At 41.9% G+C, this 128817-nt stretch overlaps 6 protein-coding genes across 6 annotated transcripts; 4 read left to right on the top strand and 2 right to left on the bottom strand.

Annotated features, from left to right (window-relative positions):
- Nucleotides 1-11821: 11821 nt before the first annotated feature.
- Nucleotides 11822-20181, top strand: LOC134196764 (transcription initiation factor TFIID subunit 6-like). The gene is made up of 5 exons (XM_062665982.1): nt 11822-11994; nt 12059-12145; nt 19306-19459; nt 19516-19572; nt 20098-20181. The coding sequence occupies exons 1-5, from the start codon at nt 11833-11835 to the stop codon at nt 20106-20108; spliced, it is 471 nt and encodes a 156-aa protein (XP_062521966.1). The 5' UTR covers nt 11822-11832; the 3' UTR covers nt 20109-20181.
- Nucleotides 20182-60288: 40107 nt separating this feature from the next.
- On the top strand, nt 60289-67788 carry LOC134196213 (transcription initiation factor TFIID subunit 6-like). Its single transcript, XM_062665288.1, has 5 exons — nt 60289-60362; nt 60411-60471; nt 60733-60857; nt 67007-67139; nt 67213-67788. Exons 1-5 carry the CDS (start codon nt 60289-60291, stop codon nt 67741-67743), a joined length of 924 nt encoding a protein of 307 aa, XP_062521272.1. The 3' UTR covers nt 67744-67788.
- Nucleotides 67558-68956, bottom strand: LOC134196615 (WD repeat-containing protein 74-like). Its single transcript, XM_062665807.1, has one exon. The coding sequence runs from the start codon at nt 68937-68939 to the stop codon at nt 67791-67793; it is 1149 nt and encodes a 382-aa protein (XP_062521791.1). The 5' UTR covers nt 68940-68956; the 3' UTR covers nt 67558-67790.
- Nucleotides 68957-68994: 38 nt separating this feature from the next.
- Nucleotides 68995-75684, top strand: LOC134196212 (RANBP2-like and GRIP domain-containing protein 8). The gene is made up of 6 exons (XM_062665287.1): nt 68995-69075; nt 69131-69198; nt 75207-75248; nt 75303-75374; nt 75443-75483; nt 75547-75684. Exons 1-6 carry the CDS (start codon nt 68995-68997, stop codon nt 75591-75593), a joined length of 351 nt encoding a protein of 116 aa, XP_062521271.1. The 3' UTR covers nt 75594-75684.
- Nucleotides 75685-94333: 18649 nt separating this feature from the next.
- On the top strand, nt 94334-125252 carry LOC134196277 (E3 SUMO-protein ligase RanBP2-like). Its single transcript, XM_062665370.1, has 24 exons — nt 94334-94766; nt 95713-95787; nt 98906-98983; nt 99036-99096; nt 99424-99527; nt 99588-99606; nt 99671-99812; nt 103352-103511; nt 103574-103736; nt 103879-103958; nt 104018-104095; nt 104200-104281; nt 104355-104444; nt 104507-104604; nt 111528-111703; nt 111760-111889; nt 111950-112065; nt 119572-119632; nt 119691-119828; nt 119890-120027; nt 120365-120428; nt 120499-120545; nt 120607-120735; nt 120798-125252. Exons 2-24 carry the CDS (start codon nt 95773-95775, stop codon nt 125136-125138), a joined length of 6510 nt encoding a protein of 2169 aa, XP_062521354.1. The 5' UTR covers nt 94334-94766; nt 95713-95772; the 3' UTR covers nt 125139-125252.
- A 717-nt stretch (nt 125253-125969) lies between these two features.
- LOC134196253 (large ribosomal subunit protein uL6-like) lies at nt 125970-126980 on the bottom strand. The gene is made up of 3 exons (XM_062665342.1): nt 126903-126980; nt 126759-126836; nt 125970-126683 (listed from the first exon to the last, which is right to left on the bottom strand). The coding sequence occupies exons 2-3, from the start codon at nt 126802-126804 to the stop codon at nt 126163-126165; spliced, it is 567 nt and encodes a 188-aa protein (XP_062521326.1). The 5' UTR covers nt 126805-126836; nt 126903-126980; the 3' UTR covers nt 125970-126162.
- Nucleotides 126981-128817: the final 1837 nt, after the last annotated feature.

Here is a 128817-nt window from a genome sequence, read left to right as displayed (position 1 = left end):
TTGGGGCCGTTACCACGGGCGTTTGACCCCTGTAACTCATACAAATCTTGACTGACATGCAGGGTAACAACACGATTTGTAGGTAAAGAGTTGTTGATTAGCAATATATAAGTAACTAGGCTGAAAGATGCGTGTGTGCAATTCAGACGCTACTGTTCGGTGAACGATGCGTTTGTCCGATGAACGGGGTATGCAAGGCTCCGCACAGTCTTCAATCTCACTTTAAGCAGAGAAGAGGTGCAATGCTCTCTTTTGGTGTGCTCAATTACAACTTGGATACCTACATCTATGATGTGGTAGGGACTGCGTTCAAAAACGAATAACTGAGAACTCGCGTCCGGAATATGATGGTGTCCGAGGAACGGGGCCGCGCTCTAGTCAAGTACTTGGACGGCTGTTCTTGGCACCATGCAACTATACAAGCAAGCGGTGGGATGTTTTCTGCACTAGGGTCAAATATCAGGGGTGGAGATGTTCCATAAAGTTGCCTTTTCTCCCTCTGATGGCTGCCTATACATGTTACACGTGCTGCTGCTTTCTTTCGATGACTGTTCTGACATAACCTCATCGTGTCTCTGAACACGTAGTAGTACAGCCATTCGTGTACGATGACGTTCCACGTTCGGTAAAATCTAGCAAACTGACGGCTATTCCACCAATCCTGATAAAACTCACGATCAGCAAACCGCATCATTTCGGCAAACGCGTTCATCCATGAATATAAAATGCAAAAGAATCCGAGAATAAGAATCATCGTCCCCGGAACCATACTACTGAAAAAATGTCGTGAACATCATAGAGACCTCTACATGGATTTTGTAGATCCGACAAAAGCATTTGATTCCGTCAACAGAAATCTCTTATGGAGATTACTCGGTAAAATAGGCTGTCCGTACAATCTAGTCAATATCATAAGATCATTTTTTTTCACGACGATATGTCAGCTAGCGTCATTGACAGTGGAGCTTCTTCCAAGTCCTTTGCAGTCACTAGTGGCGTTAGACAAGGATGCGTTCTTGCACCTTTGTTATTTAACATCTTTTTCTCAGTAATGTTACATGTTGTCTTCAGGAATTGCGATAAAGGTGTTTACCTTCAAACGCGCTTTGATGGGAACATTTTTAATCTTCGTCGCTTCAATGGAAAAACTAAAGTCAGTGACATTTTCATACGTGACCTGCTCTTTGCAGATGATTGTCCCTTGTCGCGCACACCATAGAGGATATTCAGTTCAACACACTGCACGACGTTTTGGGCTCACTGTAAGTCTCAAGAAGTCCGAAGTCTTGTACCAACCAAAACTTGGGTCTTCTTACACACCTCCTGTTGTAAAAGTGTACGATCGACACTCCTTTGACATCGGTTGACAAGTTCTCTTATTTAGGAGTACTCTGTCTCAAAACATTGTTATCGATAATGACATTTCAATGCGTCTGAGTAGAGTTGGTGCTGCCTTTGGCAACCTGACTAGAAACCTTTGGAATGAACATGGCATAACTACAGCCACGAAGGTCAAAGTTTACAAAGCTGTTGTGATCACCACTTTACTTTATGGTTGTGAGACTTGGACATTATATAGAAGACACACAGCTTGACCAATTTCACATGCGATGTCCTCGCAAAATTGGAAATATAAAATGGCAAGACATGATACCCAATACAGAGGTTCTGAAGAAATACAACATGCCTGGAATTGAGGTTCTACTACTACAAGCTCAACTTCGATGGTGTGGCCATCTTGTTCGAATGAAGGATGATAGAATCCCAAGGGCAGTGTTTTATGGTCAGCTGAAGGAAGATTCTAGAACAGCAGGTGGTCAGAAATTGCGCTTTAAAGACACATTGAAATCCAATTTGAAATCTTGTAATATCGATATCTCCAACTGGGAAAGTTATGCGTCAAACAGATCTCTGTGGAGATCATATTGCACAAAATCTCTAGATCATTTTGAAGATCAACGTTTAAAAAACACTCCAACAAAAAAGCAAGAACGAAAGACGATCGCTAAGAGTGGGAACTTTACATGCGATGTTTGTGGACGCTCCTGCATGGCACGCATTGGTCTTTGGAGACACTAGCAAAGCCATAAATGAGTTGGTCGTGTCGGCCACTTATCCCACCGAGTGCCAACATGACATCTGGTTGGTGTACATGAAGCAAAGTTAAAGTTCTTGTAGGTTTTCTGCAAATGCTAACGCACTAAGCAAGGTTCAAGTTTAAAGCCCCGGACTTCGGCCCACAAGGGGTCCACGTAGTGATACAAGTCCAAAAACATTTTGAGAAAATGATGGGTATGTAGGGATGGGTATGTACTTATGTCATTTATGCCCATCTGGTACATCACATTCACAACTGCTGCAAGCGATATAGGTAAAAAGATTGTGATGTAGGAGATGGGCATAAGTGACATAAGTACATACCCATCGCTACATACCATTATTTTCTCAAAATGTTTTTGGACTTGTTTCATATAAATTTTTAGCTATGTTAAAAGTATACTACGCGAGCACGTGTGTGTGTGTGTGTGTATATATATATATATATATATATATATATATATATATATATATATATGCCCCGAAGATGGAAATGACAGTTTTAGTAAACCGAGTGCTTAGCATTTTGAACATGTGAGAATACTTTCGTGTTCAAAACCCCAGGACAGACCACGTGGAGGTTGCACTCTCTGTCCCGCCCCCCTCCCACCCTAGGCCACGAATTCCAGGCTGTAATTAGACGATGCACATCCCAGTTTAGCTACGGTATCTCTTTTCAAGTGACCTTTCTAGACAGTCTAACAATCGGGTATGCAGCTTCGCACAACTTCGAAGTGAACCATATCACGATAATTAATGTACATTGACATTTCAGTGGTGTCTTCAGTAATAGACCGGTCTGTAGTAGCAGGACTCATTCTTTGCCAATTATGCTGTTGTACGTTGTAGGAGAACACACAAGTTTGCAGCAAATCGGCTAGAGTCAAAATTTCAATGTCGGTGCCCCAGGTTGATTCTTTGTCCATACCGGTTTCTGTTATGTATTGCTGAATGTTTGATATTCTGTTGGGAATGTGGCGGAATAATAATAATGGGCAATGTGCACCATGTGGCTTAGGATAGCTCTACGTACCGCCATGTGTTGACTTTCTGAACCACATATAATGTATGCAAAACAACGGAATAAGCATTTGCCATCTCCTTTGATAGGCATTATTGTAAAGGGGTCTGGTGGTGTTAGAACGACGTATAGACCGCCTGGTTGAAGTGTGTTCGTTCCCACAAACGCAGACCTAAGGTGGCACATATATATGCCTTTTTGCTGCCACTGTCTAGCTACAGCGTAGAACTTGAATGGCCATACACGTTGTTGTCTGAAATGCCGTGTGACGTTGCTGTATTTGCATAGCTAGAGAGCTCTAAAACTAAAGAGGGGTAATGCATCGAGTATGCGTATGTAGTTTGAAATGGAAATGACAGTCCTAGTAAACGTGTGCAGCTCGGCCGGGATTTCAATCTTTGATTGCATCTCTAAACAACTCCCACGTTACGCTCAGCAGACACGGAAGTACGTCGCAGCTGACGGATGTACGTAATAACACTGATTGCATCTATAAACAACTCCCATTACCTACTAGTAGTAGGGTTCCACGGAAGAGATACACGCTTACATGCACAGAGAGTCAGACAGGACGCCGCGCCGTTGAACATAGTCGTACATGCTCAACTACACGCAACTGAAAGCAGCATGTAGCAGCAGGTGGAAGTGGCAGCTAGGCTTCCAAACGGTAGTCACATGTACACACGTGACCGGAACAACATGGCGTTGTGGGAAGCAGTACGTGGAATTGCATGGCAGCAGTTGACTGATACAAGGTGACTTTGCACATTTCTAGCTGTTGGGTCAGTGCAATTCTTCGGACAAGAGCGAATCGTTTGGTGTGACTCTCGTCGTTGTAGCTGCTTCGAGTGAGGCGCTAGCCTGGCTGACAAAAGTGAATGTGAAATGTGAAAGAATAAATCGGGTTTTTTACTTGCCGATAGCTGGCTTCTGAGGCGATTAGTGTCAGCGGTGATAGTCTGGCTACCATTAGGAACGTTTGAAGTTGAGCGCTACGTGGGTCCGAGATCTCTGTAATGAGTTCTGAGAGATCTGGTTCGAATGCGTTTGGATACTTTTGTATGGGCCGCCATTTTAGATTCTTCACATCCCTACATAGGGAGTGAGGTAGAAATACCCACGCTATAATAAACTGCCTGTTTTACTACGATACCAGTTGGCGAGAAACGCCGGCCAGGTCTGTTCCAGGCAAGCGAATATATAGCTGAAATGCGTTACTTTTCTAGCAGCCCAAGGTCTTTAGCGTCGAGTCAGCAACTCCCTTGGCCTTCGCCGTGGTGGCTGCGCCGATGCGAAAGCTGTGACCGGTAAAACCTTTACAACTCATGCCTTCTGAAACAAGCAAGCGCTGAACCTCGGACACTCGCTTTGGCGAGAAAGAGGAGATTCGTCGGAGAATGTAAACAGTGGACCCCGACTTTTGCCGCGTTGCACTATAGATAGGAGAGCAAAGCAGATACAGTACTAGACAAATGTCCTGTCGAGTGCGATCCAAAGTTATGACAGCGCCGTGACGAAACGGGGCGGTTTTAGATTGCTTCAGCCGAAGACGAATCATTGTAGAAGCGGTGACAGAGTCAATGCTGACGTCCCGAGGGGTGATATAAACCACCTCGTCAAAGGTCGCTAACGACTTTACTGTGAATTCTTCCGCTCGCAAAAAAACCACGAAAAATCCAGTGCAACACGCGGCCCAGAGCATACTAGCATCTCGTCGAGAACACCACTTAGACCACGCTCGTTTGAAAACGTTGAGTTCAACTGGCGTAATGGGCAACCGGGGCCGTCGCGCAGCCGATCCTTCAAGTCGTTGAATGCCGCGAAGAACGTATGACAGCTGGCTGAGCTGAGCAGTGAATGGGTCGCCGCGCCCGACTGAATATGGAGATGGCGAACCGCTGACAAGATGTACTTGATTGTTTTGTGACGTATTTGCCGATCTGCATGCTAAGTAAGACGCAAAGAGGCAAAGCGAGCGCTTAGACGCAAGGAGAGGAACAATAGACACTTGGTTGCAGAAGTTCAAGTAGCTCGAATGCCCAGATTAATAGACCCGCTTCATAGAAGGCGCTAGACCCAAGGAAAAGAAGTGACGAGCAGAGTTGTCCAAGCGCGAGAGTTTCAGTAGATTTCCGGCAACATGACTGAGCCGGGCATTTCTGGCAGAACTGGAGTGGGAGTGCTTTTGAGCTGTGAAAACAAAGAAAGCGCTCTTTCAGCGTGGTTTCAAGATAGAGCATCCGCGATAATATTAGCATTTCCCGAAATATGAACGGCTTGCCACGTAAAAGAAACTTATGCAGCTAGAAAGTGTAAAGCTCGCAGAAGATGCATAATCAGCGAAACACGGCTGGTGCGTCTTTCTAGCGCAGAAACCACTGTAGAGTTCCCGCAGTCAAACAAGACCCAATGCCCTCGCCATTCCTTACCCACACTGCCGCGGCCAGGAGCAAAGAAAGAAATATTTTTCTGCGATTGACCGTGAGCGCCACAAGTCGCTCCACTTCCACTGTAGCCAATTGTTCAACCAAATTGCGCCGCACCCTCACGTGCCCGATGCGTCGGAGCGAGCAGTAACAGTTGGCCGTGCGTGACCCAGAAGCTGCAGCATAGACGAACCATTGCAGTCAGTCATAAATATGTCCCACCAATGCAGATCGGCCAACGTGTCTTTATTGAGGCGGATGCGCTAATGCAGATGTTTCACGCAGGTTGACAAATTGATGAGTCTGCGAATGAATATGCGTCCTGGTTTTACAACTGCTGCCGCGTGCTGGAGAATGCCGATCAGCAACAGCAGCTCTCTCTTCATACATAAACGACGGCTGAGCCAACGGCAGACTTGTGCTTGTAAGCGAGTTAGCTTCTCAGCGGGAAGCTTAATGAGTCCTCGTACTAAGTCAGGTTCCAAGCTGAGGAACTGAAGACGCGTTGACGGACCTTCCAGTTTGTACTACGCCACGCGAACGCCCAGCTTGTTGCAGGAGTCCAGTGCTATCGCAACATTCCGCGCACATGCTGCTGCATCTAATCAACCAAAGAAAAATAAATTATCCAGATAGTGAATGCCAGTGCTTACGCCGCAATTGAGCATGATCCACAGCAAAGCGTATGCAACTGCGGAGAAAATCTTGGGAGCGAACCTTAACCCCAAAAAAAAAAACCGCAAGGCGCGATCAAGATATACTTCTCCGTTCCAGCGGATGCCGAGCAAATGTCTGTCGGAAGGGTGAACCGGGATATGACGGTACGGGCTTTGAATATCAAGCTTTGCTAGCAAGGTACCCGTTCCAAGAGACAGAATGTGCTGAGTCGCAACATCTACTCTAGTATAGGACAGCGCACACGCGTCCCAGTCGATGCCCTCGTTGACGCTAGGCGACCGTGGAGCGGATAAGTCAACAATGAAACGTCACTTGCCGGGTTGGTATGATTTTGGAATTTCTCCAAGTGGGCTGACCTGCGTGTCGACAAGCTGCGTTTGCATAGGGCCTGCAAGACGACCTGCTTTACGCTCTTGTGCAAGATAACTGTCGACCACGTCAGCACTGGCTTTCGCTGACATGTTTTACCCGACGATTTGCAGGATGTTTGAGCGTAATTGAAGCCGATCCGAAAACCGTACGTCAAACCATCCAATATGTAGTTCCGGAAAAGCGCATCTGAATGAGCAGCGAGTTCGCGAGACCAAGCTTCCCTCACCAACGGAGAGAACGAAAGATCCGAGTCCTTCGGATTGCGAGCGTCCACTGGGCGGCAGCTTCTCAATATTGACAGGTCTTTCATGTAACGATACCTGCCGGGGAAAACGTTGCAAGCGGCTGAGCTTCCTAGAAGGCACTACGCCATGAACAAAAAAAATGAAAAAGGAAAAACAGAACGGTCGCAACCATAGACCACGTGCACAATTTTCAGTAAATGTTAAACTCATCAAATTACAGCTAATATGCGCACATAGTGATAGCCTACATGCGTTTCTGTTCAGCCGAGCGCGGCCTAGATAAGCGGCAGTATAAGCTTATAACCATTAACAAGCGGCAACAAGCTGCTAGTTCGTTAACTACGGAAACGTAAGCATGCACAAGAACCTGACAGCTTTACTTGTGACGTGTCTTCCGGGAGATGGTGCGACTTTTCACTTGACGCCTGCGTTTGGGGCGTGTCAGAGCATGCGTCGAGCCGGTGACCCGAACAGCAGCAGCGCAGCCAAACATGCCTTCATGAGAAACCATTTCCGTTACAGTAACCCCAGTTGAACCTCCGGCAAATCGGTTTTTGCGAAACCGTTGAGCCGTTGACTCTGTCTCCTCGCGCAGAAAATCGCCGGCTTTGGCGAGAGGTTTTGCCGTCCGGCAGCTCGCTTGCTTCTGCTGCGGGCAAAGTGCGCATGCCGCGGTGCTGTGGTCTGGCTCCAGACAATGTAGGCAGCGGTTGGCCAGTGACTGATCCCTAGTCAAGATGGTCGCGGCGTATAGTGGCGCGTGAGGTTGACCCCAGATAATCACTGGCGAGTGAGCAGCTGAGCGCGTGTCGCACAGTAACCATTCTGTGCCGAGTGGCATTGAGATTCGTGCACAACCAGACGCAGGTAAGCCATAAGCAGTGGCGTAGGAAGCAATTAAAAAGTGGTGCGGCCTAATGCGCGTTAGAAGGCGTGGTCACTTAGCGTGCGCTACCATACGGAGGTGTGGTCCTAGTTGTACACACATGCAGCCTCTGGTCGCACCGACCCGCAGCTCCTAAGGCCCTGCAGCCCTACTTATCACTTATCCAGTTGACCCTTTCACTGTAGTTCAAAGAAACCTCGCCTACTAAAACTGGAGTGAGTGCGCATGCGTTGCCGCTCGACATCTACACGTGTCCGGGTTGTCCACGTGGATATAACGGTGATCACGTGCATATAACGGACGTGCCTGTGCGCTGTACTGCGAGCAATCTAGCGCACGTTAAGTTTGCTCGCATTTTATGCTGAAATATATTACTTATTTAATCGGCACAACTAACAACGGAAGTTACAGGCAATGAGCAGCTGGCGGAAAGCCACTTTTTGAAAAGTGGGGCGGCCATGGCCGCCCCAGCTGCTACGCTTCCTACGCCACTGATAAGGTCGAGCGCACGATCTGGAGCTGCTCGCAGAACAAATAGCCGCGTATATAATAAACCGCAAAACACTGCACCCATATGCCAAGCGAGGACACCTGCCTCAAGCGACGATGACCGGCCTCATTTGCTCCGGAAACCGATGACTCTTGTAGCCTTCGCAGTAGCTCCAGGTTGTCCGGTAGAAGTTCGGCAAAATCAACGAACTGTCTGAACTGTATTTGCTTCACGAACTTTGCTGGAACCGGAGGAGTGCCCTCGCCTACCACTACTGGCCTGGAGGCCGTGACGTTACCGGTATTGATGATAGCCGGCTCTGGGCTAGAGACGGCAAGAGTGCCTGGGACGGCTGACGGCCCTCCTGGCTGCATAAAGCTAATCGCTTCTAGCTCTGCTGCGGCAGGCATTGAACTCTAATGACGATCTGCAACAAATACGCTTATGATGGTTGTAGCGTTTCAACGTGGACAGCAATCCCAGCATAACAGTGGAGAAAGCCAATGCCTCGGCAGACGGCAGGCGAGACAGCGGTCTCATTGCGAATAGACATAGTGAGAAAAACAGTACCCGGCAGCGAGGTGTTGGCACTGCTGGTGCAACGCGGTTCCCGATGTGACTCTAGTGCGAGCTGAAAGTCGGAACGCGGAAAAACAACGGATAAAAACGCGGGTCGCAGAAATGCAAAAATGTAACCGCGCTCGCCCGTTATCGACCGCGCCCGTTATCGACCGCAGTAGATAAAGTAACACGAAAAGTATAAGCGCGGCAGCATAAGCGCGGCAGCATAAGCGCGGCGGACGCAACACGCACCTACAGCCCCGCAAGGTGGAGAAGACTTGAATTGGCGCAAAGTGTGCGACCCGTGGGCGCCTAATGGAATGAGCGACATTATGCCCGTCGTATGACACTGCGCCAACTTTACCAACTACAAGCTCCGAAAAGATGACTGTACCCGAGGCTGAAGCAATGCGGTGCTGCGAGAGTTCCGCCTGAACCGCCGAACGGGCGGTTTCCACCATCAGCTCTTTCAGCTGATCCAGAGGGATGACGACGACTTGTTTATCGGCAGCTGACGAGTCGGAAGAAGACTGCTCGGACATCGTAAACTGCGAAGCGATTGAGAAGCGGCCAAGGTGTGCTGCTGCCGCGCCAAGCCAAGAGTTGAATTTGCGCCGCGTATAGCGCACGCGTACTAGCAAGCGCGGCTCGGGGTGGAGTCAACATCGCCTAGACACCATTTGAAGAAATGAGAAGTAATTGAATTCAAAAGTGTGCGGAATTGCCCCGTGTACGAAAATACCCCGGATTACCCTAGGTGTTGATTGATGGAGTTGGTTGCCGTGAGGTAGAGGTAGGGGCCAAGTCCCCTCTAGACTCGAGCCAGTCTCTCCCTGCCTTAGTCATTCCCCAGATTGTCCATCATCCCCGCTCCAGAGTGACAATTCTGGGAAACGGCGGAGCGGAGAGAGACTACGCGTTAGGCGCGCAAGAGGGCCTGGGTACTGTACAATTTTTTTGGGAGATTGGTTTCAGATGTAAAGTATCTAAGAGTAGACGTGTCACATGTCTGCGAAGGTTAACGTTTCGACCTTTATTTCTTCAAGCACTAGCCTCGACAAGGAAAAATTTGCTGAATCAATTCTACGGCCTGTCCACACTAGACCAGAATAGATCGCGATCCGATCGCGATAGCGAGCATCCACAATGCACTTTGAAAACGATACCTCCGCCTCATTTTCGATATCACGTGACTAATGACTGACGTTCTTTGCTTGTGGAAAGCGCTGATACAGCGACGTGAGGTGAGCGAGAACAAAGACGAGTGAGAAGTGTTAGATGTTCCGACTACACGCGTAGCGTACGTGAAGGTAACGCACACTATTTCTAATTGGATTCAACCGATCGCGAAACCACCTCGCGATGTGGATCGGACGTATCGCGATCCAGTTGCAAGTGTGGACAGCGTTGCGGTTGGATCGTGATCGGATCGCGATCCAGTTGCCAGTGTGGACAGGCCTACTGGACAATGCAATAACGTTTAGTGCAAATAATTCAAGAGCAAACGATTCTGACAACCTCCGTATTAGTTGTCGCTTTTTGTCTCTAGTATTGATTGAATGATTGTAAATTTCAAGATTTTCTTCCCAGGCACGGTGATTGCGAGAAAGTGACACGCGCATTGTCAGTCCGGTGCATCTTTTATTCTGGATCCTTTGTGCAAACGGAATCCGAAAGATTTCTTGCAAATGGGATCCAAGCCTACCGACCGCTTCAACCTCTTCATCGATAACAATGCAACGTCTCTACGCTTACTCTAGCTAGCAGTTGTACGACCGCGCTCTTTACGGGGACGCGGAGGTCGCAATTTGCATAATGCCTTTCACTGCGCCAAATGCACCGAAAAATGTCACAGATCGCGTTCCAACTATTTTTTGCAGACTTTAAAAAATAAAAGAAGACAACAGAACAAGTTTAGAGTCGCTGCGTTCTTGCCTCGCTTTACTACAAAAAGGATCCCGTTTGCACGAAATTTCTTGCAAATGGGATCCGAAATGTTCTCCTCTACAGATCGCTTTCCAACTATTTTTTGCAGACTCTAAAAATAAAAGAAGACAACAGAACAAGTTTAGAGTCACTGCGTTGTTTCCTTGCTTTACTACAAAACGAATTCCGTTTGCACGAAATTTCTTGCGAATGAGATCCTTTTTGTAGTAAAGCGAGGAAACCACGCAGCGACTCTAAACTTGTTCCGTTGTCTTCTTTATTTTTAGAGTCTGCAAAAAATTGTTGGAAAGCGATCTGTGACATATTTCGGTGCATTTGGCACAGTGAAAGGCATTATGCAAATTGCGACCTCCGCGTCGCCGTAAAGAGCGCGGCTGTACAACTGCTAGAGACGTACGTTGCATTGGCATCGATGAAGAGGTTGAAGCGGTCGGTATCAGTAGGCGGCTCGGATCCCGAATCTTTCGCAGGGCCAGATCCAGAGGGGGTTCAGGGGTTTTTAACCCCCTCTTTTCCAATAGGCGTGGTTCAATAATTTCATATAATTTTATTAGAAAAGAGAAATTAGTAATGCTATAAATAACTGCTAACGGTGACCCCCCTTTCAAAATTCCTGGATCCGGCGCTGTTTGGAATCCCGTTTGCAGGAAGGATCCGGACTAGAAGATGCACAAGTCCTCGTGCGTAGGGGGACGGAATTTGTTGCTGCACCAGTACACTGCACACTGTCTACCTACTGTACAGTTTAGACTGACTGTACAGTACTGTACACGTAGTGTAAAAAGTGTAATCTCTCCGCCTCAGAGTTAAGACTGGTTCGCGTCGCGTCGTGTCGCGTCAAAGAAGGCCGTTTCCGACGCGACGCGCTGGAATAGGAAAAAATCCTAGCCAACACGTCGCGTCGGAAACGGCCTCCTTTTTGACGCGACACGACGCGACGCGACGCGAGGTGTATTGTGAACCAGGCCTCAGCCTCGCAGTGTGGATTGCAGCCCCGGATGCGCTGCCATCACCACTTACTGTAAAACAGAACCGTGAAAAGGAATAGTGTAGTAAATTCCCGGCATAACTCCCCGGATAGGTTGGTTAAGTATCCGGGCAACTCGACAATGGCTGCTGTAGATGCGGTCGATTTTGATAGTGTTGAGCCGCGTGTTGGAGTCGAATCTGTGCGTAGTACAGCGGAATCTGTAGGCATAGTAAGTCTGGACGACAACTTGGCGCATACACTTGCTGACGATACCACTTTCAAAGTAAAGTACATAATCCAGGTGACGTGAACGGTACTGCTTGTTTTTATGAGTCAGAGATATTGATGCTTGCTTGACTTAACAGGAATCGTCCAAATTCAGCTTACATGCTAAACGACAGAAAATGACTGCTGACGATTTTGATCGAGCTTTGAAACAATGCAACTTAGAGGTACACCGTGTAACGTGTCACGACGTTATGACTCAGACACCACTGGTTACGCGTGTTCACACACAAGGACTCACGGAGTTAGAGCTATACTATCTTAGGTACAGTACCCTAGGGTGCATGTCGTTTACCTAATCCAGCGAATCCAGATTAGATGGATTATCTAATCCAGCTCATCCAGCTAATCCAGCTGAGCAAATTTTTTTGGGCCCAGTTGGGTGTGTAGAGACCCGGATACACATCCCGAATATGACAAAAATACATGCACGTGCAATATCGCTGCACGAGATTGTACGTACAGGTTTTGTAATCCAATGTCAAACAGGACCTTTTTTCGCAGGAAATTAGATAGATCAATAGGAAGTGTCTCAACAATGATCAAGTGTACTGTGCAGTTTGGAGTCCATTGCAGAAGGCAACAGGTAGTCTAGACGTTCTAGAAAATGCTGTAAAAACTAAGCATATCAGACTGGCTTGTTTTGCTGTCAATGTGAGCTTTGACAAAGAAACTGTTGTCGGGTAATCACTGGCACTAGTAGTTTTTGACTTGCAGCTGAAAATGTTGCGGTATGGAGACTCACTTGGATACCCTGTCCCACTACACATCGATGCGGAACTTAGAGGTGTTAGAGGTGCTGTCATGTGACTCCAGCCAAACTCTGTCCATGTCAAAACACTGCTTTATAAACTTTCCCTGGAATAGTAATCATATTTGCTGTCATTCATGCAGACCCTTCCACTGCAGACCTTTCAAGCATTTGTGTCCTTGTCCCAGTCACAGTGGCAAGCCTCCTACCTTCAACAGATCTAATCATTTGGGACATCATGACAGGAAAGGCACAGAACAGAATGCACCTCAACAGCTTGTGTCAAGTTCTAATAAAGCCTAGCGACTATTCAAGCAGACTTCGGCGTGCAGTAGCCTCTTGGATCATCACTGACACAATAGACATGTCTCACCTCATTGATTTGCAACTGCTTAAAGACCACCTTGCTAGCAGAAAACCATCGCTGAAGATTTTAAATAAAAAAGACTTGAATGGAGTCTTACAAGCAGCTCCTCAAAAATGGTGTACTGTGACTGTTTTCTCAACACGTTAATTGTTGTCCTAACTATCTCATTTCATTTCAGCTGAAAATCCACTTTGGCAATGAGCACGTTGCATCTTATTCAGTCGCACATGAGACCACTGCAGTAGAATTAAAGAAGATTTCTCTTGTGAGCACTGACAATTGAGCTGTAAAGGTCAGGAATACCTCAACTCCTAGAAATGCGATATGTAACCTTATTTTGAATCCGACTGACAAGACAAAAGACATCTTTTATGACACACTTGTCACCACCTCTGATAGCCAAAACACAGAAAAATTGATGTTATTGAAACTTACTTACATTCTCAACAGTATCAAGACACTAACATGGATGAGGTTCACAGTGCAGACATGAAAGACTAACATGTGAAACAAGATCAACCTGGGAAAGAAATTAAGTGTGGCAATTTTCAAAAGTTGATGGATTTTCTCCCACCAGGATATAAGTACATTGTTGATGATTATGAAGAACTGACAACTGAATCCTTTCTTGGAGTGCCACCCTTTGCTTTCAAAGCTGTTTTCTGGGTGCAAGTGAACACCTCAGAAACTGTTCAAGCGTTGATAAGAATGTTTGAGGAAATGACTAAATCCATATTTTGAATAACAAGAGGAACCTCATACTGTATGAAAGGAAAGAAGGTCACATACAAAACAGTCAGACACTGCCACCACAAAAGAAAAACACTAATAATGAAAGTGAAGAGGCAAGAAAGAAGCAAATCAAAGGGTGTTAGCAGAGGACTACTGCACGAAAGAAGTTGTAGAGACAAGAAAACCGATTGCCAGTTGCTCTCACTGTCACTTTAGTGGACTCTGAACGTGACCTGAATGTCATCCCTGTATGGTGAAAATGAACTTCAATCACAATCATGCCATGGATTCTGCACATGTGTTGAGTTTCAGACCTGTTTCAAAGCAGCAATGGATTCATATCATCACCTTTTTCAGTGTGGAAATTCCGCCTCAAGTGCTAGAAATGAATACATAACTTAACACCAGTTAGAGCATAACGATAAAGACATTCAGAGAGCATTGGAGATAGATCTGTTAATCCCAATATCCAGGATGTCCAGCGTCTTTTCAGGCAATGGAGAGAATCAACAATAGGATCAGAGAATGGAGACAAAATGTTTGGGAGACTAGAGAATGAAGTGAATGATTACAACAAGGTTGTAGCTAATGATGGTGGTCATGTATTTGTCCAAAAGTACAGTAGCAGTCAAGACTGTGTGCATCATTCACAAGAGCATTCTTATTTTCAGTCAAAAGAAACTTGCAGAAACACCATTTATAATGGCCATTGTTACTCCTCTAATGGCCAGAGCTCACAAACTTGTCCGACAAGCTGGAGAGTTGGTGTTTTGCGATGCAACAGCAAGCCTAGACAGACTAAATACACCTGTCTACATAATTAGTACAGCAACTGCTGCAGGAGCAATTCCTCTAGCTGTTGTAATGGCCTCTGGAGAAGAAACGGCAACAACGACAGAAATTAAAATTAATACAGAAAACACTTACGTCCTCTCACTAACATTGTGTTTCTGTCTGACAGCTTATCATCATTCAGACACTGTTCTGGCTTGTGACTTTTCCTAATTCTGACAGTAAATTTCAAACAGCCCTGTTGACAGAAAGTGAAGAGAAGTGCAGAATATTTAGTTGTCACGTGGTAATCCGGCATATTGAAACCACGTGAGTGTACACGTAGTTTGTGATAGATATCTATAGATATGCATGCGCATACTTGGAGATCTGAGGAAGTGCATACGGGAACCGCTAATGCCACACCTAACTGGGCCAAAAAATATTTGCCCAGCCGATACGTGGATTAGACGGATTAGCTAATTTATCTAATATGGATTAGCTGGATTAGGTAAAAGAAATTCACCCCTACACTCAACTCGTTATTAACAACATCTAGTACAATCAAGTCACGTGACATCCTCCTTTTTAAAACAAAACAACCTCAACTCTACTACTTCATGTCATAGTCACTAAAATTTGTTGGAGTTTGGATTTGCCTACCACTGTGTGTTGTACGCGTGGCTTGCTTTGGTGTTGCTGCAGTACCAGTAGGGTTGTGTTTTCGGTACTGTTGGTATTGTCTCAATCTGTTTATTACTTGTTCTGGCTGTATTCGGAGATGCATCATTGGACTGTTGTACTGGTCCCAGTAGGCTTGACTCGCCCTCATCTAGATTATGCTGTTGAGGTGGTATACTTCAATTGTCTGCGGTTTCTTCGATACTTCGTTCCTCCAGCTTCCACAAAATAGGATCTTGGAGCTATTGCTTTTATGCAGACGGCCGGTGACCATTCTTCTTCATTAGGTCTCTTTATTTGAATTGTTGTCCCTGGTTCTATTGGTGATAAGTACTTTGCTTTCTTGTTGTACTGTGTCGCTTAGATTTCCTTGCTCTTTTCAATCTTAGCTGCAATATCCGCAGCGGGCAGTAGTTCAGGAAGTAGCAACTTGCTTGCCATGGGAAGCTTGGTTCAAGTATGTCTTCCTAGCAGTCGTTGTGTTGGAGAAGACCCCAGCTTCTCAGTTGTTGTATTCCGAAAATCAAGTAAGGCTAGATAAACATACAATTTTGCTTTGACTGCTTTTATCATGATGGTTTTACATGTCATTACCGCATTCTCAACCTTCCCATTAGACTGGGATACAGTGCCCCCATGAATAAGCGCCCATCCGGGAGTGACGCTAGGAAAATGCACGTAATTCGAATGTCCTTGTTATGTCTATCAACAAAACTTGGTAACAAGATTCAGCAATCGTAGCTGCATTTATTGTGAAAGAACTTGACAAACGGTTGCGTTTTACAGTGGGCCTCGCTGTGCGAGGAATCACATTTTCTTTGTGTTGCACATTTGTTCATTTTTACGCTCGGTGTTTTGTTATTTAACTAGTTATTTTACAGAAATGGACATGAAATGATTATCTAGGTAATCATCGTGGTGATTTTTGAAATATGCTTTGTTTTGAGATATGAAGAGAAAGGCCCCTGAAGAGGGATGAGCACACAGTCGTAAATCTCTACAAAACGGTAATGGAATATGTTAAAACGCAAGGATAACAAAGCAGAGATGATTTCTAAAATATACATCATGGGGATTTTTGATTGATGCCTTTGACGCAAAGATATTACAATATGAATGTGTGCAACATTCTATTATGCAATCCAAAAATATTTTTCACTTACAGTCAAGAAAACAACAAAAAAACTACACAGAACCTAAAATCTAAAACTAAACAAAACAACTAAAGATTGAGACGCCTGAAAAACATCAAGATTAAGCATCATTCGGTCTTCTCTAGTGAAAGTGACAACCCAGTTGTCCAAACAGTTCTGAAGGTCCTCATCCAAGATCTCCTGGTCTGCTAAAAGTTGCCCGAGCTCACAAGAACTGGCAGAAACTTCAGATGGGTCTTTCACGTAGTCAGACATCAGTGAAGAATATGCTAACCCGTCATTCCCAAAATGGGGACCCTCCTCTGGGTCAACAGGAACACTCATTTCCTTCCGTCTAACCTCGTTTAAAACACTTCCTTTGTGTCTGAACAGCTGTTGCTCACTCCAATGCACAGCAAAGAAGACAAGACAGGTTTAAGACTATGACGTATGTTGCGGTGCGACCATATAGCATTACAACAGTGAAAAGTGGAGCTAAGTTTATCAACCAATCAGTAACAGGCAATGCCATATAACGGCAGCCAATCACCATCTTGTATTACCATCTTGTATTACTAAGTTTCTTCTAGAAGGATCTGTGACATCATAATTACACTACCAGAAAGCCTTAGCATCAAGAACCACACGCATCTGATCAACTACAGCATACGACCTCGGGGAGGGGGGGGGGGGGTGCTAGGCCGCACCAAAGTTATGGGCGTTTATGTGTGGGGGCACTGTATCTTGGTGATGACGTCATGTGTGAACTCCCATTCCTTTGCAAATTTCCTGAACTCTTGACTGCTTAATTGAGGCCCATTGTTGCTGACAACGATGTCCGGAATCCTGTGCCTTGCAAACACAGCTTTCATCTTGTGGATCACCGTTGATCTTATAGTGTCTTTGACACTGTCCACTTCAAAGAAATTCGAGTAGTAATCCACAGTTATACCATATGTTGTACCGTCCCGTCCAGTTCAAACAAATTTACTCCCACTTTGGCCCATGGCCTGTATGGAATCTCATGAGGCTGGAGTGGTTCGTTGCTTTGCTCTGGTACCAGTGAATTGCAGATGCTGCAGGATGAAATAAAGTATCTCACCATTCCATTCATGCCAGGCCAGGTACAGTGCGTCTCGAGCCCTCCATAAATATCCTTCAATTCCCAAATGTGAAGAGTGTATCCTCTTGATCATTTGGCTTCTCATTGTTACCAGTATCACAACTCGATCACCCTTAATTAAATACAAGATTATGCTGCACTGCCAACTCATCTTTACAACGGAACTACGGGTGTGCCATTGCTAGAATGTTGTGTTTGGTGAAAGGCCACCCTGCGGCTATCAGCCTGCCGACCAGTTGTAATTCCTCATCTTGGCTAGTAGCTCATCTATATACAATCTTATCTAGGCTCGTCTCTCGGTTGCTCCAATCCTCAGTGATGTTGATCTGCTCTTGTTTCTTGCAAAACTTACTTTGCTCCGGTGCTTGTTCTGCTGTATTCAGGTATGCTCTGGATAACGCTATGTAGATCTCACTGCCTCTTCTGTATCGTATCTGTAAGTCGTATCTCTGTAAGCAGAGTAACATCTTTTGTAGTCTCCTTGGTATGTTAACCATGTTCTTTTTTTGCTATGGCATCTAATGGCTTGTGATCAGACCCACATTGACGGTTTCAGGCATACACGTATTGATTTCTGTATGCACGCTGTGAGCGGGACAGGTGGACAGATCGGCGTGCCAATGCTGCCGGACGGGTGCAATTTCGACCAGGTTTTGCCTGCGCTTGCGCTCGACTCGCCGGGGACTCAACTCAGCTGGGCTTTGTTCTGTTGTGGAGTTGTGTCATGCTTTTTGGGCGAGCCTAATCATGATAGTTTGACGTTAGAACACTAATGCCACTGGTCCTATAGACAAGTTGCGTCATGCTTTTTTAGACATGAAATAGCTATAGAGCGTGTTCACCCCGGGCCTAATTGTGAACGAGTGGTGTTAGTAACAAGTCTCAAGGGTAAACGTTTGAAAAGGTGGGATTGTTTTTACCAAACCTGTGTTTGCCCATGGGCAACTGTGTATTGCGCATTTTTGCGAGCTAGAGCAATAGCCGACTTAGTACACAAGGGACAAGAAAAGGCAAAACTGTCACTTCAAATATTGTGCACAACAAGTTCTCTAATTAGATAGACTCTAATTTACCATGCACAGTAGAATATACCAACACACAAGGAACAAAAAAATGCAAAACTGGTACTTCGAATGTTGTGCACAAACAAGTTCTCTAATTAGATAGACTCTAATTGACGGTGCTGTGCAAGTTCTATTTCCACTGGTCGGGTTTAGGCTAGATCTTGTTGAAAAGCTCATTGAACATAACCTTGTTAAACATAACACAGACAGACAGACAGATAATACAGTAGATTATTACAATGTCAGTTGACTTAATAAGAAACTGGAATATGATGAGCTGACCTAGAAGGGTAAGGGTGTACAAAACATAAGATTGAAGATAAACAGCAATTACTAGAACACCTGCTGCAACTCTCATTAGCACTTCTTTGTGTGAAAGGTCAACAGGAATTCTCTCCCTCCCTCCCTCCCTTCCTTCCAAAGCAGTGCAGCTGCACGTGCAGTGGCAGGAGCACTGTCACAAGCCACTAGACTGCCAGTCTGTGTGAAGAATTGACGTTTTGTTAACTTATGTTCAGATAATCAATGTTTGTACTGTATTTGGCTTTATGTTGTTATTTGGACAAAATGTGTGTAGTTCTAATCATAGTGAAGCAGTCAAGTGGCAATGATGGTTGAACAATAGCTGATGACTGATTGTTATATCCAGCACTGCGTAGTCTTTTTTGCTGTTAGGTTTATGTCATCTGTATTTCTGTGTTGTAGCCTTTATATGGTTTTCGTGCTGGAGAGTTTATTCCTTTCCGATGTGCCAGTGGTGGTGGCCGTGAGGTGCACTTTCTGGATGATCACGAGGTTGAGCTTAGTGATATCATCAGCACACCACTACCCAAACTCCCAATTGATGTTACTGTAAAAGGTATAGCAGAATCTAAGCTGGGTTATAGTACTAATGTTGTTAACTGATTTTTTCAGCACACTGGCTGGCTGTTGATGGCATTCAACCTGCAATCCCAGAAAATCCTCCACCTGGTATGTAAACGTATAGTATATGGGCATGTTAGTGTAGGTAGTGTAATGGCATTCACACAAAGTGTGTCCCATGCCACTCAAAAGGAATGAGAGACAGTGTGGGCTGACAATTGTTTTGTTCTGTGTAACTGACGTACTGAATTGTTTTCTAATGTGGTATAATGTGCAGGGTTTTTCCTTTAGGGGTGAGGGTGCAGTGCCCTTTTAGTTGGCTATGTTTCACTTACAGTTCATTGTTTCTTGTGATTGTCTTATCAAACAGTATATATGTAGCAGCCAAATTCTTGCATGCCATTTTCTAATGCACATGAAAGTCATTTGGTTCCTGGGAGTCAACTTTTGTTTTCACCAAAATATACAATTCCTTACCTTTAATGGTGGCAAGAGAATCTAAGGCTTATCTATGACCTAATGTGGTGTAAATGTGCCAATGGCAAACCTCTAAGGGGCTGTCCGTATTTAAAGACATTTTAAAAAACAAAAACTTATTGTTTGGGGTGGGGTAAATCGTTTTTTGTTCTCTAGACTGGAAGTGAGAATGGCTTTATGGACAATTTGACAGGTGCTTTGCAAGTACTCCTGAAGGAGCAATAGAATGTACAGTCAATGACTAGACTCGAGCCAGTCTCTCCCCACCTTCATCATTCCCCATATTTTCAATAGACTTGAGCCAGCCTCTTCTCACCTTCACCATTCCCCGGATTGTCAGTCCTTGCCGAGAATTGTCAATTGACAATTCAGGGAAAGACGACAGTGGAGAGAGACTGGCTCAAGTCTAATAAAGTAGTCAAATTATGGCCGATTGGAGAAATGCTCGATAAATGAGACAGACGGGACTTTGACAGGTATGGGTCAGGGCCATATTTGCAAGATGGCGGTAAAGCAGCAACTGTATCTTCTCAGCAGAGAAGGCACTGTCACTAGGCCTTATGTAAGACCCACGAATGACTATGAGAAGGTGTTGAAAGCGTTGTGGCAGACGACAGTCCTCCAGATGACTCACTTGTTGTGTTAGGGATGGACATCGTTAAGTACAAATTGTCTTTAACATGATTTTATGTAGGTGACATCACACAGATTAAAAAGTGCAGACATCTACCATTTCATTTTTAGGGTGGGCGGGGATCTGGGTAAAAACGAAAAATCTTTGTTTTTGTAAAATGTCGATAAATATTGATGGCTTTATTATGTTTCTTAACATGGACCATCAGTAGACATGTTTCTTCTTTAACCTGCCCTTGAACGGAGACTGAAAGAAGAGGAGGAGTAGACACAGTATGACTTGTTACTTGAAAGTCACGATGGCCAAAAGGGAACAATGAGGCAAGATACGTCTTTACCTTATTAGATTCACAGTACAGCACTACCTCAGTAAATGAGTATCTTTATGAGAACCAGGATTACTACTAACAAGAGAAATCGCCAAGAGAACTAATTAATTAAAAGGACAGTCCCACAGAAAAACAGCCTACACCAAGAATAGCTTGTACTGGGAGAATTTGAATGGCGTTAGTTTTACATCTATATTTGCCTCCATTATTGAACTAAAAACCATTGCTTTCTGCAATAAATGACATCACCGGTTTCGAAGTCAACAAAAGGTGTGTCTTCTGTGCAAACTAATGAGAGCCGTTTAGTGGTTAGCGTAGAAAGTGTACCAGACATCCGTTTGTGTTTCTGACTGTTCTCGCTAGAGTCATACTTGCTAATTTCTCTTTCTGGCTCATACGTAAATGGTGAAAGCTCCATTTTTTACCAGGCATCAGCAGAAACAGTGCCACTGATGAGATAGCATTGCTATTGATCTTTGTTTGGGATAGGTATACATACACCCATGCACCCTATGCGCCCAATGCAGTGAACTACTAGCGTAAGTACAGTAGGGTGTATTGCAAGCAGAAGAACATGCGACTACAAACTAGACGTCCGTTAGCTTGGGTGCTGAGGGGGGTTCACAAATCGAAAACAAATATAATATATGTATGTGTGCATGAATGTACGTATGTATGTAAGTACCGTATTTCTGCACATTTAGCTGCATGCGGGTATAAGCGGGGATTATCAGAAAATTGCTTGTCGGACTCTGGTAACGATACCAGCATGCCGGTATAGTGCAAGAGAGTGCCAGTAATGGCAAGGGAGCAACTACACATGTGTGGTAATTCTACTGCACACACGCTGTAATTCGATTCTTTGACTTAGAGAGTGCATCTTCCCCCAAAGCCCAGCTAGAAAAGAGAAAAGTTTAACAGCCAGACAGTTTCGAGAATGGATCTTCACAGTGTGGCAGAAGGTCATACACAATCGAAAAAGTTAGCGGTGCTATGCAAGAACGACAAGCTTGATGGAAACAAGATGAAAGCCAGGGAATGTGAAGTGTCTCATCAGTGCATACAGGATTAGCTTTGAACAAGCAGAAGAATACACAAGGCTGACAGATGAGGAAGACGATGAGGAAGACAGAGAAATCAATCATTATAAGGTTGATTGTTTACTACATCTAGATGAAAAAGTATACGTCTTAGTGTTTATTTGTGGTAGTTCAATCAATATCTAAGAACAGATACAGCATAAATGTATGGGTCCAGTTTATAGGGAGGTTGGTCAAATCACCTCTCTTTCTCTAGGATGCTGTTATACCTCGGGGTATACAGGCACCCGGTAATCCCCGGCTTAAACTGGCATGCAGCTAAATGTGCAGTAATGCGGTATGTAGATGCATTTCTGTCACTAGGGTAACTGAAACGGTAGCTTGTTATTGTGTAAAATAAACTCAACTTACAACTGATCATACGAGTTACTCAAATTTCAAAACAAGGCATCAACTAATATACTGCCGTAGTAATCACTTGCCCTTATGAAGAGCTGTCTGTTATTTATTACGTTGATATGCATCTGCTGGCTAGTGATTTATAATGAACTGAAACTGCAACATAAAGTTGAAAGTGAAACTACATTATTTGCAAGGCTGAGAAAGGAGGAGGAGCTTGTGCTTCTTGTGATTCACATGTGTTTAGTTCAGTCACTGCACAGAAGAGCCAATTAGCAAGTAAATCTTCCTATTAAAGGGGCAGTCCCACGGAAAACAACCTAGGCTTTAAGAATAGGTCTTGACGAGAGAATCCGAATGACTTTAGTTACACGTCCCAATTTGCCTCCATTGTTGAACTAAAAATGATTGCTTTTCAAAGACTTTGAAACTCCAATTACAAAGCCAACAACAAGGAGTGTCTTTCGCATGACGCAATGGGAAACGTTTACTGGTAACTGGTAATTATGTATCCACTCCGACTTGGGTTTTAGGCAGATTTATGCGTGGATCTCTTCTAGACAGCAGTTTCTACACTCTTGTGCATTCTACGTACTCACTACACAAACATATCAATAAAAGAGAACGTTCACAAGTTAAATGTACGTCATTTAGTTTGTAGTCGTATTCTTCTGCTTGCAATACATCCTACGTATACGCTAGTAGTTCACTGCGTTGGGTGCATAGGGTGGGCGTTTCTCAAACGAAGAGCGATAGCATAGCTCATTTGACAAATTGTGTGGCACTCTGCTGATGCCTGCAAGTAGAGATGGAGCTCTCACCCTTTATGTATGAACCAGAAAGAAAAATCAGCGAGTCTAAGTCTAGCGACGTAGTCACAAGAACACAAGCAGATGTCTGGTACACTTTCCCACGTACCACTAAATGCTTCTCATTAGTTTGGGCGGGAGACACTCCTTTTGTTGACTCTGAAATCAGTGACGACATTTATTGCAGAAAGCAATGATTTTTAGTTCAACAACGGAGGCAAATACAGACGTAAAACTAACGCCATTCAAAATCTCTTGTTAAAAGCTATTTTTAAAGCTTAGGTTATTTTTCCGTGGGACTGCCCCTTTAAAGAGTGGTTTGGAAATGCAAATTATGATAGGGTGGTGGTTCACATGTAACCTGCGAACATGGTAGCTACACTCACGCTTGTGAACATTCTCTTTCATCGATATGTTTTAAATACGTAGTGAGTAGGTAGGTCGCACAAGAGCTAAGATCTTGCCGTCTAGAGAAGAGATCCACACATAAAGCATGACTACTCTTTCAGTAACCTTTTAGGCAACTCTGCTCCTTCTGCTAGAAACCTGATCTCTCACTGAGTTGGAGTGGTTACATAATTACCACTTACCAGTAAATGTTTCTCATTGCATCACTTGAAAGACACTCCTCATTGTTGACTTTGAAGCCTGTGTTTCAAGGTCCATGAAAAGCAATCATTTTTAATTCAGCAACGGAGACAAATTTGGACATGTACATTTGGATTCCCTCGTCTACGTTGTTTTTCTGTGGGACTTCCCCTTTAAGTGAAAACAGCTTTGTCTGGCGAAATTTATTAATTCAATGTGTCTCAGAAATTGATATAACTGCAGTGGGGAAAAACTCTCATAGTATTCGGGTTTTGCTTGTCATGGTGAAATATATCACCAATATTTATATCTTTTATATTAATATTTCAGTCGAAGGATCTTCCGGGAACGATGTGACTTTGACTTTAAAATAACAGTATCTTGTGGATCATTGAAAAATATGCTGTAGGAACATGATTGCGTGTAAACTAGAATTGCAACATATGGTTTCTTGAATTCAATAAGATAATTGATTGGTAATTTCAACTGTGAGCCATAAGAAACAGGACTTTGTAAAAGGGACTAGACTTGGTGAGTAGCATGCTCTAAGCATATAGTGCTGAACTGACTTCCGGTCTGCAAGCTATTTGGCAGGCTGACTGACTTTGTCTGTCACATTGTAGGAATGTGACATGCCGGGACCCTATCACGAAGCGTATTTCCTTTTCATCGTATGTGGCAACCGGAAACAATGGACGAACAGCCAATCAGATAGGCGAAACGTTCATGAAAGAATTTCTTACCACCAGAACAGTGTAGTTCTTGTTTACAGTGCCAAGGCTTGTTGGAAATAAACAACAGAACTTACCTGTTTGCAATTGCTAACTGCGAAGTCAATCACTTTTTTGTTTTTATGATATTTATACTGGAATCTAACATTACATAACCATGAGCAATTTCACGTCGTGTATGCGATAACTTTCGATACTGTACTTCAACAACTACAGACTATTTATGGACACTGCATCGTCCCCCTTTTACCCTCAAGAAAACGGACTTGTCGAATGTATTGTACAGACAGTGAAGAATCTAATACATAAATTGTCAAGAAAGTGGCAAAGACTTTCACTTAGCTTTCACTTAGGGAATCTTTACAGGAATCTTTCAAGGAAATGGCAACGTAGACTTGGCCTAGGTGAGACTGATACCAAGACGTCTGATCGCATATGTTTAGACCATTTGCCACGTGAGTCTTGGTATTCACACTTGAAAGGCACTTACGGCAAGCTAAGGGGATAAGATCTGCCTCTGAATCTAAGCAAGAGACACTCAACAAAATGCTCCCAGAGGGCTGGGACACAATTAGAGGTAAATAACTGTTATTGCTACAAGTACCAATTTTCCTATTAACAACATTCCTGATCTGTTAGGCATCTAAACAGACAATGACAGATCAACAACAAACCAAACCAACTGATTCTATTGGGAATTGTAGTACAAACACCAGCTTTATTGAACATGACAACCATCATTCCCACATAGAAGTTCCATCAGAGGCCAGTTATGTGTCTACATGCTCATCACTGCCAACTTCTACCACATTCCACATTGCCATCCAAGCTGTTCCTCAAACTGCAGATGCTTGAACACTACGGCTATGATGACATCTACGAGTCAGTAGGTGAACTCAATTATTCCATAAGAGAGTCCACTCCTATTGGTTCTGCTGCTGCTGCTACCATGTCTTCATTTGAAGACATTTCTGTAATTCAAGACATCTCTCTTATGTCTGAATACTGAACTTTACTAGGATCTCTTCAGTTAACTCCTCATTTGGGTGAGCACAAATAAGCCGTAATTTTCTTATCGTGACATGAGAGACAATGTCACGTGCACGTCACTACTACTGTGGACACAAGCATGCCAACACATGTTTATAGAGCTGGCTGAGAAAGGACAGGCAGTCCTATCATCAAACAGAATTAAGTCAGTTCGGTGGCCAGGAAATGTGACTGACTGACTGACTTAAGTTGTTTTGTCACAGGTTCATCTACTCTGTTTGCTATGACCTTGAACCCGAAAGTCAGTAGTCAGAATTGAAACATCCTGCATGACTCCACCTACTAGTAGACAAGCTGCAACAACGATATGTTCAGATGACATCAGCAATACAATGAGTGCACACTATGCATTCTAATCTAGTTGGTTACATGGTTGATTCTGGTTGTCGAGTCATTTCGGTAAGACCACTATGGTAACCCGAGCACATGCTTGCCTAGGGTTGATTATGGCATAGCCCATAAAAATAGGTTGACCTTTTGAGGCTAAGTTAAAGGTGCCTGCTTATGACTCCTGTGTGCACTCACAGACACACCCATGCAATTTGAGATTTCTAGTTGTGTCATAATGAAGGAGAACAAGGGAACATCTTAGGGTGTACCACGTTTTATAACTTACAGACTCTATTCCTCGTATAAAGAGAAATAGGAATTGCATTTGTGTCCGCCATGGCAGTTTCGCTACTCTTACTTGACATTTGGAGAAAGCTAATGACAAGCGTGTTAATTCTTTATCCACACATTTACCATTTATCATCTTGAGGCAGCTTTTTTGTGGAATGACAAAGTGTGTTCTCGGTCATTTCCTTGTTGCACGTGACCCGGAAATGGGTGGAAACCAGAGCATTATCGTGATGGTTTCCGTAACTCAGAGCGTGAAAGAAGCCATGTTTTTAAACTTGTTCCAAACAATGCAATGACTCACCTACTGATCTTAGCTCTGTTGTTCTAGTTAGTTCTGTCCGGTGATCATGACAATAGCTTGCAGTGTTCGAAATTTCCACTCGCCTACTCGCCAATGGCGAGTCCAAATCAAAGTTGGCGAGTAGACAGTAGCTGTCCACTCAGCAGAGAAGGGGTAGGCATGTTCGGAATTGTAGTCAGGAGGTGTTGAGTTATGCATCCTGTAGGGCTAATTGTTTACATAAATATTGAAAACCCATATGTTGGCTGTCAGAATCTTAATCATATTTATCTAAATTGTCCATTTATATAGTGTTGTGGAAAGGATAGTTACATAGAACAGCTGTTGAAACGGTAATCTCATTACACTTGTGTGTACAATTGACTAAAATGCCACCGCAAATAGATGACTGAAGGAATTCTTCCTACTAAAAATTCGTAGGGTATTGCTGTGGTGGAAGAGTAGACAAAGAATGTGACTGCAAACCTGCAAACCTTCCTTGTGAAACCAGACTTGCCTAGTGATGTTTCTGAGTCTCTACCACACTCTTGTCATGTAGGCCTAAATGCTATTACCTATCTGTCTGTGTTATGATAAGTTCAAATTTACCTCTAGGTTTAGTTCTTCCGATGCAATATCATGATCATGCTGTATAGCCGTCTTTCAGAAACCATCTAGTTGCCTGCAATATGCAGGGAGATGTAAGGGAGTAGATAGTTTCCTAGCCAAATGTTGGTGGCAAATTCAATCTAGTCTGAATCTACTCCTAAGGGCAACAGCACACCAGAGCTTGCACACAGCTACATGTATGCAGTCCACATGCACATGGATTTTACAGTATGGCTCAAGAATCTAAGATGAACATTTACGTTGTAGGTGTACATGAATCTATATAAAAACAGTGGTATAGAGCTTTTCTTAAGCATGATAGGTTAGGTTAGTCTAATAGATCATGATGGAAATGTGAATGCCATGGTCAGTTCTAAATGTAGAGACCTTTGATCCTACATAGGCTATTAATTTCTATATGGTCAAAATTGGGAAAGTTAAGAGGTGTCTTTATGTTGCACATTATGGCAAGAATCATCTACAACAAAGAATCAAGAATGATGACGAGCACGACGATAAATGTAATGCACTTGTTTTTTGTTGTAATGTCAATCAGTAATACACATGAGTATAGTCTAGTAATTATAGCAGATTCTGTTATACAATCACTACTAACTTTTTGACATATCTAGCTTGTTAATTAATTAATAATTAATTAAATAAGAAAATAATACTAATTTATGCAAGCATTGGGACTCCAAGGCTTTACTTTGGTTGAGTAGAAAATTTTGCGAATTTTGAACACTGGCTTGTGTATATGTAATGTCCTATGTTTCATGATATAGACATGCAGCTTAAGGCTACGACAGAGGCTTTGAGGGTTGTGTAATAATGTACCAAGTGTTGTTCATTGTGACAGTGGTATAATTTTTACTCTATAAATCAGAGACAGTTGCTCTAGTTTCCATTCTCTAAGATACAATAGAGGTCACTATTTTAATATTGGGATGACATAAGAAATAGTGCATTAGAAAGAACATGTTTAAGGAGAAAACTCATCTATTTGGGGGCATGGTAGCATCCGCATTTTTCGTTGTCACAGCAATAATGCAGTGAATGAACACTGACTTAGAAAATGAAGCCAACTTGACAGGCGTTGTTATTGATTTGGACTGTTTGCGAAAGGTTGGGGAGACTTTATTGAAATATTGAGGATCTAGAGTGGACAACAACAAATAATAAGTGAATGACACCATCGCAGTAAATATATACTGTGTTTTGTGAAAACAGCTATAATCGTACATACAAGTGCATTTACCTCTCACTTCTTCAACACGGACAAACTATATTTTCATTATGATATTTGTCTAGTTTAAAGAAACACTCCGGAGAACTGCACAGCTTTAGTGCACAGTGTAGTGTGCAGCCAAAATAGCGAAGTCTGGCGATTGAGGGAGTTTCCGGAAAGTGTTCCTGCGTAGGGATGAATGCTTCGTAAACTGCTAGAACACGATCGACGACAGCGTCCATTACCTCTAGCGCCAAAGAATCTCACAAAACGCCAATTCTCTCGAATGTTGCTGGACGAAGAGAAATCGCACAAAAGGAAGATCAGTTTGTAGACAGTCTGAAAGCAGCACAACGGTTTCCATTATTCTTGGAGGGACGGAAACAACAGAGAGACCATTTCTGGGAACGTGATTGCATCACTAAGGTTCATGTGAGAATCTGATGGTGTGCAAAGAAACCTTCACTTGGCGGATGAAATTTTTTAAGTCAATTTTTAGGTTAAGAAATGTTCATAACATACATCTGTCGAGTTTGCTCTGAGACAGCGGCCAGATAACCAACTTGGTTAGCTTGGTTAGTATGGATTTCCCATTAGCGAGTGAAGGCGAAGCCAGCAGCCTAGCGCATATCTCCGGAATGCTCCTTTAAGGAATGCTCCTTTAAGTACGTGTAACAGTGTTTGCCAATTGCTGGTATACTGACATCCTGGCATACCAATACTTGCAAACATTTTTGCCAAGTGTGGCAAAGGCCTTTCACATAATAGTGAACAAATGCCTTATGTTTTGTGCTGAGAACATAGCACTTACTGCTACTGATATGTTACCATACTACAGATAATGGCTACCAAATAGTCACATTTGACCAGTCTTTAACTCTAGGGTCACAGTGTTCCTACTGGAAACGGCAACTGACTGACTTGATGGAAACGACAATGTAACCAACTCTGAAATGCAGTGTGTGCTTATTGTTATTGCTCGTGTGGTTTGAACATATCGTTGAGCAGCTTGTCCACTATATTATAGTAGGCAGAGTCATTGCTGACTTTCGAGTTCAATGTCATAGCAAACAGAGGGTATGCAACTCAGTGAGGCAGCGAACTGATTTACTGTTTGCCTGTTCTTTCTCACCCAGCTGTATAAACAAGTAGTGGGATGCTTGTGTCTACTGTCTATTCCCAGTAGGTTCAAACTCGGAAGTGAGTAATGAAGTAGAGGTCACACCAGGTGTGCTCATTAGAGCACTAAGAGCTGCTCCAGTTGGACCATGTTACACCAATTATCTTAAATGGTTCCAGTTGCTGATCTGTTGGTCTTACAAGATAATTGGATAATAACCATTGCTCCACCCATTTGTCTTTGATATGCAAAACTATTATTTTTTGTTCTGTTTGTAGGAAGGGCTTAGATAATTTGATAAACAGAAATGCCAGACCTAACGGTTTTTAACGATACCAAGATCATCGCGAAAGTCCAAAAACAGCGGAGATATTGATGATTTTCAAAGTTCACAGTCAGTAGTGGCTATGCACGTGATTGTCTCTCATGAGAAAGGAAATTAGAGCTTGTTTGTGTTTACATAAACAAGGTGTTAACTGTGCGTGCTTGCCAGTACATGTGCAGCAACAGTTTGTGCACGTTATTGCGATTGGAGTACCTTGTGACTTTGCTTTGGCTTTACACAACAATAACGACCTCTCAAAGAAAAATGCTTGTTGGAGGTGTGGCCTACATACTGAATAAATGCAGACAATTTCTCATTGCCTAGGGTTAGCATGTTAGTACTACTTTATTTTACAGGTTTAGGTTGACTTAACTTAATACTTTGCAGCAGGCCGTATCTGCTGGTCAATGACTTCAGTATCCATGGCACAGGCACATATGATCTCAGCATCTACTTGTTCTGTTTCAATAGCACTCACTATAAGCTGTTATATTTACCCATCTACGTTTGTATGTTGTCTGTGACAACTCAAGTATCTTTATTCTGGAGAGTCCAATTGTTATTATGTCATGAATTCTGGTGACAAAGGTGGGAGTGACAGTTATAATTCGGTGACAGACTGTTCAATGTTTGGCAAAGAGATGTTGGGACCAAGTAGTTTTCTAGAATGTGGTTCTTGTAGTACAAGGCTTTAGACTTTGAAATGTCAGGTAATGGAAGAAATTATTGGCCAATATTGTTGCTGTTATTGACACATTTGACAACAATCCATTAATGCTGAGCTAACAGCATAATAGTACTAGTGCAGATACCATATTTGCCCATAGTATTGCCTATATCGAAATAGCACTCGTGCCCTTACATACGCTCATGTGCAGCAGGTCCGAACTTTCTGCTCGAAAAAATGTGCGTGTGCAGAATAAACAAAATGGTGTCCACACAACATCCTCCTTCATCCGTGTGTGGTTGATGAGCTGGTTTCAGTGTTGAGTCAAATTGCGTACCGGTAGACTCATTTTTTGTTGCAATTATTGTTACTGATGCTGTTGACGGGCTTCAGGTTGACCACTCTGGTTTGCGTGTGTAGTGTCTAAAGTCCATCCACGAATTGGAGGGACTGCGAGAACAGTGGTTTGAAGATACGGCCTATTTACAGTGGACACTGCAATATGGTATGTATGTGTAGTGTCTAAAGTCAATCCATGAATTGGAGAGACTGAGAACAGTGGTTTGAAGATACGGCCTATTACAGTGAACACTGCAATATGATATGTAATACAAGTGTACTCTAAGAGCAACAGAGGTTGTCATGCACCTCCCACTAATTACGTCAGTATCTGCTCCAGGTTTGTAATTTGGTAGTGCAGCTACTACAGAATATCAGATGGTGTTGTAGAACTAACAAGAAAAGATTCACTATAGAATTGAAGGAGGAAGACTCTTCAGAACAGCAGAAAATTCTCCTAAGGGAAGACAAAAATGATAACAATGACTAACAGAACACGTGTTTTTCCTATCAGTAGTCTTTTTTGCTAGCATCTAAGCCAACCCAAGGCGTGCCATTTGCAGGAAGAACGTCTTAGAAGACAAATCAAGATAGATAGCTTTGCTCTGTTTAAAGATCTGGTTCCTCCTCGTCATGTGCTCTCAAATGATATGCGAATTAGCCATGCAGGTGCTGCACTTCCAGAGATCTAGAAATTTTCCCACTGTCTCTTAAATTCGTGGATGGCTTTAGGTTCTGTGAGTTTGCTGTTGCAGCATGGATACCATTACCTTTGAGCTTGCAAATGGCTAATAAAGCTAGGAGCGTAAAAGAAGGACACCACAGTAAGTGGTGGACTGCTTTGCGAGAAGCTTACTCTAACGGCACTCAATTGACTTTCGGTCTGTCGGGATATTGCTATGTACCTATGTTTGTTTGTAAGCGTGTTTCACACTCGGGGATGTGTTGAGGCAATCAGCAGTCCTTTTGGGATGAACAATAGGTGACATAACAATGGTGGTGCACATTATGACAGAGAGTTGTGATGTCATATCCATAGCAACAGAATTTATATCTAATAAGGTCAAACTGCCATCAAACTGAGGAGCACAGAGTAGAGTTCAGGTAATAGTTGTATGCATCTGTGATTGTTTACAGAAGAATCGCAAAACAAATGAATTCATCGTTCTTCAAGAAGCCAAACAAAGGTCCCATGGGAGCATGCTACATTGCGCACAACCAACATGTTATCTGCAATGTTCAAGAAAGCATACAATACTACACTTCTAGGATCGATCTCCAATTAACGGAATGAAAGATGATAGCAACGGCTCAACGAAAGCATGATAATCACGTATACTTTAACTTCAAGTGAATCAAGAGTGCAACAGAATTGAGAACTAATGTGGACAACAAGCCCGCTCCGTACAAGAGTCATGCAGCTGTCACGCATGTGCGTGTTCTGAATTCGAAGTAGGGTGTTGATGTTGATAATATTTAATTAATTATCTTTAACCTGATCGACGCATTCCTGTGTTTTTAGTTGTACATTCTAGCAACAAGCTAATGACTAATTAATGATAATGACCAATAGATAGACAAAAATTAATAAAACATTACGTTGATATTCACAATAAATATATTACTCTATTTTATATTTGTTACAGAATCATTTCATAAATCATAAAAAAATAATTAAGCCAAGCTATTTACACACACACACACACACACACACACACACACACACACACACACACACACACACACACACACACACACACACACACACACACACATGCACATGCACATGCACACACACGCACGCACACACACACACACACACACACACACACACACACACACACACACACACACACACACACACACTACGTGCACATAAGCTCGTAGCTCTGAAGCGAGTAGAACACAGCTTCATTTATTAGTATTAACCTAATTGCAGGCATTTGTGGTATTTCTGTCTTTGAGTTCTTAAATGATGACTGGCCAAACGGCAACATTTTGCCACCATGTATACGCCTGGGATCAAAATAATGCCCTGGGTTCTAGTATACGCCCGGAAAACAACGTTTCTTTTCTATATGCTCAGGGCTTTATTATGGGTGAATACGGTAATACAGCCATGATGATGATCTAGATTTGTCTTCAAGAGAATAATGACAAAATGGTTTCTTTTTGTTGCAACTAGTTTGTGAAGTGTACTACACTGGATATAAGGAATGTAGCAAACTCAGAATCTTACTTCTGACTTTATCTCTAACTTTTGTGACTGTAAAGAGGGCTTCAGCATCTATAAATTTTATCGAAATGAATAAAATTTTGAACGTCACAAAGTAAATATCTTTCTATTTGCGAAGTTTGTCAACTGAAGTGTGAATGAATTGATTGCATTAGTGGAAGCAATTGTGAAACATAGCAGTTGAATCGTAATTTAGACTCAAGCTGGTCTCTTCACTGCCCATCTCATTCCCCAGCTCAGACAAAAGTAATGGCAGAGCATGAAATAAGGTCTGAAGGAGCACCAGACATGATGTCCTGTGACCTTCATATTCAGCCGGACATAGGAGCTGTCTGGTTGGACATCCAAATTTGAAAATAGTTTCTTTTAAAGGTTTTAAGTAGAATTTTCTGATCAATTAATTAAACGTTGCAAGAAAGTACACCCTTGAAGCAGCTGGCAAGAATTCTGTTCAATTGTTGCAGTCCAAATGATGATATGGCATCACAAATGCTGTTGAAAGGAGATTACCATATTATATTATAGGCAACCATGATCGATGTCGTTCTTTGCAACTTTGCAATATTACTGTATTAGTGTAACATCCTAGAATGCACAGTACTGTGGAGTACTTCAAACAGACAAATTGTTTATAACTAGCGGAAGTACTTGTCCCAATCCCCAAAATCAATTAATCTTGAATCAATGTCTATTTCTGACTCGATTGTCTCCGAAATAGACTCAACTGTATCCATACCCTGGAGCTTTGACTTCGATGACCTTCTTTGCTTGTCACACCACCACAGTTGTATTGCGTTGGTTGGATTCCTGCCCGCCCAAGTATGCCTGCCCAAGTGCCCGGACGCCTCCTCAGAGAACATTGATGCTCGATGCTTTTGATGAAAGCGTCACTGAGTGTCAAACCGCCTGACAGACTCATAAGAAATGTATTACTGGCTGCCTTGCTGAGGGTCTGAGACAACAAGGAGGCCAATGACAGGGATTTGTTTGTAGCCCTCTGCATTTCAGCCCGCCTAACGAAGTCATCAAAGTAAAATGAAGAATGCTCTCGTAGCTCACCAGTGACAAGTGGTCTCAACTTCCCATGGTGTCGCTCGTCACCATGACTAAGAAGACTGGCAGCTCTAAAAAGACAGTTCCCATCAGCTCCAACAGCAAGCAGTACCAAACTGGGGTATTCGCCGTCCAAGTACAAGACAGCCAGCTTGTCGACTGAATAGTGATTGACGTCCAGTACAGGAAATGGAAAAGGCATTATCTTGTCAGGATTCTGTTACCTGCATTTACGACTTCTCAGTTTACGAGCCACACCGCTGAACTCCACAGTCTTACCTACACTGTCGTACGCAATCGAAATCAGGATAAGGACAAGTGTCGATCAGGATCAGAATACGTTCGAACAGCAGCTTGCACAAGGTGTTGCACAAGGTGTTGAACGTGCCGGTATGTAGTGACCACCTGTGTGGCATGTGATAGTGGCATGCGTGGGTTGGTTCTTTAATTAATGTACAAGTGTACGTGCAAAGGGGACGATCACTTTGTGCCTCTTGCTAAAAATTTTACCGGAAGTACAGTACATGTCCGATGACATCTACCAAAGATCGGACAAATTGGCATTTTGACCGGTAAATGTCTGATGTCTGGCCGTTATTTCGCGGTGTGTAATGGTACTAACCCGCCCTCTTCCAGTAGCGATTATTTTGAACAAAGTGTTCAGTTGCTAATCATTCCACATCTCCAAATGTAGCTTTTACACAAACCGGTCTGGGGAGCCATTTAGTGGTCACCATCCAAAACTCATATCATTACTATAGATCATCATGTAAAAGGTTCATATACCACACCAGTTCTCTGCATTTGCTTGGCAATCCACAGCCAGCTAACTCTACGGACAATAGCAAACATCACCGTGTAAAAGGCATGTAGGCATTGTAAACCATTTGCAGTAGTGGCATTAGGCTATTTATTACACAGACTCAGCCAAACTTTGTTGTCTGATAACACACTTGGTAGCCACTTGAGCTATAATTAATGCCTAAACACAGCAAGAGAACGAGTGCTGCAGAATGGCTTGGCAAGACGGGAGAAAAGATGTATTCATCATTGTAATGGTTACATGTTTAACTTTCCATGAACAGATGCCATGAGACACTTGGTAATGCTTTCTTCTTGAGACTCAAAAAATGGCTGGTTAGTGCCTGTCTTTTCACCGATTTAAAGAAATGTCTGGAGAACAGCAGGTGCAGTGAAGTGACTGGCTCAAGTTTACATGCCAGTCTAAATGTTGCATAGTCAACATTCAAGATCTTCGACTCCAAGAGTTGTCACTTAGGTTGCTAAATATTTTGGTGACAAAATACACCCCTGCTACTGAGTTGTCGATGTTGACACATTTTGTTATGAAATCAAATTTGGAGCACTTTCTGGAAGCTAACTACGAGTATGACTTTCTTTGTGGTGTTCTTTAGAAGAACATAAATATCAAGAAAAATGTAAGAAAGATCCGTATCAAGTATAGAATAACTACCCACTAAAGTCAGATCAGTTTGGAACACCCTGACATTGAGTATGCACAAATTTGTTACAAGATGTCTAGTGCTGTCTTCCAAATTTTCAGGTGCTGTGTGAAGATAGTTGCTACTATAGTATTTTGCGTTCAATTATCCGAATCCAGCGTTCTATTATCCGAACTTGGCGTTTAGTTGTTTGTTGCTTACGGCTGTGCAATGCCATGAAAGCAAAATTACTTACATAGTCTGCAGTTGGGAGCTACTGAAATATCATGTTTAGACACAATAATTTGTAATTAATCTTGAAGTTAGCATGATTTCTTGGTGTGTGTTGTATGTTAACTTGATTTGCACTAGAAAGACGTCATGAAAGAAATTTGCACGGTTTTGACCTTTACGTATCACACTGAAATAATTATTGCTATAAATTTGGTACTTCTATGACAGAACCTCGGATAATTGAATGCCTGAGTCAGATAATTGAATGCCTGAATCGGATAATTGAATGCCGGATTCGGATAATTAAACGCAAAATACCATAGTATGTGACTGTGATTGTCAATTTTTTTATGTCTCCATGTGGTTGAGTTTGATGTGATGTGTGCATGTGGATATAAGTAAATGGGAATTAATTAATGTTGTTGTAGACGATGGGTTTCGTTGCAGTGTAGTGATGTAGACTTTCTGTCATTGATGTCTGCACTACTTTTGTAGAAATTGTTATGCTTATTGTGTTCATAGCTGTGTTGGAAGATTTGAAGCAGGATGGCAGCTGTCTAAGTAGAATTTCAAAGCCTAAAGAAGGAGGGAATCCACCGTCTCTATTAATGGCATTGGGACTTATACAGAAACCTAGTAATAGGCTAACTGAAGGAGAACATGAAAAAGAGAGTGACAAAGTAAAGGACAATAAGAGAAAAGGAGAGAAGTTGCTTTTGGAGGGAAAAGTGAAAGATTATGTCACGCATGAAATGTCAACGGTTTGTCATTCTGTTGTTATCTGTATGTATGTATAGCTGTATTACCTTACACAGAAGGGCATGCTGTTATAAAATGGAGGTATAGCAGACTGTCCTCGTGCCTCAAGAAAGACGTCCTCTTTCAAATGACTCAATACTTGTTATGATAGCTCCTGTATATATTGTCTTATTGTAGTATACATACAGTCAAAAACAAACTCACTAAAGCATATCTACTGTGTCAAACTTCCATTCACTGAAGCTTGTGCACCAATTTTACCTACTACGTTTTCTACCTTGCATATTACATCTAATCACTGTTTTATGCTTTGCATACATCTTCATGATACTACCTGTGATGTTTGTGTTCATTTCTTTCTAAGGGTATTTTTATTCTATCATCAAACATTGCTATTTACTGTAGAGTGAAACAAAGACTGCTGTAGGTCTTTGGATTATTCTTGTATATCCAACTTGTTTGGGTATGCCTCGTGCTTTAAGTTGCTGACTGCACTCTCAATAACATGCTAAGCTATGTATCTTTAAAAATTACCTTTCTTATAAAGACTGCCTGGTTAATTGCAAGATATCTTGGTCACACTTTCTACCAAACCCTCACTTGTTATAAAGGCTTCCCCTTTTATTTGAGGTAATATGGTATTTACGTATGTCCATGTGACTAACTGAAGGGTTTCTGTTTAGGAACAGCAGCTTTACTATAGGGAGGTGACAAATGCTTGTGTAGGACCAGATGAAACTAAGAGAAATGTTGGTATATGTAGTATTGCCATATCTGTGTGTGTTAGTGTGTGTGCGTGTGCGTGTGTGTACATGCATGTGTGTTTGTGTGTGTGTGTGTGTGTGTGTGTGTGCATGTGTGTGTGTGTGTGTGTGTGTGTGTGTGTGTGTGTGTGTGTGCATGCGTGTGTTAGTGTTGATAACACTGAAGTTCTTATACCCCATTCATACAAGCACATCTCCAAACTGAGCTGAGCCGAGCCGAGCCAGCCTGGGCTAATGAAGCGAGCTAGCCGAGTTGTAGTAGACATGTCTTCTTGGTGCACACGCTAGATACAGACGTCGTCATGAACACGCTGTCCGTGCTTACTTCTCTCTGGCGTCGGAACAGTCTGCGGAAATATTGAGGAGAAGTACTGAGCGTAGATAAGACGTTGATGCCATCTTTGAGCCACAAGGTTTCGTGTTCCGACCACGCCATCTTGGAAGCTAGTAAGCATGCGCTGCCTTCAGCTTGGCTTGCCTTGGCTTGGCTTGGCTTGGCTTACATTCACATGACAATTTGAAGCCGGGTTGGCACAGCAAGTTGTTGTGGGCCAGGCCAGCAAGGCTTGGCTTGGCCCGCTTTTACACGATAATTTTGTTCACCGTTGACCTGTGTCAGCACGGGCTGGTTTGCGTATAGTGCTCGTGTGAATGGGGTATTAGTGTGGGCAACATTGATGGCCATCACTTACAGAATGTTGATGAGTTTGTTATCTGGGTAGTGTCATTCGCAAGTCTTGAGGATGTTGTGAGGAAATTGAAAATAGAATTGTAATAGCCAGTACAGCATTCAGTTGTTGGCAGAAATGAGTGTTTTTTAACAGAAATTTTTCTAGAGCATCAGACTGAAAGTTTTCTGAACTTTTGTTATGCCAGTGTTGTTGTATGGTTATGAGACTTGGCCTGTGACTCAAGCAAACATTTGTAAGCTGAACACATTTTACATGAGATGTATTAGAACGATTCTTGGAGTGTCTAAATGGCATAAAATAACGAACAAAGAAATCTGGCCACAGCAAAAGAAGATCCCATAGAATTAAAATTTCAAAGACAACGACTTCAGTGGTTAGGACACGTTGTAAGAATGGCAAACAACCGTCCCCAAAACAGGTTTTACACAATAGACTTCTTAATCATAAATGTCCAGCTTATGGTACTCGACAACTCTGGGTTGATGTAGTTCAGAAAGACTTAAGATCATTGAACTTATCTATAGAAGATCCACACAATCGCTCAGCGTGGCGATCTATTCTGCAAGGTCTGAACTCATAGTGGGTATGGCTGAAATTTAGGGGGGGTATTTGTGTGGGTGCGTGCGTGCTTGCTTGTCTGCGTGCGTGCTTGCTTGTCTGCGTGCTTGCTTGTCTGCGTGCGTGGATGTATACATGCATGTGTGCATGCATGCATGCATGTTTGTGTGTCCGTGCACAGGGAATGGGTGGGTGGTGGGCCGGTAGGTGGTATGCATGTTTAATTTTAATGACATTATGTATGGTTGATTATTGGGCATTGACTGACTAACCAAAATTAATGTGATCTTTTGGAAAGTAAATCAGCCCATGGGCCGCTAATGAGAATCAAGATTGTGGTGCATGACTCAACGTCACGGTTGAAAGTTGGTCAATATTCCGAGGCTGTATGAGTAACATGCGTTACTATACTACAGTGTACATACAGGTTTGGCAACCACAGCGGTCTTATACTGTGGATTATAGAAGGAACCTCTAAAGAAACGCCTGACAAGAAGCGTATAAGAGGGCAGTCAGGTCTGGTCGTACTCCTAAGTTTCTAAAGACTACCGAGACGTTGCAATATGGGCCTCACACTTGCCTACTCTGTGGTACTCAAGTCAATCTGCCATTTTCCAGAGTTTCCTACGAACTGCCCTGGCGCTTATTGAGAACAGATTTTCTTCCATAAAATTCCATTTTCCATATTGCTGTTTTGGAAATTCCCGGTATGACGGGTCAAGGGTAAAGTAACTAATATCTCATATCTATAGTTGCTACAGCATCTAATGCATTCAGTCTTAGTCTGCTGTAGCAATTATTGCTATCGAAAGTAGCATAACTCAATTTTTAGTTGTACATGTAGCTTGTCTTCACTAAATCTTTGTCCACAACTAAATCGCTGTTTGCCATAAATCCAATCCACATCGGGAAGTAGATTCAATCCACATCAGATCGTAATTGGTTGAATCCAATTAGAAATAGTGGGTCTTACCTTCACGCACACTACAAGTGTAGTCGGAACATCTAACCCTTCTCACTCTTCTTCGTTCTTGCTCACTTTTTACATTGCTGTATCAACACTTTCTACAAGCAAAGGACCCACACATACACATCCAGTGCTCAAAATTACTGCCGGTCATCAGTCAATGGCCGATCATATTTGGATAATGACCGGTGATAGTTGCTAATTACTGGTCAAGGTGACTGGTCAACTTTTGTAGGTCATTAATTAGTGATAAGGGAAGAGCTATCCCAGCTCTATGAACAGCCAACTAAGTGTATGAACAGCCAATTAAGTGTATAGCTAGTCTACATAGCTATGTGATATTATATGTTAGCTATGTACATCATTTAGCACCATCTATTTAGTCTCTGTTCATGTGTTGGCCTCTGAATTTGTACTCTACAATCTATAGCACCGCCCAACTTTGACCTTATTTGTCAAGCCTCAATCATGTCTGCGTGAGAGGGACAGCCCTGCATGTTTATCTAAGTCTTGTGAGAGGACCGTTTAGCTATTGTTGTGTTACTATGAATGCCATAACATCTCTAGTGAATTATGATACAATCAGTTAAGTGGTCATGCTGTGTAAAGATTTGCTATGGTACATGGAACATGAGTAGTTAATGAGGTTATGGGATACTAACATCTGTTGAAACTTATGCGTTGCTTTTTGCCTTTCAATTCATTGTTAGAGCGTTATGTCTCTGGACTCAGTTGCGCAGTTTCTTTACCCAAATGATGCCCGGTGACCCATAAGCCTGTGTGTGTGGGAGCTGATGGCAATTGCTTTTTGCGGGCTGTTGCAATGTCCTTGACAGGAAAGGAAGAAAATCACAAGCAACTCCGTCAGCAAGTTGCAGAACAGCTCTGCAACAAGCCACAGGCAACTGCAGCTGCTTTGATTGAAAAATCTTCGTCTTGTCCAAGTGTGAATTCTTCTTCACTCATTGCCACATTTCTTTCTGATGAGAGTTACAGCGTGTTCAAAGCCGCAAAGGAAGTGGGAAAGACCACTGAGAACAGCCTACCTTTAGCTGTGGTGAAGGAGGGCAATGGGACAAAGAAATTTGGAAGTTGGTGTGGGATGGTGCAAGTCTATGGTGCAGCTGCAGCAATTAGTTGTTCCATCAACATGCACTACCCTGAGGTTAACCAACGTATCCACCCCTTTATGAATACCATTGTACAACCTTTGGAATCTGCAACAAGTCAAAATAATGATATTCATATCATGTGGTCTAGCACAACTCAGCCAGCTACTCTTAAGAGAAATGTTCAACTCAATCACTTTGTGCCTTAGCTACCCAGATCAGCCACTAATCTCAGTTACCATGCCGAAAGTGACATTCCTGCCTCTGATTGCTGTGATGAGTCTGACTCTGACAAACTTGAATCTATCTTTGGCTTCAGTGATGATGAGAATGCCAGTGAATTTGTTGTAATGAAAACCCTTAGAAAATCAAGAAAGTCAAAGAGAATTGAACCAAAGTCATGGTCGTTGTCTGGATTCCAACCTAAGAGCCCAAGGGTTTGTGCAATACCTTCGAACATGGATATTACGGTAGAAACTACGCATGAAGATTCTGGCTTACCTGTTGACTCACACCACACTGCAGCCCAAGAAAGTCAAAATGGTGACAAGCCGGCATATGGCAATGCTTCTCGCACAACTGAACGTGCTCTGGCTGCCACTGGTACTAAGCCAAAGGGTTCTGAAAGCAAGTCTTCCAAAATCAAGCAAACTCTTGATTCCTGGTTATTAAGTAACAAGAACAAACATGTCCAGAAAGACCAAAGGGAGATTACAAATAGTCATCCGATTACAACCATTTCAGAGCTTGCAAAAACACCAGTAAGTCAAAATGTGTCATCAACCACATGCAGACGTCATATATCAAAAGAAACATTTACGGGGTGGAAAAGAAGACATGAAGCTGATTATCAAACTATGTCATGGCTTAAATGTGAAGTGATGAAAGATAATCCTTCAATGGTTGATATTTTGTGGTGTGGGGTGTGTCGAACATACCAATCTAAGGTATGTTGCACTAAGCATTTCTCCAGAACGTGGATTGATAGGTCAAGAAATCATGTACAGAACCAACAATGTCATTGATCATGCTGGGAGTGCTCAGCATCAAGCTGCAATCTCCTACAAGCGAAAAGAAACAGCAAGAGAGAGGAGAGAGCCAGTGACGGATTACAGTGAGATTGCCAGAATTTTTAAGATGAAGCCGGAGACCAAAGCAAGGATGATGAAGAAATATGAAATATGTTATTTTCTGGCAAAAGAAAACTTACCATTCGTAAAATATCTATCTATCTGTGCTCTTGAAAAACGACATGGTGTTGAGCTGGGAGAGGCATATTCAACTGATGTAGCAGCTAGTCACTTTGTGTATTATATTGCTGAAAGTCAGCGACAGCATTTCAAACAAACGGTGGCAGCACCTTTCTTCAGCATCTTGATGGATAGTTCAGCTGACAAAGGAAAAGTGGAGAATGAGTTGTTTGCAATGATCTATTCTGAGAGTGATCACATCTCTGAAAAGCTAATAACTCGAAGTCGATACTTCAAAGTACTGGAACCGTCTAAGGCTGATTCTGCTGGACTCTTTGATTGCCTACAAGAAGCTCTGAAAGATATGGGTATAAGAGATTTGATGAATCCAGAAAATGTGCTGCAAGTCAAAAATTTGCCAATTCTTGTTGGTGTGGGCACTGATGGTACTGCTGTAAACATCTCAGAGATAAGTGGACTAAAAGCAAAAGTTCAGAATGTTCTGCCATGGATTTTCTGGATGTGGTGTTTTGCCCATCGACTAGAACTTCCTAGCAGAGACGCTCTCTCCAATCCAGTATTTAAAAAATAGATGAAATGCTTCTTAGGATCTATTATCTTTACAACAAGTCTCCCAAGAAATGTAGGGAACTGGTGGCTATTGTGGACGATTTGAAAGAAGTATACAATTTTCCAAGGGGTGGCAACCTACCAGTGAGAGCATCAGGAAGCAGATGGATTGTTCATAAGCGAAGAGCACTCCACAGAGTTCTCGATAGGTATGGGGCTTACATGAACCACCTAGCAAGCCTCTGTGAAGATGTTAGTCTTAGAAGCCCTGATCGGCCGCGTCTAAAAGGTTATTTGACAAAGTGAACTCATGCAAAAATAATTCTGTCCTGTGCCCATTACATATATATTTTAGATCCCGCCGCTAGTCTGAGCTTGTCTTTACAGGGAGATGATCTTGATATCATTAAGGCAATTCAATCAGTACTCAAAAGTCACCGAGCCACGGAACAGTTGAAAGAAACTCCCTTAGCCAATTGGTTTGCAAGCAGACGTATCATGGACAATCTATTAGAAAGTGCAGATGGCAAAATGACGTATCAAGGAATTGAATTACATCACTTCAATGATGTTGTGAACAGCTGCAGACAGCAAGCTTTAAGTGATCTGAGAAAATTGGATGATGAATTGAAGGAAAGACTTTCATGGTCAGACACAAAACTTATGAGGGCTATTACGGTTTTCTTAGACACACAAGCCTGGTACTCACACAAAACCGATGAGTCTTTCTCTCTTCAGCTTACAGAGGCTGTTTCAATGCTAGTTGAGAATTTCCGAGCTCCTCTCGAGGCCAAGGCTACTGATCTAGCAGCAATTCAGGAAGAAGCCAAGGAGATGCTTGACTATGCACATCAATATCTTCGAGTAGACAGGATGGGTATCAACATGTTTGGTACCGCTTGGCGTTTGGACCTGACTGCACGCGATTTATGAATTTAGTTGCTATTGCACAGCTCCTTTCCAGCTTACCGTTTAATACTGCAAAAGTAGAACGCCTTTTCTCCCGCTTAAAACTTATTAAAACTGATCGTAGAACAAGTCTCAGTCAGAAGACGTTATCTGATCTGCTAGAGGTCAGTGTTGAGGGAACTGAACTTGAAAATTTTGATTCAAGCGCTGCTGTACAGTTATGGTGGTCAGACTGTTCAAGAACTCGTCATGAAAGTCATCCCCCAAAAAGAAAAATTGAATGCAGCAGCAGCAGCAGCGAGACCATCCATCAACAACAAGACACTTCAGCGATCAATGAGGCAACTGAAACAATATGTGAGGCAGAGCAGTCCGTATCTCTGGATGATTGGGACTCTTGGATCTTGAATGATGAGTGAAATATGGTCACACTACCACAACTTGCATCGTCACACTACCACAACTTGCATCGTCACATGCACTAGCACAACTTGCATGATGTCAGAATAGCATCTCAGATCTGTAGTAACTAGTTATGTTCGAACAAATATGCTTATAGTGTGGTGTTAGAGTAAATTGCTTAAGTTGATGTAAAACTGTAACATTATAAAGGAAAGCAGTTCACGGTTTGCTATGTTTTGTTAGTTACTGCAATTTTAGGTGCTTTCATGTTGTAAACTAATGCCTTCTTCCTTAGTAATATGAGTATTCAACTGACTCTTGTTTCTTGGTTTTTGATTGCTAATTAAATTAGAGATTACTAATTTTTGATTACTAACTGCTTTTGATTACTAATTAAATTAGACGACCAGTAAAAAATTTGAATGACCGGCTAACTTCTGGCATTACCGGCCATATGGCCGACTAACTTTGAAAACTAATTTTGAGCACTGCACATCATTTATCAGTCACGTTATTTGGAAAGTTGTGGAGGTATTATTTTCAAAGTGCACTATGGATGCTCGCTTTCCCAATGGGATTGCGATCCATTTTGGTCTGGCATGGAGACGGCTTTACTTGTTTATCTTCTAACTCGGTTTCATACATATAGTTAATTACATTACAATTTTTTGATGTTTTTGCTAGCTTGCTTTAGCTACAAAGTTTATTGCAGACAGCTTGGCAATTTTTTTATAACAACAGCGTTTCAGACATCTGCTTGCAATGATTGCTCGTACATCTGTTGATAGGTCAAACAATGAATCTTACAGCAGTTGGCCAAGCAGTCAAGAGACGTATAGTATTAGTATCAGTAATATTACTGTGTTGTTGCCTGGCTTTAGTAGTGGCAGTCAACAACTTTGGACTAGTGAGAAAGACGCATGCTGCACTTGCCGACTTTTAACTTCAGTACTTGAAATTGCAAGGGCTCATTTACACAAGCCATATTAGGCTAATGTATCAAATCCTTTTTGTAAATTGAGTAATGTAGAATTATGTTGGAATAGGATTAATGACTTCTATTCTGATGTATTAGTTAATGTAACATATGAAGACCATCAGTCCTTTCAACAATTCAGCATGTGATTTCATTTTGTAATTACAAAAACAAAAGAGATCTAAGGATTTTATAGAAGTAAGTAAAACAAGGACGTAGGTCTAGATAATGATCAGTAGTCAGCTAATCTTTGCCAGAGATGTAGGAATGGCGTTCGGGTTAGGGGTAGTCTCCTGTAGCCAACCTTAACCCTGCCCTCATGCCGCAAGGAGAAAAAGGGTTGGTGAGGTTCCTTTGATCTTGCCATCTTGCCGCATCACCGAATTTCGGTGAACTAAAGTCCCTATAAATGTTATAAAGAGGCAAGATAATATTACCCCTTCTCATGCCTAGTGGTTGCTGCTGGGTGTTTACAGAATATAATCATTGATGCTATCTTAAACTCTAGCCAAACCACGAAAGAAAGTTTCATGGCCTTACCGTTGAACAGTTATCGTGAGGTGAGAGTTCTTGTTGCAAACTGTCGTCAAAATGGTGTGTGCAAGCACCGTTTGCAGTCATTATTTTCACTTAACAATGCTGGTGGTGACGACCACGTACGTGTTCGGCTAGTAAGTAGGCTAGTCCAGTGGGAAGCTAGACGCTAGGCTGTATGGAGACGTACTAGTGCTCTGCATGTTTCTTGCAGCAAGGCGATCATCTAATGGTTTCATTGCACAGTCGCAGTCAGTCTGTGTTTGATGTGTTTCCGGTGAACTCTGAGAACTGCGTGAACTTTCTGAGAATAGAGGAGATGATTGCTTTGCCTTACAGCCTAGTGTTTAGCTTCCCACTGGACTAGCTTACTTACTAGCCGAACATGTACGTGCTCATCACCACCAGCATCGCTTAGTGAAAATCATGACTGCAAAGGGCGCGTGCATACACACCATTTTGACAACAATTTGCAACAAGAACTCACCTTGCAATAGCTGTTCAACGGTAAGGCCATGAAACATTTTTTCGTGGCTTGCCTAGAGTCGAAGATAGCATCGATGATTACATCCTGTAAACTTCGACAGTAACCACTAGACATGAGGAGGGGTAATATTATCTTGCCTCTTTTTAACATTTATAGGGTCTTAGTTCACCAGAATTCGGTGATGCGGCAACATGGATTGATCAAAGGAACCTCACCAGACCTCTTCCCCGTGTGGCATGAGGGCGAGATTAAGGTCTGGCTACACAAGACTAGGTTGGGGCCCCAACCTCAATGATTGTTCCCTATCAGTCTTACAAGTTCTTGTACATAATAGAGTTTGCAAGTGTAGCCTTGTGTACCCAGGACATCAGTGCACAAGTGTAGCTTTTGCATTGGCGTCTATTGGAGTTTGTTTTTTCCACTTTTAGCTTGTTTCCACGATGGCCTATTTATTTTTAGTAACCGTGGTTGCTGATTGGGAGTCGTGCATGCTAAGAGTATGTGCTAATTCATTGTAACAACAACAAGCAACAAGAGCAATCAATCAATCATTTAATCAATCAAATTTATATTGGATGGTTGCAAATTACTTCCAGCTAAAGAATTTGGTCAATATTTTGTGAATAGTGGAATTTATGTAAGATAATCTATTTATATATACAAACTGCCCATTCCTGACCTTGGACGGGATGCACTGAGTGTGTCATTTATTTACCGGTGATGTTGATAAGAGCAAGATTCTTTCGACTATAACTGGGTTTTTAAATAAATATGCCTACATTTTTTGCTTGTGTACAATCATCGAATAGTTGCCACGTTCACTACACCTGTCTCCTATAATGGCAGCGACGTCTTTAAACTGACGACGTTTAAATGGCAAGATAAGGCATGACTGGTCATATATATGGGGAACCGATTATCCGGGTGAATAAATAACTGCGCATGACTTCCAAGTTTCTGCTGCCTGGATATCTAACTCTGAACTGGAAATTGACTGCTAATTTCTTGGGAACGGGACACCTGGTTACATTTTCATTTGTTTCAACAGGATATTAACTAAAGCACCTTCAAGTTCATTCGAACGCACACCCACACCAGTCTTGTGTAGATCGACTGTACTTGACATGCTGTCGTCCTTTGCAATACTTCCATCAATAAAGTTTCTTGCTGATTAAAGCCACTCTTCTAGTGCTTGCATTTCTCTCCAAATTCTGATTGCATTTCCACAGAATCCAGCCTACGCGTTTCCAGAACAGACACTTGGTTACATTTTCTTTAACTGGATATTAATTATATAAATGAGAGCTGTGTGTGTGTGTGTGTGTGTGTGTGTGTGTGTGTGTGCGTGCGTGCGTGCGTGTGTGCATGTGTGTGTGTGTGTGTGTGTGTGTGTGTGTGTGTGTGTGTGTGTGTGTAGGTGTGTTTCTATGTACTCGCATATTTCCAAAACGGTGAGTCGCCGTGCCACCAAATCTTGCTCGCACATGCCAAATCGATTGAGGTTGACGTGAAGGTGTTGTGGTCTTCCATAGTTCTCTTGAGACGACACAATTTCTTGCCGATTGAACCTGCCTCACTCGCATGCGAATTTCTCTAAAATGACACATCAGATCTCTAACAAATTTAAACTGCTCATTCCTGGCCTCGGATGGTACACACGGAGCATGTCATTTATTACCAGCGACATTGGCAACAGCAAGATATTTTGACTATATCTGTGTCTCTAAAGACCTGTCAACACTAGACCAGAATGGATCGCGATTGTGCTGATCAGGATCCGATCGTGTTAGCTAATGTCCACACTGTACTTCGAAAACTATACCTCCGCCTCTTGTTCAGTATCACGTGACTGATTACTGATGTGTACATGTGGGTTCTTTGTTTGTGGAAAATGTTAATACAGCGATGTAAGGTGAGTGAGAACGAAGATGGGAGAACAGGGATAGATCAGGGTTGCCCCCAGCATACAAAAGGCACGGCACTTTGGTATGTCTTGGCATCCACTTGGTACAGACCTACCATGCTTTGCTGCATGAGTAGGCAGTGATTAGCTATGAAGGCGATGGACTTGTATTTGTATTTTGAAAAGTGGAAGTTGTTTGAGGCTAACAAGTAGTTCCTGGGATGCTTGGTTTGCAGATGAAACCAATTAGGGCAAACATTGTCTTTTGGTATGAACTTAGTTGTAATACAAGTACTCAAAGATCAACAATTGTTGTCATGCACCCGCCCATTATTTAGGTCAGTATCCGATGGTAACAAACGAGGTCTGTAGATATCTGACCCTTTCTATAATCCTATATATATATATATATATAGGTAGGTTGTCAACTTCTTGAAGTCTGGAAATTTTCTCACTGGCTTTAATGTAGCTATCATGTGTCAAACACAGTGAGCTAAAACAGAGAGAAACTTTTTAAGATAAACCACTTTGTTCCTTTGTGCCTGCGCACACTGTGACAACAGTTTGTGGCATCCAGTGTAAGCAAACCTGCATCAAAGCTTTTGTGGGGTTGTTATAAGAATTGGAATGGGCGGAGGCCAAAATTTAGGGTGGGCGTAGTTATAACAATTTCTGCTGTGACTTACAAAAATCCTGGAGATGCCCCTGGAGATGTTCCGAGTACACTCGTAGTGTATGTGAAGGTAACGCCCACCTATTTCTAATTGGATTCAATCAATAGCAATCGGATTGCGGTCGAAACCACCTCTCGATGTGGATTGGATTTATCGCGATCCAGTTGCAAGTGTGGACTGCGTTGCAGTCAGATTGCAATCCAGTTGCCAGTGTGGACAGGCTTAAGAATATGCCTATCTTCATTTACCAATATACGCGCTTCGAATAGTTGCCACGTTTGCTACACCTGTTTCTTACAACTGCAGCAACGTTTTGAAGTGACAACGCTCAACAGGACTGTCAAATAGCTAAAGGATAAGTCTTCGCTGGTCTTATATACGGGGAAGTGATTACCCGAGTGAGTAAATGACTGCAGGTGACTTCCAAGATTCTACTGCCCGGATATCTGACTCTAAAAGGAATACTTGCTGCTAATTTCTCGGGAATGGGACACTCGGCTACATTTTCATTTGATTTCAATGGGATATTAACTAACACCTTCCAGTTTATTCGATTGTGCCAGTCACATGTAGATCGACTGTACATGTTGTCGTCGGATGACGACCTTCGCAACGCTTCCAGCGATCGAAGATTTCTTGCCAATGGAAGCCACTCTATTAGCTCTTGCACTCTCCAAATTCTGATAGCATTTACACCGAATCTAGCCTACAGGTTTTCATAACAGGACACTAATTTAGTTGCTTCCTCCACAGATAAATTACCAGCAGGAACTGACTTCGTGCATCAGTCGCACATGCTGCAGACTTTCATCAACGGTGTAACAGTGATGTCGAACTTTGTCTGCAATATCCTCCAGGGAATTCCATAGCTTCTACCCTACCCTATAAGATGAAACATTGGTTGGAATTTATTTTGGCAATTTGCTAAGAAATTGATGGTAAGCATATTAGTGGAATTTAGTTTGGCGGTTGCACATCGTTGTTGGATAATTGATATTTGTATGATATTTCCCGTGCACTAACTATTATAAGTGGCTGCATCATGAAGGAGTTTGTGATACAGCTGCGTTTGTGGCCAACACATTTTCATAACTTAAGTAATTACTGGTCTCCAACTACTTGATGTCCACGTGCCTGATGATGTTAACTTATCACGGTAGCCAAATTTATGGTGGATTTTATCTGAAAAATCTGCCAATCCACACTAATGAAATTCCCCGCCAGTATTTCATCTTATATGGTATACACAAACAGGAAAGTGTAACTATTACTCTTTTCAAAGAGCGGGTAATATAATTGGAGGTTTGTAACTTTACACAATTTTTAGAGCTATTGGTTAATTAAGCTTATTGTGGTGTGGTTTATGTCTTACAGGAAGCACTGCAAAGCTTGTCTCAAGACACCGGATTGAATCAGATGCTACCTCGATTCTCAGCATTTATTGCAGAAGGAGTCAGTCAACTGATGTAGGCTAGAATGTGATGTACCTATTGTCTCTGTTTATGTAGGTAAAGTTGAGTGCTGTGCAAAAAAAGCCCCAAATGCTTAACTATCTGATGAGAATGGTGAAAGCACTTTTGGACAATCACAGTCTTTACTTGGAGAAATATGTAAGTTATTTGAATTGTCAACTTAGGGAAGGTCACGATATAACATAATAGGGCTCTGTTCAGAAGGCATGATGGGTTCATTGTTAAAAGTCTTGAAAACTGTGAAGTAGTCATTTGTTTATTTACTGATCATGGAAATATGTAGCTTTTCCATTGTTATATTCACTAGAATTAAAATCATACAGGGTTGTCGTCAGAAATTTTAGGCATAGTGGGATGACGTCATTAATGAAATTAATATTATGGTTTAATTAATATCAACAAAAATAAAGCTAAGATAAGAAATTTAAAAAGTCAAACTTTTAGGGATCAATGTATAGGTATAAGTAGTTTCTTAACCGCTATAAGCTCGTCTTATTTGTAGCAAGTGAGACTGCTTGCTTCAATGATGCAGAGATTTGGTTAATTTCACTAACAACCACCAGATCGGTATGCACGCAACATCTTGCTTTCAGACCGTTCCAGATATCTACCGCTCTGGACTGTCGGCAGTCGCTTTGGAAGTTTTACGGGACTATTTGGTCGTGGGACAATTTGGTTTCAGACAAATATCTCGGGCTTACTTGGTTCCCGAAACAGTTTGCCTTGGGCTTATTTGGTTTCGGCCATTTGTGGGGGCTATTTGGTCGTGGGGACTATTTGGTTTTGCAATTATTGCGCTTTGAATCTGCACCCTCCAACTCTTACAGTTGTAAGAGACAGACGCGAATGACGTAACGATGGCCATGATAATTTCACGGGTCTCGCAGACATCTCGATGAGCCGAAATCGAGTGCGACCTGCTTCTTCGTTTGTATTCGGCTTCCTAGAGATACCTCAGTCATCACTACATTGTCGATTGCAATTTTGCGAGTCAGACGTTTCGTTTTTATGCAATCTCGGCTCGTTTGTTAGTGGATGTGTCGAAAGTAGGCAGGGTAAGAATCTCTTGTGTATTACAAGGTAAACAACATAATCTTGATAATTGGAGATTGTGCAGCACACGTGTAGAGATGTGCCTTGAGCTGCGGTTAGGAGCAAGAACTGGCTGCAGATTTATGAATCGATTCTGGCATCGGCTAGTGCACAGTGACGTACTGTCTACGATCAATTGCAAGGAAGACGGTCTGCGTCTTTACCAAGAATCAGTGATCACTAGTTTGACTATCAGAACAGGGTGTAGAAGAGAAAATATCTTATTAAATGAATATGTGTAGTTTGAGAAACAAATGCATCTGGCGTAAAATCACTTATTTTGCACTTGTCTCTCAGATGGGTATTGCTGGGTGTTTATTTGTTTGTTTGCATTGTTGTACTCTATACAAACATATGCTTTGTAGATTATGTGAGCTTAATGAAAATCTTGTTTCTTGTATACATGCGTCTACGTTGATCTGTCTGGGTTTCTGTCTGACTGTATGTCTTTCTGCCAATTTATTCTGTTCATTTGTCTGTCTGTCTGTCCGTCCGTGGGTCTGTCTTTCTTTGAGTGGTGACACAGTAAAATGTGTGCTGCAGTAGAATCAGGATATGCAACCAAGAAAATGGAGTTGAGAAAAGACAAGAAATATAGTCAGCAGCTATGTGCATGCAGATATGAGTGTGTATACAGAGATGCAATGCAAGAGTGATCAGTAGAAAAGTGTCTAAAGTTAATTTGACTCATCAACAGTGTAAAGTAGACGACTTCTTATATGACTGAAACATTAACTTAAGCATTATGTTAATTGATTTAGAAATTCTAGAATTGTTACCATCTTGTGACTAGATCATGTAATAGTTTTTATCGAAAAATAGAATAGTCTGTCTGTCTGTCTGTCTGTCTGTCTGTCTGTCTGTCTGTGAATACATATATTTTTTATATTTGAATGTGGATATAATAGCAAATCGCTAACTACGTTTGTCCTATGACAATAAAAGCAAGAGAAAACAACTAACAACTAAATACAATATATATTTAACTACTAATTGGTTAACAGGGATCATGTGATCCCTTTTCTATAAAACATCTATGAGTCTGGGCACTTGGCCTGTCTCGACAAGGCATTACTGATTTTCTTTCAGAAGAACATTGGCATTGCAATGTTGCAATTGAATGGCAATTCCTTGATGCCAATAGTCTTTAAACTCTGCCCTGTTTGATTTTCCAAAGTCATCCTTTGATTGTTTTGACAAGTCATGTAAATAGGTCTCTGCCTTCTTGCCCCATCTTCCAAAATGTTCCAAGACTAGTGGAACCACTCGCACAGACAACCCACCAGGATGTTTTTCTTTCTCATAGCGAGCCAACTTTCTGTCTTCCCTTCTAGCAGCGGCTGCTCCCTCCATAGTGGCTGACGTTGGAAATATGTCCAAACTCCACGGATGAGCAAGTGCTGTATCTAACTCTACGTTGGAACCAATATCAATATCAAAACAATGTCTGGGCGGCTGTCAGATGTAGCATATCTATCTTTTGGCTCTTTTCTTTGTGTTGAATTTTGAGATCGTTTAGACACTCTGACCACACAGACATGATCGAGTCGTGTGACCACACAGGACCACCTTGTTTTGCATGTAATCTGATGATATCCACTTGAGTCACCAGTTGCTTGTCCACAGTCACATGTCTGAATATTATCACAAAGGCAAGGGAAGTCCAAGTCTCAGGTAAGCCGCCAACCGAAATTTGGAGGGTTTAAGTGCGAGCTTCCCTGAAGTTGGAATAGCAGACAACCAAGAGCCTGCACGTTTGCCTTGCATAGAGCGAAGTCTAGCGCCATCTCGAAGTGAAGTTGCATTGCATGTCTCTCATACTGTCTGTCTGTCTGTCTGTTCCCGGATGTCATGGCCGCTGCCTTTGTTTGCATGCGGGAACATTCTGTCTACTGAAGATGTGGTTGAGTTGGTGTTTGAGTGGTCTTAGGAGGTTATTGCCATCGTCTCCTTCTTGAGTTTTGACGTTTCACGTCAAAGTTTTGCGCCTGATGTCCGTTCTTTGTGTTGTCTTGGAGTGACGAAGCTGTTGATTCCACAGTATGCCAGTTGGACAAGTTGGAAGTGGATTTGTTCTCCTAAGAAAGCTTTCAACATCAAGCCCTCCTTTTTGACTCAGATCCTGGACACGTGTCTCTGGCGGACACCATCTTGTGTTGCTTTGTACACGTGTAGCTAAATTATGTGTGGGAGTGTCAGGACGTGTGCACGGTGTGTGCAAGGAAGATGAATTAGATTTACTGTTTTGCATTTGTTTCTTTGTAATAGTAATTGGTAGTCTAGGTCTATGACTCTTGAGTCTAGATATTTTCTGCGCCACAGCTTTGCGCTGTGTAGGTAGGGGCTACAGTTACACCCGTAGACTTGTTAGTTGTTGCAGCTGTATGGTAGAAGAAACCACTGTCTGTCTGTCTGTTTGTCTGTCTGTCTGTTTGTCTGTCTGGACATTTCACTTGCTCATCCACATTCTTGTGACACCATACAATCAGCTGCCAAAATGTCATGTTATGCAGCTGAGTTGAGAGAAAACGCAAAATGACAATTATGGTCAACAGCAGTCTACAGCATAATCTGATACAACATGTATTCCACTGGTTTTTGAACACTTTGGCTTTTGGGGCCCTATGGGTGAAGACTATCTCGATAAGATCTCCAAACTTTCGAAAGATGCAAATGGAAAAAGCAGCGAAACAGACTTTAGAGATAGATGGAGAAAGCAACTGTCTGTAGTCGTACAGTCTTGCAGCTCTCGTGTAATTTTTAAAAACTTGTCGAAGTTGTCTAAGTGCAATTTTGATGATTTTCTGTATGATAAGACGTTTAACATTTTGTTCATTGACTGTTATTGTTATGCATACGTAAATTTAGCGATTGTTATTGGTAGAGTAAGAGTTCAAATATTATAATCTATCTGTCTGTCTGTCTGTCATTTATTTGAAACATTATTATCAACATACAATTGGTCACTACTGGACCATCTAAGCAAATTAACTAAATACTATGCGTCTTTTATTTTCAACATCAATTTTACCATACAGTTCATGAATATCAGCCAAAGGCACCACAGCTAAGGAGTGAGTTCTCAACCCATAGGTCGAGTTACACAAGTCACATTAACAGAAACAAAGCTGTAGCGAATAAGCATGCATTTCTAATACAGTCAATGGTCTTCACTTGACGGCTAATCTTTTTTGACAAAACTTTAGTATTACATGATTGCAGAGCAACTAATAAGCATCACCTTCAATAATTCACGAACTGGCCTCCAATTGTCTTTCCAGATTCGTCAACTAATTTCTCAGACAGTTGATGGAGATACTTGTGAGCTTTCCAGCCCCAATGCCCAAAGTGTTCCAGTACTAAGGGAATAGTGTGTGCGTGTCCTCCTGCTGCTAGTATCTTGTCCTTATACTTTTTCTCTTTCAATTCTTCCCTGGCTTGTGCTGCAAACCCATCTTGCTCTGCTGCTCTTTCAATTATGTCTTGATTTCAAGTGTGAGCCAGTGAAATATCAAGATCATATGATTCAATGCAAGGATCAAAACTGAAGAGTCTGGTCGGCCGTTACTGTTAGCATAACGATTTCTTAACTCAACATGATGAGGGATTGAAGTGTTTAACAATCATCCCAGACACCAATGATGGCCTTCTGTGACCAAACAGGGCCACCTCTGTTTTGCAAGTAAGAAGGCGAAAACCATGCATGTTCATCAAGCCTTTGACCACTTTCACACTGCCTTGAATGAGACGACAGTGGCATACTACATCACAACGTCACACGTGTTGCCGAACAGTAATCACCAGAACTAAATGCAAACTTTGTGGAAGTGGCAATAGCATCCAACCATGCCCCTGCACCCCTCTCTTGCAGACATCTCAAACGAGTCTTATCTCTCTTAGACTCCAATCCTTGTATAGATGTTGAGAGTATATGCTTGGCACGCTTCAATCTTAGTTTGTGTTGGAGATTTTTGGTGTCACGGATGATGTCTGCTAAGGAATTGTTGTCAGGATTAGCAGACTTTAACGCTATGCCCATTCTTCCTTTGAATTGGCAAACCAAAGATGTGTCATTAGTAATGGAAGAGAACCGAGCAGGAAGTGCTTGAATAGATTGTGCCCAACCTGCTAGAGACAATGACTCAATGTGTGTCAATCCAAATCCACCATGCCTAATGGGCAAAGTGGCTTGAAGCCATTGCTTGCTGGTTAGGTCAGGGCACTGAACTAATTGTAAATGTCGACTTTGTCAAACTGTCATGAGCCTAAACTGCTGAACGTACATGTTCTGGACTCGATTTTTCTGGATATGCTGGTTGGTACATCTAGCTTTGTGTCTACAACATGTACTAAGGCTGCACAGTCTAGTTTGTATACAACTTTAATTGATAACCCTACGACAATATAGATAAAGTTGATAATTTAGAAAAGATGTTTCGACTGTGAGTTGCACACACACAAACAAACAAACACACAAACAAACAAACAAATAGCAATACCCTTTGGAGAAACAAGTGCACTTGATCGATTCAGACAATGAACTGGAGGCACAATGTTTCTTCTACACCCTATATTTCTCTCATTGCTAGATTTCTATATTGTCTTTTGTTCATGTACTGACACTCTAAACACGCTATAGGAAGTACAGGTATACATAGCGATCAGCAACGATAGACGTCGTGAAACCAATCAAGGACACTGGTTACAGTTCTTTCTGATCATGCATAGACAGTTAACGCTCGTCACACATCGATGCAATAACTTACAAAAACTTCAATGGACGGTTGTCTGGTTAGCTCGCAATTGGAATTTTACTCTTGCTTCTAAATTAGTTAACTGCAGCTCAAGGCACATCTCTACACGTGCGCTGCGTGATCTTCAATTATCAAAGTCAAGTTTGTTTACCTTATAACCCACAAGAGATTCTTGTTCTGCCTACTTTCGACACGCTCATTACCAGACGAGCCAAGATTTGCCTCAAAGCGAAACGTCTAACTCGAGAAATTGCAATCAACATTGTAGTGATGACTGCGGCATCCCTAGGAAGCCGAATACATCTGTGAGATGCGTTAAAATTATCATTGCCATCGTTTTGCCGATTTGAGGCACAATAAATGCAAATCCAAATAGTCCCCGCTACCAAATAGTCCCCACAGGTGGCCGAAACCAAATAAGCCCAGGTAAACGGTTTTCAGGAACCAAATAAGCCTGAGATAATTACCTGAGACCAAATAGTCTCCACGACAAAATAGTCTGTACAGGGCTTCATGTTCTAAGCATAGCGTCCACGCCCTTTTTTTCACCTAAGGCGTAACGGCGTGCTACGCCTTGAGATTGCTGGCGACAACCCTGTCCTATGAAATGAGGAGAGATGTAGGGATTGCAAGTTTAGTAGTGGTGACATCATCTAGTAGCCAGTGGACAGCAATGCAGGAAGTGTGGGTTGGAAAGACTAGACAACGTCACTACTACTATGTAAGACTTGTTTTTTATGCAATCCCTACATGTCTCGTCATTTTCAAAGGAAGCAGGGTTCTAGGCAGGCATACTAAGGGGTGGAGGGGGCCACCACTCTTTACTCCTCAAAATGAGATGCCCGCTACACTTTGGGATTGACCACCACTCCATGTGAACAAACATTCCAGGTGGTATGTATTAGTGGCTGTGTTCACACTACAGCAAGGATAGAAACACAAGTTTGCACTATTCACTGTTCACTTTGACCTTTTACACTGACCGCTAATTATGGCCTCAACAGGTTTGTTATTTACTGTGATGTTTCATGTTGTCTGCTCTAACAGATCTTATTACAAAGCATGATGACTAAAGGGGAAGCATCATTTGAATGAGGATATGGCATTTCTATGTAACAACATACTTGTCCCTTACAAAGCATTAATATGCAAACAGCTAATTCTCTTTTCTGCAAGGCAGAGGAAGTCACAAAGAATCTCACCAGGGCTGTTTCAACAAACCATAACCACGTCAAAACTGCACCCCTTAAAAGACCACGCCCTTTTAAGAAGCCCCGCCTTACTGCCACATTTCGCCAGAAGCTTGTCTAGAATCCTGGGAAGTGTTTTTAATCCTAGTTTTCCTCATTTTTATTTTAGTGTAATTTATAGATAAATGTGAATGATCCCGTTTTTCCGATACTTTGCCTGCATGGCATTTGCCTACCATTACCAAACTGTAGAACAAATTGTAGGGTTAGAAGCTGAAGCAACGATACTGCGTAATCATTAGGCAGTTATAGTAATATATTTGTCACTATCAGGAACATTAAAGCTACCCTTCTCTTATCCCAAATGATGGTGCATAACAGAAGTAATACCAGAGCAAATTATACAATGACTCTGAGCGTCTGTCTGTTGTAGAGTAACTAAAATTTCATTAATTTTATCTGCATGCGTGGATTCAAGAAAGCAGCTTTGTTTCTAGTTTAGTAACTCAAAATGCGCTGAAAAGTGTAACGTTCGTGGTCTTGTCTACTGCTGTAAGCTGTCGTTTTTTCTGGTTAATTGCATCACCATCTGGCAACGTACGAGACCTGCAAAACACATAATACTGAAACTTGACGGGTTTGCACCTGTTGACCAGATAGCTTCATAACTTTTAATTGCAAAGCACAGACTTGTCAAATGCTCTACCTAGCAATGCTCTGCTCTTCGTTATGTAGTATCGGTCAATCAGCATTTAGTATGATCACACATAACTTTCAAGCATTGCTAGGCATTGACATGGCAAGTACTGAATGAATTTGATCATGGAGTTTGGGGTGCCACAGACCTTTCAACTCTTACGATTTTGTTGTGAGACTTACGATTTACAAGCATGTCTCATGATCTCATGATTTGTGCCCAATTCTCACGATTGCCAGTCCTTTCTCTCGGCAAGCCTATCGTGAGACACTCTGACAGTTGCTTTGTGCGGACCCGTTAGCCTTGTCTTTTCAGACATAGCGGATTCTTTCAAGTAGACTCTATACAGCTCTGCTTGCTTGTATCTGGGGTATCAGGGGTATCTACCTGCAGTAAAAGTAACATTGGAAGTTTGAGACGAAGCCTTGGCACACAGAAATGTATATCAAGGTCAACATGTAAGGTGTTAACCACGCCTAATTTGGACATGTTTAATGGGCGTGGTCATTTACAAAAGACTCTCACGATTTAGTGCATAGAAAAGTTGAGTGGTCTGGTTCCAGTGATTTTCCTACAATACATTTGATGCGTACTGGACGCATTTGTGAACGATAGGACATTTCAGGCAGCGGGACGTATCCTATTATGTGCATTTTTGTCTAACAGGAAGAAGCACTGAACTGCTAAACCCTTGCTTGCCAGCCTACAGTCTATTCCCCATAAGGTCGAACTGTGAAGTGAGTAATGAGGTGGATTAGGTGTGCTCATTAGATGACTAAGAGCTGCTCCAGTGGAAACATTACATCATTTAACCTAAATTGTTTTAGTTGCTGGTCGTTGTTTTCGAGATAATGGCCATCACTCCACCCATTGTATGGAATATGTCATTGATATGCAAAAGTTTTGCCCTTTCGTTTCCTTGGTAGGAAGGGCTTAGATAGCCTAATAAACTTAATTAAATCATTAATGAAGCAGAGCAAGATGTGCTGCTGGCCCTTCAACTTCACACTTTCAAATGCCTCGTTTCTGTATGTCTGTATGGGATAGATAGATCACAACGACGGTAGACAAACAGATGGAGTGCATGCATGTGAATGAAAACCACAATACAAATGCCAGATACCTACTCAACTGTACAGATATTGTCGAAATTTAGTGTTTTTGTGAGCTAAAAGGTTAATGTCAGCACCAGAGGAGGTAAAAAGGTAGCGTGTGTTAAAGGCACACCCATAGGCAAATTTGGTCTTCTCTAGACCTTGTTTGCTTGTTTCAGAACTTTCTGTGCTTCTATATGTCTGGATGTATTCTAAACAATTACTGATAAGAGCTACTTTTGTGAATTTATGTTTATATTGCTGTCAGTGGTGATGTTCCATCTTTCTGTGGTTCCAGGATGTTGGTTTTCTATTATCTGTGTGAGGCATGACGAGTTGTTTAGAATGATGTTTTGGGGTTCTCCCGTGTTATCCCACTGTTTGTGGTGAGTAGCTACCACAACTCTGTGTGATGTAGGAAGATAGCATGCTATAAAGGAACACCCGCAGACGAATTTGGTCTTTTAGCTAGACCCAGACCTCAAAGCAGTTAAACGAAACAGTAACTAGTCAGACGTCTCTAACTAGTAGTACACTCTACCATACACTTTGCATTAACCCTAGGAGGATTCTGAAAGCGACTAGTGTTCACACTTTGTACCTGCTAAGCAGTCACCTACGGTTCAGGGTAATACGAATTTCTCATCTTCTGCTTGACCCGATATCAAACGAAATTTCAGGAATTACAACCTGTGACAATGTTAGTCCATCAAGTAGGCATGGTCTCCGAATCCGTCGAATGCCGCCTCTACCTTTCTACTTGGGCTGATCTGCGCTAGGCAAACGCTCATAAGCGTTGCTTCCACCACGAGAAAGCATGAGAGTTTATAATAAAAGGAGTCACGACGTCTCAGAACCATCAGTAACATATACCGGAATGTTGCTCTCACAGTGGCTCAAGGCATCCTGAAGTAGGCACGTGGGTCAAATACGGGGTGTAGGAGGTGCTTATTGGCTAAATAGTGCAACAGCCCAGGTAATGCTGCGGTAGCTTTCTACCTCCCCTGAGTCAGCACATAACATCACCAACTTTGACCATGCCTTTGGGGCGGGCTGAATATGCACGCATGTTTTAAGGAGTTTAGGAAAATAAGGAAACTAAGTCAAGTTATTTTACACATTACCCCCAAACTTCAAGATTTGATGTGCTGTAGGTTTAGAGTAATTCTACTGGACAAGAAGAAAGAAAAACTATATTATCCATGCTCTGTGTATTGACAATCACTTTTCTTATTTTGTAGATTGAGTTTGTAAATACTGAAAGTAAAGTACTACATAGATTTAAGTCTTACACTTTTTATTATGCAATTTTAGAAAATATTTACCTGTAATCGCAAATGCTGTGGCTCCAGTTGCAATATTAATTTACAGATCACTACAATCTATCAAAAGCACACTCACACACTACTCTCTACTGCGCACACTCTCTCTCTAATCTAATTGTATCGTAGAGTTATAGCTAGTACAATACACAACCCCTCTTTCAGACAGCTTGACCTGGGCTCACATATAGCGCTGTGGGGTCTCCTTCTTCGTCGTTGTCGTTTGGGATAAGATGCACACTCTTTAGTAGACTATTCATTGTCCTCATCCTGTGTTTCCATATCACGGTCTCCAAGGTCCTATTGAATCGCTCCACCATTTCACCACATTCTGGATGGTACGCAGTGGTATTAAGCTTCTTAGTTCACAGCAACTTGCAACAGTCTAGCATCAAGTGTGATAATGAGTTTGTACCTCTGTCAGACAACACAGCTTCTGGTACACCGAACAATCTGCTCAGAAAACAGTTGAATGAGATGGGCTATTTGTTGATTAGGAATGGGTAAACCATTGGCCACTTGTGCAAAAGTCTTGAAAGACTACCACATGCTTGTTGTCGCTTTCAGTCACCAGTAGGTCCATTATGTCAACTCCTATGATTTGAAAGGCTTGCTGTACAGGAGGAATAGGGTGAAGTGGTGGCTTACCTTAGTACAAATAGGCATTGTTGTGTATAGCAAGGTTTTGCATTCTTGATACATTCTTTCAATATCAATATTAGGCACTCAAGCTGTAGTCTCGAGTGTCCAGCTGGTCGTCTCCCCCCAGGAGGAGAAAGCTGATTAGGTAACATTTCGTGGTGTATAGTTTAATATGGTAAACACATACTTCAGGACTTGTTAAGAACTTCAAATTTTGTAAAGGTGGATTATTCTGCTATTTATAATCCTTTGTTAGCTTTCTTTGTTATACAGCATGCTAGCTTGTGTTTGTTTTATGTAGCTACATGAACTTATTCCTGCTGTGATCACCTGCACAATTAACAAACAGCTGTGTACTCCAACACAAGTGGCAAGCCAGTGGGGACTAAGGGAGCAAGCTGCAAAGATTTTGGGACAAATTTGCAGGTATTAAAATATCTAAATTTTGACTCAACTAGCTACATTGCCCGACTTTGCCCGAGTGCATTCAATTGTGAGGAATTACCATGAAAGTATGTGGTCTAAAATTTTCGTTGCAGTTGCATGTTCTAAGTAATTATCTAACAGCAAGTATTCCATTTTACAATTAGATTCTGTATGCTGCTTCGTTAGCTTTGGATAGTGACAGCTGGCTCAAGTTGATGTCAATTTAATTCTAATGTAGAAAACTTGCAAGAAAGAAATGAAATGCTCCTAGACTGAAGCGAAATGCACTTATAATAAACGTACCTCTTCTCTTGAACTCCAAAAGAAACCTTTAAGTAATCCATTGTGGCGTCACACATTGTGACCTTGAATTTAATTGTGACGTCACCTATTGTGACATCGCCTAGAATGTCTTATTAAATGCTCTATTTCTGCTCTTTCGACTAGGCGAAAATGAAAACCATTCATTCCCTTGCGCGCTATGCTCTTTGTAGTTTGAATGTCACGCTTAGCAATCTGATCGATGTTGGACAGAATAGAGAGCGTTATCGCTTGAGGGTCAACCATCGAAAGGAGACCCACCTGTCAAAACCGACATCGTTATATTTCTCTTCATTCGGTAAGCACGTCTGGAGAATTCGAGCAACAATGAGCCAGAGAAAGTAGTAGGCGCACAAACATTTAGGATCTTCATTCTTGTCTGTATCTGAGAGCGCTAGCACTCTCTAAGTAGGGATGGCACCGGTAGTTAATATTTATCCGATTTTTACTTTGGGATAGCCTAGCTCTGAAATGCTTCTATGAAATGCCACAATTTTATATCCTTGTGCATGGCTATGCAGGGGCCGTGATTTTTGACTATCCCTTTTGGCGCTAGCACATTCGGACGACACTTTTTGCTGTGAGATTTGCCATGCCTTTCTCTGCGTGTGACGTAATAGAGTTGCATGCATGTGTTGACTTGCCAGTTTCGTGGGATCTTCGCCGTTCTCGAAACCAGCCGCTCACAGGATCTGCGCTTCTCCATTCATTCCATACGACTTGAAACACTCGACGATTTAGCCTATTCACGAACTTGAGTGACTTGCGCTAGCTGCAGTTTTAAGTTTGGATCTTCGTTTTGCTCACAAGATTTGTGTTGCTAACTCATTCATTTTCCCGTTGTTTGCCTGTTGCTTGAAACGCCTGTCGATTTACATGCGAGATCTGTCAGTGCTGATCGACTTGTCAACAGTTGGATTTTCCCTGTTTTCTGCGTGGGCCCGCAAACAGGATCATTGCATTCCTCACAAGATCCTTGCAGCACATGCGTTCTTTCTAACTGGTGGAAGAGAAAGTACGAGTCCTGCTTGCGTGAGACTGGAATGCACACACCGATTACCATATCATAATCAAATTAGATTGTGATATGGAAGTCGAAAGGGGAGAGGCTGGCTGCGCGAGATTATCACATTGCCTGGTACTAATGAAACTTTACTTTTGTATAGATCTAGAGTAGAAGCATTAATGTAGCAGTCTAAGCAATGCTCAAATATGCTGAGTTGTAACAATGTTTTTTTTCTAAAAAAATTATCTTCTGTGCCATTAATTAAAGTTCTAGCATTACCTAGTACTAATGAAACTGTACCTCTGTGTATAGTATTAGAGTAGCAGCATTAATTAACATAGCAGTGTAAGGAATTAATTCTCAAATATACTATGAGTTGTAACAATGCTTGTGTTTCTATAAGAAAGGACATGAACAAGAATACAAAAATATTTATGTAATAAATAAAAACAAAGTTGGATGACTGCAGACTTTATGCTAGTGCTTGAAGAAATAGGGGTCAATAGTTTCGCAGACAAGTAGTCATACGTTACATCTGAAACCAATCTCCCACAATTAAATCCTTACTTCACTCTGTTTGCTTGAAGGTGGCTGCTTGGATAGGAGTGAAGTAGGGATTAAATTGTGGAAGATTGGTTTCAGATGTAAAGTATGAGTACTTGTCTGAGAAAGTATCATAAATAAATATCATAATACATACATATTTCTGTATTCTTTATAGATGTATAGATGTATAGATACACTATATTTTTAATATGATTGGATGCTTATCGAATTCTAAATTGTTTCTCGATTAGCAGAGGGTAATTGTGATTCTAATTTTGAGCATCTGCAATTACATGATGTCTCCTTTTTTGTCCTGTAGAGTAAAGAGTTGTCAACTAACGTAAAAGTTTTATTAAGATGTCACCTAAGCAGCAGATAGCACCAATTTTAAGTAATATTTGCCACACATTATCTGTTTTGAGTTCTCAAGGGTTTTTGTGGCAACTGCCTTCGCCCTCGTCTCTAATAACTAGCATCCCCATTACTCTGTTAGTGTAATCAAATTACAACTCTCCTTTCTCATTGACCACCACAAGCAAGGAGAAGATTGTTAGTTGGTTGTTCAGCTCAAAGGGGCAACTACACGTAAGAGTAGACCAGGTTGCCTGTGGTGACTTATAAGCATTCAGTTACTCACCTTTAAGACAAATTGTTGTATTGTGAAGCCCTGCAACTGAAACTGGACAAGGAGACCATTTGTAGTATCATGACAGCAGATCTTGTTTGTAGTCGAGTGCCATGTGATGGTGTGACTGGAATTTGCTACACACACACACACACACACACACACACACACACACACACACACACACACACACACACACACACACACACACACCACACCACACCACTTACACACACACACCTGAGGCGTATTTCTTGTCCCTCTTCTGCTCTTCTGGAATAGAGGTGTCAGAGGAGGTCGATCATGCACAGTTGATCAGAAGAACCAAACCAAAGAAACAGTCAGTAGAGGATTCAGAAGAGCTGGGTATACGCATTACTAGTTTGCGGCGTCTTTTAGTTGTAGACTTAATTGTCTAGATAGTTAAGGAATTTCACTAGAAGAAATCAAATTTCTACTTGAAGAGGCGATCTCTGCAACTGTTACCTTTGTTTTTGGTGCCTCAAAGGGGGTCCTTGGCAAACACATGTTAGCAGCAGCCATAGATGTAAAAATTTAATATTGCTAGTGGTGGAAGACCACTTGGTTTCCAAAGCAAAGGGAGCAAGACCGCTCATCACCTTCTATCATTATGTGTGTTTCTAGTGCGCATGTCTCACAATTCACGAGAACTCTTCTCTTCTGCCTCTTCCGTCTTTCGGCCAGAAGAGCCAGAAGAGGTCTCGTGACTCTTCTAACACTTCAGAAGAAAGGAAGAAGCACAAAAGAAAGACCAGAAGGGGTCGCATGACTCTTCTGGCCTCTTCCAGAAAAGCAAAAAAAGGCAAAAGAAATGCACCCCTGAATTGATCTGAGTTTCAGCTATAACCATTATGAGTCAGAACCAAATGCCAACTACGTGGTGGTCTTTAGCAAATTCAACTGACACTTAGAGATTTTATATCTTGCTGTACTGTGTCAATCCAGCATTGTTGTGTTTCATGAGCTGGTTGCTTCCGTTTGATAGCGTACTTTGTAATAGCTGTTTCTGAAGTTGGCTGTTAATTAATTGTCCATTCTAATGGCTGTGCCTCGGTCATTGCACCCTCTGTATTTTATATGCAACTCAATAGGGTCTTCTTTGCTTTACAAAGGTTCTGTGTATTGGCAATCTTATGCCATAGTTGGGAGGGTCAGCACTCTGAATATTCTTCTTAGTTTGATTGTTCTTAAAAAAACAACTTTTGGTAAATATTTGTTTCTGACATGCAGTACAGTACCAGCAATAAGTAACCTAACATTTTTATGGTATGCGTATGGTATGGTATTGCATATGGTATCATAGGGTATCGTATATCGTATTGCATATCATATATCCTACTGATGGTATCTTATCTTAATTGTTTGGTATATCATATTGCGTATCAAATATGGTATGGATGGTATCTTATCTTAATTGTATGGTATCATCTTTTATCTTATTGTATGGTACAAGGTATCTTTTATCTTTTATTGTCTGGTATCCTATGTATCCTATCCTATGGTATCCTATGGTATGGTATGGGTATCCCTGTCAGCTTACCTATTGCTGGTACTGTAGTTGAGTGCTGTACTTGCTTTAATAATCCAGTTGTCAATTTCTTTAGAACATCCACTTGATTTGTACATGACACTGCCCAGATATAAAAAAATTTATCAACATTTGCCAGTGATGACCATTAATGAAATGGCAGCTATTTCATGCATCACACTTAGGACTGTCATCTTGTCAATGTCGAAATGTAATACTCATACCCCACTTGACACATGATTTATGTAGAGCATCAACAGATTGTTGATATGAGCCAAGTCATCTGCATACATTTCCATTCTGATCTCACTGTGACCCCATGTATGAGCTCTGTAATTGTATGGATCACTTTCAGTTTCTGTATTCAATCTTGTTGTATGAGTGGAACTGCTGATGTCATATCTTTTTTTGCATAAACCACCGACAGCTAGCAACATAATCGCAAACTGTTTATTGACCAGTCAATAAACTTTGAATAAACCGCAGGAAAACCTCATGAAAATACGGCATCACGTAACACTGTAGAAAATTTGTGCGGCCATTGCCTGAACTTTTTCACACTACTGATGTATTGCCTGAACTACAGTGCTGTAGGTGCTAATTGTAAGTTGTCTTAGGATGTCTTCAGACACACCCTTCATGACCTTGCAGCTTTGTGGTAGGGCAAAGAAAGTAAGACCAATTTATGAATTTATGAAACAAATAATTGCCTATATAGCTAGAAGGCTAGACGTACCTGACAATAACGGTGGGTGTTCTTTATAGATATACTACCGTGGAAGCGTCGTGTGCAATTGAACTTTTTAATACAATTAGCAGCTACAGCCGGTACTTATAGTACATTGTGGCGGCAAATTTTGTCACTTTATGTGTTGGCCGGGATGTTGAGCAAGATGTTACAAAATTAGAATGATCAAATGGTACCACTTCCACTGTTGCAATTTTCAATTTGTGTAGACATGGCAATAAGATACATTTCCAACAGTTGAATGTCCTTATCAAACAATAGAATCACCGCTCAACCAAAATTACAAAATTTTTGCTTTATGGTTTGTAAAGAAATCAAATGTACAGTAAATATTTGGGACATTTACAATTTTTGACAACATTAAAATTCAAAACTTGGAATGATCAAAAGGGGCACTGACCTTACAATTTCTGGGAGATTAATTGAGAGAAGGAATTATTTTGAGATGTTGAGTCTTGTTTTGTGACAGCTCTAAGTGACTAAATTTACCATGCTATGTTGTTTCGTAAAATTGATGCAGCGACTCAAGTCTTCAAATTGTGCGCTTTGTTTACGAAGACCTAAAGAGAAACAGTAATGTGGCTTCATAGATCTGCCACACTCATTGCAATGATGTAAGAAAACAACACATGTTTAGTGGATTTGGCACCCATGTATTAGCATGGCAGAGATCTAGTAACACACAGGTGAATTATTTGGGAGAGGGAATTATTTGGGAGAGGGAATTATTTTTGGAAATATGGTAATAGATAGCTCAGCTCTTGTTGCAGGGGCTGGTAATTGAGGCAGCAGTCAGATCTCATTATTCCAACACCCGAGAATCTTCACTTCTGATGAAGGCACGTAAACCTGTGTGTTTGTTACCAATAATCGGCAGTCGCATTAGCCTGACGGAAACCAGCAAGACCAATGTGGTCAACTTGATGAGGTCTGACTGTTTTTCTACAAGTGTGGAAATATGCTGTTTACTAAAGGATGTGCGCATTGGAAGAGTGATACAGTCATGACCATTGCACCAGTTTCAGGTGTTGTCAATTTTGCTGTGTATTGACACAAGAACACAGGAGAACACACACATTGCAGTTTCATTCACATTGATGAATATCCTTATAAAAATCAAGGGAAAAGTTGATCACTTATCAGTTGGAATTCTTATTTTTGACATAATAAATGGTGCATCATTGCATCTGTACATATACTGGTAAATTCCTTGTGTAATTTATTAACAAGAACGCTCTTGATGCCTGAAAGATGTAGTTGGATATGTTGTAACTCAACTTTAACGGAACAGTTGTTTGTGATCTTGCAGCTATAAATTTTGAAGTGAATGTTTATGTTTTCTTGTTTGATGCAGAACATTTAATAACATGACCAACAACATCCAGTGTCGTGTTACTCGCATGGTGTGGGAAGTTTTAATGGATGAAAAGTCTGTTCTTCCTCAACACTATGGAGCCATAGCGTTTCTTTGTGATGTAGGAGTTGACGTGAGTATATACCAAGAATGCTTCTGTAGCTATGCGCATGTCATTTAAACTCAGATGTGGTGTACTGGTTTAGGTTTGTAGAGTGCTGTTGCTACCATACTTGAAGTCTGAAGCAGAATTACTTCAGAAAGCAGCTAGTCAACCAGCAGGAACTGCAGAAAGACAAGCTGGTGACAAATTGCAAACACTCATCTTACGTTACCTCCCACCTATTCTTCTGTTAGCACGGTCACCTCCGGACAATATGGATGAATATAAGGATGACTATGGATTGTTAGGGTCAGCACTATGTGAACGTGTATTTCAACTACGAACGCAACAGCAGCAGACACAGAAGCAGAGAGAGAGGCAACAGAAGGTGCAACCTGTCAATTGGACAATGCCCCTACTTGACCAAGTGAAGCAGCTGAAACAGAAGCAAGAGCAACAACCCCACCGAGTTTCTGATCAAGGACAGACAGAGCAAACTAAACTACAGACCCAGCCAATAACAGCTTCTAGTATTGGACTAACTGCCCAGCAGAAAACACAAACAGCTACGAACACAGCCATTGTTACTCCTCCCACCACGCTGTCAACAATCAACTTATCAGATCTGAGCTAGACTTAGTATAATAAATACGTACAATACAAATTTGTTTGATCAGCATGCTACAGTTTCTTTAGTAGTCTGGGCTTCTTGCAACTAGGTTCAGAGACAACATCCATTGTCTGCCAGATTGCATCTAGTGTTTGAGCTCCCAATTCGTTTGCTGACACTGCTACTTCCCTCTGCTTGTTACTGTGTATGCCAGTGTCAGGATTTACGTGAGGCTTCGAAGACAATGATTGAATAAAGTGACTGGACAAGACAATTCTAGATGCCTGTTGTTTGATGTAGACTTTCCTCAAGGGTTTTTGCATGTCAATGTGATGAATGCGGAAGTGTCTATCTAGTCCACATGATGTTATGTATGAACCAGATGATTTGATATCTGTGATGCTACCAGCAGCACCTTTGAAACTGCCACTACATGCAAGGGACTTTCTCAAATCCAGGTTGGACATGGTGCCATGTGCAGTTCCCACAATAACTGCCACACCATTTGAAAGTATATCCAATGCAGTGATTGCAGCTTCTCCATGCTTAGTTGATAACACAGGTCGTCGTTGACTTCTAGTATCATATAACCTGACATGGCTGTCTGCAGTACCAGCTATCAACTTTGGTTGATCACTGCTACTTGGAAAGAAAGCGGTAACAGTCACTGATATGGGTACTCTAAGATCAACAAAGTCATTTCTGACATTTTTAGCTTGAAAGAACGGTTTGAAGTTGGACTCAAGATGTCTAACATTGTAAACCTTCAGGTCATTTTCATGGCCACCTACAGCAACCTGACAATGTTCACCAAAATTCTGGCACAAGCAAGCAACGTGGCTTCCAACATGTACATCTCCCACAATGCTTCCTTCTCTAATATTCTTAATGAGTAATCGTCCTGACGTTGTACATGTCAAGAGGAGATCTTCTTTGCTTATCCACAAGGCGCCAGCCATGAAATCGTCTTCTCTTGCAAACACAGATGATGTATCTGAGACAATTTCAAATGCGTCTTTTTCCACAATAAATTTTATCACAATTCCATCACGCTGCCCAAGCAACAGCTCCGTTTCTAGCTCATTATTCCACTGAAGGCTCCGAATTTCCTTTCGGGTGTCTAGCTCTTGCTTCGGCCCACAGTTCCTAAATTGAGCTTTAGAGACATCAACTCCTTTCAGCGCTCCCTTGTCAGTTCCAATCCAAGCACTAAATTCCATGCGCAGAACTCACTTGTTGATGTTAAATAGCTTAGTCACGTGTGCCTATCTGACTATGGCGGCCGGGCGGCAGCCTACTGACGCCGTTGATCGCTATGTAGCTAAACTTACTAGGCAAGCTACGACAGGAGATGATGTTAGTATCATATCTAGTTTGTTTGTAACGGTTGAAATTTAGTTGCGTGTTTCAGATGGCAAGGCGAGGTCTTTCTCTCGCTAGAATGTACTTTCAAGTTCAAGATCTAGAGTCCGCTAAGAGGTTTAGAGGTGTACTGTATAGACTACTTAACTAAGTAATTATGGCAAGGATTGTACATGTAAATGCCAACCATTCCAATAGTACGTGTGTCTCTGTCTGTCTCTGTTTCATATATTTGATAAATCACAATTTAGAGTACATGACTGCTATTACAAACCTCTACAATTGTTTATTAACGTCCTATTTTTCTATATATCACTCTCTGTCTGTCTGTCTGTCCGTCTGTCTGTCTTGTTTTATTGAATAATTTCTAGGTAATATTATAACAGCTAAGCAACGTAAATAACTCAGATGTGTCCCAACTACTACCTGAGCGGGCGGAGCGCTCTAAAAGGGTGGTTAATAACGTGATCTAAATTTGTTTTGTGCTGTATCACAGACATTATTTTCTAACAAGAAAGTCGGGCAGATTAATGGGTGTGTAGTATTTCCTTCAATCCAACGATAGCCATTTGCATATCTGCAAGTGATTGATGAAGTTAAATTAGAGGGCAAGAGAAAGCTACTAAAATGCCCCTGCAATAAAGGGAGCGGGAGATAGTCAAAGTAATGCCTGTTCATTTATTGTTGCCTAGTCATGGTGGATGCTGCCATACAATCGAAATGCAGCGCATGGTCTGGTCATGAGGCAATTATATATCTCCAATTTCCAGGGACTGCAGCATCTGGGAACTACAACTTCTGCGAAACAAAGAAATAAAGTATTATTAAATTAATTATCTATTGTCCATACCGGAAGTCCTCGGCAATTGCACTTTGGTGACAGTACTAATTTTGAATGTTGATACAGCCATGGCGGTAGCTATCGGCCGGCTCAGACTATGACACCAAGCTATAACGCTAGCCCATAGAACAATTAAACCTAAATGAACTATTAACTAGCAGGTCCACTATGATTATACCCTACTCTATTGAACAACTGTTGAATATCTGTTGTGGATCAAACTTGATTCTTTATCCCACACTCACAAGTAGATATCCAGCTTCCAAATGGCATTGGGCAGCCCACTCTTATCAGAGTCGCTAGGGTTGAGCGCAAGCTTCTCAGACGATGAGATTGCCCGGAGCCAAGAGCCACTGCCTTCTCTTTCATGACGACAACGCTGATACAAAAGAGTAGACAACACGCATAGAGGAAGACAGCACAACATGCAGAGCCGCCATAGAAGACGCCTAGCGCTGACGTTGATGCGAGGTGAAGTTGTGTACAGTCCATGATGACAACGCTCAAACATAGGAAATTTTGGCACAAAGACACACAGAGGGAGGTACCAAACAATGACATGTAGACAGCAGACTGTGCAGATGAAAAGGTGAGCAAACATGATAAAAAGTAAAAGGACCCCAATGGCCAACAGAGGCATAAAGGCGTTAGCGGCCGAAGCCGCAGACGATGACTTGGACGAAGACTCTAAAACTCTTCTCCTTGATTCTTGAGACAAACAGAGTAGAAATGTGTGTTTGCCACTCATTATCCGGAGCCTGTCTGTCTGTCTGTCTCTTAAAATCTGTTTACAGTGGAACCTTGGTATAATGAATGGAAGGGGACACTTAGTATAGTCTTACGTAGTCAGTCCCTCCCCTTCTTTACTTCTAGACAGGGAAGGCTCTAGTACAGTTTGTCTGTGGTCATTCTGTTGCTTCTTTACTGATAAACAGTAAAGTAAGTGTTCGTTTGTAGTAGTCAGGTGACTTTGGCTAATTAATGATGGGAACACTGTGATTTTCCAGAGTTTGTCGTGTTTTGTTACCCAAGGCGTGAAACGCTAGGGCACAGTAGTGAAGATGGTCATGTGATGTATGACTGACCAACTGACAGACTCGCTGTGTCTACTGCATAACATGTGACTAAATAATAATGAAATTTTTTATCTACGTCATATAATTCTGCTATGATGTAACAAAATATGACATTATTTCACCTTGTGCATGTCATTTGGCTGTGTTCTCATCTGCATTCCAACCGGTATATTGGTCACGTCTTCGGCAATGGTTTTGCTTGTGAAGTCATTATTGTGCCCCGGACCTAACCCAAAATTACAAGACATGGTAGTTGGATCTTGAACTTTGCCGGAAACCAAGAAAACTTTTGTGAACACAGAGAATGCTGATAATAGCTATTTTGAGTCAACAATAAAAGTGCATTTACAGCTGTGCTAGACTGTCAAGAAAATGCTCAAGCTGAGTGCAGAAGGCTTGATTGATCACTAAAAGCAATGAACAGAACAGCTTTGTTACATCTTGGAAACTCAAACGAATATTTAACAATTCGAGTCTGTTTTGCTATATGGGATGTCCCATGTTGATGATGCAATGTGCCTTTTTTGTTGACTGTAGTGAGAAGCACAGAGCTGGGTTCTAGCCGGGCATTCTAAGGCATAGTGGCCTGCTACGCCTTCAGCATACCCGCTATGCGTTTAGAGCTGACCGCTACACCTCCAGCATGCTACTGGATACGCATGTACTCTCTGCTTGCATTGACCTTTTTACACAGGAAGTGCTAATGAGAGTGCGGTTTCACCAGATGTTCCCTATAGTGACCCTCTTAAGGTCTGTAGTAACCGCCTTTGTGTACTCTACCAAATCTTCTTACACGCAACTATGCTCCAAGTAGATAATGCATTCTAGCATTTTGACTTTCTATTCTGAAAGTAGCAGTGTCTAAAGGTCACCATTCCAATATTCGACCATTGCTGACGTCATTCTAGCTCGCAGATCTAGAATGTTTCGGCGTAGACAACGGAGAGGACGACACGAACGTTGTGAGTGTCTGAGTGGTAAGTACAGATAGCTACGATTCCGAACAAGAAGACAAAAACACACTATAAATGGACCTGGAAGACCGAAGGCTCATGCAGTGAACGAGATCCAATAACATATCAAATTTTGCAACCAATAAAGATGTATAGAATTAATGCTAACACAATAATGGGCCATTATTCACTCTACTCAACTTTCATATGGATAAGTCCTATTGCTCTGTGCCTGTCTAGCGCACTTTACTGAAACGCCCCAAATGAAATACCATGTTCTGCGGTTTCGAATGGTGCAAAGTTTGTTGCGAAATTCATACAAACAGTAGAGTTATTGCGTAAGGTCAACATGAACAGACATTAGTAGGCACAGTACACCACTCATGCATTGTGCACTCCCTCCTCAGAAGTTATGACAAAGGAGAGGGACTAGCTAGATTGTTTCTGTTATTATCTATTAAAACGTTTATCAACAGAGTGATAATCAGGAAAAAGGTGGAGACTTGGCAATCATGAGTCTCTAATTGCATACCTATAGTATTGTAATTGGACTTGTTTCCTGGTAATAGTAATGAGACAGATTCCCAGGGTGGGTACAGTAGGCATCCTAAACCACTCCCCCAAACCAGCTGTAATTTTTTAGTTTTATTTCAGAAATTTGTACAGACACTACATGCCACGCCTGCATGCCAGATTTATGTGCTACACCCATACCGCTGTGCCTTCTACAAATCCTGGCTAGAACCATGCTAAGCATTGATCTTGCTGTTGTAAGTAGATCGGTTGTGTCCTTCTTAACTGAATACCACATCAATGACTGGGACTCTTTCATCAGTGAGAACTAGCAACTGTCTCATATTGATTGGTTGGTCGTGTTTCAATTTGGAGAATCAGAGCTTTGTCTCTAACATTAGGAGAAAAGAATCAATTTATTTGAATCTAACACATCTGATATTTGAATAATCAGTCTTCCCTTATATCTAAAGGAAGTCCAATAAAAATGAAATTAACTTGTGTTAGTAGATCTCATGAATAGAAATGAATTGGTATAAGTGACTTTGTCATCTTTACTTCCGTTACCAAGAACAGGCAATGTTTTTGTGGTGTGTTATGTGCACATGGCAGCTCTGCAGTGCCTGGTGAATTTGGCTCTTCCCACTTGGAATGATTTTGTTGACGGTTGACTGCTACAGATATACTGAGGATTTCAAGTCTGAATGCAAAGACAGTAAGTATGGAGATTTGCCTTTTTACCATAACTTGTTTCTTTTAGTAAAATGGTGTTTTGCTAGCTGTTTGGCCTTTCAGGCTGTCTACCTCAATTTGCCATTACTTGGACTTACCTAGATCACATACTTTGCTTGAGTAATTGTGTATCATTGGTATTTTAATATCCGTAGAGAAACGTTCAGAATGCAGTCTAGTGTGTCCTACAGAGGATGTTCCTATTTATCACATTTGGGGTTGAAACCTCCTAGGCAATTTCATGGTTACACGTGAAGTTCTCATTTTACCGTCATAGAAGATAGCACAAGCAGTGATGATTGAAATAGTACCTTACAGTTTTAAGTCGGAATATGGTGCTGTGGAGTACCCTTTGAGCACTGACTTCATCTGAAGGAAGTAGCAGCGACAGCAGAGAGGCGTCTAGTGATAGCATTGGTATGGTAGACTCTGTAAGGTATTCTGACTGGTGTACTTGTGCCAAGTAGAGCAGAGTGTTTTTACTGTCAGGAGGTGGACAGACTAGACTGGATACTGCATGACTTGGAATGCAGCACAACGCCTTCCAGTCTTTGTACTGCGGCGACACTGTCATGATTTTAGTGGTAGATGTATGAGGTGATACTATTACTGAGCCTCTAACTTTTAGGTCAGAAATTTCATTTTAGGTGTTTATACATTATTTAATTCACTATATGACTATGTATCAAAATGCAGTTACTGTGGCTGACAGCATATCGGCAATTTATTTACATACTAGGTCCATGCAGATTTGAAGAAAGGTGCAAGAATAGTCATTCCTGCTTGTGTTGTAACAGCTACTTGTAGCAGATTTCGTGAAGAGCGTGGAATTTATACATGTACTAGATTCAAAGACAGGGTTACTGGACCGTATTGGCCAGGTTAATTAAGTTAAGGTGATGGAAAGATGACAAACAGTAAGTGGATACATAAATGCTAGCTATTATCACTGAACTGCTACACTTGGCATATGTACTGTGTAATAGCATCAGTTTTAATGGGTCGCTGTTTGTGCTACGTGTGGAGGTATCTTGAAGCTCTGTTTTCCTTATACCATGGTCACGAGCTCGTATTTAGTTTGTGTATATGACGTATTGCTTGCCAAGTGTGCAAAAAATAAGTTGCTTCCTGTTAGTATCACACTTACTTATATACACACGTTACTTGACCGGTGTATAATAACTTATTGTACAATTATCATGCTATATGGCTTTTATTAGCACTTCGAGCAGGGTTATTGCCCTTGGCGTTACCTCAGGTGACTCCGCCCCTTGTGCTTGTAAAAGCCATATAGCATGATAATCATATGATAACCCATACTTAGAGGACAGTTTCAGATTTCTCTTGATTACTTTATGAATCATAGCCCAGATGTGTGAATAGCAATGTCCTATTTAGCACACATTGGATGGCATTCTGAACGTTTTTCTTCAGATATTATAAAGAACAACAATAAGCAATTACTCAAGCAAATGCATATTTGTAGGTTAAGCTGTAGCAATGGGAAATTTTGCTGTAAAGTCTGATGGAAAAACAGCTCTGGAGACACTATTTTACTATAAAGGGGAGTTTGTGATGACAAGTAGTTTGTGATGATAAGTAGCTGGATCTTTAAATTCAATGTTCTTGATGTATCAGTAGCAGCATAATTTACTAGGAAGTGGAGAGCTGGCATTTCACAAAGTTATCATCCATTCTCGGTAATGGAAGTGAAGATAACAGTAATTTATGCCAATCTCAGTAACAGAATAAAGGACGCAGTAACTTATACCAATTGATTTGTTTTCATGAGATCTACTCATACAAGTTAATTTTTGTTGGAATTCCTTGTAAAAGTGGGAATAAGAGTACTTTGCAGCTCTGTACTGGCATGCCGTTTTCAGAGCTGAACAGAAAGCTATAAGGGTGTGTTATGTTTGTCTCACTACTGAAGGCCTTTGCACACAGATAGGTTATGTTTATGTTGTTATAATTTTGTCATGATATTTGTGTGACTTTTTGTGTTTATAGGCATTTGTTGAGATACCTTGGCTTTGACAATCGGAATCACTCGTATGCTGTGGTTTAGTGAATTTGTAGACCCTGTTTTGCATATACTTTCTGTAGAGCTCAGAAACTAATGGGTTACATATATGAAAAGCTTGGAAACATGGGCCATGCTTTGTACCATTATGAAATGTTGGTTTTATTGCATTATGTATGGTATTTTGTTGTTTCTATTCTGGATATTGTTACTTGCTTGGTAGGTCTCTGAAACTTCAAACTCAACGAGATGTTGCTGTGAAAGGTAGACAATTGTTATGTGCAAGTGACTCCATGGTTGTGTTATATATAAATATCTGTGTTTCAGTGGCACAACTCTATTGTTCACAGCCTCCAAAGGATTTGATAGTATGAATATATCTATATCTATCTATATATATATATATATATACTGCGCTAGCGATGCTTCTGTCCGTCTCAGCCCTTATGAGGAAGTTGTGTCATGCTACCCTCTGTCTGTACGCACGCAGTGCAGCAGGACGGATGGACGGATCGGCGCGTCAACTGTGTGGGAGGCATGCGATTTCGACTGGCTCGCGGCTGCACTCGCACCCAACTAGCTGGGAACCCCTCTCAGGGACTCAACTGGGGTGGGCTTTGTTCCATCGTGGAAGTTGCGTCATGCTATAGACAAGAAGTAGACTCTGTGCGGGGCACCAGTGTCTACCACATACGCTCGGACTTGACGGGTGTAGGCTAGGGCGGGTTTGATTTCCACTGCCTACCACGAGCTTTTGGACTTGCCGGGTATAGGCTAGTATATAATTGTGCTATCGCTGCTTCCATTTGTCCGTTCGTAGCACTGCGGCAGGATGGATGGACGGGTCAACACACCTATGTTGCCGGACTGGTGCGATTTGCGACTGGCTCTTGCACTTGCACTCAACTCACCGGGACCCCTCTCGGGGACTCGACTTGGGTGGGCTTTGTTCTGTTGCGTAAGTTGTGTCATGCTATCAACAGGAAGTAGACTTGGTGCAGGGCAGGTCTGATTTTCACTGCCTACGGTGTGCACTCAGACTTGCCGGGTATAGGCTAGAGTATGATTATTGTTACTATTTTTCTTTTCTTTTATTATGATATGCGCCGTTATGCCTTTTGTGAAGGGAGATCAGGGTCTTTATGTTATCTGGACATCCACTAATCTTGCAGGTAAGCCCAGCAGCACATGTTTGTGTGCATCCATGTAGTGAACGATGTCTATCCAGACGGATACAGATTAACAGCATTACAGTGATTGCATACTCTGAAACAGCATGTAAATGGCCACAAGGAAGCACTGAATTATCATTATCAATGTATTGTTCACCAGACAACAAAACTCCTTAACGACATTAGCAGGTTTCATCTCACGTACAACATTAATAAACCTGGAATAGAGACAAGTTCCTTGATTTAGGTTGCCTCACACAAACCATGATGCAGGAACCCTTGGTATGAATCAGAGTCACAGCAGTGACATGTGTTGTTATGCCCCTCCATAATGGGCAAGTGGGGTCTTTACCCCATCTGGGTGCCCACCAACTCGGCAGGTGAGCCCAGCAGGGTACATGTTACTGTGTAGTCCACATGGCGATCAATGACAGCCAATTTGATATAGATTGCAGGCATTACGGTGACTGCGAACATTGGGACAGCACGCCTAGTGGATATAAATGACCACCAGGAAAGCACTGAACGCCATCGTCAACGGACCGTTCGCCAGACCACAGAAACTCCCCAACGGCTGACACGAGTCATAGTCTCATGGATAAAGCTAGAGAAACATGAGAGAGAAGACAGACAAGCTTCATAATTTACTGTCGTCACTGGGGTTTGAACCCCCAAACCATGGAGTGGTAGCCATTGTCGCTAACCACTAAGCCACGGCGGTGACATTATAACTAGTACTAGTAATTGAAGCTGTGTTTACACCGTTGCTTTTACAGCTATGAGCCTTCAATGTCCTGAACACTACGTACGTACACGCTAGGAGGAGTAATTGTCGCGAAGAATTACGAATATACACACTATTTTCTTTCTAGATGTGCTACTTGTAAAATGTATTTTAAATCCTACATAGCGACTGTCGTTTTGCGTGACCGCAAATTCTGTAAATAGTCTGTAGTCGTAAGTAGAGTCATCATATATGGGACATAAAATCTCTCCGTATGTAATGTTAGATTCCCATATAAATATCGTAAAACCAAGAAAGTTTTTGATTTTGGGTCAGCAGTTGCAGACAGGTGAGTTCTGTTGTTTATTTCCGACAGGTCCTAGCAATCACAAACATGAATTACACTGTTCTGGTGAGAAAACTCTCTCAAGGAAGTTTCGCACCTACGGTTGGCTGTTTGTCCATTGTCTTTGGTTGCCACGTACAACATAAAGGAATTATTGTTTGGTGATTGGGCCACACAAAGGAGGCGTGGCACATTCCTGCAGCGTGACAGACATAGCCAGCCACATAGTCCCCAGACCAGAAGTCAGTTCAGCCTTATACGTTTAGAGTACGCTACTTGCCAAGTCTCATGACTTTTACAAAGTCCCTTTTCCTATAGGCTCATAGCTGAATTATACATGATAGCAACTTAAACCTGGTTCACAACACGTCGCGTCAAAGGAGGCTGTTTCCGACATGACGCATTACGACGTGTTGGATAGGATTTATTCCTATTCCAGAACCGGTCGACACGAGATGCGACGTGTAGAATTTGCATATTGTGAACCAGGCTTAATGCAGACTCAGCAGCTACACAAAACTAATCAGCCCATAACCTTCTCTAGCAACAGAGCTTTAGTTATAAGTGTCATTATGCTGTTGTTAGTATCCATCAGATATAAAGAAACTAGCAATTGAGTTCAAAAGACAAAACGTTGGACTGCTACCAAAGATAGTGCCCAGGTATTGATTATAACTAGTAACTGAAGCTGTGTTTACACCATCGCTTGTATAGCTATGAGCCTTCAAAGTCCTGAACATCACGTACGCTACGAGGAGTAATTGTCGTGAAGAATTACGAATATATCCGCTATTTTCTTTCTAGGCGTGCTACCTGTAAAATGTATTTAGAATCCTACATAGTGACTGTTGTTTCACGTGACCGCAAAGTCCGTAAATAGTCTGTAGTCGTAAGTAGGGTCATCATGTACGGGACATAAAATCTCTGACGTCTACGTAATGTTAGATTCCCGTATAAATATTGTAAAACCAAGAAAGCGATCGATTTTGGGTCAGCAGTTGCAGACAGGTGAGTTCTGTTTATTTCCGACAGGTCCTAGTAATCGCAAACATGAATTACACTGTTCTGGTGAGAAAACTCTCTCAAGAAAGTTTTGCGCGTACGATTGGCTGTTCGTCCATTGTCTTTTGTTGCCGCGTACGACATAAAGGAATTAATGTTTCGTGATTGGGCAACACAAAGGAGGCGTGGCACATTCCTACAGTGTGACAGACATAGCCAGCCACATAGTCCCCAGACCGGAAGTCGGTTCAGCCCTATACATTTAGAGTACGCTACTCGCCAAGTCTTGTGACTTTTACAAAGTCCTTTTCTTATAGGCTCATAGCTGAATTAGTCTAGCCTGTTGCAAAGTGCCGACCAGTACTGCTTTCTGTATAGTCATCAACAAATGTTCAACATGTTGTTTGCACTTAAATACTAAGTGTCTGCTCTTATTTCACCAAGTGCACCAAATATTGATGGACAGATTTTACATTCTATGTTCTTTAGAGTCTTATCATTTAATGACGAGTGGATCATACTTGGTCAGTAAAATTTATCGTCATTTTTGAAAGCTATATTGGAGTTGAATGGACAACTCAGTTCTATTAATAATGCAGATTTGTTTCCTTTAATGGAAAACAGCATGACATCAGATTTGTTAGCCTCAATCTTTGTAGCAGTGTGAACAGGCATGTTCCACAGCATCTTACATCTGTTATTCTCAGACAAGGATGGCACTAGATAGGTGTCATACCATGTATTCTCGTTTACATCCAGTTCATACTTACAGCGAACGATAGAATAACACTTTCAAAGTGTTATTAGGTGAAGCAGAGCATCCAGGTACAACATGAAAAAGTGTCTCGACAAATGTGTTGCATTTACGACATAGTGTGGTAGGTGGTGGGTTGGAAAAGTTAAACATATGAAATCTCATTGACAGCCTGATATATCGATGTTGAAGGGCTATAAGGAACCCTTTTGACTCTCATTTAATTAACATATTCAGCGAAAGTCACTGAAACTTAGGAAGGTATCAATGGCATTCTCCAAAGCTCTCTATTATGGAAACAATGACAAAATGCTGAGAATACAGGTTCTTTCTGAAGTGTTCTTCTATCAGAGCCTACTGCTGGCTAGATTTGAGAACTGATGATAATCTGGCAGGTGTAACAATTAACTCATCATTTATACATATGCCACAGAGATCAATGTCAAATCCCAATTTGTTATGATCCAAAATGCTTATAAAACTTTGCAAAAAAGACACACACACACACACACACACACACACACACACACACACACACACACACACACACACACACACACACACACACACTGACCTGTTTATTCTTTGTTGTACACAAATGTAGTAGAAAGTCGCCAAAAATTGCAAAAATTTCTGAATTTTGTTAACAGCTCTACCACCAGCTTTTCATGGTAGATACAGTTGTAATGATGCCCTGGGGTGATGGCAGTGGTTAATTAGTTGTCATAATTTGTCAAACTGATCTGTCCAAATCAGACATGGTCTATTTCACCATTTCAAGGACAGGAAGGGCAAACTGTTTTCTGCTCAACCAGATCATTCTGGTTCTTAAGGTCTCTTGGAAGCAAACCCTGCTTCAAAAGGTGCTTAGACCATCATGGCTATGTAGACAGAAGACGTGACTATATGCACGATCCCACTGGATCCAAGAAGCACTGTTTTCTGTAATGCTGTTTTGACCTGGAATGATCCCAGCCACCATGCAATACTTGCATGCACTAACCAGTGTCCGTCACTGCCACATGCAACTTACTTGCACTCGCAAGTCGCTATGTTTTGCCACATTCTCAACATGTTTCATGGTGACGTTGCCATCAGCAGGGCAGCTGATATCAATACGAAGATAGGCGTTTGTCTTCTTATTTCTGAAGTAGATGTCAGGACAATTGGCAATGATCTTGTTAGCAGTGCAGATTGCTGTATCCCACATCATGGTAATGTCATCCCTCTCCACAAGCCTAACAGGATGATGCTGGTATGATTTGCTCTACACTGGAACCCCAAACTGACAACAACTGTCCCAGTGGATGATGGAGGTTACCTGATTGTGTTGATCAGTGTAGTCCATCGGTGCTAGCTCACTACAGCTTGCCATAATGTAGCCGACTTTCCATGTCTGCACTGCACAAGCAGCAAATAGGACTATTAAGGTTGTTATTATGAGGACTATTAAGGACAATTAGTATTAAGAGCAGTGAATTATAAGGGTTGAACAAGCAACATTCACGGCATTGATATTTTCATGCACAGGTGGCAGCAGTGTACTTATCCACCATTTCTAAAAATACTGTAATCAGTACTTGCAGAAAACAATGACTGTCAGTACGGAGCAAGTATGAATTGTCTGATATGCAGACTGCATTTGTCCTTCTTTACTCATGCATAATTTGCTTAATTAAGAGGATACCGCAGAAAGCGTGCCATGCCAATAAAAGACTTGACATGTAGCTGGCGGCTACAGAGAGCCATTTGTCTGAGTAGATCTTAGAGACCGTTAGTTTGCATGTAACACTTGTACAGTACTTACGTTTAGTGTTGTTTCAAATAGTTGTCGTTGGGTGTCGTTGCTGTTGTGTATTATTATTGTTATTGCTATTATTATTATTATTATTATGTCATCATCACCTTTTCAGTAAGGCAAGTGGAGTCATTACCCTCAACTGGGTGCCTACCCACCCGGCAGGTAAGTCCCAGAGAGGAACATGTTTCTGTGTAATCCATATGGCACTAGTAACTGGCATATCAATTCTTGATTGCATGCACACGAGGATTTTGCCAGCAGCTCTATCCAGCATGGGTGGTAGGTATCAATGTCCACCAGGAAAACAGTGATTCTATTGCCAACGGTCCTCACACCAGATCACAGAAACTCCCCATTGACGGAAGCAACTCTACTTTCACAGACATAGCCGGATAGACAGTGAGAAAGAAGCAACAGACTTAGTTCATTATATTGCTGTTGCCACCTGGGATTGAATCCAGACCATCGTGGTCAGAGAACCAGAACTCTAACCACTAGGTTATTATAATGTCGTGCTCAACCAGATCAGTCTGGTTTGTAAGGTCTCTTGTAAGCATTGGAGGCATACCCTACCTCAGGGGTGCTTAGACCATCATGGCTGTCTAGACAGAAGATGTGACTTTACATAAGATCCAATGGGATCCAAGAAGCAGTCCTCTCTGTAAGTGCTGCAGGTTGTGATGACCTGGAATAATGTCCAGCCACCATGCAATACCTGCGTGCACTGTGCCCAACACCACGGGAGTAACCAGTATCCAACACTGCCACATGCGGCTTACCTCTACCCGCAAGTCACTGTATTTCGTCAACTTCTCAGCCTGTTTCCTGGATGTTGCCATCAACAGGACAGCTGATATCACTAAGAAGACGTGTGTTTGTCTTCCTATTTCTAAAACAGATGTCAGGACGATTGGCACCGATCTCCCTAGCAGGAGGGATGGCTGTATCTCACATCATAGTGATGTTGTCCGTCTCCACAAGCCTGTCAGGATGATGCTGTGTACCATTTGCTCTCCACTGGAACCCCAAAATGACGACAAATGTCCTAGTGGATAATGGAGGCCACCTGATTGTGTCGATCAGTGTAGTCCATCAATGCTAGAGCACTGCAGCCTGCCACAATGTGGTCAACTGTTTGCAAGCCTACACTGTGCAAGCGGCAAATGAGACTGACATTTTGATTCAGAATGTTGCACTCATAATACCGAGTTCGAAGAGCTTGGTCTTGAGCAGCAACAACTAGTCCTTCAGTTGCAGCAGGAAGATTTGATGACTTCAGCCATCTGTAGGTCTCTTTTTGTGTCCACAGGTGGTTTCTCAGAGAGACGGCGATACTGACCATGCATAGGTTTTCTGCTCTTAGACTGTACACGAAGAGAACTGCTGCACGTGCGGAATTGTTTCGCATCTGTCTGAGGCGCTTGCTTGAAGACACCATCATACAGGATGGTCCCACTTCCATGCAGGTTCTATGACTTGTCCTTAGAGAGACTCCCAAGCAGCTGTGTAGTAAACTAAGAGGCCATTCGTTGGATCGAATGAAAAGACCTCCTAGCATCACACTCTTGTACCATTTACATGAAGAGATCAGAGCTGTTGTGAAGGTAACAATTTAGCCTCGCAATAAAGACTGATACGTTGACTCGATCTGATATAACCCTCGACCTCCCTCGGTGCATGGAGCTTACAGCCGGTCAACGTCTGCTGCAGGATGGTGGACACTGTGCATAGAGAGAAATTTCCTGGTTTGTCAATCAAGCTGCTGCAAGTCTGTGGTCCTCCAATGAATGACACTCAAGCCGTGAGTGAGAACTGGCAGTGAGCCAGAGTCTTGTTCCGACCGTACAACTCGGTCCGGAGAGCTATCTTCATTATACGAAAGTACTCACGACAGAGCATTTCCCGCATAGTGCTGTGCTGGATACTGTTACTCTCGTCCACACCCAAATACTTGTAGACTTGACCCTGTTCCAGTGATGGTGTCTGTTTTTCGTACCGTCACCCAGAATTGTGTCCAGACAGCTTGCCATTAACAAAGTGTGCAACACTATTCTTGTCCAGGCCAAACTTCATCTGGAGGTCGCCAAACAAGGTACAAACCGTGTGCAACAACCTTTTCAGCTGATCAGGATTTTTGCCATACAGCTTCAGATTATCCATGTAAAGTAGATGACTGACAAGCTGACATTTGACAGTCTCGCCATGCCCAGTGCTCATCCAATAGCCGTGACCAGTTCTGCATAACTCCACGTATACGTCGCCATCACTTTCTTGGTAGGGTACCGTATTACCTTGCTTAGAAGGGCATGCTCTTATAGGTGAGGTTGAGCAGAAATTGTGTTCACGACACTCTGCAACTGTACGGGCATGCCCGTATAAGTGAGGTATCCTCGAACACCCGGACCTCAAAACGTCAGTGCTTGCGCAGTTTAGCAGTTTACCAGTTTACCAGAGGGCGTCGGAGGAGTTTGCGGAGAAGTTGGAGGTTGCTGAAACAGAAACTGAAAGTACAGAGAGAAAGGCTAGAATTTCGCATACGGTGAAGAAGAAGCTTTCTGCGATAGAAAAGTAAGATGAGTACGGAGGGAACCTATCAAGAGCAGCAAGAGTGGCGTACCGCAAAGTAATCTTCAGCGATGGGTCAAGCAAAGGGACGAATGATATGGCAGTGAGGACGAAAGATGAGAAAGATGGCAGTGAGGAAGAACGCAGTGATGAAGACAGGGATGAAAATTAGGATGAAGATGCTTTATAATATGAAGACAGTCATTAGATAAGATGTGCATAGAACGATTGCATTTTTGCTTAGCTTTTTTAGGTAGTAGACGTGAATCAGTATTTGCTTTGTGTGCATGCTTGTTACCAGGATACCACAACAGCTTCTTCCCTCGCCTGAAAGGGCATGCCCTTATACCTCGAGGTATAAGGGCAGTCTGCTCAACCTCGCGCTATAAGAGCATGCTCTTCTAAGCGAGGTAAAACGGTAAGTGGGATCTTTAGCTTGTACTGGGTGCCCACCAACCTGGCAGGTAAGTCCCAGTGAGGTACATGTTAACATGTAATCCATATGGCACTTGTAATCGGCTTATCGATCATTGATTGCGTGCGTTACAATGATTTTGCAGCTCTGACACATGCACAGTAGGTATCAATGAGTACCAGGAAAGCACTGATCTTCATTGCCAATGATCCCCACGCCAGATAACAGAAACTCCCATCGATAGAAACAAGTCTACTCTCACAGACTTGATCAAGTGACAGTGAGAAAGAACCAACAGACTCGTTTCATTATATTTGTGTCTCTTGCCCCTCCATGATGGGCAAGTGGGGTCTTTACCCCATTTGGGCGCCCACCAACCCGGCAGGTGAGCCCAGCAGGGTACATGTTTCTGTGTAGTTCACATGGAGATCAATGACTAGCCAATTTGATATATAGATTGCAGGCATTACGGTGATCTCGAACTCGGTATTGCCACACCTAGAGGATTTCAATGGTCACCAGGAAAGCACTGAATGTCATCGTCAATGGACTGTTCGCCAGACCACAAAAACTCCTCAACGACTGAAACAAGTCATTCAGCTATGAGCCTATAAGAAAAGGGACTTTGTACAGTCACAAGACTTGGAGAGTAGCATACTCTAAACATATAGGGCTGAACCGACTTTCGGTCTGGGGACTATGTGGCTGGCTGGCTGGCTGGCTATGTCTGTCATGCTGCAGGAATGTGCCATGCCTCCTTTGTGTGGTCCAATCACGAAACATTAATTTCTTTATGCCGTACGTGGCAACCAAAGACAATGAACGAACAGCCAATCGTAGGCGCGAAACTTGAGAGAGTTTTCTTACCAGAACAGTGTAATTCATGTTTGCGATTGCTAGGACCTGTCAGAAATAAACAACAGAACTCACTTGTTTCCAACTGCTGACTCGAAATCGATCGCTTTCTTAGTTTTACGATATTTATACGGGAATCTAACATTACGTAACCAGGAGAGATTTTATGTCCAGTATACGATGACTCTACTTATGACTACTATGGACTTTGCGGTCACGCGAAATGACAGTCGCTATGTAGGATTTTAAATACATTTTACAGGTAGCACGTCTAGAAAGAAAATAGCATGTATATTAATAATAATTCTTTGCGACAATTGCTCCTCCTAGATAACGTACATGGTGTCCAGGACTTTGAAGGCTCATAGCTGTAGAAATGTCGGTGTAAACACAGCTTCAATTACTAGTAGTCTCATGGACAAAGTAGAGAAACATGAGAAAGAAAGACAGACAGGCATTACGGTAACCACGAACTTGGTACACCATGCCTAATGGATATCAATGACCACCAGGAAAGCACTGAATGTCATCGTCAATGGACAAAGTAGAGAAACATGAGAAAGAAAGACGGGCAAGTTTCATAATTTACTGTGGTCACTGGGGTTTGAACCGCCAAACCATGGAGTGATAGCCATTGTTGCTAACCACTAAGCCACGGCGGTGACATGTCGTCATCACCCTTTAGGTAGGGTAAGTGGGGTCTTTACCCTCAACTGGGTGCCCACCAACCCGGCAGGTAAGTCCCAAAGAGTACATGTTTCCATGTAATCTATATTGTGGTAGTGACTGGCTTATCGATTATTGATTGCGTGCACTATGAGGATTTTGCCAACTCTGAACAGCACACCCAGTAGATATCAATGGCTATCAGGAAAGCACTGATCCTCATTGCCAATGGTCCCCACGTCAGATTACAGAAATTCCTCATCGACGGAAACAAGTCTAATTTCACAGACATAGCCAAATAGACAGTGAGAAAGAACCAACAGACTCATTTTGTTATAGTACTGTCGCCACTTGGGATTGAACCCAGGCCATCATGGTCAGAGAACAAGAACTCTAACCACTAGGCTGCGCTGCATTGGTATGTAGGGTTGAGTTTGTGTTCAGTTCTTCAGTAGGAGCGGGTATCGGTATTAACCGTTTATGCTATAAATCTGATTTCTATACCAAACCTGTGTGCTTGCAATGGAGCAGGTCCGTGACTACTCAAATTTGTCATTGCAGTGCATGGTCCTTTCTCGAGGGACCTTCCTCTCGAGGGACCTTGGAGTGGTAGCCATTGTTGTTAACCACGAAGCCACGGTGGTGACTTGTTTGTTGTTATGTCGTGCTCAACCAGATCAATCTAGTTTGTAAAGTCTATGACAAGTACCGGAAGCAAACCCTGCTTCAGAAGTACTTAGACCATCACAGCTGTCTAGAAAGAAGACATGACTTTACGAAGGATCCGAGTAGATCCCAGAAGCACTGTTTTCTGTAAGTGCTGCAGGTTGTGATGACCTGGAATAATGTTCAGCCACCATTTATGTGTCGTTATACCCCTCCATAATGGGCAAGTGGGGTCTTTACCCCATCTGGGCACCCACTAACCCGGCAGGTGAGCCCAACAGGGTACATGTTTCTGTGTAGTCCACACAGCGATCAAGGACTAGCCAATTTGATATAGATTGCAGGCATTACGGTGGCTTCGAACTCGATACAGCAAGCCTAGTGGATATCAATGACCACCAGGAAAGCACTGAACGTCATCGTCAACGGACCGTTTGCCAGACCACAGAAACTCCCCAACGACTGCAACAAGTCATAGTCTCATGGATAAAGCTAGAGAAACACGAGAAAGAAAGACAGACAAGTTTCATAATTTACTGTCGTTACCGGGGTTTGAACCCCCAAACCATGGAGTGGTAGCCATTGTCGCTAACCACTAAGCCGTGGCTGTGACTTTTATTATGTGTGTGTCATGCTCAACCAGATCAGTCTGGTTTGTAAAGTCTATGTGTCGTTATGCCCCTCCATAATGGGCAAGTGGGGTCTTTACCCCCGTCTGGGCGCTCACCAACCCGGCAGGTGAGCCTAGCGGGGTACATGTTTCCGTGTAGTCCATACGGCGATCAATGACTAGCCAATTTGATATAGATTGCAGGCATTACGGTGACCGCGTACTCGATACAGCACGCCTAGTGGATATCAACGACCACCAGGAAAGCACTGGACGTCATCGTCAACGGACCGTTTGCCAGACCACAGAAACTCCCCAACGACTGAAACGAGTCATAGTCTCATGGATAAAGCTAGAGAAACATGAGAAAGAAAGACAGACACGTTTCATAATTTACTGTCGTCACTGGGGTTTGAACCCCCAAACCATGGAGTGGTAACCATTGTCGCTAACCACTAAGCCACGGTTATTATTATTATTATTATTATTATTATTATTATTATTATTATTATTATTATTATGTCGTGCTCAACCAGATCGGTCTGGTTTGTAAAGTCTATTACAAGTACCGGAAGCAAACCCTGCTTCAGAAGTACTTAGACCATCACGGCTGTCTAGAAAGAAGACATGACTTTACGAAGGATCCGAGTAGATCCCAGAAGCACTGTTTTCTGTAAGTGCTGCAGGTTGTGATGACCTGGAATAATGTCCAGCCACCGTGCAATACCTGCGTGCACTGTGCCCAAAGCTCCCAAGACCATCGGAACCACCAGTGTTCGACAATGCCACATGCGGCTTATCTCCACTCGCAAGTCGCTGTACTTCGCCAACTTCTCAGCATGTTTCTTGCCAATGTTGCCATCAGCAGGACAGCTGATATCAATAAGAAGACAATTGTTTGTCTTCCTATTTCTGATTATTATTATTATTATTATTATTATATCGTAACAGCCACTGAAGCAGCTTAACTACGCGCAGGTCAGGTTACTGGCTGTGAAGCAGCTATTCATGCATTGAACTCATTGTATGCCAACTCTAAAACTGAAGGTGTCCTTTTAGTAGACGCATCCAATGCATTTAACAGCTGGAACCATCAATTTACTTTGCAAAACATAGTGGTAAGCTGTCCAGCAGTATACCCTGTACTAGCCAACATTTCCAAACATCTTGCCAGCTATTAGTCGACGGTGAAACTTTGCTGTCACAAGAAGGCACTACCCAAGGAGACTCGTTGGCCATGGCTATGTATTCTTTGGCCACTGTTCCACTGATTGATAAAATACAATTGCTGAACAGTTATCAAGTCTGGTATGCTGATGCAGCTGCAGGTGGGAATTTGTCTTCTCGTAAACAATGGTGGACTAATGTTGTCAACATGGGTCCCAAATTTGGTTATTTTCCCAATGCCAGTAAATCCTGGTTAGTTAAAGCAGAACACTTGGAAGAAGCCAAGAAGATATTTGCTCATAACTAAATGAATGTTACCAAATTAGGAAGAAACTATTTAGGATCACCTTTGGGCAATCTAGAATATTGTAATTCCTTTTAAAAGGGCAAAGTGACAACTGGATAGCAGAAATAGAACGATTAGCTTACATTGCAGCAAAGTTCCAACTTCACACAGCGTATTCTGTTTTGATACATGGTCTGCAAGGCAAGTGGACTTACTCAACAAGAACTGTCTAATACACTACAGCAAATCTGGCACCATTAGAGTATGTCAGGGTTCTCACTAGAGATTTTTGGGAGTGTGGCTGGATTGGCGGGTCCACAACACATGCAGTTTGCTTGTTACAGTCGGACATGTGCACTGGAGCTGATCTCGAGTGAGGTAGACTTTGCGTTCTAGCTATTGCGTGTAACATACATTCAAGTGCCCTGGCAAAGAAATCCCTTCTTAGCGATGTGTACATGCACAAGTTTCGTAGACGAAACTACAGAAAGTCTGTTTAGTCTGGTGTTGATTGACGAGAAAGTACTGTTTTTGCTTTGCATGAAGCCATGGCTAGTCTAGAATAGATTCTAGGTGCTACTTCCCGGACAAGAGCCCGAGGAGGTGTGTTTTCTGTGTCACTGAAAGGACATCCAGGACTAGAATCGGGGGCAGTGCATCCGGGACTGCAATTAACACTTGTGTGTACATGTTTGGAGTGAGGCTATCATCCCGCATTATTGTGTAAGAGCCTAGATTTGTGGCTATTGTCACCTTTACTAAGTAATATAGTATTGTGTTCTTCAGTAGTATGGAATTCTCATCATTCTCTAGCTGTAAGACTTTGGACTCCTAGCTACCGTTTCTGTGCGTGGCACCACGCTTCCACACTGTAGCGAGAACCCTGATATGTCATCAGGACCCAGCTCATTCCTGTGCTCACTGACCAAAATCAACGTGGAGATACCATCAAAAGATTGCTTTTCTTGCCTTGTCGCTCTAGTGACCTGGGCTTACGTGATCCAACTTTACTGTATACAGAAATTCATACATCTAGAATGGTCATGGCTCCTCGTATTGCAGCAATCTTACAACAATGCAGAGATCTTTAACTGATCAACATTCAAAGTCAGTTAAAGCCATCTGTAAAACTACAAAAACCAGAAAGTGCCAAAACACATACAGTACATTGGTGATGCAACAACTGTCACACAGTTGAAAAGAGCTGTAGATTTGGCAAGTGAGAAGGGATCTTCTAATTGGTTGACCACCCTACCGCTGGAGGATCATGGATTGTATGTCCACAAAGCAGCTTTTCATGATGCAGTACAGTTGAGATATGGTTGGCGTCCACAACATTTATCACACTTTTGCGTCTGTAGAGCATTATTTACGACAACCACGTCTTAGCTTGTCTGACAGGAGGATTTCCTTCACAATGTCACAATAATGTTTGTGATTTTTTACCGAATGCTTAAGGAGGTCTGCTCCTACGTAGAAATAGAACCTAGACTTCAACCCGTACTTGGAGAGTCACTACCAGGTTGCTCTGCAAATACTGAACAAGAAGCTCGCCTGGATATTTTAGCGCGCGGAGTGTGGGGAGGTCATTGAGAAAGACGTTTTTTGACGTCGGAGTCTTTAATCTAAGATGTTGCCCTTCTTACACTTCATCATCAATTGACTTGCTGTTTCGTAGACATGAACTAGACGAGCGACTGCAATATGAACAAAGAGTCTTTTGAGTTGAACATGGATCCTTCACGCCCATCTTTCTTTCGTGTGCTGGCGGAACCAATAAAATCACGCCGACATTTGTTAAATACTGGCTTCAGTGCTTGCAGAAAAAGGAATATACAGACCGCACGATGTTATTTTGGATACGATGCAGACTAGCCTTTTGATTGATCCAGTCAATCATGTGTCTGCGAGGATGTCAAAACTAAAGTCATTCTTGCCAGACATCAATAGTTCGGTCTCGGCTAGAAGAGTTGTAACAAATAACTGACATTTTAGTTTGTTTGGAGTAATAGCATCTAGTTGTTGATATCACCAATTACCGCATTGGTATGTAGGGTTGAGTTTGTGTTCAGTTCCTGTAAGAGCGGGTATTAGTATCAACCGTTTATGCTACAAAGCTGATTTCTATACCAAACCTCTGCACTTGCAACAGCGCAGGTCTATGACTACTCAAATTTGTCATTGCAGTGCATGGTCCCCTCTTAATGACGCGAATGCTACACCTTCTAGTTCATTCAAACACACGCCCACACCAGTCTCGTGTAGACTGTACATGGCGTTGCCCTCTGCAATTCTTCCAGCGACCGAAGACTTTATGCTGATTGAAACCGCTCTTCGCCCGATAGCGTTTCTCTCTAAATTCTTATTGCATTTGCACCGAATCTACCCTACATGTTTCCTGGACTGAGCACTACATGGGGAATGTGTCGATTTCTAGCCTCACTATCCACCTCCATTTGCATACTGTATACAACTCTGACTGTGTACATCTGCTACCATACACCCCGTTGCCACTGCGCATATCTACGCTCGTGCAAAAACAGAATGGAAACAAGTATAAAAACATTTTGAAAATGAGAGAAGATGTGGGGTTGCTGTACAGAAAGGAATAGAAGCAAGACCATGTAAGGGTGTGCTGTGACATCTTTCGTATACAGACTAGACTGACTGTGTAATAGATCATCTCTACATTGCACCATTTTCTAGAGACACTATAATATGTGTTTTGTACCTTACTAATCAGAAAATGGTGAAATGTAGGGATGATGTAATGCTCAGTCAGTGTGTACACGAAAGATGTCACAGCACACCCTTACATGGTCTTGTTTCTATTCTTTTTCATACGGCAACCCTACATCTTTCTAATTTTTCAAATTGTTTTTATACTTGTAGTTGTTATATGTATGTAGTATAATATACTGAAATGCATTACAAGTTTGTCGTCATCACCCTCTAGGTAGGGTAAGGGGGTCTTTACCCTCAACTGGGCATCCACCAACCTGGCAGGTTAGTCTCAAAGATGTATTTCCGCACTTTTAATGGCATGCTAGTAAAAGTGGGGTTTACCAAAATTAGCGTAGAACCAATCTGGTACCTTATACCGGCATACCGGTACAGACTGAGGTATATGGGTCTTAGGAACTCTAGACACGCACGACATTGTAATGCTCATCTGCATATGCTTGATGATGGCGGAAGTTGACACGACTACAAAGGGTAGAATATCGTATATAATTCAGAAAATGAGTGAAGTTTAATGAGGTTGGCAGCTTTGGAAGGTATTATCTCAAAGACGACCAAAGAATGCAGTTCCGAGAAGCTGCGTGCAAGACTGGATAAAAGGTCAAGAACGAATTGAAACGATGAAGAAGGGCAAGCAAGTGTCGTCTAGGAAGAGAAGGAAAGCATCAGCAGTGGCTGGATCAAATGAGGCAACGAGAATAGCTCAGTTTCCCGAGTTAGAATTTTACCCCACAATATACCGGCGGTAATTAACCAGCGGTAATTAACCGGCATGCCATTAAAAGCACGGAAGTACGATACATGTTTTCGTGTAACTCATATGGCGCTAGTAACCGGCTTATTGATCATTGATTGCGTGCGCTATGGGGATTTTGCCAGCTCTGAACAGCAAGCCCAGTGGCCATCAGTGACTACCAGGAAAGCACTGATCCTCATTGCCAACATTCCCATGCCAGATCACAGAAACTCCTCATTGACGGAAACAAGTCTACCCTCACAGACATAGCCGAGTAGACAGTGAGAAAGAACCAACAGACTTTCATTATATTGCTATAGCCTATAGCCACTTGGGATTGAACCCAAGGCCATCATGGTAAGAGAACCAGAACTCTAACCACTAGACTATGTCATCATCACCCTCTCAATAGGGTAAGCGGGGCCTTTACTCTCAACTGGGCACCCACCAATCCGGTAGGTAAGTCCCAGAGAGGTACATATTTCTGTGTAATCCATATGACACTAATAACTGGCTTACCATTATTGATTGCATGCGCTACAGGGATTTCGCCAACTCTGGCTCTGAACAGCACCCCAGTAGATATTAATGACTACCAGGAAAGCACTTATCCTCATTGCCAACGGTCTCCATGCCAAATCACTTATCTAAGATTGTAGTCCAGACTAAATCAAATCGATGGCAATCCTATTTGCATAGTTTATGTGAGATTCACTGGCTCAGCTGGACTTTCAGGTCTTAATGCTAATGATTGGATGCTTATGTACTCCAATTTCTGAACTTCTTCTGATGATCTATGTGCAGCTGTAGCAGCAGTAGCAAGGCGCTTATGCACTGAATTTGTTGACCTGAGGGCAGCAAAGCATTGGTTGCCTGCTGCTTGATTTCGTTGAATAACAACCCTAGATTATGCCCAATTGGTGTATGTGAAATGGTCAGGAGAATTGTGGGAAACGCGGTTTTTTCAGTTGTCCAGTCTGACATTCTTTCTGTCACTGGTGCCATGCAATTATGTGCAGGTCAGAATTCAGATTGCGAGGTAGCGGTACATGATTTAAACTCAATTTTTTGCTAATACCGGCGCTAAAGCTGTTCTGCTTATCGATGCCACAAATTCTTCTAACTGCCTGAATAGTCAGGTTACTTTTAGAAACATGGTGATAAATCCTAGCGGTATTTCCAATTCTGCTTAACACTTAATGCCTACTCTCTAGACTCTTCGTCGGTGGAGAATCTTTGTGGTCCAAAGAAGGAACCACGCAGGGAGACCCACTAAAGTCCTTACCGAAATTAGAGGCAACGTGGGGAAATTGCCGGATCTCAGCTATCCAGTGTCGTAGAGAGTTGATTTCAACTCTAGTCGAAAGCTCGTGCCAAGGCGATGACGATTAGCTAAATATGAATTGTCATTGGTACTTTCTTACATTAATAGCCGCTTCTTGTCTAGACACGTGAGTAGAGACCGCCTTCAGTTTAAGCTAAAGAGCATCCACGGAAATCCACCTGGGCTTCAAAGCATACCGCTCACGTGATGAAGTAATTAGCTTCAATCAGAGTCAACATTCTCATCATTTCCTTACAGGCATAGATCTCTTTGCGGTCTGAACTTGAATTGTCTATTCTGCCTACTTGTATAGTGATTCCCTTTGTGGCTTCGAGCAACAAGTAATCAGAGGCAATTAGCGACCCCTCCTCTAACCAATCCCTAAGCATCTAAACATTTCACCACAATTCCCACGTTGTCTCTAATTTTGGTATGGACTTTAGTAATGTGTATGTGTGCCTTGGTGACAATGCCCTTGATTTCAAAATTACATGATAGCAAGAACAAAAATTTGGTATGCAGATAACTCTGCTAGATCTTGTTTCGATTCGACGATGGTGGGACATTCTCTCTCAGGCAGGTCCTAAATTGAGATACTATCCCAATGCAATCAAGTCATGTCTTATTGTCAAGCCTCAGAGTTTCAAAGCAAGAAGATCTTTGCAGGAACTGACATTAACATCACTTCTGAGGGTCATCCTTACCTTTGAGCATTCATTGGCACAGAGGATTATTGCAAAAATGCAATGCAAGAAAGAATGACAGAATAGTCAGAAGTAATTAACCAACTTGCATAATTTGCCAAAACATAACCACTGTCAGCACTATTCTTTTATACACACACAGAGTATGCTCAAATGGACGTTTTCTTTGAGAACCAACAATACTGATCCTAAGCTACTACAACCACTTAAGTAATTGATCCAGAATGAACTTATTCCTTCCATCACAGGACGTGCACTTCTCAATTCCAACAAGAGAATGTTGATGTCACTCCCAGCCAGATGTGGAGGTCTGGCCATAACTGATCTTACTACACTAACAACAGAATAGTTACTCTCAAAAGTGATAACAAGAAGCTTCATCTTGATTGATTGTCCTCCCTTTACGAGAACATGGACTTTCACTTAATAAAGTGAATTTGGAGATGCTGTATGCCTACACTATAACTGGAGACCTCAATATCTATCAAACAATTGTCCTTGTGGAGAAAGTTTTGATGTCAATCATGCGTTGTTGTGCCCTACAGGAGGCTTTCCTTTCATTTGTCATAACGAATTGAAAAGACAAGATGGGACCTCCTAAACAAAGTATGTAATGATCAAATTGAACCAACTTTACAACCTCTATCAGGTGAGGTCCTTCCATTTCACACTAACTGCTGAGATAGTGGAGCTCTACTCGACATATTGGCAAAGGGCTTCTGGGGTGAAAGGTTTCAAAACCTTTTTCGACGTGTGAGTTTTAACACTAATGTGACATATACCAGATACAGTAGCATTGAAGCCAACTACAAGAAAAATGAATAGGAAAAAAACGAAACTATGAAGAGCGAATTCAACAGAGAGTATGCGTCTTTACACGTACAGTATTCTCATGCACAGGAGGATGGAGTAAGCTTACGGACACCTTATTGAAGCATCTTGCATCAATTTTGGTTGAAAATCTTGATTCCATATACGACATGACTATCATCTGGCTACGCTGCAGAATCTGGTATGCTCTTACTAGATTTGAGATGATGATACTCTAGTGGGTTACTATTAGTTTGTTAAATATACGTTGAAAACATTATATGTATATATATGATGGCATGTCCACTGATAACAGTGATGACTCTCTTTAGTGTCCTCTGTGTCTCTGGTGGGATTTAACACCTGCTTTTGAACGGCATTCCTTGCCACAAGATTGGCAAACAAATGACTTGTTGGTAGGAACAATTTGTTCTTTCCGTTTCTGACGTTAAGCTTGAAGATGTCTAATACGATTTTCTTCAAAATGTGTGTATATATATAATACATATATATATATATATATATATATATATATATATATATATGTATGTATGTATGTTTGTATGTATGTATGTATGTATGTATGTATGTATGTATGTATATAGAAGAATCATATATTATTTCTTCAAGTACAACTATACATAGATGTCTAGACCACTAAATATAAGACAAGCCAGTTAAGTCATCACAATCTAAACATAAATGATCTAAAACTAAACGAGCATTAAATTTCCAGACACACAGATAACTGTTTGTGTAGCTGGCACACAGACTGGCTGGTAGTAATGTTGCGGTGGTAAGCAGCTCTCTTGGCAATAACTTTCAAAGTTTCCAAACTTTGAGGAGACCACAATCCAAGAGTTTCCACAGCCAGTGGAGAAAATTGCAATCCAGCCTGCGAAACATCATTATCATGTTTGAGATGTATGTATGTATGTATGTATGTATGTATGTATCTCATTGCATATAGCAGATGTCGCTAGCACAACACTCTAGTTTTAGTGCTTAGTGTTTCATTGCATATGTAGCAGTATGGATGTAGAGCAAATCTATTCAAATATATGTTGTGTTAATTATTGTTGATGTTATTGTTCTTACTGTTATTACTGCTATGATGTAGAAAAAAGTGTATGGTTTTGTACATGTAGTTATCTCGAATTGAGGCCTTAGAGAAGCTGCTCCACACTGTTGATTGTCATCATCCTGTTATGTTGGACTTACAGGTGAGCAGAAGGTGGCTGTTAGGCTGGATTGAGTGTCATGGCTTTAATTAATAGTTGATTCAAATGAAACTGTTCTTTTTTAATTTTATGCTACAGTGTACAGTAGTATTTTGTGTGTAGGGATGAACCACCTTTAGGGGCATGGCCAGATTCATACACCTTCTCTAAACATGGTGAAAATGCCAATAGAAAGTGTAAGGCTTGTTTCGTGGTAGAGTAGTATTAGTTTATATCTGTTTGCAAAATGAAAAACTGTTGTAGTGCATGTTTTCGCCAGAGTTTTGTCCCAATCAGCAATGGCAACACTAACTGAGTTATAATGTCATGCATTAAAGTAGACATCGCTTTGAGCTTGCACACATTTTACTCCTTGGGATTGATGCCCAAATAAAACCGCTTGTCATGTGCAACTTGCTACTATTTACTAAAACCAAAATGTCACCCCTATGACCTGCAGCTGTTTAGATGGCCTACCATAGGCAGACTGGTTTTTGTAGAAGTTAGGGATGTGTCAAAGTATTGGCATCTTCCATAACAGCATTGCAGCTGTGATACAGCACAAGTGCAGACATTCAACATCAGTAATTAACCATAAAATACTAATCCTTTTGAAAAGGTTCTTGTGTTACTGTATGCAGCTTTGAAATCTTACTCCACTCATGCTACCAAATTCCTTAGATGGGTTTAACTGGAGAAATACCACAATTTTTCTCTCAGCCAGCAATGAACCCTTCCAACCTGCAGAATGCCCACATTGCTGGCTCTGGTGAGAACACTGTATTGTCAATATTGGGGTGGAATTTTTGTTGTTCTTTTTTGGTTCTTCCCTGAAACTTGGGGAAGTGTAAAAACTGAATTTGTTTATGAGATATGAACTTGAGGCTCAAATCAAATTTATTCAGTTACCATTTTGGATAACGTTTGTACCAAAGTACTTGATAATGAAACTGTTAGACATGTTTGAAAACATTGCACAAGCAGTTATACAATAAGATAATGAGGTGCCGTGCTAACTTCTTTATGTGGAAGCTCTTAAGCATGGATATGTCTATTAGATATTGCAAGAACTTAGTTAATCATTTCTGGTTTCAACATGCACAGCTGCATGTGCTTTTTCTTGCCATTTCACTTATTCATTGATCTGATATTAGAAATTGTACTGAAACTTCTGTAGATTATGTAGATGTGTCTATCATTAGTAAATGTTTCATGTCTAGGCCCAACAATCACATATAAGCATGTGAATTATTGAAAGATACGAGTTATAGGACCAGGACTTCGAAGTCACGTGACTTGCAAGGAGCGGTATACCACTCACTGTTCGCGTTGATCTTGCACTTTGAAAATCTGTAATAACTTCTGCGCAATAGGGCGGACAGTGACGATCTTGGTATCGTTGAGAACCACAATTCCCCGACTTTGTATAGTTAGGGTACCAACGATGTATGTATTGCACAGGCATCTTTTGCATATCAAGAGTTGTTAGGGTTCTTAACTCATTAAGAAGGTATGACTTTACAACAAGAAGGCTGCTAATAGAGGAAGTAGCCAATTAGCAAGGTCACTAAATGGTTTGCTGGCTTGACATCAACTCACAGTCTCTCTTGTTTCATGAGTAGTTGCTTGGTATTTCTGACTCCTCTTCTCGTTCTGTTTCGTCTTGATAGCCTGTGAGTTCCTCTACTGTTACCTAACATCTTTGCAATATGACCTCTAATTGTACAGATAATGGGATATCACTTAACATGTGGGTGTAGTAAACAAATACAGCTGCATCATCAGTCACCTCCCAGCGCAAGGTCATCACAAACAGAGAGTAATGGGGTTCTATTTGCCCCAAGTCTCTGGTGGCAATGTATGTATGTCAAAAATGATCATATATGGGTGTCACACTGCAGGAATGTATGGTATGCAAGTGAGTGACCAATCACAATGTACTGTTTTATTTCGTGTCGTACGAGGTAACAAAAGACAATGGCTGGGCAGTCAATCACTAGGTCGCTGTTTGGCATGAGAGAACATTAAGCCAGAAAAATCTCAATTTTGATCAGAAACAACAAACATTGTATTTCAAGTAGTGCTACCTGAAAATCTACAAGCATCCGATCTTGCTGCCGTAGTACGCACAAACGTGAAGAGTAATGGGCGCGCTTTGTATGGGACATTGTTGCTAACGAGTTGCCAACTACGGATACCGTAGATATTGGGATGAACTTTACCTTTACCCCAACTGGTTTTGAACACGATGTGTGACTTCTACACTGTGCCTATTTTAAAGTGGAGGCTCTAGGGCGAGGGGGAGCGAAACGACTGTGGTGGGAGCACCCAGCCGGCGGTATACTGTTCACCATTCTTGCCGGAGTTGCCAACAGGAGTTGAGACAAATTTGTAGGGGTGGTAGCACCGGCTTATATTCTGTCTATGGTAGGTGGAAGGAGCAGTTGGCAGCCGGTGTTATGTATAGACATTTATAGTGCTCATGTGAGCGATTTGCATTCACAAGGCTCATTGGGGAAAAGGTAAATTTGCTCCCAGATAGAAGCTATTCCCAATGAGTATTGCTTTGTAGCTTTCATTGTGCTTAACTGGCTTCAGTTTGAGCTTACTCTGTTTGTGTAGTCTGCACAGTCTACGTTCATAAATAGGTTTTGTATCCGGAAGTTTACCTGGAATCTGTGCATGCAAATATTCACCCTTTTTTGAAGCCATTATTTATCAACAGAGGATTGTACTGTATGCATGTTGGTAGGTTAGAGGATACTTTATTTTGCTACGTTTGTTATTAGGTAGTTATGGCAATAGGGAGTCACTCTATGCATCTCTTAGAACCAGTAGAACATCTGTATTGATGGTATATACAACTCAAAATGTCTACAGCACATTTTAAGATACGGCAATGTTTGATAAGTTCAACAATTATGCGACAATTTTAGACTATGCGATGTTTATTTGGACATTGACAACAACAGCTTTATTGGTAGTACAGTACAGTAGAGATTAGATTTGTAGTCCAGGTCATGTAGACAAAGTTTTTGCTGCATGTCAGGGGTATGCAACAAGGACTGGTGTATGGTACTAATTTGTCTTTAATAATCTTGCTAATGTGATTTGTTTGCAGGAAAAACGACTTCATTTATTGGGCTGGGGTAATACAACTGCTGTGAATGCATTTGAAGAATACATTACGCACAGCTTGGTGAAGTGTAGAGTTTGATGAAATTTTTGCTATAGCTAATGTTGTTTGTTAGGCTACAAAGCCCTGCAATCTTCAATTGCACATGAAACTTGTGAATTTTCTGCTGAAAAGTGGTATGACAAGTTGCTTATGAAACAATGTAGTGTAATGTACACACCTCTTGACTAATACTTAGCAAATTGGCTGTTTGCCTTGACAAACATGAATTGTTTAGTCAGGCAGACTAGACATCTTGCTTCAGTTATGATCACAAGAAAGTAGCAGTTGCTCTTGTTACCATTTATTGTCGAAGCACCATTATGACTTGTAGTTACATGTAATGTTTAATTAACGTTTATGAAGGCTGTACTTTACCAGGATGTAGTATATATAGTCTTAAGCTCAGTTCTTGCTGAACTGTTAAGTTCGACATCAAGCTTAAGTGCAATTGGTTTTGTTAGGTCAGCTAATGAAAGCTGTTAATCACTGCATGGAGGTGTTTGGGAGGAAAGATGTGGTTGCCATGACTGGAGAATGGCTGGAACTAGTTTGTGAGGTGGCTGAGGTTTGAACAACCAAAATTTGCCATGCTTTACTGTGCTGATTTTATGATTTTTAATTACAGTCAGCAATGGACAAGGGAGGTATATGTTTTCTTAGTTAGTTTTGCAGATTGATGGAAATTACAGTGGTTTGTTTTGTTGATAGTTCAAGAGAATAATCTGTCTGGAGTGAATGCATTAGTTGTTTGCATTTTCTGGATATGGATACTTGAGCAACGTTTGGCAAATACTTTCAAAGCTGGCAGGAAGGCCTCAAACCATTTGGATGTCATGTTGAATCTAAGAAGGTGTGTGTGTGTGTGTGTGTGTGTGTGTGTGTGTGTGTGTGTGTGTGTGTGTGTGTGTGTGTGTGTGTGTGTGTGTGTGTGTGTGTGTGTGGCTTGAATGTGTCCAGGGTTCTTGCCAGCATACAAAGGTGTGGAAGTCCGCCACACTTACTCCTGAAACTGAACTTCCTACCACAGCTTGGGATTAGTCGCCACTCTTTGGGATAGACTACATGATGTGAGCTACCCAAAAATTCCACTGATTTGCTAATCAGTGGCTGTGTTTGCACTATAGTAAGGATAGGAAACCCATTTGGTTCTGGTAAGGATTGTTCATGTTAGACCCAAAATTAGTTATGATTGGTAAATGAACTGCAACAGACATGAAAATGCAACTAAAGTCAACTTCTTTTATCTCAGCTTAATTCGCAAAGTGTGATGAACAGGATGGCAATGTAGGGCCAGCAGACACGTTGATAAAGCAGTAAGACGACAATATATCGCGATGTGCATGTGGTAAGATAACACCAGGTGTCTGAGTCTTTTTACTGCACGTTGCTTTCATGAAGAATTCAGGAAATTGTGCTGCAACTACTGTTTTTTTAAAAGAAATAGCCATTGTATGAAAGTACAAAGCACAACAATCTTTGTGTTAAGTATTGCCAAAATACCTCCTGGATGGCTGGAAGGATAAAATTGAGGACAGTGGAAGATATATTGTATTGCACAGTATCTAAATTTTGTAAACACCTAGTCTCGCCTAGCTAGACCCTAATCTCGCATACTCATCTTTCCTAACTTTGAAAAGGGTCTGGTGCACAAGTGTACCTCAGTTTGCTGATTGGCTTCCCTAAATGTTGGGAAACCTAATTGGTCTGATTATCACAGAGCCAATGAAGGGCAGAAGAAGGGCTTGAAACGTCTATTGTATTGTGTGAATGTCGGAGTTATTCGATAACCTTTAGTGTGACTGCTCAGTCTTCGCTGCAACTTCCACATGTACTACTATATTTGTACTTCACCATTAAATAACTTAATGTATTACTATTCGAATTCTATTCAATTCCGATTCAATTCTACAGTTCTGCTGTTACTTCAATTCCAACAGCAAAACAGTATGCAGTTCATTGGACACGATAAAATGGCCATTGCCCTCCCAGCATTTTTGTTGTAGTGACCGAACCATCATTTTTAGAGCCTCTGAAGTAGCAGGGGCAATGACATCAGACGATGACAACTGACAATCAGAAAATACAACAAGCCTTGCCGCTGCGAAATACACTTCGATGAAAACTGCTCTAAACAACTCTTTGTACGTTTTGCACCTTCTTCGCCTTGTACAGAAAATTCATTCTGTGCATGAAATGATGGCTGACAAACACATTGGGTAGTAATCTCTCCGACGAGTCAAGTGGCAAACGTGGGTCTTATGCAAGACCATGTTAGCATTGAACGATACTCCTTTTTACTACTGGTAGAAACCGACGTGGCACGAACACAAGACTGAGTAGTTGTGTTGAAATTTATTGAATAGCTATGAGATACCGACAATTGCACTTGACAATCAATGTGTCAAGCCTCTCTATGCACCTTTTATTGGCTCTGCAATAATCAAACTAATTAGATTCCCCAACTTTTTGGCAGCCAATGAGCACCTGAGGTAGCGTTAAAGACCAGATCCTTTTTGCTAGGCAAGACGAGTATTCAAGATCAGGTTCCCACTACGCGAGACTAGTAAACACCCACTTTGTGCATGTTTACCATTGACACATGGGTGTCCGGCTATGTGCATACCAAACACTGGAGAACAACTACATGTTACAAACGTGACAACTATGTGGTTTGTATAAGCAAATTGGAGCTTGTAATGTTGTGGTTGGGCACGTATATGATACACTTTTTAGATATCCAACTAACCCTATCGTATCACCCCACATATTGATGCATGCAGGAATACGTCAAAGTTGACCAGGGTGCCTGTATACTCCAGGGTTTACCGGCATGCAGCAAAACAACTGCTTCACTCGTCATCACGCCAGCACTTACCCACCCTATACCGGCATGCCGGTTTAGTTACCAGAACTGCCTCACATAAGTTTTGGTAAATCTTACTTACACCGGCATGCAGAAAAGTGTGGGGTAGTACAGTAATTCCGTTGTATTTTCCTCTGAATTACAGAATTGCAAGAGGGATACTCCGAACCAAGCATCAAAAGGCATCTCTCACAGAAAAATTACCCACTTGCAAAATATAGATCGTGTCATAAATGTTTGAATGATGTCTGTTGCATAATTGTACTCACTTTCTAAAGAGAAAATACTGTATTGCATATTACCTATGTACTAGGCATGCACAAAGGTCGACACTTTCCAGCACTATGCCCCACCTACCATATTTTTCTCAGCTCTTGGAGTGCTTCACTTTAGTGCAGATTGCAAACAAGCTAGAGGAGGGTAATGGTGACAAGGAAATAATGCTCTTTACATAGCAAGACCGTTGTTACAGAGCAAGACCGTTGTTACAGAGCAAGACCGTTGTTTGGAGAGCGGCGAATGTTTCAGCCAGTTTTCTCCAAGAATGTCTAGTTTCCACTTACCATAGATTAGAACAGGGCCATGCTGTTTGACCGTAGGTAGCACCAGAGATTGACCTGTTGATTCCTGAAAGAAACATCAAGACAGTGTACAAAGTAGAAAGTTCAGGCTTTCCCTTTTGCTTCATGGAAGCTTCATGGTGGGACATTTATGATGCAATCACGGCTGAGGCAATTCCAATCCTTGCATTGTTCTGTCTTGACGTTCTGGGAGACTCTATCAGATATGGCTTTTCAATCATTGTTGTATATTTGTATGTCACCATTCATGTGGAAGTGAGAGGTTATGTGAATGGTCACCACCCACACAGCTTCATGGAAGCAAGGAACCTAAAAACTTCTAATCAAGTTTTTGGATTTTTCTTTCCAGGTATCAATAAACCAAGGATGAACACTACCTTTGGTAAAAGGGGCACGGCCCCATTTTGGTCTACAGTAATTGTAGGGAGAAAATCGGCTGTAGCATCTTTAGTTGTCATCAGACACTTGTCTCACGTAGTCAATAGCATCATTTCCTTGTAACAGTACCCTCTGCTAGCATTTTGAAGCATATACAAAGAGCTCCGATAAATAATGATAGGTGGAATTTGAGAGCATCAATCTTTGCACATGCCTAGTACATGTACTTAATACACAACATCTCTGTTCAGAAAGCAAGTGCCGTACGATTGCGAGATCAACATCATTCAAATATTTATGAAGGGATCTACATTTTGAGAGCAGGTTATCCATCCATGAAAGTTCCTCTTTAACATCAGTAAATACTTTATCAAGATTTTGCTAACAGAAACTATGAATTATTTGGAGCAATTCAAGTTAGGAAAAGGGCTGCTTCTTACAAATTTGTGCAGCATTAGTGGCTTGGTAATTGTGTGCTGTATTTATTCAAATTTTATTTTTGCTATTACATGTTTTGTCAATGCTGCATTGCTTTGATAGCCTATTCAGGACTTATTATATTTGTAGGTTTGATTATGCGTTGTACAAGTGCTTTTTTGACTCTCAATTGCACTGCAAATTGTTGACAAGCACAAACTCTAAATCAATCTGGAAAGCAGTTTTGAGAGAGATGCGGGGTCGTCTGTATGAACACTGTTCAACATTTTTGATTCTTCATGGAATGGAGGCTAGTTGCATTATATATGACATTATGTAGTATACTGTGCTAATTCTGAGCTTTTTGGTTAGCATCGTGTAGCATGGAAACTCGTTAAGAGACACTTCCTTGCTTGCTGTTTAGCAAGCTTTTCAGAAAAACCATGCAGTTGTGAAGTGCTGGAAAAGAATCCTGTATATTTGCTGTCCGGAGAGTTTTGGTATGCAATGGGTTGTAGAAGGCATTGTCGAATTGGTAAGCAGTTAAAATTATGCATAAATTTATAGTTATAGTTATATCAGTTGCCATAGCTAAATCAGCTTAATGTTTTTAATAGTTAGTTGACATTTTACTGTTATGTTGTGTCTGGGTTATTCCATGCTGATGTTTTATTTAGGACTTTGTTTGCAAAGCCTTAGAAGGCAGTTGGGAGACAGACTGGTTGAGGAAATCATGCTCGATGTCACAACTGATGAAGTACTACATTTTGTCACATCAGCATTACTCAGTCTTGAAATGTGGCATTTTGATGTTAGGGTCAGCAATCACTGATACGGACAATATTTACATCTGAAGGAAAATCTAGGTCTAACAGAGATGCAACCTTGTCTGAAGTATACAGATCACTTATATATATATATATATATATATATATATATATATATATATATATATATGTACAATAGTTGAATTTGTGAGTGATTTTATTATGTTGTAGTCTTTTCTCTGCTATGATCGATCGTTTAAGGAGACTGAGGTGAAAAGTATAGATAAAGATCATCTAGCAAGAGTAGAGCAAGGTTGGTAGATGTAATAGAGACTTTTTTAATGGATGTAATGATGATGGTTTTCAAACTGCAAGTTCTTGTTTAGAGACCGTTTGTGGCAAGCCATGTGATCTTCAAAAAGTTGTTTGGATTGGGTCAAGTCATATTCTCCAAGAAATGGATGATCTTCCAAATGGTGTGGTTTGCTTTTCTTGTTAATTAATGCATGATATAGCAGGTGTTCATTTGTGATTATAGTTGGCAAGTGGGGTTCTCTTCTGTTTGGTGCAATGCCTACCTTCACAGAGAATTTGGCTAAGACATTGTGGGACTCTGTTACAGTTCATGATGTGGAGGTAGGTAACCCTTGTTGTAATTAACATGTGATTATATTCTAGTCTACTATACACCACACAGCTGCACATTATAGTTAGTGGGCCATGGCCCAAAAAGGCTTCAGAAAACAGGTCTCTTTCCACCAGACACAACTTCCTTGTTACCAAATGACAGACATGTCCAAGTACAGCATTTCTTCACTTGTCCTCCATTGCAAAAACTTTTTGTTCAGCTGTAATTGAATATTATATTTTAAGCAGCGCCAATGGTCCGTCGTCCGAGGTTGCACTGTATTTCAAATGTTTGGCAACTAAATACCTTATTTTCTAACACTTCTTATTTAAACTGAACTTAAGATTACATTTCTAATGTATGAATAACACATTATCTTACGTAACACTTGCGAAACAGGCAGGTAAGTCACTAGTCTTGCGTGGCCAAACCCTCAGTGTATGTGGGGCAGATAGAATCCGCATCCCTTCTGAGCGTTTAGCGAGGATTCTGGAGCTACTCCTAATCCAACCGCACCTGCCTAAATAAATGATTTTTTGTAGAATTTAAGAATTTACTGTAAAATGCTTTTGTGTATTGCAGCCAGTAAATCCATGATACTTTGAAAGAGAGTGTTCCAAAAACATGGAATACTTTGTACAAATGCGCGTAACGTTATTCAGTCTTTCTTACCAGTAAGCTACAGTAGCTGAACATTACGAGACCGCATGTATCTAAACCATTGAAAGCAACTATACATAATTGTATGTCTGTGTTCTTCAATTTTGATGACAACGGGAAGGTGGATTCTTCAGATTTTGCGATGTTTGCAGCGTGCAGGAATAACTCGTGGCTGCATTTGTATGAGAGCATGCTAGCTCGGGAATATTGAACGGTGCATGATGTACCTGTCAAGCAGACATAACCGGTTTCGGAACAAATTTGCATGGTTTTTTAAACATGCAGTTAAACATATACAATTAATTACTGTACTGTAGTAAGTCCTCATTTCTAACTTTTCTTGTCTCCAGAGTTTAAGTAGACTTACTTTCTTCACAGAGTTTAGGTAGACTTTACTTCTTTTTTTTTACAGAGTTTAGGTAGACTTTACTATTTCACTGCTTTGGGCAATGCTGCATGAGACGCATTGAAACAATAGCTCCCTAGAGGCACCATTTCTGCTTTTTGCACCTTCGATTGATACCGACAAACAACGGTCTAGGACAAAGTCTACCTAACAAAGGTAGCTGATCGTAGTCACAAGTGTACGTAGTATACCAAGGGAAGAATTTGGAAAGCAGCATCTCAAATGGTGCTTGAAGGTCTAGAAATGTACTCAATTGCGTCGACCAGCATCATTGCGTCAACCAGCAGTGTTGCTCTGCAAACATTTATCACCGAGGAGCCATTGCTTTCCAAGGAGAACTAGAGCGAAATGACTTAGTAGTTTCATGCAAATTACTTCGATGAAAAGCCAGGCTCAAGGGCAGTCGACTTAACTAGATACAACGAGGGAGAAGTGTACAGAATAGACCGCGTAACAAATGAAGTATTCGACTTGCTTTATTTGAATCAAATCCTCTTGTTGCTATAGTTGTCGTCAGAATCGTTTACGATAGAAAAACCATGTTACATTTGAATTATGCAATGCTCTGTCAACAACTGATACATATCTATGGAATGTGAGATATCTACATACAACAATATACTACACTGTACTGCTACTACTACTGATACAGAAACACTAGAGTTGAAGCTAAAGAAGCAAATACTACCCTCAGTGAAGCGAGACAGTGCAGCCAAACTGTGACTAGTCATAGTTGTGGTGTTGTAGTGACAAACAAAGAAGTGCGTTGAATTTGAGTCACAATAATTCACGTTTGACGTGTACTGGCGATATTGTATATTTAATTAAAATGGTAGTTAGTGTTTGGGCTACCAAAGTATAGTTAGTATAGTTTTGTAATAAAAATGACAAATACTGGTATATTTACATGTAATTTTCTATTATAGAGGTGCAACTTGCAGTTTCTGCTTGGACCCCTTGCATACATAAACTTACAAGCGTATTTTAATATTCTAGTATAATGATATTACAGATTCAAAATGCAGACAAACATGGCTTTGCTTTGAGTAGGGGTAAAAAGGACGGGTAAAACAAATCTTGGTTTTCATAAAATTTTGAAACACAGACAACTGGCTAGTTACTATTTTCATGGCTTTCCCAAGTTGAGTGTAGATTACTCTACTACAATTACATGTATTTGGTATCTAGGCTGTGGTACGTATATCACTCGACTATCCTTGAGATCAATTTGGTAAACTCTTAGTCTCCACAAAATAGGTCATCTCCCCGTATCTCCGCTACTGTTTGGAAGCTAGAAGACGTACGCTAGGTGCCTTTCCTGTGGTGACTCTGCAATGGCAAAAGGCTCCGTGCAGTTTGACTGAAATGCTTTTTCTGAGCGATAATTAATGATTTCATCGTCGAAATCGTAGAGAACGATGTATTCATTCTCAGTGAATAGAGAAGCACTACAATGCTAAACCCTCAGCCATTGTATATAATATCTCATCACGTGATAACGTTTTGCATATGTTTTAGCCCAACCCACTGGTCTCAGCTAAAGTTTCCAATGCAGGCATGTAAACAAAGGGTGCAAAGCAACTCGTCTCCAGAGTTGCGTACTTAAAGGTCAGTCGCTTCGTCTGACAAACAGACATGCTGTCATGGACAATGCATGTTCTCCTTTGCAAATTTCTGTTGAAGACAACATTAGTGATTGTAGCTGCAACAACACCGCTCAGCCATGCACACTGAAAATTCAAGTTGTCAGACAGCAGAACCACTATACAGAAACCTGTGAAACAAGCAAAATGTTGCAAGTCAGATTTCATGCAGCTACACCTGTATCGCATGGTGCCTGGGCGCCTGAATCTTACCAGCACCTTCGCTCTCTAACTAGATGCCTGGTTGTTGGTGGGAAAACATGCACATGCAAATGTAGATTATGTTTTGTTTCTAAGTGCTAAACACTTATGTAAAGCAAAGGACTAAACACCAGGTACAGGATGGACGACCTGAGCAGCTAGCAAACAAAGAAAGAGGTGGAGCCTTATGATGACATCACATTTATCTATTGGTCGGTAATGACACCACGTCTCGCCTATTGGTCGGAATAGCTTCATTTGCATCTGAGGTAATCGAGTATATATACACTCGTATGTACGGTCAGTTGTCCTCAGACTACTGTACCCTTAGCACGGATATCTCAATAAAGATTAGGAGTGAAGCAAAGTCGTATTTGACGAAGTACCGGGAACAGCATTGTACTATTAAACGCACGTTAGTACAAAGACTACAGTGCAGTTTTTTGTTGGCTACTTTTCAAACAAGTGCGGTCCAAATGTCGTATATTTCTTCTTCAAGTTAGTGCAACGTCTCTAGATGCTAGAAATTGCAATCTAACCTTGGAGTCCGAACCGTACTCGCTGTCGAAACTAAAAATAGGCAAATACATTGGAACAGACAACATTTGCGAGGGGACAAGTGAAAAAATGCTTTAAATAAACCGCTCTAACGTTAGTTACAGAGAAAAGTGTGTCTTCAAGTGGGTGGAATGCAACTTCGTCTTTTTGGGACTTTGCCCACGGACTATTATGTACAATGGTTCCTCTAGCAAACACATGCCAGCTTCCTACATTATCGTGAAACAGAAACCTGTCTTTATAGATTGGGGTATTAGTGTGTTCACACTATGGTTTGCAAGCCTGGCTTAAGCTTGTTATCATAGTTGAGTTAGTGTTTTAAAATGTTGCACCTGCCCCATGGAATGCTGGTCTACGCTGGGTTTCAAGCCATGTTTGCAAAGGTTGGTTTACAGTTACTTGAGTCTGGTTTGGAGCTGTCATAACATTCCTAACTGTTTAGCGCCTAGTAGTGAGAGTAGCAGTCTGTCTAGCGCATAGTTACGAGAGTAGCAGTATGACGAACAAGGAAGCCATCATCTTGCTGTGGCGGATGCAAGAATAGGGCGTTAACACAGGGGTGGGAAACGGACGCTATGGCTCTCAAAGTGAACATAACGGAAAATCAAGTGGGCATCAAGCGAGCGTCAGATTGTTTTTGCAGACAGACAGACAGGCAGACACGCACCGTCACACACACACCGTCACACACACACACACACACACACACACACACACACACACACACACACACACACACACACACTCACACACACACACTGACAAATGTTACGCTCTTCACATCAAAGTCAACCTTAAGGTCAGTTATGAAAATAGCTCCCTTGTCTCCAGAGATAGGGCCTCCGATCGCTACATAGAGGTTTAGGGCTAGTGCTGACAATTCCAAGGGAGCTTGGCCAGAGTCACTATGGCGGAGCTGTTCCGCTGCTGCTCTGTCACCTAAGATAGCAGCCAAGGGTTTAGCACTTTAATGCTTCTTCATAACTAAGAATTAAGTTAAGCTAGGTTTACAATATGACGCTGGTGACGCTCGAGGACGCTAGCGATGACGCTCAGGCAGGCGTCATATTGTAAACACTCGCACGTCACGTCACGAGTGCCGTCAGCATTACCAATGCTAGAGTTGATTCAAGTTCAACTCTAGCATCCCAACCGGAAGTGCTCTAGCGTCTACCAGAAGCACATGCCTTTTGTCAACAAATCAGGTCAAATCCGAGAGTGAAATAACTGGAAGTAAACTATGGAAGAGAACCCTGTCGAAAGTGTATACGTGTAGGTAGGGCTGCTTGCGGCAGATCAAGTCACGGTAGCTTAGAGATGAGAGGTGCAAGAAAAACGCTTGGAAAAATGTATCGACAAAACCGGGCTCCCAGCAGCAGGCTGCCAAATAATTTGGAACGTCTCCACAACAACTTGGTGAGGGAGAAACTCAGGAAATGAAAAGCAAATCACAGACTTTTGTATACAATTATGATGAGCATGCACATAGTGGCTCGTTGCTAACGCTCATCAAATAATATTGTAAATGGTACAGTGTCATCGTCAGCATTTTGACACCTAATTGGCATTTTTGCGCGAACGTTCTTGGCAGCGTCGCGGACGTCATCAGCATCATATTGTAAACCTAGCTTTAGTGTGTTTCTGAGAACTACAACAAGTTTGTTGACTTGAGGCTCTATACTTGTGTTAAGCTGTTGATGTTTACATAAGCAGTTTTTCTAAGCTGCTGGTTATCTATTGCTAAAATATTCCAAACAAGAGCAGTCACAAGGCACAGACCTTTGTCAGCCCAAAAATTACCTTTTACATATCAATGTGCCTTGAAGCAAAACCATCCAAATTTATTGCCATCATGTCAAACAAGATGATGCAACAAGTAGAAGTGGTGGTATTTTAGGGATATAAGTTGAGCTTATCTTGCTTCAATGTTGTTGTTATGTAGCAATGACATGTTGCATGATTTATCATTGTGGGTAGTACTGGGATACACTTTCACTTGTTTGTTTGTTTTTGTTTATTATTGATGAGATGTCAAGGCTGTATTCTTTGACAAAACTTTGCTGTTTAGGGGCTGGCCCCTGAAGTGGCACATTTAGATTAACCCATTATATAATAGTAAACAAGTAATAATTCTGTATTCGGACACTGCTTCAGATCACCTACAAAGTTAAGTTGCATCTATGTTGAGCAAGACCCTTACGGTGAAATTCATGAAAAGCTTCACGAAGTTGGAGTTATGCTGTTGACAGACACACAAATCGGTATAACACTAATGCTGTCCAGCGGGCAAGGACAGGCCAAGACATGCTTGCATCAGTGTCATACTGCAGCAGCTGCTCGGATGATAGGTTTGTTAATCTCCACCCTTGGGTGATGCCACAGGTCACCATCTGGGAGTGGTCCATCACAAACCTTGTAACATATTTTACTTTGTTCTGCAAGGATGCCCAGACCCACCCTCCACATTAGAATAATCTGGTGAGGTATTCGGTTTAGTCGCCGACAGCCCGACCCATGCCACAGGTTTTACCGGTTTTCATGGTTACCCGTAGCAAGCGAGCCAGGGCGCCTGACCTGACCGTATACTTATTCGATGGTGCGGAGCTGGGCCTCACGGCCTGCCTTCCAGCTTTAAGGCATCCCCGGGTGGCGTCAATCCGCGTCCAGCTCTTAGCCCACTCAGTACAATATGTACATGTTAGGTCGTGCACATGACATTTCCCTATTTCTGACCAATCAACAAGGCAAGAAAAACAAGGTTTTTCCAGTTACCAACTAGTCCAGAGTAGTTCAAATTGATCAACGAAGGCACCATCTTAAAGAGTGTAATGTGTTTGTATTGTGGATTAATATTAGTACAAAGGGTGTGCATAATTAGGCTATTGGTTTATTTCCTAGAAAACTTGTACGTACGTGTCTACCTGTTGTCCATGACTACACTATTGCACATATGCAAGGGTGCCACCATAAATCTGTTTAGTGCTTTTTCCTGAGTACACTCCCAATATAAAGCCTAGTCTACCAGGGGGTCGGAACCTTGTAATGTTTTCTGCCTTTTGGCTCATATGCTAATAGTGTGAAAGTTATGCCCACGTGTCATGTTTAATAACCAGGTACATCATACCTGTGATGTTGTAACTAAGCTGTAGAAACTTCATTATTGTGATGCTATTAGTTGCATCTTGTTTCACAGAGTACTACGTAGATGGTACTGGTCGGCTGGATCTTAGTTGCCTTGAAAATCATATTGCTCTCACCACTGCATGCAAAGTAGTATATGATGATCAGATGGCTGTGTGACACTCTTCATGCAATGAGGGCATTAGATGTATACTGTTTAGCTCTAGCAATGAGTAGTTTATGTTGTCACAACTTTGAGAATGTATTGTAGTCATAGTTTGATAATCAATAATACATTAATGAAAGTAATTGATTTACAACATCAGACACTTATGTATTTTAGGCTTTTCTACATGGTTTGTTCTATGCAAATGCTGCAGCAATAAAAAAGTTTAGGGAAGAATCATTTTCGTCTGATGCTCCACTTGTGTTCCCCATGCTAATCACAGATACTCAACTACCCTCTCGGAGTTTGCAATGGTGGGATTGTCTTGTGAAAATGAATAGACTTGCTCTAAGGTGCTGCTATTTTTACTATTTATTGTGAACGATGTGCTAATGAGTGTATCTTACAGCGATGTGGCAGATGTGTCACAGTCTCAGAAGTTTACAATGCAATCAGGCCTGGAAGTGTTGAGGGCTGTTAAACCATTTTCTGTTGAGGCTGGACTTCTGATGCACTTAGCAAGAGTATTTTCTGCCAAGGTTTGCTGGTCAATGTGAACATCAATTTGTATTTGTTGTTGCCATTGGGTGTGATAACAGGCTTCTCATATGAGATCTGATGCGAATGACTTCTGTGAAGATGTATGTGAAGCAATGGAGGAAAGAGCTGTTCGATATTGGGAAGCTGCATATGAGAAACTTCGCCTGTTAGAGAGGTACCTGAATGTTTGTAACATGTTAAGCATAATGATTTAAAGGTGCAGTGTCATGGTCGGACATGCGCACTTGAGCCAATCTCAAGTGAGGTAGCTTTTGCGTCGTAGCTATTGTACGTAACATATGTCCAAGTGTCCTGGCAAGAAAATCAGTTTTGATCGCCAGTAAGCCGTTCAAATGCTCAGTAGACGAAACTACTGCAAAACCAGCTATTTAGGTGTCGATTGACGGTCACGACAGCAGCGTAAGATTTAAACAATACAAACGTTTGGTGCTCACTTTGAACTGAGTGCGCTTGGTTACTCTGAGAGAAAGACGTGACTACGGCAGATGCAACAGACAGCAATGTGACATGTGCTTTCTGTTCACGTGCAGAGCGTAAGGAACTCCGATCTGGCTTGATGTGCGAGGGTGCGTGACAAATTACTGAAACTGCAGTGTAGCAACCTCAGTTTGAGGTTTTGGAAGAAAAACTCTGAGAACTATATCTAAAAAGTCTAGAATTTAGCTACCAGAGTCACGGTCTAACGCAACCTCATACTGCAACGTCTTGATCATTGCAATTTAAGCTATAGAGAGACTGCAATCAGCGTTGCCTTCAGTGCAAAGTAGAGCGTCTAAATCCTCGCAGTTACTGAGTGTTTGAAAAAGTGCACTCTCTTCAAACAGATGCTGTGCGCCTGTCCGACCGTGACCCTCCATCTTCAATTTGTTGTGTTCATTCTAAGACGTCTGAGAATAACGTAAATCTGTAATGCAGGGTCGTAGACGCCGATCCGTTTGAATATTTGTACTTTCACCAACGGACCATTCCGGCAACTTCCGGAATGAGGCATAGCTGATTAAATAAGTTTTTATTTAATCACTTTGAGACAGCCTCATATCAAGTGCCTGCAGCCTCGCAGATCAGAACGCATACAGCTCGTAGACCTGCATGCTCATTCTGGTTTTAGAATAGCATATAGTAAGTGGAACCAGATGGTTTTGCTTCTGTCACGATCACCTCTCTCTGATGCCTCATCACCCTATGAACTTTGTTTCCTACAAGACCCTTCTGGGAGTCTAAGAATTAACCGTGTGCTGCATCGTACTCTGCACAGACCCAATGCATGAACTTTTTGTTTCCTAAGAGCTTAGACCCTTCTGGAAGTCTAGGAAGTATAGCCTTGTGCTGCATCTACTCTGCACAGACTCATGCATGGTTTAGATCTACACCTGGCCGCCTTTCACTGCGACGTCGATGGCGCTCAAGATGTTGCATCCTGTCACTTTACTATGTAACACGAGAAAAGTTTGTATCTGTCTGTGCATGTGCATCTGTGTGTGCTTGCTAATCTTCAGCCGGACCATTTCCAAACTGCCGGCTACGTCCCTGTAATGTAATGTAATGTTTCTGTGGGCGTATGGTCTTCTATCAGCATCAACGCTAATCTGTTTCAGCATCATATTGAGTGTATCGATGTTAACTGAATATGGGCAGTACCGTATTTCTTTGAATAGTGGCCGCCCTTGAATAGAAGCTGCCCTCGAATTGAGGCCACAATAGTCTGCAAAGTTACTGGTCACGCCCATATCACATGCTTTTGATGCTTCCGCATCAATCTCATCCTATTACGCGCACTTGTCTATATATTATATTATTATCAACACGACATACAGCAATATGTACCTGTAATAGTCATGGCATTTACAGCTAAAACTGCCGCAATTGGCACCTTCAAAAGTGTTCAATTATGTCAACAGAAAGAAATGTGACGTTCAAGTACCAACATGTCACAGTGTGAAGTAGAGACTTAAAAATAGAGGCCGCCCTCGAATACAAGCCGCCCTCGAATACAAGCCGCCCTTGTTTAGAGGCCGCAGTTTTATAACCTTGTCAAATAGAGGCTGCAGTTTTCTAACCTTGTTAAAATAGAGGCCACAGCCACTATTTGAAGAAATACGGTATATCAAAACTGTGATTTCTATTTTGTGTTATCATCTGTAAATTATGTATTGTATAGTGTTACTAAGACTAGCTTATATATATATATATATATATATATATATATATATATATATATATATAGTCACGTTCTTCCAGTATTGTACAGTAGTGTATATAACGGAGCACCTGTAGTAATAGTGTCTTCGTTTATTCTACGATCCTGCGTGACCCGCCTCTCACTACATCTGGTGGAGAACCGTCTGTTTGGTTTCTGAACCCTTCGTTATGCTGCGGAAGACTAGGTCACAGGCACGGCAAGATTGTTCAAGTAGCCCAGAAGACCCTGTCCAGCCTTACAGTCCGGATTCTCCACCTCACCATTCGATAGTTCCAGTTCTTCTAGACAAGTTTTGGGGAGAAGATTTGGACAGTTGGCTTTACATGTCACTTCAGTGGCACAGCTTGAGCGTTGGTCGTGCTCGTGCAGAGTATCGCTTGTTTGTTGCGGTAACTCCAGAAGCGGACCTGTCATAGGACTCGTTTGAATCGTTTCTGCACTCTCAGTTTGGTCCAAAGAATCCAGTGTGTTTCTATGCTAGAAAATTGGTGTCTCTTCGTCAAGGCGGACTCAAAACCGTTTCGGGGTACAGCTCTCATTTTCACCGTACTCTACTTCAGTTACATACGGCTCAAGTCTCGGTGGTACCGGACCTCACAGTGGTGACCTGGTATTGGGAGAGCCTTTGCCCGGAATTTCAAGTTGAGTTGGAACAAGACTAACCTAGTACTTTGGCAGAAGCCATTAGGAGCACAGAGAAAGCTGAAAGTATTTGGAAACACGAGAGAAGCCCACATCTTGCATCTGATGGTCCAGATGAGTGCTTTGCGATCACTCGCTCTGAATGGAAGTCCAGTGGTTTGTCTGGCGGTCAACCGCAACAGCCACCTACTATGGTGCCTTCATCACCTTCTGACCACTCCACTGTTTTGCTTCAACAGCTCGTTACTCAGCAATCACAGATATTGGCACAAGGTCACATCATCAAACTCCTTCAGTCACAACAGTCTGTTGTGGTATCCCCCGCATCCTCTTCTCGTGGCATTGTCCAGACTGGTTCTAGAGCTTCTGGGTTCACGCAGTGAATGCCTCTACTGTCAGAAGTATGGACACCACATTGCCGAGTGCCGCAAACGTCTCGCACGAGCAACCGCTTCTTGTTTCCAGTCTCAACCGCAGTTGAGTCAAACGTCTGTTGCCACTACTGCTCACTCTGTGATTCACAACGCGATTCTGCTCCTTTATCCGGTTCAAGTTCTTCCAGTTCAAGTTCTTCCAGTCAACCACCACATTGCCCCCATAATCCTGTCTACTTTATTGACTGCGAGAAGTCTAGTTACGAGAATCTTAATCCTCCATTTCCAGCTGTTTTTACTTGCCACCTCTCAGGTGACGGAACTGAAGTTTTTCTTGTGTCATTGACTGTTGAGCCGCTACCTCGCTTGTTTCCCATATTTTCGTCGATGGTCTTGGTCGTGACGTTACACCACCATAAGCTGTTCCTCAAACTTTGTTGATTGCGGCGGATGGAGGTCAACTTCACGTGGTTGGTCAAACACAACTCACATTGTCTGTTGGCAATAAGCAGATTACCCATTCATTCACGGTAGTGCAAGACTTTACGTTTCCTGTTCTCTTGGGTTCCAGCTTTTTGCGACTTGTGTGCGCCATCATTAGCTACGAGAATGGCACTATCACATTTGGTGGCCCCAATCCATGTCAAAAAGCCACACTCTATTTTCGGCATTTTACCAATCAGGATGGCACTACTGGTCCTGTTGGCAGTGGTTCTGTTCTCACTGTCTCACGGTCTATTCCTGCTGTATTGGATTCGACCGTGACTTTTACTATTCCAATCTCTAGTCATCATGCCAACTCACCTTCTGCTTCAGACGTACTTGATTCAAATAGCTCTTCATCACTCTGGCAAGCAACTGCTACCACTGTTGTCAATGATTACCTTTCTTCGTCACAAAGAGCTAAGTTATGTACTCTCATTGACTCATACAATGACGTTTTTGCACAAACCATTGATGACCTTGGCCGTTTCACTGTTGCTACTCATCGCATTGATACCGGTGACCATTTCCCAGTTATTATGCCACCATACCGGCTGCCGCCAGCTAGCAGAGAAGAGGTCCACAAACAAATCCGGTGCCTTATGCGCAACGGTATTGTTCAGGAATCCTGTTCTCCATGGGCCAGTCCAGTTGTTCTTGCCGATAAATCTGATGCAATGAACCGTTTTTGTGTCGACTACCGACAAGTCAATGCCTGCACAAAGAGGACTGGTATCCTCTCTCTTGCATTGATGATAGTCTCAATATCCTATTGGGAAAGAACTACTTCACAAGTCCCGATCTCATGTCCGGCTACTGGCAAATTCCTGTCACTCCGGAGGATGTTGAGAGACCACATTTAGTACTCCTGTTGGGTTGTTTGAGTTCACCACGATGCCATTCGGTCTCTGTAATGCACCTAGTTTTTTCAACGAGCAATGGATTCGGTACTTTCCGGTCTCAAATGGCAAACTTGTATTGTTTACCTAGATGACGTTCTCATATTTTTGGATGACTTTGACTCACACCTTCTCGCTCTAGAAGCAGTTTTCCAACATCTCCATAACCATAAACTCAAGCTGAAACCTAGCAAATGCAATTTTGCCCAGCAAGAACTTTGTTACCTTGGATATCTGATCAACCCTGATGGTATCGGCCTCGATTCCGCTAAAGTAACAGCTGTCACCTCACTCAAAGTGCCTTAAACCAAGTCTCAGCTCAAGTCGTCCTGGGTTTGACATCCCACTATCGCCGTTTGTTCCATCCTATGCCGCTGTTGCCAAACCACTGACACGATTACTCTGAGACAACACTCCGTTCTAGTGGACCATCAACAAGAAGCTTTGATACTCTGAAACAACGTCTCACGTCCGTGCCACTTTTTGTTCATCCTGACTGGAGTAAGCCCTTTCTGTTACAAACGGATGCTTCTGATCTTGCTATTGCGGCTATCCTGGCTCAATTCGACGACCACAACAAGGAACATTTCATATCTTATGTTAGTCGCCAGCTGTCCACTGCTGATTGCCGATATGATACCCGCCAGAAAGAGATTTGGCCGTCTTGTACGGATTGAGTGTTTTCGGAAGTATCTTCTCAGTGTTCACTTCCCGTTGGAGACAGATCACACTACACCGATCTTCAATGGCTAATGCCTGCTAATCATCAAGCGTCATTTAGATCGCTGGGTTCTGAGACTCCAAGAATTCAATTCATTATTCGTCACAAGCCGGGCAAAGCACATGCGAACGCTGACACTCTGTCTCGCCTACCGACAAACTACACATTGGTGACTCAGCCATCTGATATCGATGTCCCTGTCCTCGCTGTTGGTCAAGACACTGTTGCTCTCCCTACTCTTGATGAAATCTGGCAATAACAGGAGACCGACCAGCTCGTACACGATGTCCTTGACTTTCTGAAACACCCTCAAAATAGGGATGCTTCTCCCGAAGTCAAGCAGATTCTTCGCAATAGCGACACTATTTCTATTGACTCCAGTACCGGTTTACTTATGCATACTGCTGCTGTCAACAGACGTCGCTGTCACGTACCTATACTACCACCAGCCATCCGTCTACTAGCTATGAAAGCTTTGCACGGTCTTCTGATCGCCGGTCACCTTGGATACAAGAAAACCTATGATCATATTCGTTCGCTCTTGTCTTGTCAGCCACGGAAGCCTCCTCCGCGTCATCACTCAAGTTATCTACAACTCTTTAGTGCTTCTCGTCCCTTTGGGTCTGTTGGTGTTGACATCTTCGGCTCCCTTTCATGCACGACTCACGGCAGCTGTTATGTGGTCGTAATGGTTGACAGGTTTTCTCGATGGACCCAGTTCACTGCAGTTCCGGACATCACTACGTCTACTGTAACTGATGCTTTCATCAACTTCATCGTCCTTTGCCGCCATGGTTGCCCCAACCACGTGATCTCTGACCGTGGTTCTCAATTCACTTCCAATTTGTTTGACGCATAACAACTCGTCTTGGTATCAACAAGCTCTTTACCAGTGCCTATCACCCACAGACCAATGGCCAAGTCAAACGAATGAATCAATATCTTGCTGTAGCTCTGACTGCGTATGTCAGTGAGCATCAAGACGATTGGAATCACTATCTAGAGGCTCTCGCATTTGCATACCGCAATAGTTTCATTGAGGCCGTTCCACTTGATGCATGGCTGTGATCCTCATCTACCAACTGATGTTTCGTCCGGTACCCCTCACAATCTTGAAGTCGATGTACACCAGTACGGTTTGTCGCTCACTCAGCACATCAAAGACACTTATACCACCGCTTGTCTTGCCCAAGACAAATTGGATGTTTCTCATAAGCGTTGTTATGATGCCACTCACCGTACCTTCATTTTGACGAAGGTAGCTTGGTCCTTCTCCATCTGCCTTCCCGTTAACAAGGTTGTTTGCCTAAGTTCTCACCGCCTTACAGGGGGCTCTGCCGTGTCCTTTGCCGGCTGTCTAACGTCTTGTACGAAATATCTCATTTGGAAACCGGTTCTGTCACCACTGCTCATGTACAACGCCTTCAGCCGTACCTACCCCTTGCACCTCTAGTGGATGCTTCTAGTCAACCAATTCTTTTGCACGATGATTCTTACAGTGACATGGAGTCCATTTTTTGACCAACCTTCCTGCTCATTCAACTGCAGCCACTGTCTCATCTGCTTGACCCATTTGCAGTATTGCTGGCATTCTTGCAGTTTGCTGATTTCTGACTTGTTTGTCTTGTCTCTTTGTTTGCTTCTTTTTTGTCGTTTTGTTTTGTTTGCATGCACTGTTTTGGTTTTGCTCACATAAGGACATGTGCCCTAAGAGAGGGACGTAGAGTGTTACTAAGAATAGCTTAGATGGTGACGTGCTTCTGGTATCATAGTGTATATAAGGGAGCACCTGCAGCATAAAGTTTCTTCCGTTTGTTCTACGATCCTGTGTTACCCGCATCTCACTACAGTATCTGCTATAATGATTTAACATCCTACTACATGAGAAATTGTGAACTCATTTAGTTAGGTTATCTCAGAATGGTAAGGTATGGTCAGAAGAGTGTTTAGCTACAGTAGGATTATAACCTATTCTGACGGTGTGAGACCTAGTTTATTGTGATATTGGAAAATGGACAGAGTTTTATAATGGACTTCTGAGTGTAGAAAGTTGTGCTGCATGTTTACTTTAAGCTTTTCTTGGAGCCTTTATGTCTCTCTCCAGGCTCAAAGAGTTGCTGCTTACAGATGAGTTCTTGCCATAAAAATGGCTGGCTAAATTACAGTGTATTAAGGAGAGCTCGGAGATAGCACTCTTGAGAAAATGTGATCTAAGATGAATTCGTGCAGAGTAGTAATATAACCCTAGTTTGCACATGACTTTTGCAGAGTTAGAAACTGATCAAGTATGTTCTTCATGTTCAAAAACAAACTGCTCAAGTAAATTTTGTTTGTGTGTTAGTGGCATGTCTGACATTGATGTACAAAATTTGATGTTTCCTTGTTCACCATGCTTTGCTGAGGTATTTATCAGTGACTGATGTTTTCTCACGTTACAATTGTACATACCCTTGTTATCAGGATGAGACATCATTGGATAGGCTGTTAGAATGCCAACTGGAACTAGCTGCTGCAGCTGTTCATAATCAAGACTTTGAGAAAGCTGTGAAACTCTATGATGAAATGGAAACTCCTGAGGCTGCCTGGAATAAAGCACAGGTTAATAGCACTTTTGTGTTGTGAGCAATGCAATCTTAATGTTTGGTCTCTTTATTGTTAGATATTGAAGTTCTTGGCTAAAAATGGCACAGGGTCCACAATTAAATGTGAGACTATAGGAAAGCCATCTGGACACTTGAAGAAGGCTGAGCAATCTCTGAGAATTTGTCAGTCCAGGTTAATGAAAGACAAACACATGGTAAGGCTGCACTGTGATGCAAACTAAAATGTAAATGGAATTATGGCAGTCGGTTTATGTATGCATGCATGCAAAGACAACACGCAAGGTGGTGTTAATGTAGACTTCTACTTGCTAGATAATGGAGTTGAACAGTGACTTTTCATGTCGTGTTTCTGCTGCTTATTCTTGTTGTAAACTAGAAATTTAATTCTAGGCAGGCCTTTGAGACAATCACTACTCACTTTGTAATACAAGCATAGTTTCATAAGCAATGTGTCGTAAAGAATTCAGTTGTTTAGTTTGCTTGCCATTTCTATTTCGTGTTGATAAACTATTGGCATTCTGGTGTTTAAAGAGCTTTTTCATGAAAGTGGAAGAAGAACTGGAAAACGTGAAGACTCAACTTCAAGATTGTGCAGGTGTAATTCAGTTTGTTTGTCAAATTGTTATGGAAGTGATGTTATTGTTATTTGACTTGTGCATATAAAGACATCGAAGATGTGGCTGTTGAAGAAGCTGGAATTGATTCTGCCAATGTTTGTTATGTTGACTTTATGATCATTACTTGGCGTTAGCTGATAAATGTTCATCATGTAGGAAGAAGCTATTTCTCCCCATACAGCTCACTTTGCTGAACTTTCAAACCAGCTGGTTGAGATTACATCAGAATTACAAAAGAAAGACAGTCTGCTGTCACAACTTACAGCAGACATTCAGGCTCTGAAGGTACAAAAAAGTCATAGCTTATTAAGCTGATGAATATCTGATGTTTATTCTTGTAAACACAGGATGAAATGAAGACAATGAAGGCTGCAGCGTGTATGGTGCAACAACCTAATCTACACCTGGTAACTAACAGACCACCCCCTTCTGCCTTTATGACTAGAATGCTACCTCCTGCTATGCTACAAACGGCATCACTGGAGATACCTCCACATGCTCAACAAAATCTGTCAGCCACACTTAAGCAGGCACCAGCAGCAGTAAGTACTGGCAGTTTTCTATTTCGATTTGGCCAGTCAACTTCAACTGTTGCTGGCATCAATGAATCATCATTTTTTGAACGACAACAGTCATTACCCATTTCTCTTTCAATGAATCAGCCAAGCAGCAATCAACCATTCCTGAGTCAGAGTCCTCCTTTACAAAAAGTCCAAACAGGGATTGGGGTACCACAAATGGGATTGGACTCAGGTCCTTCTCACCCTTCAGTCTCTAGGCCCGTCCTTCAGGGGTTATTTTCAACAACTGCACATTTGACATCAACACCTTTAACTGCACAAAAACTGCAGGAAGAACCATCTGTATCAAATATAGCTTCCCCTTTAATGCCAACACCTGTAGAGAAGTTGTTTGCCTCAAATATGTTAAAAGACAGCCACACCTCAGTTGATCATGACCGGAAGGTTGTTGAAAGATCAGTGACAATACCATGGAGCAGTACAATAGGTGGGATGGGAAGTTCAGAGGGCAGGACAGGAGAGACGTCACAGATCAAAACAGATGTTTCTAAGACTGAGCAAATCAACAGTGAGGTACCATCCAATAATTTGCTTTCTGATCATTCAGATGAATTGTTTGGCCATGGCTTTTCAAGAAGTACATCAACATGTACTTCCTCTGTTGTATCATTCACTAGCGGCTTTGATTTTGGTTTTGAAAGAACTAACTTTATGGTTCAACAAGATGGATCTTCAATGTTGGAGAAGAACGATGGTACAGCAGATGACGACAGAAATGATGGTACTCAGTTCCAGTACGGAAATGTAGATGACAACAATGGTCCTGAATTCAAACCAGTCGTTTCATTACCTGATTTAGTAGAACTAAAGACAGGTGAAGAAGATGAAGAAGAATTGTTCGTACATCGGGCCAAGCTTTTTCGATATGACAAAGAAGTTGCTCAGTGGAAGGATAGGGGCATTGGCAACATTAAGATTCTGAGGAATAAAACAACAAACACATATCGTGTGGTTATGAGACGAGAATGGGTGTTAAAAGTGTGTGCCAATCATTATATCACTAGAGACATGGATCTGAAAGCTCGCTGTGATTCAGATTGTTCTTGGGTGTGGTCCACTTTAGCCGATGTGGCTGATGGAAAACCTAAACAAGAGCAGCTGACTGTCAAATTCAAATATCCTGCAGTGGCAAAGCAGTTCAAAGATGTATTTGACTCTTGTAAGGAACAATTGGCATCAACGAATGTGGGAGACAGGTGCAAGAGCAATGTAACACAAATGCCAAATGGTACAGCAAAACAGACCATTGTGGAAACATCAGTTGCTGATGAAGGAAGGGATTGTGTTCCATTGAGTGAGAAATTTCTGAATGCTCATGAGTCTTGGAACTGTAGTCACTGTCTTGTTGTTAACAAACCTAATGTGGCAAAATGTGCTGCATGTGGCACACCAAGTCCACACACATCCTGTGATTCCCTGATGCCAAAATATAGTTCATCTCAAACGAGAAGTTTTCAATTTCAGCAGGCATTACTGAAACCACCTGAAATTGCTGAAACCGGAAATGTTAGCATGGGCAGCTTTACTGAGTTTACTGATGACAGTATTTCCTTGTTACCAAGCAGTCAAACTAGAACTGGTAGCAATGTGGGAAGTGTACCACCTTCAAGGAGTAGACCAATCATTAGTCAGAGAACTAGCAACGGCAACAGTCCAAATGTAGTAGCTGAAACAAGCATCATCTCAAATAGTGATATCACTATGATAGAAGGTGAACTCACAATGGTTTCAGATAAAGAAGTTATAGTAAAATCTCCTATGCCACAGTCAGTGGCTGTTTTAGGTTCCTCACTTCAAGATAATCTGGAGGTTTCTGGTAATTGTCAGATTAATGGTGAAAACGGCTTTGTTGAAAACTCACAAGATGACAATGTAGACAAACATGTAGACAAACACGAGTCACCTGTGTGTATAGATGAAAGTGACTTTGAATCAAATACATCTGAGGCAGTGCAGTCAGAGGCTGATGAAATTATTTTTTTGTTTGAGCGTCATCCAACAGCAGAGCAACTAGAAAAAGCAAACAAGTTTCAGTTGCCTTCTTCATTTTACCTCTACGAAGACAGAGTAACTCCACCATGGTGTAGAAATGAGGAAATTGACAGTGATCAAGATTTTATAGAAGTACAATTTCCTTCTACCAACAATGAGAAGACCAACAATGAGAAGACCAACGATAGCGTTCGTCAGTCTGGAATAGAAGACTCACAAATAGATGGACTAGGCAACAACCTCAATTTAGTTGGACCTGAAACTGCTACCGCACAAACCTTTTTACAGTTGGCCTCATCTTCCACTTCTGGTTTTTCGTTTCTCGAGCCTCTGTCAGATGAGACATTCACATTTCAAGGAACTGGTCGTCGACTGTTTGCTTTGAAAGAGACTGCAGACGATTATCCTCATGATCCGGAAGAAGAAGCTGATGTTGACTTTGCTCCTGTTGTGGAACTTCGGGGACCCATTTCACTAAAAACAGGTGAAGAAGGTATGTCTCAAGTATTCAGTAATAGAGCAAAACTTTATCGATTTGATAAAAATACTACTCAATGGAAGGAGCGTGGTGTTGGCGACATTAAACTTCTCAAAGACCAAAACAAAAGGCGACTAAGACTAGTCATGCGTCGTGAACAGGTTCTGAAAGTTTGTGCCAATCACTACATCACAGAAGACATGGAGCTTGCTCCACACCCTAGCTCTGATCGCTCTTGGATCTGGTTTACACCTGCCGACTTTAGTGAACAAATAGCTTGTGCTGAGAAGTTAGCAGTGCGATTCAGATCCACAGAGATTGCTGAGCAGTTCAAGATGGCATTTGACAGGTACAAGAGTCAGAGATTCAATGATGAGGGTGCAGGTACTGACTTCGATAACAGTGACCGTGATAACAGTGACGCTGATAATACCAATGGAGCTCTAGTTAACAATACAATGAGTGCAAGACCTATAGGTCACAACGATAATGGTGACACAATCTGTGACCAAGATGTTATGTTTGTATGGGAGAGAAAACCAACAGCAGATCAAAGAGCAAGAGCTTTACAGTTTCTGTTGCCACCAACTTTCTATTTGTATGAAGACCAACCATCTCCAGAAGATAATAGTGATGATGGTTTACATGATGGTTCCACAATGATGAAAGGGGAAGGTGATTATGCTGCCTCTAATGGCAAGTCAAAGGAAAGGAACAGTGAAATCTCGAAAACCCAGTCTCCACAAAACATACAGTCTAGTGATTATAAAGAAGGTAAAAATGATGAAAAGGCATGTGTTGCTGAGTCTAAACTATTAGGATCAAGAGGCCATGCATTTCTGTCTTTTGCTGATTTAGCTGCTATGAGTAACAGCAGTGTGAATGCTGATTTTCCAGTCCATGCAAGTTCCTCTCCAATTTTCAGTGGTGGTGGTTCATTAGTGTTTGGGGACACCACGCTGGCTGGCAACGAAAACGATGTAGTAAACAACGAAGACATTTATTTCAAACCTATTTGTTCTCTTCCAGAATCAGTGGATATAAAAACTGGGGAAGAGGAAGAGATCGTAGTTTTCTGCGAACGCTCAAAATTGTTTCGTCTTGATCGACAGAGTGGCTCATGGAAGGAACGAGGCATTGGTGATATGAAACTTCTTTGGAATTCTGAGACATGCAGGGGAAGGGTTGTGATGCGTCGTGAACAAGTGTTGAAAGTTTGCACCAATCATTACATCATTCCAGAAATGGAGCTCAAGGCAAATGCTGGTTCAGATTGCTCTTGGGTGTGGGTGGCTCCATGTGGCTACTCTGAGGAAATGCCTACAACAGAACAACTGGCAGTGCGTTTCAAGACTCCAGAACAAGCGAAGCTGTTTAAAGAAAAGTTTGATCAGCTGAAGCAGGGACAGTTGAGTTTGGATATGGATGTAAGGAAAGGAAGGCAATTTATTGGTTCTCTCTCTGAAACAGACCATTCAACTTCTGGAGTCATCTCGAAGACGTGTGATCCTGAGGATTCCGCTGCTTTAGAAGACATGATCGGTGATCCTGCAAAGGTGCACACAGAATCACCTGACAGGATCAGCTTCAGAGAAGGGACTGATCAAGAGTTTGACCAAAATGGCAACTCCGAATAAGTGCATTGCTGTTGGGACAGACATCATGTGTAGACACTCTGATTGCATAGCCATACAAGCTGGTGGTTGGGGTATGGTGTTATGTAGTTATTAAACGTGATGCTTGGCAAGTCATATTAGACTGTATTAGTACTTACAATACTTGAAGCGTACAAACTAATGAGCTGGGTTGGAAGCATCAACAAGTGGTTAATTAAATGAAGTGTCCAGCCTGCTTCCACGTGCATGAACACTCCCTACAGACTAAATGGGTCACTGCAGTGCAAAATCAACTTTCCTTTCGCTCAAATTATAGATCTATTGTCTCTGAACTCTGACTGGACGGTGTTGGCACAGACCTCAGTGAACGTGTAGTGGTACAATTTTATACCTTACTAAGGTCTAGGAATGACTTCTGTACACTGATTGTGCAGATCTAGGTAGTAACAGTCATGGATGTTTATTTAAGCTTCTGCCTGTCTAGATGTCTGGATGGATGGATGTCTGTAACGTGCCGATCCACATTACATATAATTCGATTGCCTTTTACATATTATTGACATTGACATTGTGTTTTGTAGGCTTATTGTGATGTAAAGGTTTACTGTTCAAGAATTGGCACGGTTTCGTCTTTCACATTATTTGCCATTCTTTAAACAATAATCAACCGAAATGAAGATGTAACAGCTAGCCTCGGACCAGACCCTCTTACACTGTCGTGCCCAGTACCTGTACAACACAACTGAACAACACAACTGAACACCATTTTGGCTGTGTTATGGAATTTGTGGTCACATAACAGCAGTCGCTTTGTGCCATTTGAGGCAGGTTTTAGCACACTTGGAAGCAAAATGGCATCTAAATTTGATACTTTCAGTTTCTCCCCACTCAGAGTGACATACAGAGAACAGCAGGGGCAGGAAACTAAAGACTCGGGTCCAGTCAAAGTGGGGGCAAAAACAAAGATTCAGTTACTAGTTTAATACATGGAAATAATTACTTGTGCTGCAGCATACAAGTAAGCACATGTACTGCAACTCAAAATCTACTCATCAAGATCTGGGCCTTTGTCAACAGATGACACATACACACCATCCAAAAACTTTCGAATATCTTTGTTCTTGACGGTTGTTGACTGCTGTATAAGAGCAGCTGACTGGGTCACCAATTCCAAGTCATTTCCTTGCAGTAGAATCTCATCCTTGGTTCCTGATGAAGAGCATGTGACACCTTTGCGCATGCTTACTCTCCTTACGTATTTCTCTCCCAAGAAATTCCTGATTTCCACCTCTTTGCCTTCTACAATATTGACGTTGATGGGAAAGTGAGCGTAGACGCTTCTCATTTTCACAACGTAGCCGCGTGTCACTCCAGTAATAAGATTCTGTATGTGAGAGCACACTGTGCGTACGCATGCTAGCTGACGCCGATCGGCAAACCAAACATCTACGCGGAGCTTCTTTTTCCCAATAGGTGTTAATTCAGCGTTCAAGTGCTTGAAGCTTTTGGTTAGTGTCCCTCTGGGACCTGTTACAGTAACAACACGACTCTTGGCCTTTACCGTAACTGAAAAACAAAGCTGTGGATTAGAAATACAACATTCTACTGCTGGAAACGAAGCATCGCAATTGCTGTGCGTACCCTTAGGCGGTATAGACACCGTCTTGCTCGCAACAATTGTCTTCATCGCGGTTCTCTGCTTTACACAAGATGACACTCCTAGTACCAAGCTACAAGTTTAGAATCTATTTCAGTCGACCAAAGTAATCTCCGTATGATACTTACAAAGATTGATGAGAGAGAGACCGATAGCACGTTCAGCTCTGCTCGAGGTCTACCGCACATGCGTAGAATGGCTTGCCGTGGGCCTCGGAGTTTCAGACCTAAGTGGGCGCTAGCTCTACCTCTATGGAACGGCAGAAATGAAAAATATACGATAAGCAATTGCAAATTAAGAAAAAATTGCATATATTTTGGCTAACAAAATCGCACAAATGTTCAGACAACGAACATAGTACAGATACAATTGCATTTAATCTGTATCATTTCGAATAAATTTGCCTAAAATTTTGTTTGAATATGAATTAACTTAATTAATCGAATATTGCAACGCATGGCCTGCCATAGTGGCCGGTCACTATTAAGTGTCCGGGGGATGGCAAATTTGCTGGGGTCCTAATTTTGAAATTCAGTGATTTGCAAGAGTCACTAAGTATTTGGGTCACCTTCTGCCGGGAAGTCATAATTTTTCAGGGATGTTTATGACATTAGCTGTATACGTATATACAAACTATAAAATTTTTGCAAGAACAGTATATTTCTAAGCGCTTTGCACAATATATATATATATATATATATATATATATATAGCATTTCTGAAAACGGCAATTGCTGCTTTAGTAGTTTTGTCAGCGGGCTGAATAGAAAGGACGAACTTTAGAAATCATACCTGTAGCAGTAGCGAATACATACGGGTTAGTATGTTGTTGCAAGGCGCATGCTCTGTTGTGTTGTGTTAAATAAACCACGTGTAGTAAACTGCATCCGTGTCTCTCTCAAATAGTACATAGTGACAGGAGTGGGATTCGATATCCATGGCTACTAATTCTTCATTTCCGATGCCAAAACCATTCGATTTCTCCCACCCGCGAGAATGGGTGCGGTGGAGCAAAGGTTTGATCGATATCGCGAAGTGACTGGACTGAGCGACAAGAGCGAAGAAGCTCAAGTGTCCACGTTAGTTTACGCAATGGGAGAACAAGCTGAAGACATATTGACATCCCTAGCACTGACGGAAGATGAGGCAGAGTTATCAGACGGTGAAAGAGAAATTCGGGTCTCACTTTATCAAGAAATGTAATACCACTTACCATTGGTTTGACCATTGGTTTGACCCAAGAGTTTGGAAGAGGGTTTGCGCATCGGCTTGGGGATTGTTGTAGTACCGAACAACTCCTGGCCCGCAGAGTATGAGCTTGGCCATTGTCGAAAGGTATAGACCGTTGGCGTCGCAGCCCACAACCTTTTGACAGAGGCGTGCGTTGTCGTATTGGTGTGATCAAATGCGCGTGACTCCAGCTTCGTGATACCTTGTGAAGACGAGACTTGGCCCACCTACGACTGCACCTTTCAGCATGTCGTAGGCCTCCTTTTTGGGAGCCACGAGGTTGAGTTCTTTGTGGTGTTGGTGAGTGCCTCGAAGTAGGAACTGGAACGATACACCGGGAAGTGAGACTGCGTCTTTGAGAATTTCGACTCCATACCCATGACAGAAGTTTATCATCTTAGTGGAAGTTTATCATCTTAGTGAATGCTTCTAAGAATGGATCGACATCGAGGTCGTTGGAGCACCGCAATAAGTCGGCAAAGGTGGTCATGCCTCGCTCTCGGAATGTGGGTTTGCATGATTACAACTCTTTGAGGAAGAGTGGGTATTGACCTTTTAGCTTGGAATACCAAGCGGGGTAGTCAGGTAGACCAAGGTGTTGTAGTTTGTCAGGATTGTCGAACCACTCGTAGGGAAACCAGCTCTTCATTTGTCGTAGCTGGTGCCTGGTCCCAGATAGTTCATGACATCTAGGAATCGGAGGTGGGGTGGTAGTAGGAACATGGTCTGGTTGGCCTTCTTGGCTACCTTAATCTTCTTGGCAGTGTCGGTGATCTTGTTCACAAAGTGCTTCTTGATGAGGTTCAAGTCGTA

The sequence above is a fragment of the Corticium candelabrum genome, chromosome 21, assembly GCF_963422355.1.
Source record: "Corticium candelabrum chromosome 21, ooCorCand1.1, whole genome shotgun sequence".
NCBI classification, from domain to species: Eukaryota; Metazoa; Porifera; class Homoscleromorpha; order Homosclerophorida; family Plakinidae; genus Corticium; species Corticium candelabrum.
The sequence above is the reverse complement of the archived record's forward strand: the minus strand, read 5'-3'. Positions and strand labels throughout refer to the sequence as shown.

What these genes read in the sequence shown, in the direction of transcription:
- LOC134196253 (XM_062665342.1), bottom strand. Translation starts at nt 126,804, where the DNA reads ATGAAGACAATTGTTGCGAGCAAGACGGTGTCTATACCGCCTAAGG. An exon ending in GGTGTCTATACCGCCTAAGG is followed by an intron (nt 126,684 to 126,758) that starts GTACGCACAGCA and finishes TTTGTTTTTCAG; the next exon opens with TTACGGTAAAGGCCAAGAGT.
- LOC134196615 (XM_062665807.1), bottom strand. Translation starts at nt 68,939, where the DNA reads ATGGAATTTAGTGCTTGGATTGGAACTGACAAGGGAGCGCTGAAAGGA.
- LOC134196277 (XM_062665370.1), top strand. An exon ending in GAATTTTCTGCTGAAAAGTG is followed by an intron (nt 99,097 to 99,423) that starts GTATGACAAGTT and finishes TGGTTTTGTTAG; the next exon opens with GTCAGCTAATGAAAGCTGTT. An exon ending in TGATTCTTCATGGAATGGAG is followed by an intron (nt 103,512 to 103,573) that starts GCTAGTTGCATT and finishes CTTTTTGGTTAG; the next exon opens with CATCGTGTAGCATGGAAACT.
- LOC134196764 (XM_062665982.1), top strand. Translation starts at nt 11,833, where the DNA reads ATGGCTGCTGTAGATGCGGTCGATTTTGATAGTGTTGAGCCGCGTGTT. An exon ending in AAGTAAAGTACATAATCCAG is followed by an intron (nt 11,995 to 12,058) that starts GTGACGTGAACG and finishes TTGACTTAACAG; the next exon opens with GAATCGTCCAAATTCAGCTT. An exon ending in AATTGATGTTACTGTAAAAG is followed by an intron (nt 19,460 to 19,515) that starts GTATAGCAGAAT and finishes TGATTTTTTCAG; the next exon opens with CACACTGGCTGGCTGTTGAT.
- LOC134196213 (XM_062665288.1), top strand. Translation starts at nt 60,289, where the DNA reads ATGGGTAAACCATTGGCCACTTGTGCAAAAGTCTTGAAAGACTACCAC. An exon ending in GTTGTCGCTTTCAGTCACCA is followed by an intron (nt 60,363 to 60,410) that starts GTAGGTCCATTA and finishes CTTGCTGTACAG; the next exon opens with GAGGAATAGGGTGAAGTGGT. An exon ending in TTTGTGATGTAGGAGTTGAC is followed by an intron (nt 67,140 to 67,212) that starts GTGAGTATATAC and finishes GTACTGGTTTAG; the next exon opens with GTTTGTAGAGTGCTGTTGCT.
- LOC134196212 (XM_062665287.1), top strand. Translation starts at nt 68,995, where the DNA reads ATGGCGGCCGGGCGGCAGCCTACTGACGCCGTTGATCGCTATGTAGCT. An exon ending in GATCTAGAGTCCGCTAAGAG is followed by an intron (nt 69,199 to 75,206) that starts GTTTAGAGGTGT and finishes TTGTGTTTATAG; the next exon opens with GCATTTGTTGAGATACCTTG. An exon ending in GCTTTGTACCATTATGAAAT is followed by an intron (nt 75,375 to 75,442) that starts GTTGGTTTTATT and finishes CTTGCTTGGTAG; the next exon opens with GTCTCTGAAACTTCAAACTC.